Consider the following 144179-nt stretch of genomic DNA (forward strand, 5'->3'; position numbering starts at 1 on the left):
ATTAGGAAACAAGTTAGAGCAGAGGTGAAATGCTGAAGAGAAAACGAAAAATGGAAAACTTATGTGTTTTGGCCGTTCATTTACACGACAACGGTGTTTGTGGGGCCTGAAAACGCAAACTTTTGAAAACAGGTTTCAAAGTGTTTGCTTTGAAAATGATACCGTTATCATCTATGTGTAAACTACAAAAATGCAAATTTGTGAAAACGGTGACGTCATGTGTATGTGTGCATTACGTGTTCAGTCTGTAGGCGCGTAGTGTTTCTTTACAAAGTAACATCGCCATCTACTGGCCTGGCAGCAGAATACAGAGTCTTTAGTCGCTTTCGCGGATCCGCGTTAACGGGGATAGTTTTGACATCGTTGTCGTTCGTATTTACCCTTAATGTGCGTTTTTGTGTTATAAATATGAAATAGTACATTTTTAAACTATGACAATAGTTAAAGAGACATAAACCGTGATACTTTATTTTTAAAAGTTTATTTGAATAGAAAGTTCAAAACAATAGAAATATTTTGTAACATTATAAATGTTTTGATCAGTTCGTTTTTCAAAAAATAAATAAATATCCTGTCTTACTGACCCCAAACTTTTAAGTATTTGAAATAAACCATTTAAATATTTGTTGCATGAAAATAATGTTATTTTCTTTTTTCTTTTTTTTTTTTTTAAAAAATGAGTCATTGTTGATGTGATTAATTCATGTCAGTGTACTGGCATTAAAATAACTAAATAAAACAGACTCATAAATAAAATCTGTCTAATTTGATGATTCCTCAATCCTTCGACTGTTATTTCATAGGCAAAATTCATTTGTGCTTCATATATAAATTACAATATTGAAAACAAACAAACAATGTATTAGAGCAAGAAAATTTGCTCCTTTTAACCAAGATACTAAAGCAGTCACATGGTTCAAATGACCCTCAGTTGCCACAGTTTTGCTAATTAAGAAAAAATAGCTTAATAACCCCCACCACCCCCCCACCCCCCAAACCAAAGTAAAAATCACTTTGATGTGGTGGAAATGATGATATATAAAGAAAAAGACAAAAATATTTTAATTAAATAAAAGGTTAGAACTTTAAAGGGTTCTGTCGGGCGCTTAGAACCTTTTAGGGGTTCCTATCATGGGATTGTGTTATGGATTTAGTTTTAATTCATTATAAATTGAATATTCATTTTGTTATAAATAATTTTTAATTTTAATGAAATTGCATGAATTGCAATTATTTACTAGAAAAAAATAAAATAACCTTTTAAAATGAAAGTATTATGCAATCGTTTAAGAAATTTCTCCTTATATAAAAGCTTTTTGGCATACATGGTTCTTTGTAAAATTAAGTCAAGAACCCTAGAGTTCTATATAGAACCACACTGACCCCTTTTTTTCTAATAGTGTAGTTAGAATTTGAAATAAATGTTGAGTTTGAAAAAAGTTTTTTTTTTTTTTTTTCTTCCAGAAAGTCCAAAAGTTCCCTTATGAAGAGACGCTCGTATTTAACCGATACAAACCACCTGTCTGGCTCCCCGGTTGAGATCAGCCGTGCTAATGCTCGTTTCAGCTGCTGATGAGGCGCGGTAAGCTGCCGTCTGGGCAGAGCAGATGGCGAGCCGTGAAATTTTATGAAACGGTTACGCTGGCAACAGTGATTGGTGAAGTAGCATCTGAAGGGAAGATGGCACATTAGCAGCACTCGCAGGTGCTACAGTCTGCCAGTAATAACATCATAGAAAAAAAATCAATTACAAGCAAACGATGAACACCATCCCAGCTGAAATGAATCAGTGTTTATGACCGACGTGTCCCTAGAAGGCCTTTAAATTTCTCCGAACACACATGAATGCTAATACTGCACTAATTAGCTGCCACTTGGTACTGCAGACAAAACGACTCTAGAAAATGCTGGGGTTTTGAACCCATGTAAGGGTCAAATATGGACCGTTGGTTTAAATTTTTAATTGTTGGGTTTGTTCACACTTTAAAAATGCTGGGTTAAAAACAAGCCAAGTTGGGTTGAAAATGAACAAACCCAGTGGCTGAGTTAAATGTTTGCCCAATGTGCTGGGTAGTTTTATTTAACCCAACTATTGTTTAAAAATGACTATATGACTGGCTTAAAATGAACCCAAAATAGGTTGGAAATTAAAAATCAGACACATAATTACTAGAGGCAACAATAATAATCAAAAGGTGAACATTTATTAATAAGCAATTTAGAAAGCAATTTATCCATTAAACTTATTAATAAATGTTCATTTATTAAACACATTAATAAAGGTTCATTTCTAACATATTTTGGATTCATTTTAAGCAGGCAATACAGTAAAAACTATCCAGCACACTGGACAAACATTTAACCCAAGTGCTGGGTTAAAACAATGCATTCGCTGGGTTTGTCCATTTTCAACCCAATTGTGTTGTTTTTAACCCAGCATTTTTTAGAGTGCATATTTGACCCAAGCGTGGGTTGTAACAACCCAGCATTTTTTAGAGTGTACAGTAGAATTCAAAATTTTGAGTTGGTAAGATTTTCTAAATGTTTATTAGTGTCACAGATCCTTCAGAAATCATTCTAATAAGCTGATTTGCTGCTCAAGGAACATTTCTTATTATTATTTTATACTACTGGGCTGTTGAATGCTTGAATCTGATTGGTTGACGAACATTCTAAGGTTCTAAAGTAGTTCTAAACGTTCTAAAGTAGTTCCAGGCAGGTTTTGACCGCATTACAGTTCCATATCACTTTGCCAAAAGATTTCAGTTATTTCAAAATGTCCTTACAGCCGACAACAGCAAAACCCACGACACTGACCAAGCAAATAAATATAGTAAACAATAGGATAAAAACAACAAATTATTTCCATGTTTTTTTGCCACAAAATTACGTTTTATTATGTATGGAAAGCATATATACTCTCCCACTCTCTCACTCAAACGCACATACATACTGTACGGTCACACACTCACACAGAAATGTGTTGTCAGCGCTGCTCTGACAGTTTTATCAGTAAAATAGTTTAGCAACTTAAAAGCTACATGGCATTTCTTACTAGCAAGGTGCTGTTCTTGAAGCAGATAAACTTACAGTTTCTCTAATCATAGAGACGCTGCTGCCGAACACTGTTGAGAGATGCACAGACTCAGGTAATAGTAAATGCACTCGCGGCCATCTGTTCCATGGTCGCTGGTCTGAAAATGAGGTGTGTTCACACTGTTAGCCCGGATAAGTTGAATTTACTTAAAAAAATTGAGGAAACTGGTTGCCCTAAAAAAATTAAGTAATGATTAAGTAATGTGAACTTAAAAATTCAAGTTCATTTAACTTAAAATGTTTTGTAATATTAATTACTTTGTAGTTATTACACCTAGTATAGTTAAGTTCAATGTACTAAGCAAGTTAATTTATAGCAACTTCTATTTTACTACAAAATTAAGAAAAAAAGCAAATAAAAGGTACATTAATTCAATTTTATGTTTTATTTTAATTCAATTCCAAATACAACAACATTTTATGTCCTGAAAACATTTCCTTATAAAACGTGAAAAAAATAGTTTTAACAAATCAGCTTATTGTTAAGCACATAAATAGTCTATCTCAGAATCACAACAAATTGCATCAAAACTATATGGTTTGTTCACACTCCTGAGTTCACAATAGTGGCAGTATTCCATTTTAGGTGCCAGCTCACATTTTGCTAGGTTGAGCATTACCTGCTGAATAAAATATAAAGTATTTTTCATACAGTTAGGGTAGTCCAGTTGCAGGGCATAAATCAGTCAGAAAAAAGGACACAGAAGTCCTGAGGTTGGTCGGTTCATCCATCACCAAACATCCTTCCAAGACGATGTTCACTCATGATGGGTTTAGCTGAGCACTTTATAGATCAACACAGACGATTCTCACTGAAGTTTGCCTGTATGAGTCCTTGTCAGCTGCAACCTAGTAGAGGAAGACAAAGATTGACAAAGACATTATCATATAATAATGCATCAGATAATGGTATTGTCAAATACTCCATGCACCAATACATACCTGGTTTACTGTAGAAAGAGCTGGCCATTGAAGTACCATCAGGCTGAAGTCAGGCTCGTCTTTGACAACTTTTCTGTGAGGAGCAAACATTAAAGTTAAAGTCTTGATTATGGCACCTGATTTTATGGTTTACATGTAATTGTGCACTGTGCAGTATGCAGATTAATAAAATAATCAGCCAAAGAACAGGTCTCAGTAAACCCACATGACACACAGCTGATATGGAGTTTTTGGTGAAGGCTGTATAAGTGTACATATTGTGCATAACATGTGATATAAATGTAAGTTACATGTCATGTATATGTTCCAGATGTAAACAAGGAAATTGTTCTGTTCTTGTATAACTTCATTGTTTGATCCTATAATGTTTAAATAGCTGAGCTTTTTCACAGTTATAAGGGCAATACTTACACTTCTAATCCAAAGCATCTCTTCTTGACCTGCAACACAAAACAAGATAGTCTGTTGTTAAGAAAGCTATGAACCTAGATAAAACAGTATATCCATCTGTTTTTGTTTTCAATTCGTTAATTAACTTTAACTTAATCGTTCAATCAATAGCCGTGTCGAAATAAAACACGGTCGTTAAATTATTGCACTCACCATTTTCGTTCAGCTTCATCCTCCCTCCTCTGCTGGGAGCGCGGGCGCGGTGTTCGCCGACAGCCAGAGGTTCAAACTAAGTTTACACGCCCAACAACAGCTCCTCGTGTGAAAAAGAAACAAACGACGAAATAACGCGCGTCGAACTCGCCGATCAGGGGTTCATGCACGGTGATCCACCGCACGCGAGAGAGAACACTAGCCAGAGAAAACAGTTCCGTCGTTTAAACTTTAACAAACGATTTTCACTGCTCACAAACAGTCTCTCATGGGGAACGATAAAAAGGCAAATGTTTGGGAAAAAAATGTCTGTAGAACTTGCCAAAACAAATGTTCCAACTTCTCATCAACAGCTCCTTGAATTCACACACACCACGACAAAATGGCGTCATTACCTGCCGCAAACCAATGTGTAAGAGGCGTGGTCAAGAGAAAAACTTAATAATTTAAGTGCATTTAACTTAAATTTATTAACACATTCTAATTACATCCACAATTTAGTAGAATATACTTATATTTTATAAGTAATGCAATCAAACTTCAATATTTTAAGTATATTGTAATTATATAGTTTAAGTAAATATAAAATCCGGGCTAAGAGTGCAGGCGCATTGTTGGCGTGTTGCTATTTTGAGGCAACTGAAAACAACTGTGTCATTGATAAACAAAAACCTGCTCTAAAGTCAATGGAGCAGTATTGTTTTGTTATTTAAAGGGCATGTTAGTAATATGCGCCTATAGGCAGGTGCACAGCGCGCTACACTCTGCTTATTACACACAAACATGCCAAATATTACAAATAAAAGGATTACAATGTAAAAGATTATTATTCTGTACATAAAGATAAAAATGCTTACATGTCATAATGGATAGTTATTGCATGTATCAGAATTACCTGTTTGCAGTAATGACGAATGAAATTGGCTAATTATCTGACCAATCGTGGCAATACACACATGTATTTAAACGGACTCATCAGGTTGAGGGTGTCTGTATTCCGCCATGTAAATCCAGCATGGTGCAAGCACACCTGGCTTTTAAAGGGAATAGGAGATGACACTCTGATTGATTTATCGCACATTATGCCCAAAACACACCCATGATTCATTAAGAGACTAGGTACAGCCATAAGCCTGGTGCGCCGACCATTTTTTCCATCGTTAAACTAGCAAAATAGGAAGTGCACCTGCGCCATGCGCTTCAGACCATGTGCTCAGATCATTAAAATAGGGCCCGTAATCTCTCTATCTCACTGAGTCGTGGGATGAGATGCATAATAAATTAGTCCTACACACAAGAGCGATTTTTTAAGGAGAAAAACCTGACAAATGTCTTGAAATACAACACCTGAACAATGTTTTAAAGGGTTAGTTCACCCAAAAATGAAAATAATCTCATTTATTACTCATCCTCATGTCGTTCCACACCTGTAAGACCTTCGTTCATATTCAGAACACAAATTCAGATATTTTGATTAAATTTGATGGCTCAGTGTGGCCTCCATTGACAGCATTGACACTCTCAAGATCCATAAAGGTACTAAAAGATATTTAAATCAGTTCATGTGAGTTCAGTGGTTCTATCTTAATATTATAAAGCGACGAGAATACTTTTTGTGTGCCAAAAAAACAAAATAACGACTTTTCAACAATATAGTGATGGGTCGATTTCAAAACACTGCTTCGGAGCTTTACGAATCGGATCAGTGATTCGGATCTCCTACAAACGGCTAAACTGCTGAAATCACGTGACTTTGGCGCTCACTGATTCGTTTCGTAAATCAACATATCTTAATTTGTGGTCCGAAGATATGGGTGTAGAACGACATGAGGGAGAGTAATAAATGACATTATTTTTATTTTTGGGTGAACTAACCCTTTAATGTGTGGTAACTGTAGTATAAGTGTCATTGATGTAAGGAATAATTGTTGACGGTCTGCTGAATTATTGAAAAATAATGCACACCTGAGGTGGTATTTAGCTTTTTTTTTTTTTTTTGGCTTTTGCTTAATCTTTTTATTAAACTTTTGCAATAGCAGCCCGTCAGCAATTATTCCTTACATCAATGATAAAATCAGTTGTTCTGCTTAATATTTCTGTGAAAACCGTGATACTTTTTTCAGGATTCTTTGATGAATAGAAGTTTCAAAAGAACAACATTTATTTGAAATCAGTGTTGCCAAGTCTGCATTTTTCCCGTGGAATTGGGCTACTTTAAGTTGTTGCCGTCGGTTGATTTTCACTGCGGTGCGCACGGTTTCGGTGCTTCAACACCCCCAAAACACCCCCCAGACGTACAAAAATTCAGTGGAGAAAATCACATTGGGCTACTTTTGAAATAGAAATCATTTGTAACATTATAAATGTCAGGCCTTAACTGTGAATTTTGGACATTCTGCAAAATGTATCCTTTTGTGTATTTTAATGAATGGGTGAACTATTCCTTTAACTAAGCATGGCTTCCTTGGTCAACAATCTTTGCCAGAAACACATCCTTTTTGTTGTTAAACAACAGCATGATTGTTAAAGGGGTAGTTCACCCAAAAATGAAAATTTGATGTTTATCTGGTTACCCCCAGCGCATCCAAGATGTAGGTGACTTTGTTTCTTCATTAGAACACAAATGATGATTTTTAACTCCAACCGTTGCCGTCTGTCAGTCAAATAATGCTAGTGGATGGGAACTTCTACTATAAGAGTAAATAAAACTTGCATAGACAAGTCCAAATTAAACCCTGCGGTTCGTGACGACACAATGATGTCCTAAGACACGAAACGATCGGTTTGTGCGATAAAGTATCTCGATTCGTTTGGTCTGATCGCGCTCTGACAGCGGCAGTGATGTCTCGCTCTCATTGAAGTATATGCGCGAGACATCACTGCCGTTATCAGAGCGCGATCAGACCAAATGAATTGAGTGATGAATGCAGTTGGACCGAGTTGGACATAGTGGTGTATTAGAGGTAAAAAAAAATGATATAAATACCGTTCGGTTTATCACACAAACTGATCGTTTCGTGTCTTAGGACATCAGTGTGTTGTCACGAGCCGCAGGGTTTAATTTGGACTTGTCTATGCAAGTTTTATTTACTCTTATAGTAGAAGTTCCCATCCACTCGCATTATATGACTGACAGACGGCAACGGTTGGAGTTAAAAATCATCATTTGTGTTCTACTGAAGAAACAAAGTCACCTGCATCTTGGATGCGCTGGGGGTAAGCAGATAAACATCAAATTTTCATTTTTGGGTGAACTATCCCTTTAACTAATCAACACCAGCTGTAAATTCATCCTAGAATAAGCGTTTTTGCCGGAATGGTAAAAATTGCTAAATATAAATTTCGAGCTATTCCTAAAACTGAAACTAAATGTCATCTTTTGTCAGAATATATCATATTAATCTTTTCGCCAGCCTCACAATGTCATTATTTTGGCAATCATCTTCATCTTCTCCTTCAGGATATTGAAGCTAAAAAATGGCCTTGAGCGCAGCCTTACCGACAGATGCTGATCGTATCATTTCTGGGGCCGTTTTTTCTCTGGGAAGACCGAGACCCACTGGCCATCTTTATCCCTGATGAGTTTCACAGGGCGGTTCTGTTCAGCAGTGACTGATTGGATCTTCTTCTATGGGATCTGTTGGTCATTCATTGCTGGTCTTCATCCCCAGAGGAAAGCAGCAGGAATGGAAGATCCAGTACAAATGAGGGGTCAAGAGGAGGTCACTCTAAAGCGCTAATCAAATGCCCTTTGCCATTGTGTGTGGATGTGACTGTGTAAAAACTTCACACTGCTCCAAGGCAGCTAAACATTTCAGTGCATCGGCTTTTAGCGCAGAACCACAGTAACCGAATATGGGTTTTATACACTTTGGAATAATTAAGTATTTTCGTATGCTCACCAAGACTTCATTTGATCACAAGTACAGTAATATAATGAATTAGTAATTATTTTATATTTCGTAATTTATTCCTGTGATCAAAGCTGAATTTTCAGCATCATTACTCCAGTCTTCAGTGTCACATGATCCTTCAGAAATCATTCTAATATGCTGATTTGATGGTCAAGAAACATTTCTAAATTTTTATTAAAAAAAAAAGAAAAGAAAAGAAATTAATACTTTTATTCAACAAGGATGCATTAAATTGATCAGAAGTGACAGTAAAGACATTTACAATGTCACAAAAGATTTCTTATTCAAATAAACACTGTTCTTTTGAACTTTCTATTCCTGAACAAAATGTATCACGGTTTTCAAAAAAATATTATGCAGCAAAAACATTGCTAATAAAAAGAACCATTAATAATAATTGAGCACCATATTACAATTTCTGAAGGATCATGTGACACTGAAGACTGGAGTAATGATGCTGAAAATTCAGCTTTGATCACAGGAATAAATTACATTTTACAACATATGCAAATAGAAAACAGTAATTTTAAATTGTAATAATATTTCTCAATATTACTGTTTTTACTGTATTTTTTATCAAATAAATGCAGCCTTGGTGAGCAGAAGAGACTTCTTTTAAAAACAATTTAAAAAACATAATTATTCCGAACTTTTGTCTGTTAGTGTATATTAGTGTAGAAAACAGAACAAGAATTCTGTTGCAAATGGCAATAAAAGTAGTATTTTAAATAAGCAGGACCTTTTCTTTAGGATCAAATAAAAAAATGAAGCGTGTAGCGGCATAACGCAGATTGAGTTGACAGGAGATAAAAAGAAAAGCCCATGGCACGAGTCATCCGACACCCCGAGCAAATCCCCACTCCTCTCCTGGAACGCTCCTGATTAACATAATCAGACGGCATTAATTATTCAGGAGGTGTGGTGAGCCGCTCCAGGGGTCAGGCTTTTGCTCTGTCTAATAACCCATGTTTAATATTAACGAGGCAGACAGGCGGTGTGATTTGCATACCCTTTATGATGCCTGCTGGCTGCAGAGCTGCTTGAGTTGGGTTTCACCTCATGCTTTCCCTTACTATTCAGACTTTATTTTCCGCTCTCCCTTTTTATCGTCCACCTGACAGTCCAATCGTTTAGAAATGTAATAGGACACTTTTTGTTTGTATGTTTGTAGCACAAAGTTATTGTTCGTGTATAGAGAAATAGTAATAGTGATGCTCGCCTTAGTAGACAAGTGTTTGTGACTGGATCGTGAACACCATGCTTGCTTCTAAAAGCTATTAAGCCTTTGGTGTCTTTAACCTCAGACACCTTTTACCTTCATTTCCTTAATGTACAATGCTGATTCTTATAGCCCATGGCTAGAGTGAGAAATGCCTGGTTTTTGTTTGCTTAAAGCAGCATGGTGAGCACTAATGAGCAGCTACTCTCAGAGTCTGTGTCCTCGGGCTGGAGTGTGTGTGTGTGTGTGTATTCCACAGAGACTTTCAGTAGCCACAGGGGTGGTCAGATAATATGCTAATAATGTAGTTTTTTTTTTACTCTACAGTGACATTAATGACATTCTTGTAGTGTCGGTGACTAAGTAACTAAAAGTAGCGATGCTACACTGCAAACAAATTCTGTCTTTCATTATTTTTGTCTTGTTGTCCAGTAAATATACTTTATATACAGTATATAATATAGAACTTTAAAACAAGACACATTAACTTGAGAATGCTTTAACTTTAACCTGAGAATGCATTAAAGGATTAGTTCACTTCAGAAATAAAATGTCCTGATAATTTACTCACCCCCATGTCATCCAAGATGTTTATATCTTTCTTTCTTCAGTCGAAAAGAAATCAAGGTTTTTGAGGAAAACATTCCAGGATTTTTCTCCATATAGTGGACTTCACGGGTTCAAGGGGTCCAAATGTCTTTCTTTCTTCAGTCTAAAAGAAATTAAGGTTTTGATGAAAACATTACAGGATATATAGTGGACTTCACTGGGGTTCAACGGGAATTATCAGGAAATTATAATTTTGAAGTGAACTAATCCTTTAACTTTATTTAATGGGAAAAACACATTTTTTGTTGTTGTTTTTTTTAAATTAAACTGAACTTAGAATTTATGGTGGTATAACTCAACTCAGGGTATATTTTTTGTTAGTTTTTAATTATTTTTTATTCCTTTTATTTTAGTTTTTGTTGGTTTTCACTCAATGACTGTTTAGTTTTCAGTGTTCAGTGTTTCAGTTTATTTAGTTTTTTATTTAGTTTTGTGCTGGCAGAGATTGTGTGCTAAATAATATTTTTTAAAAACAGCATTGCATTTCTCTTGTCAGTCTAGCATTTTCCATATTGTTATCTTGTGCCCTTGTCAAAAAACAAAATGAATCTTTTACATTTTCATGACTTGAAAACTAAAATAAATTTTCCACAAATTTTAGTTTTATATTACGGATGAGGATAAGGGGCCAAGCAATAATAAAAAAATAAAACCATCTCGAGATTAAAGTTGTTCAATTTCGAGAAAAAACGTGTTAAATTTCGAGAAAAAAGTCAGAATAAAATGTTGAGAATAAACTCATTAAATTACGAGAAAATAGTCGTTAAATTACGAGAACAAATTCGTTAAATTATGAGAAAAATGTCGTTAAATTTCGAGGAAAAAGTCGAGATAAAATGTTGAGAATAAACTTGTTAACTTATGAGAAAAAACTCGTTACATTTCGAGAAAAAAGTCGAGATAAAATGTTGAGAATAAAGTCATTAAATTACGACAAAAAAGTCGTTAGATTATGAGAACAAACTCGTTAAATTATGAGAAAAAAAGTCGTTAAATTTCGAGAAAAAAGTCGAGATAAAATGTTGAGAATAAAGTCATTAAATTTCGAGAAAAAGTCGAGATAAAATGTTGAGAATAAAGTCATTAAATTTCGAGAAAAAAGTCAAAATAAAATGTTGAGAATAAACTCATTAAATTACGAGAAAATAGTCGTTAAATTACGAGAACAAATTCGTTAAATTATGAGAAAAATGTCGTTAAATTTCGAGGAAAAAGTCGAGATAAAATGTTGAGAATAAACTTGTTAACTTATGAGAAAAAACTCGTTACATTTCGAGAAAAAAGTCGAGATAAAATGTTGAGAATAAAGTCATTAAATTACGACAAAAAAGTCGTTAAATTACGAGAACAAATTCGTTAAATTATGAGAAAAATGTCGTTAAATTTCGAGAAAAATGTCAAAATAAAATGTTGAGAATAAACTTATTAAATTACGAGAAAAAACTCGTTAAATTTCAAGAAAAAAGTCGAGATAAAATGTTGAGAATAAAATTGTTAATTTACAAGAAAAAACTCGTTAAATTTCAAGAAAAAAGTCGAGATAAAATGTTGAGAATAAAGTCATTAAATTATGACAAAAAGTCGTTAAATTACGAGAACAAATTCGTTAAATTATGAGAAAAATGTCGTTAAATTTCAAGAAAAAAGTCGAGATAAAATGTTGAGAATAAAGTCATTAAATTACGACAAAAAAGTTGTTAAATTACGAGAACAAATTCGTTAAATTATGAGAAAAATGTTGTTAAATTTCAAGAAAAAAGTCGAGTTTTTTTCTTGTAATTTAACGAGTTTATTCTCAACATTTTATCTCGATTTTTGTCTCGAAATTTAAAGAGTTTTTTCTCGAAATTTAACAACTTTAATCTCGAGATGGTTTTATTTTTTTATTATTGCTTGGCCCTAATCCTCTTCCGTAATATAAAACTAAAATTTGTGGAAAATTTAGTTTGGTTTTCGAGTCATGAAAATGTATTTTTTATTATATTATTTTTTTCAGTCAACAAAAATATTTTCATTTTGTTTTTAACTAGTTTTGTTGGTAGCTTAGTGTAGCTAAGAGTAGCTTACAGTTTAATGTTAGATATAACGTTCACAGCCCATTTAAATTCCTTAAAGGGTTAATTCACCCAAAAATGAAAATTCTGTCATTAATTACTCGCCCTCATGTCGTTCCAAACACGTAAGACCTTCGTTCATCTTCTGAACACAAATGAAGATATTTTTTGATGAAATCCGAGAGGTTTCTGAACCACCCATATCGGCAGCAACGTAATTACCACTTTCAATGCCCAGAAAGGTAAAGACATCGTTATCAGTCCATGTGACTACAGTGGTTCAACCCTCAAGAATATTTTTGTGCACAAAAACAAAACAAAAATAACAACTTTATTCAACAATTTCTTCTCTTCCCTGTCAGTCTCAAAGAAATTGTTGAATGTTTAGGACAAGACTTGTTTTTATCTGCAGGGAATTGATTGGACGGTTAAAAGTGCCTCAATATGACAGGTCGTTAAAAAACAAGGGCTTGGTGACTTCTTCCGAAAGGAAAGTTGTGCCAGAGGCAGAGCAAGTTATGACTTTTTGATTAAATGTTAGGAAGGCAGCATTGTTTTTTCTTTAGAATAGTGTGCACTGCTGAGAAAGTCAATTTTGTTATTACTGTATGTTGACTTTGCAAGCTCTGGTTTAACAGTATCTTCCCCAACGCTCCTGTATGTTGATCAAAATGTAGTCCTCTAACAGCAAAAGGTTATTTTGCTGCTTGTCAAAACTGACACACATAATTTTGAGAAGGCAACAAGTTGTGCTAAATTCACGTCACAGACAAACAAATCTTTCACCCTAAATAGCCTATTGAATTGCAATTAGGCTGTACAAAGAATCATATGCTGTAGACATTTCATCAATGGACAATTCCAACCTCCTCTGCTGTTTTGATCTTGATAAGCCGCGAGCGGTTGGGAATTTTTCATAGAAACGTCTCATTAATGCAGCGGACGCATGCTCGCATTTCTGCCTGACCTCTCGTCTTCAGCCCTCAGCCCTTTAACTGACAGTGGAGGGTAAATAAATAATTAAAGGGCATTTTGCCGCTGTCAGTGAGATTGCATATTGCACCGTTGACATTTTGAAAACAAATCTCGGATTCATGAGCTATCACTGTGAGGGATCGGCAGAGGCTATTAGTTCGACTGACAGAAATAGACGTGAGATCGTGAAATATCGTCCTGTAATCTCACTGATTTATGAGGGTGTGTTGCCGCTTCATCGAGAACCACCACAGATTTATTGCCACTCAGGTGGAATTATTAATGAAGCTCAGTTTGCCAAAGCTGACGATGCCGCCTCTCTCTCATGTGTGTGTGTGGAGGTTTATGTATCTCCATAGAGATGTTAACTAATCAAACAGCTCAACTCAACACAAGCTTTTGCACAATCCCAATACTAAGAACTTTGCAGCATAAATTCTACATTTGAATGAAATCACATGGCTAGTTGAGGAGATGTGTAGGCTGCTATTTTTAGGCAGATGTCTGTCTGACAGATGATAAAATGGGCAAAAAAAGAATGATGCACTATACACCTATGCACTTGTACACTATCTACTTATGCACTATATACTCAACCGTGTAGTGTACGAATTTTACAAGGTTATTTTGTCATTCATCATCGGATTCTGATGCCCCTCCCCCTTTGCTACTTAATTAAAGCTGCGACCATAGATATGATGCCTCATTCCACCTCTCCAGACACGTCGGCGCACCCGCCGTCTTGCAACGGTCAGTGGCTGCATCCGAAAACTTAGACAGCTGACTTGTTGCCTCGCTACCCTATCAGGCAATGACTTTACAGGCAGTGTTTGTGCATGAAGGCACCTCACGAATCTGATTTCGGACAGACTTCTGAGGCAGCGTAACGGTGTAATGATCTACAGCAAAATAGCATGAGCTTTGGTCAGAACTAAGCAAATATTTAAGTACTACAATAGTAATTTCTTGCTAGAAATGACATTTAAAAGTGGAAAACAATGGTCAAAAACATACATTTACACACAAACTGACCACCAACTGCAACTTTCAGACGCCATCTTTATTTTTTAGCTCAACTGTAACAAAATGGAAAGCACAGGATTGTGGGATATCAAAGGCAGCGAAGGATACATCTATGCTGCCTTCAAAAATCGATAAGATGAAGGCATCTCATGAGACAGGAAGTGAAGCTAACTTTGGATTCGGACGTGCCTTGATGTTGTCTGGCAAATTTAAAATTGAACATTGGTCTGGGGAGTTTGCTATGTATTTTCTACTGCACAAGAGGCGTGATTAACGAGCATTATTCACGCAATTGGACAATCCTTCAACCAATCAGATCAACGATCCGGGTGACGTGCTTTGCAGAGCGACGCGAAAACTCCAGACAGGTTTAGTTTGTATTGGTTTGTAGCATTGATCAGCGGTTTGCAGAAGCAGCAATGGCATCGAGCGATTTTTGCAGGTTGTGCAAAAAAAAACATGAAAGTGAGTGGTATTTACACCCAGTCGAGCGATTTGTTTGCTAAACTAAAGAAGTCATTCAGCATCGTCGAGAGGTTAAAAGGAATTATATTGACGGTCGTGCTTGCCGTCGCTTCTCTATCGTTGTCGTGTTATACCCGCCAATAGCGAGCAAGGTGGATAAAGCCAGTCTGTGATTGGTTCCCACAAAAGTGTAACAGAAGCAGTAGAAATGAATGTACGGGTTTCCAGACTGAGTTGCCGGGCGAAATCAAATCGCTGGCAGATCAGGCTGGGTTTACTCAGTCTAGCCTTGATGCCTTCCTACCTTGGAATGCGTCCTCCAAATGCAGCATTTTTCAGTTTTTGGATGCCACCAGGGTGTCGTCATTCACAGTAAGAATCAATGATGGCACAACATTGCTTAGCTTCTGGTTGTGAAACTGCTGATATTTAAATTCCCGAAGAAAGTTGTGTTATTTTACTATAGTACTTTTACTGTTTTTACTATTACTATGGTAACTTTTTAATGTCGTGTTAGCGGAAGCCTTCGTCTTGTATTGTTTAGTTGAGCAAAATCATCTGCTGAAGTCTATTTCATATATAGATATTCATAAATGCGTCTAACTACGGTTACAGATGCTGTGAACTTGCTCTCGAATGTTCATGGACCGCTCCAAAATGGTCCATTGAAATGGCCATTAATGAGGCATCTATGTATATATATATATATCTATGGCTGCGACAGTTGAGTACATTAAGTGTCCAACATTCCACACTTCGTTTTTTCCCCGTTAATTAAGTGCATGATCCGAGTATTTAAAGTGCACTTTTTCTATTCGTAATTTTCAGTGTGAACACACTACTTGCATTATTTATACTGCAAAATAGCATAGAATAGTCTTAGGCTACTTTCAGACTGTCAGTCCAAATCCGATTATTTGTGTATCTTTTCAGATCCAATTTGTGTGTCAATGCCGCTCTTTTGTTTTCTAGAATATCTGCATTGGTTTCTCTGGCATACACCAAAAACAACCGCAACATGGAGGGGTTTGTAATACAGATGTTGTCTTATTTATAACATGACAATGTGTCACATTTCATGTGATTTTTTGCCGTTCACACTTGATAAATCTGAATCCGGATTTCAATTGGAATCCGGATTTGACAGTCTGAAAGTAGCCATAGTGCATAAGTATGCAAATTGGGACACACTTATTACCCATGCAACTTAGAACAAACCAAACATTTAGCAATCACATAGCAAGGCCCTGGCAACCGTCCACACTAATTCTAACTTTGAGTTCACAGAAAGCACCACTCATATTTTATTCAGAACATGTAAAAATCTTGCTAAAAATCTGAATCCGTTGCTCTTGTTAATTCACATCCTCTGCTTGCATCGAACAGGCCTGCATCCCAATTCACATACTTTGAAATGGATTTTCAGAAAGGAGATTTGAATAGTATTTCAAACCACATATGAATGAAGCTTGAAACAGATTTGTGAAAATGTCATGTGATTTTTTTTTTTTTTTTTTTTTTTGCTGTTCACACTTGCTAAATATGATCGGATTCCAATCAGATACTCTGTAAAAAAAAAAAAAAAAAAAGTTGACCTAGCTTGAAAAAAATAAGGAAAACAGTCAACTTGTTAGTTAGCTCAACTAGTTTGCTCCACTTAAATACTTTCTAATCTAATGAGTAACAGGTAGTCTTTTGACTTAAAACTTCTTGTCAAGGCAACTAAAGATTGTTTAGCATTTTGCAATACAATCCTTGTTCTTGAATTTCCATGTATCCTAATAGGCAAATATACTGTATACAAAAGTTGCAATGAGATGCACATATACCTCTACAGACAAATTTCAAATATGGTGATCAACAAATGTTAATTCAGTAAAATATGAACTCTGAACCATAAATAACAGTGACAGCAAAAGCAGCAGCAGCATAAATTAAGCCAGTAAATGCAAGTTTTTAAAAAAATCATTTTTTACCACATAATTCTTTCAAGCTGCAATGCATGCTGGGAACTGGCACAATTGTTCAATGAAAATGGTTTGTTCAGATAACTCGATTTGGAAAGTTTGGACAACATTTGGACAAGTTTCTGACAAATACTTGAGAATCTAAGTAAGGTCAACAAAACAACCATTGTTAGCAACATGTTTAGTTCACTTGAGGTAATAAACTTACTCATCCTACTAAATAATCTTTGTTCAAGCTACTTTTTTACATTTGTTAGAAGAACAATTTGCAAGTTGGATTTTTTTTTACAGCAGACAAATTAGATTTGGACACTAGTAAACAATAAAAATGGGCATCCAGTTAGTTGTTGTGCTTAATATCAGGGTAAGAATCTCAATTCAAAATGTTTATTGAAACACTTTTTTGGCCAGAAATACAAGTATTCCTTTTATCAAAAACTAATAATATTACATGAATTATTCTTCATAGAGAGTTGCTCAGTGTAAATTCTGTTAATACATTAGAACATTTTGTTTTAAATATTACAACCTCTTTAAGCGGCATTGCAAATTATAAACTACCCCAATGAATTGATGAAAAAAAAGTAAAGCAAACTTAAAATATATTCTGTCATACAGAGCATGAGTGTATGGACCAAGAAAAGAATAACATTCAAAAATGCTTTTTTTATGCAGATACAGTATGTGTGCTGATCAGTTGATTATGTCTTGTCACTTAAATGGCATTATCAAATACAAATCTGGTTTGCATTTTCTCTCTGTCAACAGCAGTGCTACACTCTTAAAAATAAAGGTTCTTTATTGGCATGGATGGTCCCATGAAGAACCTTGGAATCTATGGAATCTTTTTATTTCACAAAAGGTTCTTTATATTGGAAAAAAATGTTCTTTAGAATTTTAAAATGTTCTTCACACTAGACAAAAGGATCATTTTAAGAACTGTTGACTGAAAGATTCTTTGTAGAACCAAAACTTGTTCTTCTATGGCATCGCTGCAAAACCCCTTTTTGGAAGCTTTATTTTTAGGAGTGTAAGATGTTAGAGGATAATTTGAGAAATGCAAATATTTGTCACTGTTACTGATAAGAGAGCTGAACAGAAGATTAGAAGTAAATTTTCCATAGACATTTCCAAACATTGTTCAACAAGGAGTTGTAATGCAATCTGAAACCAATCAACTCCACAGAAACATATACAGTCACTTCATACTGTACACATCTTCTTTATGGACATTATCAATGGTATTTTACGTCTGGAATCCTACAGCTTTGCTCTTTTGATGTAGTTGATACATTGTACCTGAATAGCTGAATATGCAGGACCACAGTTTTGATGTCAATTATTATGTCCTAATTTGTTAAAATCTGGGTAAAGCCAAGATTTCATTGACCTTTATGATGAATAACATTAATGCTCAAGTTAAATCCGAATGATGTTAAAAAATACAGTTTAAAAAAATCAGTTTCTCCGTGTTGGTGATCTGTAAGAGAAAAATCACACTTAAGAACGAACATACTGTACTGTGCAAGAAGACAGTGATACAAGTCAGTTTAAATCATGATCTATTTTTAAACCTATTCAAAGATGTTCACAGAGATTATGACAAAAGAATCCCTTGTTTCCACAATCACACATGTTGGCCATGTTTACTGAGGCATCACCAGTTTTGGAAAGAAAGCTGGTACCATCAATCCTATCAGTTAATTTTTGCAACGTGGTGCTCTTTTGGTCAAAGTAAGGTACTGAAGAGCGGTTTTGTGTCTGTGTTTCATTTCTCTGAGTCTCACTGGAGATTTTGTTGTAGGTTGTCCTGCGGGTTAGTTAAGGGACCTCAGACTGGTCAGTTAGAGGTATCCGAGTGAACGCTGTTTGCTCCCTCTATTGGAGATGTCACAGAAGATGGAGTGACAGCATCATGCCAGCCACCGTTACCCTAGAAAGAGACACAGAAAAGACCATTTGAGAGGTGTAATTAAAGCCAGAATGGAAACATTAGCTGGTATTGATTTTTGAGAGTAAGATCAGATAAAACACTGTTTGTAACCATATTTTCTAAACTGTTGTTTGCCATGCTGAAACAAAATCCAGCTTAAACCAGCCTAACCATGTCCAGGCTTGTCTATACATCTTGTTTTAGAAGCTTTTTGGACACTTGGAACAATGTTGGGGGTAACGCATTACAAGTAATGCGAGTTACATAATCAGATTACTTTTTCAAGTAAATAGTAAAGTGACACATTACTTTTAAATTTACAACATTTATTTACCATTTATTTACACTTTTTTATTGCTAAAGTAGGAGTGTTGAACATTCTTCTCCTTTTCTCCTTGTAAAACAAACAAACAAACAAACACTCTAACCCAGATGAGAAAAAGTAACACAAATAATGTAACTTTCCATTAAAACTAACTAACACAATAAATTACATTTTTTATGGAGTAATGCAATATTGCAATGCATTACTTTTAAAAGTAACTTTCCCCAACACTGCTTAGGAACAGGTAATGCATTACAAGTAACTTGAGTTACGTAATCAGATTACTTATTTCAAGTAACTAGTAAAGTAACATATTACTTTAAAAATTTCAACAAAATATCTTAGTTACTTTTTCAAATAAGTATGGCAAGTTACAAACCCAATTCCAAAAAAGTTGGGACACTGTACAAATTGTGAATAAAAAAGGAATGCAATAATTTACAAATCTCATAAACTTATATTTTATTCACAATAGAATATAGATAACATATCAAATGTTGAAAGTGAGACATTTTGAAATGTCATGCCAAATATTGGCTCATTTTGGATTTCATGAGAACCACACATTCCAAAAAAGTTGGGACAGGTAGCAATAAGAGGCCGGAAAAGTTAAACGTACATATAAGGAACAGCTGGAGGACCAATCTGCAACTTATTAGGTCGATTGGCAACATGATTGGGTATAAAAAGAGCCTCTCAGAGTGGCAGTGTCTCTCAGAAGTCAAGATGGGCAGAGGATCACCAATTCCCCCAATGCTGCGGTGAAAAATAGTGGAGCAATATCAGAAAGGAGTTTCTCAGAGAAAAATTGCAAAGAGTTTGAAGTTATCATCATCTACAGTGCATAATATCATCCAAAGATTCAGAGACTCTGGAACAATCTCTGTGCGTAAGGGTCAAAGCCGGAAAACCATACTGGATGCCCGTGATCTTCAGGCCCTTAGACGGCACTGCATCACATACAGGAATGCTACTGTAATGGAAATCAAAACATGGGCTCAGGAGTGAACACAATCGCCGGCTAAAACTCTATAGGTCAAAAAAGAAGCCATATCTAAACATGATCCAGAAGCACAGGCGTTTTCTCTGGGCCAAGGCTCATTTAAAATGGACTGTGGCAAAGTAGAAAACTATTCTGTGGTCAGACGAATCAAAATTTGAAGATCTTTTTGGAAAACTGGGACGCCATGTCATCCGGACTAAAGAGGACAAGGACAACCCAAGTTGTTATCAGCGCTCAGTTCAGAAGCCTGCATCTCTGATGGTATGGGGTTGCATGAGTGCGTGTGGCATGGGCAGCTTACACATCTGGAAAGGCACCATCAATGCTGAAAGGTATATCCAAGTTCTAGAACAACATATGCTCCCATCCAGACGTCGTCTCTTTCAGGGAAGACCTTGCATTTTCCAACATGACAATGCCAGACCACAAACTGCATCAGTTACAACATCATGGCTGCGTAGAAGAAGGATCCGGGTACTGAAATGGCCAGACTGCAGTCCAGATCTTTCACCCATAGAAAACATTTGGCGCATCATAAAGAGGAAGATGCGACGAAGAAGACCTAAGACAGTTGAGCAACTAGAAGCCTGTATTAGACAAGAATGGGACAACATTCCTATTCCTAAACTTGAGCAACTTGTCTCCTCAGTCCCCAGACGTTTGCAGACTGTTATAAAAAGAAGAGGGGATGCCACACAGTGGTAAACATGGCCTTGTCCCAACTTTTTTGAGATGTGTTGATGCCCTGAAATTTAAAATCAACTTATGTTTCCCTTAAAATGATACATTTTCTCAGTTTAAACATTTGATATGTCATCTATGTTGTATTCCGAATAAAATCTTGAAATTTGAAACTTCCACATCATTGCATTCTGTTTTTATTCACAATTTGTACAGTGTCCCAACTTTTTTGGAATTGGATTTGTACTTTATTTTCCCATTTATTGACTGACAACTCTCCTGTTCCCTTGTTGAGAGAAATCGTGAGTGCAGAAGCGTTGTGTGCATGTGTAAACATTGTAGTTCTAGACTGAATATGAGCATTTACTTGTCGCACAGATTCAGTATTCCCTTAAAATGAATAAAAACAGTGAAATGCAAACTCAGAATATTACACAAACATGCAGTAATTAAATGTATTTGTTTTGAAAGGGCCTTTGTTGTTTTTGTTGTTAAAAAACAAACAAGCAAGGCCAGCCCAGATGAAAAAAAAAGTAGTGCAAAAATAATGTAACATTATTTTCCATTAAAAGTAACTAAGTAACGCAGTTAGTTACTTTTTAGGGAGTAATGCAATATTGTAACGCATTACTTTTAAAAGTAACTTTCTCCAACACTGCTTAGGTGAGACCAGCAAATCATCATGTGCTGGATTAAGTTGTTTTTGTTTGTTGTTACAGGGTGAAAAAGACTTCTAGACTTGTGGAAATAAATAAGATACATATTGATTAATTGAATTAATTTAATGATTTAATTTAAAGGGGTCATGAACTGCGTTGTTTTATTGTTTTATAATGTTTCCTGGGGTGCACTTATAATGTTAGTATGCTTTTTACATCAAAAATTGTCATAATTTAGAAATAAAAGGCATTTTTCCTACCCCTCTGATTTGAACGCTCTGTTTTAAGGGGCGTGTCTGCTGTGAGACTTCAGTGTAAACACCCACTGCTGTGATTGGCTGACATCTTTGCATATGAAATAGCTAAGTATTACTCTCTCGAAAACTCTTAGCAAGTTTTTACTATTACAGCTCTCAAGGTTAACTAATCGTGAAAAGTGTTGATTATAGCATTACATTTAGATCTATGGCATTATATTTAGATCATGGCATGAAAGGTTGCAGTGATGAACACTGTAGCCGATCACAAACATGTTGAATGCAGTGATCTCGTCAATCCAACTCAATTTCTGCACACTAACAAATGCTTTCATCATAACTAACAGTGCAAATGCGATGTAACTAAGAGATTAATTGAATTAAATGGGAGTTTTGGAGTCCAGAACTCAGTCACTGATAAACTGGCGCTGTTTGATTGACAGCACAAGCGATTGTAAAGGGAGCATTCTTTGATCACTTACTATATATAATTTAATCACTGTTTAAAAGTAACAGATTATTTTCATCCTACTAAGAGAAACAATGTGAAGTTGACCGTTTAGTCACTGGTTTGATTTACTGACACACAGACAAAGAACACCTGACTGTACATGAATCATTAATATCAGATCAGATCATTAGAATTAACACAGTTACTGACATGTTGTTGCATTACTGTCGAGTTCATATCATAAAAGTCTGTTTGCAAAGCCTGCACTGAAATGCGATTGATTTACCAAAGAATCCACAGTGAAATGTTCTGAATACAAATAAATAAAGCTCAACTGAGACATTCACATTGTTGAAAATAAATAACCATATTCCTAGCATTAGGATCCTTTGAAAGGTAATGTTATTTTTAGTCCTGTATTGCTCTTCTCTCCTCCTCATCTCACTAACACTCCAGTGGGCGGGGCTAATGTTGCAATGATGAATTAGGCATTGATTTTTTTTCTGCGGAGGCGGAGTTTCACCTATATTCCGGGACGAGTCGTTCGCTGGGCCTGGGGTTAATAAAAGCTTTTATTGGACTAACAAGGAAGTTTTCATTTCTGAAACTTATAGGATATTCATATAGTAGAATGAGCTCTTATATATCAAAAGCTCAAGAAAAAGTTGATTTCACAACTCATGACCCCTTTAATTCTTAAGGTTACTTAAGTATAAACATTCAGGTCAATATTTATGTTATTTTTTGTTATCTTTAATCAAGCTAACTCAACATTTGTCATAATTATCTAGGCTCGAAAGAGTCAACTACAACACTAGCAACATTTCTACATTGCAAAAGTCCTATTTTTTTGGGGGTAATTTTTTTGGTCAGGTTTTAAAATATTGTTGTTGTTCTTATTATTATTATTTACACTGGCAGATTTTTCACCTATTTTTACTTGTTTATACTAAAAAAATCTGCCAAATCTGTCAGAGAAAATACACTGGTATTAGCTTTGCATTAACAATTCAAAAAACAAGTCTTAATATCCTATGCAGTACTATGTAAATCTCTCTAATTTCAAGGAATTTTAGATCATTTAAAACAAGACTAATTAAAAAAAAAAAAAACATTTGGAAATCATTGTTTTTGTAATGTGAAGGTTGTGTAAATGTTAAGAACAAATATTAGTAAGTGTCCATGACATCTGAAGCTATTCGTACTGCCCTTAACTTCTCTTTGTGATATGGCTATGGATGATTATTTTCCTCTCGCATTAGTAGTACGCTTTCTTCCTCGACGTGGCTGCCTCAATAGATAAATGAACCTTTAATGCCGTGACTCCACATCGACTCCATTATAAAGCGTGTCTTATCAAACCTCATCTGGGAAGATGCTATTCACATCTGTACAAAGCTGCAGGCAATTCCAGTTTCATATTTTATTATAGTGATAAGGAAATGGACTGCAAATTCGCTCTGAGAGAGAGAGAGAGAGTGTGTGGTTCAATAAAAAGGCTGATATATACTGCCAAAAGCCGTGCATGTCATTGTGTTATTAGATGCATTTTGGGAAATGGAAATGGAACGCATTTGCTTTCTATCCCAGCAAAACAGCCCTGTGTGCATGTGTGGATATTAATATGAATCCATATGTTTATCTTTGCCTTTTCACAGAAGCAGCATCACCTCTCCCAGTCTTAATCTCGGCTGTCGTCTTTGTCAGTTCATGGAGCGACGGTTTGATCATACAACGTCTTTCTGAATGACTCCAGGAGACCTGCTGTGAAGAGATTATTCCTTCCCCACCACATGAGACGGTGTGTGTATGTGTGTGTGTGTGTCAGTGATATTCAGACCCTAAAGCACTTTCACACTAGAGCTTTTGGTGTGGATTTAAGTCTGTTTGGCTTTGGTTTGTTTAGTTGAAACTGTCCAAGCATTTTCATCTGTGTTTGCATACTTGCACAGAAAATGTTTCTGGCTTAAATGTTTTACTTTCAAATAACACACTTACGTTCAAGCCATGAGGGCTGTAAAGTGGGTTTCCCCGCAGACCATCACTGTAACCCAGCGACTGACCGATGGCGTGACGTATGGAGTCTCCCTGCGGAGAGAGAAGACAGGACAGGAGATAAACTACTGTTTCAGAGTGAAACTGAATATTCGGTGAGAAATAAAGAAGGATGAGATTTGATTGGCTGTGATATTATTGGTATTCTAGAAACATATTTCATATATATATATAGTATACACTGCCGTTCAAAAGTTTGGGATTGGTAAAAGTTTTTAATGTTTTAAAAGAAGCCTTGCTCACCAAAGGCTACATTTATTTTATTTAAAATTCAAGAAAAACTGTAATATTGTGAAATATTATTACAATTTAAAATAACTGTTTTATATGTAAATATATATTAAAATGGAATTCATTCCTGTGATCAAAGCTGAATTTTCAGCATCATTACTCCAGTCTTCAGTGTCACATGATCCTTCAGAAATCATTCTAATATGATGATTTGCTGCTCAAGAAACATTTATTATTATTATTATTATTATTATCAATGTTGAAAACATTTGAGTAAATTTTTTTCAGGATTCCTTGATGAATAGAAAGTTCAAAAGAACAGGATTTATCTGAAATAGAAAGCTTTTATAACATTATACAGTACACTACCATTTAAACGTTTTGGGGTCAGTAAATATTGTTTTTGAAAGAAATTAAAGAAGTGAATACTTTAATTCAGCAAGGATGCATTAAATTGATCCCAGGTTACAGTACATGTGTAATGTTACAAAAGATTATATTTCAAATAAATAATATTAGAATGATTTCTGAAGGATCATGTGACACTGAAGACTGGAGTAATGATGCTGAAAATTCAGCTTTGATCACTGGAATAAATTACATTTTACAATATATTCAAAAGAAAACAGTTATTTTAAATTGTAACAATATTTTACAGTATTATTACTGTTTTTTTAATCAAATAAATGCAGCCTTGGTGAGCAGAAGAGACACTGAAGTTATATTATGTTGTCTATTTTTTGATATATTGTGCTCTTGCACATCTGCTCTAGTCCCTCACTAATATATGCTTTCAGCTGCAGTGTTTGTGCAGGTGTGTGTGTGATACCTGTGTCTGTCCTGGGCCGGGGACCTGGGCCGGCTGGTATGAACCATTCAGGCTGGACATGCTCATAAACATATCTCCTGAACCTGGCAAACTATACGAACCCGAAGACCCTGCAGAGAGACAGAGAGGAGGAGGAACAGTGAGTCTGTGAACATGCTGAGCGCTTTTTGGTCATATAAATATCAGCATCTGAACCAAATTGTATATTTTTGAAATCCTCAAGTATAAGTTCCATATTCTCTCTATATTATATATTATATGAGCCATAAAAGTCTGATGTATCAAATATGATACTTTTTTTTTTTGTTTAGTTTTTTTGTCTTGTCTAAAGGTTCAATAAAGTGTTCCATTAAAAAAAAAGAAGCTTGTCAGGCTTTACAGGGTTAAAATAATTATACAAATTATACACATATACAAATAAACACACAGACAGAGGACAGTCACTGTAATTATAACAAATCATCACAGGAAGTGATGTCACTGTACCAGTGAACATGTTGTTTAACAGATTGTTTTTATCTTCTGCTGCATCCAACTGAAAGTCTTCATCTTTCATCTGAAAACCTGATGACAGAACAGAACCCATTTAAACTTAAATTACTTCAAAAATGCATGTTCAAGACTAGATCTGCTGTAGATCTTGGAATATAGGGGAGAGCGGGGCAAGTTGTCACATTTTAACTCAATTGAATATTTCACAGGTTTATTTATTCACAAGTCCAGGCTACAAAAAAGCTATCACATATTTCCACTGTTATTGCCTGGGAAAAGAGATACAGTTCATTTAACACTTGTTGACCCTTATAGCAGGGCATGTTGTCACAGTGGGCTATTTAGGTCATTTACCTGTTGAGAGTTGGCAATTCATTTAAGGATACCACTGTTTTGGGCAACAAATGTTTATATTTGAAAGCAACATGCCAAACTACTACTAGAGAAAACAAGTATTTGTGCAAATGGACTCAAAACCTTATAGTCACTGAGATATAACTTTAGTGACAACTAGCCCCGGTGGTCTCGTCTATGTGTACCAGAGCTGGGCGTTGCGGGCGAGTTGGTCTGGCTGTTCTGTACAGCGGCCGCCACAGCCTGAGCCGCCGTCACTGCTGTCTTCGCTGCGTACAGATTCGCCTCTTCCTGGAATTTACCAATGTTCTTCTTATAGCGAATACGTTTATTACCAAACCAGTTAGACACCTGAGATAGAGAGAAAGAGAGAGGCAAGTGTGGATGAATCTCATGAGGAAGTGCTCTATTATACATGAAATATAATTATATATTATTTATTTATTTATTTATTTATTTTACCCCAAAATCAAAAGAAAAAAAAAAAGTTTAAATTAGACGCTACCATTCAAAATTGTGGGGTATGATATTTTTTGGTTTAAAAAAATAGTCTCTTTTGCTCATCAAGTCTGCATTTATATGATCAAAAATACAGTAAAATCAGTAATAATCTGAAATATTATTACAATTTAAAATAACTGTTTTCTATTTGAATATAATTTAAAATGTAATTTATTCCTGTGATGCAAAGCTGAATTTTCAGCATCATTACTCCAGTCTTCAGTGTCACATGATCCTTCAGAAATCATTCTAATATGCTGATTATTATTGGTGCTCATTAATAATAGCTATTTAAAAAGTGCTATATTTTACATTTTAAAACATATTCAAATAGAAAACAGTTATTTTACATTTTAAGAACCAATTATTTTTATGTTTTAACTTTTGACCAGTATTGTCTTTTGCATAAAGAGAATGAAGCCTCTTCAAGGACCATTCAAATTTTTGTATTGTGACATAATTTAAATAAAAATTAATTGCATTTTTCACCCATAATGAAAGCGTTTTCATGACATTTACCTATGTCGCATTTATAGAATTCATAAAAAACATGTTTTTCATTGCATCCAATGAAATACATGCTGCAAACAAAACATTCACAGGTTCTTCTAGAAACGTGTTTAATATGTGTTTTACAGCGACTGTTATTCTCATACGGTTGTAAATGGACCAACCTTTTGCAAAAGAACATTAACGTTGCTACAAACCCAGACATATTAAAATCACATCCACCCCGAGCAATAGCTCCTTCATAAAATATCTCCAAACAGGCTTTAAACTGCCAATGGGAGGCGGAATAGTTGAAGAGGCGCTATAAATACGCCTCGCTGATGTCATAATCTCGGGACCCAATAAAAGACAGCCAGAAGACATGATCCAAGTGCAAAAAGGCATGTAACCGTCCCCAGTGGTGAGCGAATGTATGCATTGGCCGAGTGAGTGTGTCTTTTGTCTTATGGCCGCACAAACACTAGCAGTTCCAGCACGACTGCACTGGATGAAGGACTATATGATGCATCGTTTGTTGTTCAGCACACAGAGACACGGCTGCCACTGCAACCAACATCGACAGACAACACAGCGGACGGACGAATGTTTTAGTGACATACCTGTGACACAGTGATGGTGCTTCCCTTCCCCTAAGGGCACAAAAAGAAGGGGCTTTTTTTACATTAACGACTTCCTGTACACCCCACACACCCATCCGTTACACAAACAACACCCGCTCCCATAAAACAGGCTGAATAAAGGATAGACGTTCATCATTATGTGTGCCTACTAGTTTAGTTGAGCGCAACAGTCGGCCTCTGGAAGAAAGAATGCCATTCAGAGTGGTTTTTAGTGATAATGTATAAACTGAAGATGTTATATTAGTCTACACTGAGAAATTTGGTGTAGGATTTACTCAGAAACTGCAAGTTATATATAGTTAAAAAAATACTTCCAGGATCCATGCTGCAGAAAACTGGCCGCTCACTGTTGCATTCTAAATCATTTCACGCTTATCTCGAGATGTTACTAGGCAGCTCTGCTGTTTTTATTCACTTGTATTTTGAGCCAAATTCTCTGCACCTTCACAGTGTCACAGACCACCTCTAACAAATTTGTTAGCCATTTTGCTCAGATTGTGAATAAAACGTCCTTGTTTCACAGCTGAAGGCTCGTGTGTACAGTATCGTCCGAGAACTGGACTACTGGTGACTTCAACAGAAAAACAGACTCACCTGTGACACTGTGATGGCGCACTTCTTCGCTAGCTCCTCTTTGGCCTCCTCGCTGGGATACGGGTTACTGAGGTGAGAGTAGAAATACTCATTCAAAATCTCTGTCGCCTGCTTGCTAAAGTTGCGCCTTTTCCTCCTGGAGAAGTATAAAACGGGAAAAAAGAAATCACTGGTATTGTTTCAATTGCAACACCACAGAATTGCATAAATAATCATTGTTTTCAAAGGGTTAGCAGGGTCTAATGACCCCCTGCTGGAAGATGCTGTAACTACACCACAATGCTTAAAGTACACTAAAAAATGCTGGGTTGAAAATGGACAAACCCAGAGATTGGGTTAAATGTTAGTTATTATAAAGCTTGGACATGTCAGGATATTTATTAATATAACTCTGATTGTGTTCATCAGAAAGAAGAAAGTCATATACACCTGATGGCTTGAGGGTGAATAAATCTTGGGGTAATTTTCATTTTAAAGTGAACTAATCCTTTAAATCTGACCTGAGCAGCCACTTTCTCACTCTCTCTCTCTTACGATGTCATCACCGAGCCCACCAGTCGCTGTTTGCTTCATTTGCAGTCATTCGAATAATTCGAATGAATCATTTGAATAGTTCTCTGATGAGCAGATTTATGCATAATTTACTCTTAGCTTTAAGTAACTCGTGCCCTTGCAAGCCAAGCGGCACTAACTGGCAAATTTTCTGTGCCCACCCAACTTATCCTTCTGCCAGTTTAAGCAAAATACTCCAGAGGATTCACAAGACCTTAAAATATTACCACATCACCCACTTGTTCACACATGCAGCGCTTTCAGCACATCGGATACAATGAGAAACAAACCCACACTAGCAAAAACACCTACATGTGTAAAAAAAAACCCAAAAAAAAAACCGACCAATAATCATTTTTCTTTATATTTAGCAAATGCTTTATTATCCAAAGTAAGTTACAGAGCATTATTAGTAGGACAGTCTCTCTGGGGCAAAATGATGTTTGAATTTACTAACCAGTTTTTTGCTTTGTATTTTAGAGCAAAAACCTGGGGCTTATTCACTAACCACCTGCTGAACATAGTTAATGCTATACATTTATGAGATATTAAACCAAGTACAGTGGGTACGGAAAGTATTCAGACCCCCTTAAATTTTTCACTCCTTGTTATATTGCAGCCATTTGCTAAAATCATTTAAGTTCATTTTTTTCCTCATTAATGTACACACAGCACCCCATATTGACAGAAAAACACAGAATTGTTGACATTTATTAAAAAAGAAAAACTGAAATATCACATGGTCCTAAGTATTCAGACCCTTTGCTGTGACACTCATATATTTAACTCAGGTGCTGTCCATTTCTTCTGATCATCCGTGAGATGGTTCTACACCTTCATTTGAGTCCAGCTGTGTTTGATTATACTGATTGGACTTGATTAGGAAAGCCACACACCTGTCTATATAAGACCTTACAGCTCACAGTGCATGTCAGAGCAAATGAGAATCATGAGGTCAAAGGAACTGCCTGAAGAGCTCAGAGACAGAATTGTGGCAAGGCACAGATCTGGCCAAGGTTACAAAAAATTTCTGCTGCACTTAAGGTTCCTAAGAGCACAGTGGCCTCCATAATCCTTAAATGGAGGACGTTTGGGACGACCAGAACCCTTCCTAGAGCTGGCCGTCGGGCCAAACTGAGCTATCGGGGGAGAAGAGCCTTGGTGAGAGAGATAAAGAAGAACCCAAAGATCACTGTGGCTGAGCTCCAGAGATGCAGTCGGGAGATGGGAGAAAGTTGTAGAAAGTCAACCATCACTGCAGCCCTCCACCAGTCGGGGCTTTATGGCAGAGTGGCCCGACGGAAGCCTCTCCTCAGTGCAAGACACATGAAAGCCCGCATGGAGTTTGCTAAGATGGTGAGAAATAAGATTCTCTTGTCTGATGAGACCAAGATAGAACTTTTTGGCCTTAATTCTAAGCGGTATGTGTGGAGAAAACCAGGCACTGCTCATCACCTGTCCAATACAGTCCCAACAGTGAAGCATGGTGGTGGCAGCATCATGCTGTGGGGGTGTTTTTCAGCTGCAGGGACAGGACGACTGGTTGCAATCGAGGGAAAGATGAATGCGGCCAAGTACAGGATATCCTGGATGAAAACCTTCTCCAGAGTGCTCAGGACCTCAGACTGGGCCGAAGGTTTACCTTCCAACAAGACAATGACCCTAAGCACACAGCTAAAATAACGAAGGAGTGGCTTCACAACAACTCCGTGACTGTTCTTGAATGGCCCAGCCAGAGCCCTGACTTAAACCCAATTGAGCATCTCTGGAGAGACTTAAAAATGGCCGTCCACCAACGTTTACCATCCAACCTGACGGAACTGGAGAGGATCTGCAAGGAGGAATGGCAGAGGATCCCCAAATCCAGGTGTGAAAAACTTGTTGCATCTTTCCCAAAAAGACTCATGGCTGTATTAGATCAAAAGGGTGCTTCTACTAAATACTGAGCAAAGGGTCTGAATACTTAGGACCATGTGATATTTCAGTTTTTCTTTTTTAATAAATCTGCAAAAATGTCAACAATTCTGTGTTTTTCTGTTAATATGGGGTGCTGTGTGTACATTAATGAGGGAAAAAAAAGAACTTAAATGATTTTAGCAAATGGCTGCAATATAAGAAAGAGTGAACAATTTAAGGGGGTCTGAATACTTTCTGTACCCACTGTATATTGAGTCCTATTAAACATTCCACACACATAAAAATGACTGTGATGCATGTGTAAAATCTGTTCATTTTTTCGCATTCCAGATGAAACTGGACAAAATGCAGTTGGTTGTTGAAACCACATATGTAAATTTTTAAATTTAAATACAACTACACACCCCAGCCTAAGATAGGTTTGATATTGGGAGACAGGATATTGTATGTAGCATAATTTGAGCGCATCATGGAGCTTGCGTTTTACTTTTGCTTTCGAATTTGCGATTGCACATACTTTGTGTAGGGAGCATCGGTACTGAGCGCACATTCTACAAGATAAGACATTTATCAGATGCTTAGGCTCTGTTGCAAATCGAATACTCCGCCATGGTCTTGTCAGTCATCTCGCCTTACACTCTTGTCACATGATCAGTGAACTGTGATTCCTGCTGCACTGTGTGCGACTCTGCAGCTTGTGCTGGATGAGCAGAGCAGACGCTTACAATAGTTATTATAGTAATTAAATGGTTTCTATTTTTACAAACAAGCAAAACAACAGACACAAGATCTCATCACACCCCTATTAGCCATTATGAATATTTAAAATATGTTTATGTGTAGGCTATTTATACATATAGGGGGGAGATTATATGAGTTGTGACACAGTGATTAACTTGGAAACTTAAAAATGGCACTTCTTGACAAAAAACACATCTGTTGCACACCAAATCTTTCGACATCGTCATCTTCATGTGATAAGTGTAATCTAATTTACTGTAATGTAACCACCGCAACAAGTCCCTTTAGGTGCTCCATAGAATGTGTTATTAATTTCCATGCCTTTCCGAATTCAGAATTAGGCTTCGGGCACATCCCTATGTATGGTGGATTAGTGTAATGTGGTACACGGACTAATGTGGGACACCAATTGCATGAAAGTAAATGTGCATAAGTCATGAGCTGAACACAGTTTCTGACCTGGCGTCGAGGAAGCGGGACCTGAGGATCATGACGGCCTCACAGGTGCTCTGCTTGAGCTGCATCTGGATGGAGCTGAACTTGCGGTGGATGATGTTCACCATGCGCTCGATCTCTTTGGGCGAGATGGGCCGTGTGCGAGACTGCTCCCTCAAAAGGTTCATCACATGGGTCGTGAACTCGTTGCATGCCTGTGAACCAATCAAATTACTCATAACTGATTATGAATTCAAATTCATTCTCAGGGTTATTGTGGTTAAAGGGTTAGTTCACACAAAAATGAACATTCTGTCATTAATTACTCACCCTCATGTCGTTCCACACCTGTAAGACCTTCATTCATCTTTAGAACACAAATTAAGATATTTTTGATAAAATCCAATGGCTCAGTGAGGCCTCCATTGACAGCAAGAAAATTAACACTTTCAGAAAGCTACTAAAGACATATTTAAAACAGTTCATGTGACTACAATGGTTCAACCTTAATGTTATGAAGCAAAGAGAATACTTTTTGTGTGCCAAAAAAAAAAAAAAAAAATATGACTTTTCAACAATATCTAGTGATGGGCGATTTCAAAATACTGCTTCAGAGCTTTACGAATCTTTTGTTTTCAATCAGTGGTTCGGAGCACCAAAGTCACGTGAATTCAGTAAACATGGCTTCATTACGTCCTAAGTGTTTAGGAATTTCAATAGTTCATGTGACTCTGGGAGTTTGATACACGCTCTGAACCACTGATTCAAAACAAAAGATTCGTAAAACTTCGAAGCTTCATGAAGCAGTGTTTTGAAATCGTCCATCACTAGATATTGTTGAATAAAGTCGTTATTTTGGGTTTTTTTTGGCACACAGAAGTATTCTCGCCGCTTCATAACATTAAGGTTGAACCACTGTTGTCACATGAACTGTTTTAAATATGTCTTTAGTAGCTTTCTGGGCACCTGAAAGTGTGAATTTTCTTGCTGTCAAAGGAGGCCTCACTGAGCCATCGGATTTTGTCAAAAATATCTTAATTTGTGTTCCGAAGATGAACGAAGGTCTTATGGGTGTGGAACAACATGAGGGTGAGTAATAAATTACATCATTTTCGTTTTTGGGTGAACTAACCCTTTAACTAACACTATATAAAATAAAAAAAATCTTTGTTTGTTTATTGAAATAAAGTTGACATAAAATAAATTGTATATATGAGATGAAAAATGTTGAAATGACACATTGGCAACTAACTGAAGTTTAAGCTGAAGCACTAAAAATCTTGAAATAACAAAAAATTTAAAAAATGAAAATAATAATACAAATAAATAAATAAAACTGACAATAAAAAATAAATATATTTAAAAATATTTGAAAAACAAAAAAAAATTATGTAATAAATATAAAATAAAATATAATAAATATAAAAATATAAATAAATAAAAATACATCAAAAACTAACATAAAAATAAAATTGATTTATAAATTAATATATTAAAAAAATTACTATAAATTGAACTAAAATTAATTGAAAACTGAAAAAAAAAGCTAATAAAAAATATTAATAAAAACAATAATAGTATATAAAATAACACTGCTAATTATGCGTATGGTCATGTGAATGTTTTCATTGCATGAGATCAGTAACTTACAACGTTTTTCCCTAGAATGATAGTAGTTTATCTGTGTAGTGTAATTTTTCCATTTTACTCATTTTTCTGATGCAGCTGTATATTCCTGATTAATTTACTGTGTACAGGTTGCATTCTGGCATGATGTTGCAGACCTGCTCGTATTTCTCCAGCTCGGTGTGGTAGATCTGTCTAATCTGGGTGAGTTTTGCTCTGTAGTCCGAGTGCTCGATGGAGTTGTCAGCTCCGACTCCCACCGCTGCTGTTGCCGCAGCAACCGCTGCTGCCCCGCCCCCTTTCTCTGGTCCAGACACGCCCTCTGCCAGCAGCATGTTATCCAGACGCATGAGCTGAGGGTCAGGAGGGTCTTCATCCTGACTCCCACGGATACTGAGACCTGTCCCAAAACACGGTGGGAAAAATATGCTATTTAAAAATTAATAAGCATGAAGCAGAGCTTATTTTTCATATGCATCTTCTCTCCTAAAAATAAAGGTTCATAAAAGGTTCAGGTTCTTGATATCTAGAACCATATATATATATATATATATATATATATATATATATATATATATATATACAGCTATGGAAAAAATTAAGAGACCACTCCAAGTTCAGAAATCAATGTTAAGTGGTCTCTTAATTTTTTCCATAGCTGTATATATATATATATATATATATATATATATATATATATATATATATATATATATATATATATATATATATATATATATATATATGTGTGTGTGTGTGTGTGTGTGTGTGTGTGTGTGTAAGCATACTAGTTAGAAACAACATGAGGGTGAGTAAATGATGATGAAATCTTATTTTTACAGGAAAAATGATTCAGTTTAACCACATAAAAATACAGAGATGAGACAAGCAATGTAACCTTAACCGTAAGAAAAAAACACTCAGACATGCAAAGACAATTTCTTTCACACCTGGACCACCCAAAGAAGGTTTCAGATAGCCAGTTATTTCCTCTTATCACTCCACAATGAATAACCGACTCGACAGGACCACCACAGAACTGCACCCCCCTCACGTCCTCAGCCATTAATGCACGGCGCAGGATTAGTCTGCTATGACACGTTGTTTATCAGAGGTCACGTCAGCCAGCGAGGTGTGTTTGTGCCAGCGCCGACTACAAGAGAATGATTGACAGTGGCAGGTCTCTTCACTGAGGTGGGTGGAATAAAAGCGCTGTGAGCCGTTAAGATGTGCTCCAGCGGCCACCGGCAGCGATCATGTCCAACGTGGCCTCCTTTAATTCCACACCAAAGACTTTTTTGGCACTTCACGTTTGATTTGGAGTTTGCAGGCAGTGGAGTGGATGCTCACGTGAGCGTGAGACAAAAAAAAATCTCTGCTGAAATATAGCATTTATTTTTATGTTTTTGTTATTCCGCTTTCTAACTTTTCAAGTGTTTTATAGTCCAGCAGGTGAAATAGTGCATATGATCACTTAGTAAAGTAACAGCACTCCTCTCCTCAACAACACACAGAGCCCTATTTTAATGATCTAAGCGTGTCTGAATCCACTTTTGCTAGTTTAACCACGGAAAAAATGGTCGGCACACCAGGCGCATGGTCCAAAAGGGTTATACCTAGTCTCTTAATGAGTCATGGGATTTTTTTGGGTGTAATGTGCAATAAACCAATCAGACTGTCATCCCCCCATTAAAAGCCAGCTGCGCTTGTACCATGGTGGATTGCTATTTACATGGTGGAATAAACACACTCTCAACCTGATGAGTCAGTTTAAATACATGTGTGTATTGCCACGATTGGTCAATAATTAGCCATTTTCATTCATCATTACTGCAAATAGGTCATTCTGATACATGCAATGACTATCCATTATGACATGTAGGGATTTTTATCTTTATACACACAATAATAATCTTTTACATGTTTGTGTGCTGCTGCGCGTCCCTGTGTGTGTAATAAGCAGAGTGTAGTGCATTGTGCACCTGCCTATAGGTGCATATTACTAATGCACCGTTTAAATAACAAAAAATAAATAAAAAATAAGGTAACTGCACCATTGACCAACAAAAACCTGGTCTAAAGTCAATGGTGCAGTCGCCCCAAAATAGCAACACGCCAACAATGCACCTGAACACACCTCGTTTTCAGACCAACATGCCCTTGGGCGAACAGATGGGTTCGAGTGCATTTGCTATTTAAACAACATGGTGCTGGACCTGAAAATGATAACTGCGTCTGGCTAAAACACTTGCGTCGTGCCTGCTGTTGCGTTGCGCCGGGTGTTTGATAGGGCCCATACTGTTTGATTTCCTTACAACTCTGATCTCTAAAAGAGGTCTTTGCAACAAAAATAGCCCAATGCGATTCTCTCCATTGGGCGGCTGAATTCTCTGCTGAATTTGTACGTCTGGATGGTGTTTTGGGGGTGTTGGAGCATCGAAATCGTACATACGGGGGTGGAAATCAACCCACGGAAAAATATTTTTTACCCACAGCAACTTAACTTAAAAGTAACCCAATTCCACGGGAAAAATGTTGACTTGACAACACTAAAAAAAGCTTTCTACTGTAAAAGATACACTTAAAAAATATATTTAGGCCTAATTTATGTTTTCGAGTTGCATATACAATTTCCATCCATTTGGATCACAATTTTAATATAAATAAACTAATAAATTTAACGTGATGCATATTTGTCAGTTATACATAAATGAAATGGGTAAGATTTCTGTAATAGTAATAATAACCTGAATGTGTTTTAAATAGCCAGGATTATATATTTATCATCAATAAATCCAATTTGTTTCAATCTTATATATTTAACTAATTACATATTACTTGTTCCACAGCTAGCCATATATGTTCATTCTTTTTAACAGAATAAATTCAATTGATTACACAATGAATGGATTTATGCTGATTCTAAGCAATTTGAATAAATGCATTTTGAAAATATGACCATTTAAAAAAAAAATCAAATAGATGCAAAAACTATGCCAAACTATGGGTGCATAAATCTTATCAGTTTCATTTATGCATGAATGACAAATATGCATCACGTTAAGTTTATTAGTTGTTTATGTTAAAACTGTAGCCTATAATCCAAACAGATAGAAATTTTAAATGTAATTCAAATACATAAATCTTAAATTTAGGAGTAAATATTTTAAAATCTGTAATCAAAAGTCACAGTTCTCAATATGAACTCAAATATTTCTCATTAGATTCACCCAAGAGCAAAGTGATTGGAGCTGCAACACATTCATTTTAAAGCTCTATACTATTTCTGTATATTAACTATTGACTCATTTGTGTCTTTTTTTAGAGAACATGTGAGCATTAGATGAGCTATGAAACAGCATTAAAGGATTAGTTCACTTTCAAATAAAATTTTCCTGATAATTTACTCACCCCCATGTCATCCAAGATGTCCGTGTCCTTCTTTCTTCAGTCGAAAAGAAATTAAGGTTTTTGATGAAAACATTCCAGGATTTTTCTCCTTATAGTGGACTTCAATGGATTCCACTGTTGAAGGTCAAAATTACAGTTTCAGTGCAGCTTCAAAGGGCTTTAAACGATACCAGATGAGGAATAAGGGTCTTATCTAGTGAAACGATCAGTCATTTTCGAAAAAAAATGCAAATGTATATGCTTTATATTAACAAATGATCGCCTTCCAAGTGGTTCCGCCAAAACCGCACTTTCGTATTCTTCAAAAAGCTTACGCTGTATATCCTACGCCTTCCATATTCTACTTACGGAAAAAATTGAACTGGCACCGCATTCATTCGTTTCAGTAGATAAGACCCTTATTCCTCGTCTGGTATCGTTTAAAGCCCTTTGAAGCTGCACTGAAACTGAAATTTGGACCTTGAACCGGTTGGTGCCCATTGAAGTCCACTATAAGGAGAATAATCCTGGAATGTTTTCATCAAAAACCTTAATTTCTTTTCGACTGAAGGAAGAAGGACATGGACATCTTGGATGACATGGGAGTGAGTAAATTATCAGGAAAATTTTATTTGAAAGTAAACTAATCCTTTAATCTCTCTTCTAAGAAACATTCAGTGCAATGCCATTGTTCTGTAGTTTTAGGTGATTTTGAAGATGCTCTTTCAAAAAACCTGAGGACAAGATTGTAAACACGCCACAGCTGCTCAGAGTGACTAGAATAAGATACAGCATCCACACACACACACACACACACACACACTGCCCTCCAGATACACACACACACACAGTATTCATGAGGTCAATGCAAGATGACATTTAAAGCACAGCAGACAAAGGCAAACAAACACGAGATGGAAGGACTGAATAAGAGAGAAAGCATGAATCAAAAGCATCCTGCAGGACTGCATGTTTCCTCCACAGCATATGAACATTTGCTCTGCTCTTAATCTCATTTCAATTTCATCTCTTTCCTTTTCTTTGGTGTTGCTTTCATTTTTAATGCCAACAAAATGGTAAAGGTAGCCACATTCCCTATTCAGACCTCAGGCAAAGAATTGCTAATTCAGCACAGAGCACATCGCATGAAATGCATCTCTCAGGCAGCGGCTCTCAGTTTAAGCAGACGTCGAATTAGTTAACGGTGACTGAACAGAAACAGGATCAACAGAGGTGCATATATACATAGACAAATGTATTCATAACAAATTACTGTGGCGGTATCAGGGGTTAGTGATGGTGTCAGATGAGGAGAATGAGGAGAATGCCATCATTATTATTTGATTGAATATATATATATATATATATTCAATCACACCGATCAGGCATAACATTATGACCACCTTCCTAATATTGTGTTGGTTCCCCTTTTGCGGTCCAGTTCTGATGCTCACGTGCCCACTGTTGGTGCTTTCGGCGGTGGACAGGGGTCAGCATGAGCCCCATATGCAGCCCCATATGCAACAGAACCAGCATTAACTTCTTGAGCTACAGTAGCTCGTCTGTTGGATCGGACCACACGGGCCAGCCTTCGCTCCCCACGTGCATCAATGAGCCTTGGCCGCCCCTGTTCCTTCCTTGGAGCACTTTTGATAGATACTGACCACTGCAGACCGGGAACACCCCACAAGAGCTGCAGTTTTGGAGATGCTCTGACCCAGTCGTCTAACCATCACAATTTGGCCCTTTTCAAACTCGCTCAAATCCTTACGCTTGCCCATTTTTCCTGCTTCTAACACCTCAACTTTGAGGACAAAATGTTCACTTGCTGCCTAATATATCCCACTCGCTAGCAGGTGCCGTGATGAAGAGACGATCAGTGTTATTCACTTCACCTGTCAGTGCTCATAATGTAATGCCTGATCAGTGTATATAATTGCATTAACATTTATTTTTAGATTTTAATTCATTTCATTGAATTCATTGAATTCAAATACAATTCCACATCATGTCAATTTTGATTTATATTCAGAGGGAAAAAATGGAAATTAAAAGGCATTCTTAGTTCAATTTTAAAGGCACAACCCTGCTTTAAATACAGGGTACCGTCCTCTTCCTCTGTTTGCCAGAGAAACGAGATGCTGATGACAGACTGAGGCCTGATGGTGAGTGCTGTTGGTGAGTAAACAGGCAGAAACAGCTGTGTGCTGAAGCATCTGCTCTCAGGGGTAACGGCAATTTAACTTCTCCACCTGACACCTCACATGAAGCTCTCCACAGACAAATACTGAGACATCTCTGGCTGATATTGTCTATTTGTTTGGGATAAAACATTTTTGTGCATTTACTGTGAGAAATGTACCTTGCACATGTATCTTTATTCCAGCATCTTTATTTAGGGTCATTTTACTTGATAGTCAAATCTGAAATCATGTCATAATATTATTATAATTTAGGACCAATTTTAAAGCTGCAATCAAACGTTTTTTTACAAGATGTAATATAAGTCTAAGGTGTGCCCTGAATGTGTCTTTGAAGTTTCAGCTCAAAATACCCCATAGATTTTTTTTAATTAATTTTTTTAACTGCCTATTTTGAGGCATAATTAGAAATGCGCCGATTCAGACTGCGGCCCCTTTAAATTCTCGCACTCTCCGCCCCCTCCCGAGCTCTCGGCTCTATCACTGCATAAACAAAGTTCACACAGCTAATATAACCCCTTAAAATGGATCTTTACAAAGTGTTCGTCATGCAGCGTGTCTAATCGCGTAAGTATGGTATTTATTTGGATGTTTACATTTGATTCTGAATGAGTTTGATAGTGCTCCGTGGCTAACGGCTAATGCTACACTGTTGGAGAGATTTATAAAGAATGAAGTTGTGTTTATGCATTATACAGACTGCAAGTGTTTAAAAATGAAAATAACGATGGCTCTCTTGACTCCGTGAATACAGTAAGAAACGATGGTAACTTTAACCACATTTAACAGTACATTAGCAACATGCTAACGAAACATTTAGAAAGACAATTTACAAATATCACTAAAAATATCATGTAATCATGGATGATGTCAGTTATTATTGCTCCATCTGCCATTTTTCGCTATTTGTCCTTGCTTGCTTACCTAGTCTGATGATTCAGCTGTGCACAGATCCAGACGTTAATACTGGCTGCCCTTGTGTAATGCCTTGAACATGGGCTGGCATATGCAAATATTGGGGCGTGCATATTAATGAGCCCGACTGTTACGTAACAGTCGGTGTTACGTTGAGATTCGCCTGTTCTTCGGAGGTCTTTTAAACAAATGAGATTTATATAAGAAGGAGGAAGCAATGGAGTTTGAGACTCACTGTATGTCATTTCCATGTACTGAATTCTTGTTATTTAACTATGCCGAGGTAAATTCAATTTTCAATTCGATGGCACCTTTAAAAGATTCAACTAATAACTGTCTAAAAAAAAATCAAATATGATCCTACAGGAAAACTGTTCAGGGGCTGTATACACAAAAAATCTTAACGCTAAAAGTAGCTCCTAACCTGCTGATTTAGGAGAAACTCTTCAAAATAATGTGTGTATCAGTCCTAAATTTAGGACTCTAAATATTTCACAAAGCATTTTAATAAGCGTCAGGGTTCAGATCAACCAGTTAGTTGCTTTTTGTAAAAATTACTGGCTGACTGTAGATTATCCCTTACATAAAATGTAATATCTTTGAAGGCCAGGGACCAAAATATCATAGCAATTGGAATGAACGTTGACATGGACTGCCTTCCAATAAGAACGCCATAGCAGGACTGTAAAAATTTTTTTACTGTATATGAGAAGATGAATGGCAGATTTTGGGCCTGCGGTGTGTTTTCTTCAGAGAATTGCTGTAGATTAGGAGGGTCTGGTTAAACCCTCAGCTACCCTGGGAGAGATCTTACAGAATAAATCCCAGAAATCCATGACCTCCATTACCTCACTCTACCTTTGCGATGTTCATGTCCTTTTGCAGGATCCCACTGACTGCTGGAAGCACCAGCAGGTCACATGAGTTCAAGCACAAGTGCATTAATCCTTCAATGCCATTAATCCGGATTAGTCAAACAAAGACTTCCGATAATCATCTTTAATCACTTGTGGAAGTTGCCTGGGCATGTTAGGAATACATCAGGGTCTGGGATTTGATGTTGTGGTGCATGAGGGAATACTAGGTATTTCTCTGAGCTACTGTTCAATCAGATCACATTTTGAATATTATTTTATTAGTATTTATTTATTATTATAGCATTTATTAAAATATTAATTAACTTTTAAATTTAAATTCTCAGGTTCATTTTAAATTTTGTTTAAAATTTTAGTCATTTTAATAGATTTAATTTTTATTTCAGTTTTACTTTTAGTACATTTAGTACTTCAACTTAAACTCACTTCAGTTCATTGCCAAGGCAACATTTATATTTTTATGTTTAAGTTTAGTATAATTTAAATTGTTCATCTAATATTTCATTTTATTTTAGCTGTACTTTAATTACCAAAAACAATTTTTTAAGTTTTACACTAAAAAAAAAAAATGATGTAGGATTTACTTAAAGCGACAAGTAACACAATTAAATGTGAAATTTTGAAGTTGAAGGACTGAAATAGCATTTTCTTGTAAAACAAACTCCAATAATCTTACGACTTCAGCTTTTTTTTGTATTTTCAGTTAACTGCAACAACACTGTTCTTTAGACAGTGTGGTTTTGTCTCATTTTAAAGATTTTGCTCAATTATAAGACAGCAAATTTGATGATGCACGGGATGAAAGGTTAAAGGTGTAGTTCACCCATAAAATGAAAATTGTCATCATTTTCTCTCCTTCACGTCTCTCCAAGCCCATATTATTATTCCACTGAGGTGAGCTCCAAAACTGACTCCATAAAAGAAGTCCTTATGACATGTGAGCTATATTTAACATCTTCTGAAGTTATTGGTTTGTGCGAGGAACAGAACCAATTTAAAGTGCCACTATTATGCTTTTTGCATATTACCTTTGTTAGCTGTTTGTGAATGTAAAAGGTCTGCAACATTTCAAAGATCAAAGTGCAGATAAATGGAGTGCCAAAAGAAAGAACCAATTCTGAACTACCTGAAATGAGTTGTCAGTAATTCCAGTGTTACTTCCTGCATGAACCTAAGCAGCGTTTGTAACTAATTTGCATAATGCATGGCATTGGCTACCTGCGAACAATGACACCATCATTACTGTTCTTATTTTCTTAAATTCTTAAATTCAAATATGATAACCCTCAAATGGATCTTTACAAGATGTATGCATGCTTCGAATTATGTGAGTAAAGTATTTATTTGGATGTTAAAGTTTTATTCTGAGTGAATTTGAGGCTGTCCTCCGTGGCTAACGGCTAATGCTACACTGTTGGAGAGATTTATAAAGAATGAAGTTGTGTTTATGCATTATACAGACTGCAAGTGTTTAAAAAATGAAAATAGCAACGGCTCTTGTCTCCGTGAATACAGTAAGAAACGATGGTAACTTTAACCTCATTTAACAGTACATTAGCAACATGCTAATGAAACATTTAGAAAGACAATTTACAAATATCAGTAAAAATATCATGATATCATGGATTATGTCAGTTATTATTGCTCCATCTGCCATTTTTCGCTGTTATTCTTGCTTACCTAGTCTGATGATTCAGCTGTGCACAGATCCAGATTTTAACTGGCTACCCTTGTGTAATCCCTTTCATAATGTTGGGAACATGGGCTGGCATTATGCAAATATTGGGGCGTACACCCCGACTGTTACGTAACAGTCGGTGTTATGTTGAGATTCGCCTGTTCTTCGGAGGTCGTTTAAACAAATGAGATTTATATAAGAAGGAGGAAACGATGGGGTTTGAGACTCACTGTATGTCTTTTCCATGTACTGAACTCTTGTTATTTAACTATGCCAAGGTAAATTCAATTTTTGAATCTAGGGCACTTTTAAAATAACATAATAAGGGCACTTTAAGTCATCTAAAAACTTCCTTTCGGCTTTATCTTTCATCTTTCATTCAGTTCAAATATGACTTTTCAGATTTTCAGCTAATTTATTCAAAATTTCTCCATACAAAGTATGCCTTCAGAAGGCTTGAAATATGGTGCATGAGTCACACTGACTACTGTTATGCACTCAACTTTTAGAATGAAACTGGACATTTCTGAATGGTTTGTGGATAAATTTATGTAGTTGCTGTGGAGTTGATTCAACTCATCCACTAGCATGTGGCGTCATGTTAATCTTTTGTGCAAATCCAGTGTTGAATCGACCCTCGTTTGTGAAGCAGTCCGGCGTAAAATGACGGCATGTCAACAACACTCTCCTACAACAACTCTTCCTCTTCTCTAAAGCAGCCCAACATGGCCTCACCCCCTTTGTTGCGTGTTCCCGGGGGCGGGGTTTATGTAAATCTTAGGGTTAGTGATGTCACCAACCCAGGAAGAAGCTCGTTGTAGTCCCTACCAGCCGTTTGTTGTAGTCCTTTTCATTGAACTTTGAGCGAAATCCTTCTAAACATCTCCTTTTGTGTTCTACAGAAGAAAGAAAGTCATGAGGTTTGGTACAATATGAGGGTGAGTAAACGACTTTTCATTTTCAAGTGAACTATTCCTTTAACAGACCTTCGAAATAAATCATAAGAGAACTAACTCCTGTCTTCTAGTATAAGCCGTCACGAGCGAGGTCTTGCTCTAAAATAAATATAATCCAGAGCTCTCAAATCTTCACAACCCCACATTTACAAGTCTAATTTAATCTGCTCAGCGAAACGCTCAAAGCCCGTTTCATCGCCGAGCAATGACAGTTTTAAATAAGAGTTTTAAAACCCGAGTTACTGTACAGCTGGAAGGAGCTGTGGGTGGTTTTGGATTTCTTCACAGAGCAAAACCAATTGCTGAAATGCATATTTGATATATAAAGACTAATAGACGGCATTCTCTCTCCCACGACGCCCTGGTTCGCGCTCAGAAGATCTTCTCAAAGCCACAGCCTGCTCTTAATTAGCACTGGGATCGAAAATAAGTTGGCTTATACCAGCAGCTACAGAAATAAAATTAGATTTTTTTTTTTCATGTTTAACCCTCTTATGTCAGAAAATAGATGCCCGCTGGGTAGTTTCAGGCGTTTAATGCGGTTTTCTAGAAAGCATTATGGATGCCTTGTCTTAATTTATTCACACTTTGTTACTAAAACATATTTGTGTGGGTTTAAGCCTCATAATTTGCTCATTAGAATTTGTATTTTAATTAGTCTTTCAGTCTGGTTCATTTGGATGAATATAGCTCTAAAATACACTCAGTTTAAACCTTTAATTGCTGCTCCCAAACACCAACTATATTAACAAATTCTGCAGCACACTGAGTGCAAGAAGTTGACAAACTCTCAGGCTCTGCCAGAAAACACATGTGTGTTTACAAAGTTGATACTAGGAGCGTTTCTGAGAAAACTAGTCACTGAACGTTTGACAAGCTGGTGGATTCAACCCTAGTGAAAAAAAATATATATAATAAAATGTATTTGAAATACATTTATTTCATGCTAAGTATACTACAAATACATTTACATATTTATATACTTAAAGTCTTTGCTTTACACTTTAGTTATCCTGAAGTGTTGAAGTCTAACTAAACGTATACTGAAGTATATCTGATTGTGCTGAAGTGGAACTATTGCAAGTATACTTCAGGTACACTTTAAATATCTTGCATTTAAAGACTAATATTATATAAAGTTCATACTATCCTTATTAATAGTGATATTAAAACACTTGTATGCATAATATTAAGAAATGTGCATTGTGCAATAAAGAAATACTCCAAATAAAGTTTAAATATAATTTTACATCAGTAAGTCTTAAGTGATATGTCAATAAATATGTTAATGGATTTGAAGTATACTTAGTATGAAATAAATGTATTTTAAATTGTGTTTTTACTAGGAAAATCTTGTAAAAATTATTTAGTTTTTGTTTGAGGAATTTAGCAGAAGGAAAACTAAATATTTGATGTATTTTGTGAGTTATGTGACACGTGCATATGAGTGTCTGGCACTCTTCTTTCATTTATTTAGAAAAAAAACTATTTGCTAATTGGGTAAGAAAAATACATTTCTTATATCACATTTGAGCAGATTTCTTTCTTTCTTTCTTTCTTTCTTTCTTTCTTTCTTTCTTAAAAATTATTTCTTAAATATATTTTCTGGAAACAAGTCTTAATATCTTTCATAATTTTGTTTGGAATATTTTAAAGATGTTTAGATATTTTTAAAGGATAAAAAGAAAAAAAAAAAGAAAATGTTTATATTTTTTTCTACTTTTTATTTTTTTCACCCAGGCTAAGATTGGTTGATTGATTGATTGATACCATATATATATATATATATATATATATATATATATATATATATATATATATAGCTTCAAAGTACACCAGACTTTATTCAAACATCTGTCTACATGAAACTACCTGTTTGCAAACTATCATTTTTATTATTATAATTATTATCATTTATTTATTTGTTTATTAATTATTTTTTCAATTCCACTTTGGTGCCACTAGAAGTGCTAAAATGTAACACTTGATCTTTAATGTAAATTAAATTAAATGAAACAAACAGTTTAACAAACATCATAACTTATAAGGCTGGATCTTTCTCAAAGTGAATGATGTTCATGTGATTTAATAATCTATATTCCTCATTCCAGTGGTATTTTCCACATTTATCGGTCAGTTTGCTCTCACACACACTGTGTGCGACTTTAACTGTTTAAAGCGCATCAGTTTCTCTCTTCACTACAGGATGAGGATCCTACAGCTGCAGCTCTAATCACTGTAATTAAGAGATAATTGGCATTAATTATTCTCACATAAGCTCATCACAAATCAACGGGAAAATGGCTGCTGCTGGCTTCCACGCGTGACACACCGTGGTTAAGCTCTCAGAGACTCTTCGAAGCGTGTGAATTTACATCACAATGAATGTCTTCTTCTACTGAAGTGTAAAGCATCTGTCAATCAAATGCAAGTGTGCTACTGTTATATATTCAGCTTGTATTGGTGAGTGAAATTTGAGCTGCACATATCAATCGTTTCTGTGAATTTATTTTGTGTGCAGTAATTTGCAATAGACATTTTATTTCAAAATAAAGCATAAACAAACTAAGTCTAATTCAAAGTTAAACATCAGTAATATTATTGTTTATACTTTGAGGTTTGTTCAAATCACTATCACTAAGTATTGGACTTAAATGTGCCATAAACATGAATGAATCATGCAACTTGTTGAGATGAGGTATGCTAAAAAAATCCCACAGGCGCACATGGAAGGACAGACCCGAGTCATAAGGACCAGAAGATTTGAGGGCGCAGGACTCTTTTCAAGCAATACATGAGAAACACCTCAGAACACCCAAGATACCACTTAGCAACACACTAAAAACAACCCAGAACACCATAACAACGATATTAAATACCCTAGAAACAGCCCAGAAAACCTTAGAAAACGCATACCAGCACCCTAAAAAACACCCCAGAACACCCTTAAAATCACATAGCAACACCCTAGAAATAACTCCAAACACCCCTAGAAACCACCTAGCAACACCTCAGAAACAACCCAGAACACCATAGCAACCACATACCAACACCCTAAAAAAACACCCAGAACACCCTAAAAATCACAAAGCAACAGCCTAGAAACAACTCAGAACACCCTAGAAACCACATAACAACACCCTAGAAATAACCCAGCCAGAACACCAGAACAACTATATTAAATACCCTAGAAACAGCCCAGAAAACCCTAGAAATCACAAAGCAACACCCTATAACAACTCAGGACATCCTAGAAACCACTTAGCAACACCCTAGAAACAAACCAGAACACCCTAAAAATCACATAATAACACCCTAGAAACAACTCAGAACACTGCAAACATATGAGAAACGACTCAGAATACCCTAGAAACCAAATAGCAGCACCATATAAACAACCCAGAACACCATAGCAACTACATAACAACAACCCTAGAAACAACCCAGCCAGAACACCATAACAACTATATTAAATAACCAGAAAACCCTAGAAAACACATACCAACACCCTAAAAACAACCCAGAACACAATAGCAACCACATAACAACACCCTAAAAACAACCCAGCCAGAACACCACAACAACTATATTAAATACCCTAGAAACAGCTCAGAAAACCCTAGAAAACGCATACCAACACCTTAAAAAACAACCCAGAACACCCTTAAAATCACATAGCAACACCCTAGAAATAACTCCAAACAACCCTAGAAACCACTTAGCAACACCTTAGAAACAACTCAGAACACCATAGCAACCACATACCAACACCCTAAAAAAACACCCATAACACCCTAAAAATCACAAAGCAACAGCCTAGAAACAACTCAGAACACCATAGAAACCACATAACAACACCCTAGAAATAACCCAGCCAGAACACCAGAACAACTATATTAAATACCCTAGAAACAGCCCAGAAAACCCTAGAAATCACAAAGCAACACCCTATAACAACTCAGAACATCCTAGAAACCACTTAGCAACACCCTAGAAATAAACCAGAACACCCTAAAAATCACATAGTAACACCCTAGAAACAACTCAGAACACCGCAAACATATGAGAAACGACTCAGAATACCCTAGAAACCAAATAGCAGCACCATATAAACAACCCAGAACACCATAGCAACTACATAACAACAACCCTAGAAACAACCCAGCCAGAACACCATAACAACTATATTAAATAACCAGAAAACCCTAGAAAACACATACCAACACCCTAAAAACAACCCAGAACACCATAGAAATCACATAACAACACCCTAAAAACAACCCAGCCAGAACACCACAACAACTATATTAAATACCCTAGAAACAGCTCAGAAAACCCTAGAAAACGCATACCAACACCTTAAAAAACAACCCAGAACACCCTTAAAATCACATAGCAACACCCTAGAAATAACTCCGAACAACCCTAGAAACCACTTAGCAACACCTTAGAAACAACTCAGAACACCATAGCAACCACATACCAACACCCTAAAAAAACACCCATAACACCCTAAAAATCACAAAGCAACAGCCTAGAAACAACTCAGAACACCATAGAAACCACATAACAACACCCTAGAAATAACCCAGCCAGAACACCAGAACAACTATATTAAATACCCTAGAAACAGCCCAGAAAACCCTAGAAATCACAAAGCAACACCCTATAACAACTCAGAACATCCTAGAAACCACTTAGCAACACCCTAGAAACAAACCAGAACACCCTAAAAATCACATAGTAACACCCTAGAAACAACTCAGAACACCGCAAACATATGAGAAACGACTCAGAATACCCTAGAAACCAAATAGCAGCACCATATAAACAACCCAGAACACCATAGCAACTACATAACAACAACCCTAGAAACAACCCAGCCAGAACACCATAACAACTATATTAAATAACCAGAAAACCCTAGAAAACACATACCAACACCCTAAAAACAACCCAGAACACAATAGCAACCACATAACAACACCCTAAAAACAACCCAGCCAGAACACCACAACAACTATATTAAATACCCTAGAAACAGCTCAGAAAACCCTAGAAAACGCATACCAACACCCTAAAAAACAACCCAGAACACCCTTAAAATCACATAGCAACACCCTAGAAATAACTCCAAACAACCCTAGAAACCACTTAGCAACACCTTAGAAACAACTCAGAACACCATAGCAACCACATACCAACACCCTAAAAAAACACCCATAACACCCTAAAAATCACAAAGCAACAGCTTAGAAACAACTCAGAACACCCCAAACATATGAGAAACGTCTCAGAATAGCCTAGAAACCAAATAGCAGCACCATATAAACAACCCAGAACACCATAGCAACTACATAACAACAGCCCTAGAAACAACCCAGCCAGAACACCATAACAACTATATTAAATAACCAGAAAACCCTAGAAAACACATACCAACACCCTAAAAACAACCCAGAACACCATAGAAATCACATAACAACACCCTAAAAACAACCCAGCCAGAACACCACAACAACTATATTAAATACCCTAGAAACAGCTCAGAAAACCCTAGAAAACACATACCAACACCCTAAAAACAACCCAGAACACCATAGCAACCACATAACAACACCCCAAGAAACAACACAGCCAGAACACCACAACAACTATTAAATACACCCCTAGAAACAACATAGAAAATACTATGTTTGCTCACCTCAACCTTGCACTGTCAGCCTCGCATGACAGCCAAACTCCACATCAAATTCAGTGCAGCACCAGTGCCACGCACACACACACACACACACACACACACACACACACACACACACACACACACACACACACACACACATTTCTTCACACACACACTTGGACACTTTCAGTCCTGATAATAGGGGTAATTATGGCTTATGTGTGTTAATTGGAGTGCATGGAGAGACTGTAGAGCAGTCAGCGTGACACGGCTGATTACCGGGCAGGTCTGGGATGCTGAAGCTGTTTACAATAACAGCATCATGGGAAGAGACACATATTTTTAACAGCAGGGTTGGTGGTTCATATTCGTAATGAAAGATTGGATACACACAGGATAAGGTGCCACACGGTGTTTACAATTTTCGGATTTGACCTACAAATTGTACTTAATAGTTGTCTCTGCATGTTAAGCTTGGATAGAGGACATTATTTTAATAATTACTATTTAATACTTATTTCTCAAACAGGCTTCTCTTCAGTGTCAATTATAATTGGAAAGATTTAATAAAATTGAATGTTAAATTTTGTTTTGCATAAGTTTCATTTGTTTTTTTATGTTTTAAAATCCTAAAACTATTTGTTTCTTTCCCGGTTTTAAATGAGTTAATCCCAGCTTCTCAATGGCGTCTCAGACATTTGGACCCTGCTGTGCGAAACAACATGAATAATGACCGGCTCAGTGGCGGCGGGGCATGTTGTCGATAGCGACAGATCAATTCGAAAGTCATTTTCGCCTCGAAAATCATTTTGTCTTTGAGGAGTCATTTCATGGCTAAACAGTGTGACCGCTTGTTACCACTGCAGGCAAACAACCGACAGAAATCTTTCCAAAAGGGGTTTGCAGAGATATTATACGTTGTCAAAACACAACCTGATGAGAAAAGCAGCAGGTTTAGCATTGCAACGATTTTGTGTAACAAAATGCACGCTTCACTGGAACACGACAATCCAAACACTGATACCAGACGCAATTTGAGATCACAAATCATATTGTGTGCAATAATTCAGACACATGCCATGATAAAACTCTTCCCCTTTTAAAACACAATTCACACATATCTGCTCCTAAAATACCTCAATAAACTTGCTTTGGCAAACATACTGAATAACAATAAAAGTCTTGTCCAATACTGAGACTGTACTCTACATTAATCCGGATACGGATCCATCCACACTCGTTCAAACAAGCGTTCAAAAAACAAGCGTTCAAAAAAGTTTCTCGTCCACACTGAAATGCTCGAAAGACGTTTAAAGGATTAGTTCACCCAAAAATGAAAATTATCCCATGATTTACTCACTCACAAGCCATCCTAGGTGTACATGACTATCTTCTTTTCAGACTAACACAATCGGAGGTATATTAAAAAATATTCTGGCTCTTCCAAGCTTTATAATGGTAGTGAATAGGACCCAATATTTTGAAGCCCAAAAAAGTGCATCCATCCATCATAAAAGTAATCCAGGGCTCCTAAAAACTAATTCAGGGGACCTTTAGTCATTACTTAAATATATATATTGTTGTGAAATAAAAAATCAAGTCCTGAAATGCCGTTAGACTTTTTACTTGTAATTGTTATTTTATTGAGCTTGGATGACACACAAATTATGCCTATTGATTCGATAAACTATCATGACTTGTCATAGTTTAACATTTTCAGTTAATCAAAAATGTATTTAATTTTAAGTTCTGTTAATGTAAAATACAATCTGATGACGTGTAAACGTGCTTCATTGTTTTGAGTTGTATGAACACTTCTTTTAATTTAGACAAACTTAAGTTAAGTGAAACTGGGCTGGGATTTATATTTCCCATCATGCTTTGCCCATGGCACTTGAAAGGGAGAGTAAATGCTAAAATTAAGTGTTATATAATGTTTTTTGCACAAGATTAATGGTAAGGGAGATTTAGCAGTAATTAGTGTTTTGTTATGCTAATTTAGAAGAGTTTCTGTTAATGTGGGTTTTTGGAGATTTACCATCATGGTGACAAGCGGTGCTTGGTAAGTTCATGTTACTTAGAAATGCATTTTATTGTGTCCAAAAACCATCTTCACCTTACTTAAAACATTATGTTGGATCAACTTAAATAGTTGCATTCATGTTGACAATTATTAAGTTCATGTTACTTAGAAATGTGTTTTTATTGTGTCCAAAAACCATCTTCACCTTACTTAAAACATTATGTTGGATCAACTTAAATAGTTGCATTCATGTTGACAATTTTTAAGTTCATGTTACTTAAAAAATGCGTTTTATTGTGTCCAAAAAGCGTCTTCACCTTACTTAAAACATTATATTGGATCAACTTAAATAGTTGCATTCATGTTGACAATTATTAAGTTCATGTTACTTAGAAATGTGTTTTTATTGTGGCAAAAAAAATATCTTCACCTTACCTAAAACATTATATTGGATCAACTTAAAGAGTTGCATTCATGTTGACAATTTTTAAGTTAATGTTACTTAGAAATGCGTTTTCTTGTGGCAAAAAACCGTCTTCACCTTACTTAAAACATTATGTTGGATCAACTTAAATAGTTGCATTCATGTTGACAATTTTTAAGTTCATGTTACTTAGAAATATGTTTTTATTGTGACAAAAAAACCGTCTTCACCTTACTTAAAACATTATGTTGGATCATCTCCAAATATTGCTTTGAATTAATGTAATTCTCCCAATTGGCTTAAGTTAAAAATTCTAGTGGAAAACGTTAACATATTTTTTTTTTGTTGAACCAATGTTTTATTTTTTAGAGTGCAGGGGGTGAATAAAGGCCTTCTGAAGTGAAGCGATGTTTTTTTTTTTTTTTTTTTTTTTTTTTTAATGAACATATTTAGAACTTTATGAACTATAATAACTGACATCCAGTAATAGATGTACACATGTTCTCGAGAGAGTGGTGTTCCGGGGGATGATGTAGGATATCGGCGTAGCGTAAGTTCATGAAGTTCTTATTATTGTTCTTAATTATAGTTCACAAAGTTCTAAATATGTACATTTTTCTTACAAAAACCCATTGCTTCACTTCAGAAGGCCTTTATTAACCCCCTGGAGCCGTGTGGATTATTTTTATGATGGATGGATGCACTTTTTTGGGTTTCAAAATATTGGGTCCCATTATAAAGCTTGGAAGAGCCAGGATGTTTTTAAATATATCTCTGATTCTGTTTGTCTAAAAGAAGATAGTCATATACATCTAGGATGGCTTGAGTGTGAGTAAATCATGGGATAATTTTTATTTTTGGGTGAACTATCCCTTTAAATCATCTTACTGCACATGCATAAAACATCACTCAGATGATACCGAGAGACCAGAACCAAACTGCCCTCATGTTTTGCTGCAGGACACCAATTGCGAGTAAATTTTCTGTCATCTTTGCAGGAATGTAATGTAAAGGTTGCACAAAGTAACAAGCAAACAGTAAATAGCACAGCAGGCACACCGGTTTAAACAATGATATCTATCGGCGTAACATGACTAAACGTGCATCTTTGTTTTCGAATACCTCACTTTTCACATTGCAATGTGTTTTCAAATGTACCCACTTGGGAAAGCTTCTTCAAAAAGCTCAGTTTTCACAGTGTTGATGGATGTCCAAAACATAGCGAAAAAGATGCATTTTCAAATATACCCGGATTAGTGTAGACGTAGCCTGAATTGTGTTAACATTACAATGAGTGGGAAAAATAAAGAAGCCTCCAAATTTGGGACATTCATACAGTGCATGAAGTAGGACTAACCTGTGCACACGCACCAGCCAATCAGATCCCTAATACAAGCTCACTTGGCCTCAGTACCCAGCCATACCTCGTTAACGATGGCAGACTCTCCCTGGAATGCACGTTAATTATGCTAATCAGGAGAACGCTGCTCAGACTATTGTGTTAATGTCCTGTTTAGGAAGCATAAATCCGAGAAACACAGTCTCCAATGTCAGGCTAATGAGGAGGTGCTCATAGCGATGTGTCCGTTCAGTGTGGGGAGGCCTTCATACACGACACATAATTGCTTTAAAAAAAAGCTAAATAAAAGGAAAATGTAACAGATGCAGAGATTAAAGTTCCACAATGCACCTTTTAAAAAAATGCAATTTTTAGCTAGAAAAGCAAAGTTTCCCTAGTGAAAAAGACATATACTAAAATGTATTTGAAATACATTTAATTTGTGCTAACTATACTACAAATACATTTACATATTTATGTGCTAAATAAAAATACCCTGTTATTGGTATAGTAAACTGGTATACTGAAAGTCTTGGAACAACTAATTTTGTACTTAATGCACTTTAATTGTGCAGAAGTAGTGCTGAGGTCCAACTAAAGATAGATAAACAGGCAGATGTAAACTGGCAAGATATGTCTGAATCCAATGTATATGTTATGTAACATCTTGTCTGCTAAAATGCCTTCATCTGGTCCGTTTTTGAAGGTAGCATTTTCAGGGTTTGTGTCACATTTTAAATTTCCTCAATCCTAACCTGATTAACTCAAGAAAATTTAGAGTGGTCATTCCTGAGGAAAAGGCCAAGCCATGATGATACTCCACTGAATCTTTGTGGAAGCCAATGTGAACTGTAATTTACCTCTGACGCTCATGCTTAGTCATGTAGATTTATTGATGGAAACTGTAAATGAAGGCCACTGAGAACATCCATCGCCCTTTAGTGTGCACAGCAATCTTTCTCGAACAGGAACTATCGATCGATATGATTTCCCAAGACTCCACTGAGTCGGGTGTAGGAGGAGGACTGTTTTTTTTTCAATGTTCTCTCAAGGACCCTCTGAATCAACAGTTTACTAAGCTTCTATATCTTTACACTGACAAAATGTTAGCTTAACACTGTCTGTTGCTAGAGATTCTTACCAGAAGGTCGAATATTAACCCTCATGTCATTTCAAGCCTGTATGACTTTTTTCCATGTAATATAAAGAAATCTCTGAGATGCTCTTTTCCATACAATGAAAGCATATAGTTACCAGGAGCCGACAAACACACAAAAAAAGTCAAAACATTAGTCTATATGAATATGATGATTATCAACATAGTGCAAAATGGTATTAAAATTATGTGTAGAAGTCATTGCTTTGTTTTGAGAAAGAATGTTGATGTCATTTGGAGTAACCAAGGGACCATTTTGGATCAAGTCATGTGGTAAATATTATGTGACAGGATATGACATCATTCAGACACCTGCAAAGGACCACATGGTTGTGAAGCAAAGTAACTAACTCTCACTTAACTATTTGAAAAATTAATGTTTTCACTTGTTAATACGCATGTCCCGAAACATCAGGTCATTCGCTACAACCACTATAAAACATGGAAAATGTTGTAATACAGGTGCTGGTCATATAATTAGAATATCATCAAAAAGTTGATTTATTTCACTAATTCCATTCAAAAAGTGAAACTTGTATATTATATTCATTCATTACACACAGACTGATATATTTCAAATGTTTATTTCTTTTAGTTTTGATGATTATAACTGACAGCTAAGGAAAATCCCAAATTCAGTATCTCAGAAAATTAGAATATTACTTAAGACCAATACAAAGAAAGGATTTTTAGAAAACTTGGCCAACTGAAAAGTATGAACATGAAAAGTATGAGCATGTACAGCACTCAATACTTAGTTGGGGCTCCTTTTGCCTGAATTACTGCAGCGCAATGCGCTACAGCAATGCGGCATGCTCAGGTGTTATGAGAGCCCATGATGTCTGTGCGTAGTGGTTCTTGAAGCACTGACTCCAGCTGCAGTCCACTCTTTGTGAATCTCCCCCACATTTTTGAATGGGTTTTGTTTCACAATCCTCTCCAGGGTGCGGTTATCCCTATTGCTTGTACACTTTTTTCTACCACATCTTTTCCTTCCCTTCGCATCTATATTAATGTGCTTGGACACATGCAGAGCTCTGTGAACAGCCAGCCTCTTTTGCAATGACCTTTTGTGTCTTGCCCTCCTTGTGAAAGGTGTCAATGGTCATCTTTTGGACAGCTGTCAAGTCAGCAGTCTTCCCCATGATTGTGTAGCCTACAGAACTAGACTGAGAGACCATTTAAAGGCCTTTGCAGGTGTTTTGAGTTAATTAGCTGATTAGAGTGTGGCACCAGGTGTCTTCAATATTGAACCTTTTCACAATATTCTAATTTTCTGAGATACTGAATTTGGGATTTTCCTTAGTTGTCAGTTATAATCATCAAAATGAAAAGAAATAAACATTTGAAATATATCAGTCTGTGTGTAATGAATGAATATAATATACAAGTTTCACTTTTTGAATGGAATTAGTGAAATAAATAAACTTGTTGATGATATTCTAATTATATGACCAGCACCTGTATTTTAAAAACTTGTACTAAATATAAAATGTTTGATTGTCCTTTTCTTAGCAAGCTAGCTAGATATTAGCCTGTTAGCATTGTTTTAAAATATATTCATTCGGTATAATGAAGTTATATAGTGTGTATAGAATATAGTGTTGTTCGGTAAAACCGAAATTCTGATTAAACCGAATGACTTTTTTGGTGACAATTTTTGTCCATCTTGTAAAAAACGACAAAAGTAGTGTTAATTGATTATAAAAAAACACATAATCTCTTTGTTAACACTTAATAAAACTTCAAAATTAATTATATCTCCATTATGGGTTTTTTTACACTTTTAAAAACCTTTTTCATCATCAATGACCAAAATTCAGACAAAATGGAGATAATGATAAAATAGAAAATTTGAATAATCAGTTAATACATCAAAGTGAAGCACTAAAAAGCAACATATTGTGTATTAAATGAAACATCAGGATGGTGATGTAAATATTCTGTTCCTAGAATGGAAAGGGTTAATCAGCCAAATCGAGATGCAGGAAATTCTTGTGCATATTCAAACTTGGCATGTCACATTTTGTTATAAAATGCAAAAACGGCATGTTTGATTAATTTTGATGATTTTGATTTGGTTAAACTATCTCCTTAATAACAGAAAAGACAAGATATTAGTGCCATTTTTTGTAGTGTATTAAACACTCCCGCTCAATGGGAAGTTCTAGTCATGCACCCAGTTTTCTGTCTCAGGTGCAAATGTAACATTCAGTATTTCCATGAGGACATTTTAAGAGCACATTGTTATTCAGTCTGTCAAACTCAAACAGTTCATACATTTCAGATGAGGGCAGAGGAGTCAGGTGTGGTTCGAGCGCACACGTACCCATTATATGGTGTGTTTGGGCTTTTCAAGCTCTTGTGTGCCAAAAGCGTAGTGTACGTCTGATCAAAGCCGTACGCTTCACTGGAGACAAGGCACGCAATACTTCACCTTGGCTCTGGTGCTTTTCTTGGCATCACCTAAAAGCAGTCTTTGTTCCCTTGTTCTAGATGAAAGAATCAATCCCTGACAGCTACCATACAGGTGAGACAACAACCTAAGAGAAACCAAGACTGTTCGCTTCAGGGACGAAGGTGTTTGTATTTGTGTTTGCTGCGGAACTGGAATGTAGAGAGAGTTTCTGCTGCTGAATATTGCCGACAAAAGATGCCTTGCAATTTTCAAGGAACTAAAGCATTTATATTGTTGCTTACAAGACATTAAAAAGTCTCATTGAAAATGATTTATTTTTTACAACCTGCTGATTGCGTGCATAAAGATAAAAATGCTTTGGTGGAATCCGGCTTGTCCCGTAGATGGTCTGCTCGCACGCTTTAACCTAACGCACGAGCTGATCCGTTTCCTCGCTAGAGAAGCGTTCAGTTTTTCCGCTTGCAAATTCTGCCATCTAAATAGCGAATCCGCCATGGTGCGAGCGCAACTGGCTTTTAAAGGGAATGGGAGATGACACTCTGATTGGTTTATTGCACGTTACGCCCAACACACACCCATTACTCATTAACAGACTAGGGACAACCCTTTTAGACCCTGTGCCGGGCACGTCTAACATTTTTTCTGTCGTTAAACTCGCAAAAGAGGATTCAAGCATGTCCTAAGTGCGCTTGCGCCGTACGCTTTAGACCATGCACTTAGATCGATAAAATAGGTCCCTATGCCTTCTTCATTGGCTTCACGTGAACGTCTACTCTGCACTCAAACACAGTAGTTGTAGCTGAGGCCTGAAAAAGTTTGGTTCATGTTGTCAACATGTCAAGAAGACACCATTTCCTGCGTGGCAAATCCACTGTGATGCAATTAAAGAAAATGAGGACTCGCATTGGAATTGATACGGAAAAACCAACACCATCGTAACTGTTTGTGTCACTGTGTATAAAGTTCTGAGGAAGATCTGGAGCAGCTGAAATTCAGATATGATAATGGCCTTTTAGTTTAAATGGTAAATCAATCACAACAGACTGGTCTGTCTGACCAATCAGAGCAGAGTAGGCTCAAGGAAGGGAGGGGTTTAGAGACACTGAATCTTCAAACTGTTGCTCACCTGTCTAATAAAACACATAATATATTAAAGCTAATAAATTTAATAAATTTGGACCCTCAAACTTCACGTCTCCGAGCAGTTCATGACACATATGAATCCAGTACCAGTTTTATAGAAAGGCTTTTATCAGGGATATAAGTTTCTTCAGATGCCTACAATGTTGATGTAATATTCCATTAATTTTAAAGGGGTCCTTGATTTCAGTTTTGTGACTTTAGCGTGTAATGTTGCTGTTTGAGAATAAACAACATCTGCAGCAACATCTGTTGTTAACATGCTGTCATTTTACGCCGGACTGCTTCACAAACGAGGATCAATTCAATGCTGGATTTGCACAAAAGATTAACATGACGGCACATGCTAGTCGATGAGTTGAATCAACTCCACAGCAACTACATAAATTTATCCACTAACCATTCAGAAACGTCCAGTTTCATTCTAAAAGTTGTAACTTCTTCCTGAGTCTCTCCATTAGTGTCGACTCCGGTTTGAACAATGTAAGGCTGAACACCGTTACTGACAATCCTCATTTTGTCTGCGTGAGATTCTCCAGCTTTGTTGTTGTAGAGCAACTGAAGCATGAGCTGTTAAAGCTCCGCCCTCTTCTGGAAAGGGGGCTGGGAGCAGCAGCTCATTTGCATTTAAAGGGACACACACAAAAGGGCGTGTTTTTGTTCACTCCCAAATAGGGGGTTTTCTGTTTGGTATTTTGAGCTGAAACTTCACAGACACATTCTGGAGACACCAGAGACTTATATTACATCTTGTGAAAGGGGCATTATAGGTCCCCTTTAATAAAGCAAGAAGCCTTCAAGTGCCTGATGAAAGTCTCTAGTTTACAATTGCCAAATGAGCAACTTGGCGCATTAGTAAAGACTGTGTGTTCACAGGTTCTTCAGCCAGCATTTACAGTTGAAACTAACAGAGAAGGTTTTTAAAAAGTTGCATTACAGCAGTAGTCTAAAACAATGTTTCAATCTGATTTTAGGTTAACATTTATTTTCCCTGCATACATACTCGTCCGGTCTTTCTCACTTCCTCTCCGTGAGATATCATAAATTAAGACAGGTAATTTCTCCAGAGTGTTATCTATCATACAGAAATATGCTGTGTGTGAAGTGGACTAATTCATTATGACTGTGTGTGATATATAACAGCCACTCAAGAGTACAGGAGAGCAATTAAACCAGTCGAGCAGACATCAGCATCTTAAAACAAACACTATATGAACCAAAGATTTACTGCTACCCTTCAATACCCAAATCAAAATGGAAACGGACTGTTTTAAGTCATGAATTTGACTCTTTCATGAGCATGGGAACAATCCTTATATATATTCTCATGAACTTCATAGGAAGTCTCAACTGTAAGCGTCATAGAAAGTCTCAACATTTTATCTATCTATCTATCTATCTATCTATCTATCTATCTATCTATCTATCTATCTATCTATCTATCTATCTATCTATCTATCTATCTATCTATCTATCTATCTATCTATCTATCTATCTATCTATCTATCGTTCATCAGAGCGTGTTTTCAGACCTCACACACCGGATGCTCAAGGCAGTTGGACACAGTGGTGTATTAGAGGTAAAAAATGATATAAATACTGTTCGGTTTCTCGCACAAACCGATCGTTTCGTGTCTTAGGACATCAATGTGTCGTCACGAGCCGCAGGGTTTCATTTGGATTTGTCTGTGCATGTTTTTTTTACTCTTATAGATTTACTTCCCATTGACATGCATTATACGACTGACAGACGCCAATGGTTGGAGTTAAAAATCATCATTTGTGTTCAACTGAAGAAACAAAGTCACCTACATCTTGGATGCCCTGGGGGTAAACAGATAAACATCAAATTTTAATTTTTGGGTGAACTATCACTTTAAGAGGCTAGTCATCACAAACACCTGTGATTGGTCCATCCTGACCTATGTTGAGTAAAATAACAAGTACCACATGACATCACCTCCTACTGTACTTGCAGGCTGGACAGTTAATTTACACCTGAATAATGACATTAAAATGATAATAGCCTTTGAACTAAAAATACAAAGTAAAAAGTTGCAACAGTAAATTTACTAAATGTTTACATTTCCTGAAGTAAATGTGAAGTTTGTCTGCAAAACTACAATGCTCAGGAGTTGTGGCTAGGTTTTAATATTATTAACTTATTGCGTCATCATAATTTCACCTGAGACAGTTGTGCTTTTAAACAACAAAAATGAGAAACCAATGCACAAATGTTTGCCCTTTACATTGTTGTGTGATCCAAATGTCCTCCAATCATATTTTACCATATTTAGTGTGCAGTACAATTCAATCGCCCTTTGAACAGGAGGCCGCGAGTGAATGTGCATTGATTACTGTAATCTATCACATTACAGTACAACTAAAGGACATATTAGAGCAAGAATACATTCAAATCTTGTTGGTCCGATGACAGCGTTGGCGACAGCACACACTTTATCATGTTAAGATGTTTAAGCGGGAGTCTGAGCAGACGGGAGGTTTCTCTGGGAGCAGCTGCGGCGTCCGGTCGTACTGCGAGTCGGTCACTCCGAGTTGTCAGGTCTGATAAACGAGAGCCGAGCTGTTCAATTTCACATTTCGTCCTCGTCATATCCAGAGCTCGGTGATCATGCGCCACTGACCCGTGGAGGGCGGGCAGGAGGATATTGATAAAACAATTATCTGCTCGCCGCTCATTTGATTTTCTATTTCAATTACCGCCAGCGAGGACGGGAACGGGGAGGATTGCACTATTGATTTTTTTTCCTGTGACAGGAGAGTGCGAGACTCCTTCACAAGCTGCTTTGATGACACCGCAGACGTGTAATAACATGCTGTCCGGTGTCCTTGTGTTGTTTTTAAGTCGCACTTGTTGCAATTATGTGTTTGGGGGAGAAAAGAAAAGATGTTAAATTAATGTGTAAAGGCAAGACACTACAGGAAAACCATTAAGGCACTGGTCAATTTTGAGATTATAGGCTATTTTGCTTCCATAACATGTCTTCTTTCAAATTAGTGCAAAGATCACACCTTTAAGTGTTTATTTTATTACACTTTATGCATTTGAGTCTGTAGATTACAATTTTATAATCTACAGACTTTCAATTACAATACATAGTCAGAAATCTCCACTTCAGCAGCTTTACATAAGCCAGAATCTACCTATATATATTGTGAAGGTTCTTTTCATTGGGGTTTGTTAATATATCATTGACTTGATATGTATTTAATATTTTATTCCTAAAAACATGGTGAAAGTGTTTTTTTTTCTGGCTGTTGACAGCATTTTAAGATTTATGGAGTGACCAAAAAAATATCCAAAATCACCTCTGTAAAAACCTTGAAACAAAATGAAACAAGAATTTTTAAACTGACTTTTTCCAATGTTCAGAATTCTATTTTGGAAATATGATGCATATTTAATTAGATAATGCATTATTTGCATATTTTAACATAAAAATTGGGAAAACTTGCAAATGGACATTTCAAAAGAATAGTCAGTTAAGTCTGGAAGCTTGATTCCACCACTAAATAAAAAATAAAACAGGTAATTGTGATTCTTTTTATCTCACAATTCTGACTTTTCAGATTTTTTTTTCTAACAATTGTGAGTTTATATCTCGCAATTCTGAGAAAAGTCACAGGGCCCTATAATACACCCGGCGCAATGCGACGTAAGGTGCAGCGCAGGTGTGTTTGCTAGTTTGCGTCCGGCGCTGTTCGCGTTTTCCCGTTCAGCACCACGTCCTTAAATTAGTAAATGCATTTGCGCCAGTTAGTGCGCCCATGGGCGCATTGCTATTTTAAGGAGCTGAAAATAGACTGCGCCATAGACCAACTCAAACCTGGTCTAAAGTCTAAAGTCAATGGCGCAATATTTTTTTGTTAGAGCGCGTTGGTAGAAACTGCGCCTCTGGGCGCGTCCACAGTGTGCGTTGACTTTGCTTATTACACACAGGGATGCGCATCACACAAACATGCTTTAACTTCGCGCACGAGCAGATCGGTTTCTTCGCTTGAAAAGCGTTCAGCTTTTCCGCCAACAAATTCCTCCATGTAAATAGCAATCCGCCATGGCGCGAGCGCATCTCGCTCTTAAAGGGAATGGGAGATGACACTCTGATTGGTTTATTGAACGTTACGCCCATTACTCATTAAGAGAATAGGGACAACCTATTTCAAAAATGCGCCCCGGCGCACGGACCGTTTTTCCGTCGTTAAAATAGCAAAATTGGATTTGGACACGCCCTGAGTGCACCTGCGCCGTGCGCTTTACACTTTGCGTTTAGATCGTTAAAATAGGGCCCAATATGTTATAATGTCAGAATTGCGAGATATAAACTCACAACTGCGAGAAATAAATTAAAGTCAGAATTGCGAGTTATAAACACACTTGTGAGAAATAAAGACAGAATTGCGAGTTATAATGTCACAATTGCGAGATATAAACACACTTGCGAGTTATAATGTCAGAATTGCGAGTTATAATGTCACAATTGCGAGATATAAACACACTTGTGAGAAATAAAGACAGAATTGCGAGTTATAATGTCACAATTGCGAGATATAAACACACTTGTGAGAAATAAAGACAGAATTGCGAGTTATAATGTCACAATTGCGAGATATAAACACACTTGTGAGAAATAAAGACAGAATTGCGAGTTATAATGTCAGAATTGCGAGTTATAATGTCACAATTGCGAGATATAAACACACTTGTGAGAAATAAAGACAGAATTGCGAGTTATAATGTCACAATTGCGAGATATAAACACACTTGTGAGAAATAAAGACAGAATTGCGAGTTATAATGTCAGAATTGCGAGATATAAACACTTGTGAGAAATAAAGTCAGAATTGCGAGTTATAATGTCACAATTGCGAGATATCAACACACTTGTGAGAAATAAAGACAGAATTGCGAGTTATAATGTCAGAATTGCGAGATATAAACACTTGTGAGAAATAAAGACAGAATTGCGAGTTATAATGTCACAATTGCGAGATATAAACACTTGTGAGAAATAAAGTCAGAATTGCGAGTTATAATGTCACAATTGCGAGATATAAACACTTGTGAGAAATAAAGTCAGAATTGCGAGTTATAATGTCACAATTGCGAGATATCAACACACTTGTGAGAAATAAAGACAGAATTGCGAGTTATAATGTCAGAATTGCGAGATATAAACACTTGTGAGAAATAAAGACAGAATTGCGAGTTATAATGTCAGAATTGCGAGATATAAACACTTGTGAGAAATAAAGTCAGAATTGCGAGTTATAATGTCACAATTGCGAGATATAAACACTTGTGAGAAATAAAGTCAGAATTGCGAGTTATAATGTCACAATTGCGAGATATCAACACACTTGTGAGAAATAAAGTCAGAATTGCGAGTTATAATGTCACAATTGCGAGATTTAAACACTTGTGAGAAATAAAGACAGAATTGCGAGTTATAATGTCACAATTGCGAGAAATAAATTAAAGTCAGAATTGCGAGTTATAATGTCACAATTGCGAGATATAAACACTTGTGAGAAATAAAGACAGAATTGCGAGTTATAATGTCACAATTGCGAGATATAAACACTTGTGAGAAATAAAGTCAGAATTGCAAGTTATAATGTCAGAATTGCGAGATATCAACACACTTGTGAGAAATAAAGACAGAATTGCGAGTTATAATGTCACAATTGCGAGATATAAACACACTTGTGAGAAATAAAGACAGAATTGCGAGTTATAATGTCACAATTGCGAGATATAAACACACTTGTGAGAAATAAAGACAGAATTGCGAGTTATAATGTCAGAATTGCGAGTTATAATGTCACAATTGCGAGATATAAACACACTTGTGAGAAATAAAGACAGAATTGCGAGTTATAATGTCACAATTGCGAGATATAAACACACTTGTGAGAAATAAAGACAGAATTGCGAGTTATAATGTCAGAATTGCGAGATATAAACACTTGTGAGAAATAAAGTCAGAATTGCGAGTTATAATGTCACAATTGCGAGATATCAACACACTTGTGAGAAATAAAGACAGAATTGCGAGTTATAATGTCAGAATTGCGAGATATAAACACTTGTGAGAAATAAAGACAGAATTGCGAGTTATAATGTCACAATTGCGAGATATAAACACTTGTGAGAAATAAAGTCAGAATTGCGAGTTATAATGTCACAATTGCGAGATATAAACACTTGTGAGAAATAAAGTCAGAATTGCGAGTTATAATGTCACAATTGCGAGATATCAACACACTTGTGAGAAATAAAGACAGAATTGCGAGTTATAATGTCAGAATTGCGAGATATAAACACTTGTGAGAAATAAAGACAGAATTGCGAGTTATAATGTCACAATTGCGAGATATAAACACTTGTGAGAAATAAAGTCAGAATTGCGAGTTATAATGTCACAATTGCGAGATATAAACACTTGTGAGAAATAAAGTCAGAATTGCGAGTTATAATGTCACAATTGCGAGATATCAACACACTTGTGAGAAATAAAGTCAGAATTGCGAGTTATAATGTCACAATTGCGAGATATAAACACACTTGTGAGAAATAAAGACAGAATTGCGAGTTATAATGTCAGAATTGCGAGATATAAACACTTGTGAGAAATAAAGTCAGAATTGCGAGTTATAATGTCACAATTGCGAGATATAAACACTTGTGAGAAATAAAGTCAGAATTGCGAGTTATAATGTCACAATTGCGAGATATCAACACACTTGTGAGAAATAAAGTCAGAATTGCGAGTTATAATGTCACAATTGCGAGATTTAAACACTTGTGAGAAATAAAGACAGAATTGCGAGTTATAATGTCACAATTGCGAGAAATAAATTAAAGTCAGAATTGCGAGTTATAATGTCACAATTGCGAGATATAAACACTTGTGAGAAATAAAGACAGAATTGCGAGTTATAATGTCACAATTGCGAGATATAAACACTTGTGAGAAATAAAGTCAGAATTGCAAGTTATAATGTCAGAATTGCGAGATATCAACACACTTGTGAGAAATAAAGACAGAATTGCGAGTTATAATGTCAGAATTGCGAGATATCAACACACTTGTGAGAAATAAAGTCAGAATTGCAAGTTATAATGTCAGAATTGCGAGATATCAACACACTTGTGAGAAATAAAGACAGAATTGCGAGTTATAATGTCACAATTGCGAGAAATAAATTAAAGTCAGAATTGCGAGTTATAATGTCACAATTGCGAGATATAAACACTTGTGAGAAATAAAGACAGAATTGCGAGTTATAATGTCAGAATTGCGAGATATAAACACTTGTGAGAAATAAAGTCAGAATTGCAAGTTATAATGTCAGAATTGCGAGATATCAACACACTTGTGAGAAATAAAGACAGAATTGCGAGTTATAATGTCAGAATTGCGAGATATCAACACACTTGTGAGAAATAAAGTCAGAATTGCAAGTTATAATGTCAGAATTGCGAGATATCAACACACTTGTGAAAAATAAAGACAGAATTGCGAGTTATAATGTCACAATTGCGAGAAATAAATTAGTCAGAATTGCGAGTTATAATGTCACAATTGCGAGATATAAACACTTGTGAGAAATAAAGTCAGAATTGCAAGTTATAATGTCAGAATTGCGAGATATCAACACACTTGTGAGAAATAAAGACAGAATTGCGAGTTATAATGTCACAATTGCGAGAAATAAATTAAAGTCAGAATTGCGAGTTATAATGTCACAATTGCGAGATATAAACACTTGTGAGAAATAAAGTCAGAATTGCAAGTTATAATGTCAGAATTGCGAGATATCAACACACTTGTGAGAAATAAAGACAGAATTGCGAGTTATAATGTCAGAATTGCGAGATATCAACACACTTGTGAGAAATAAAGTCAGAATTGCAAGTTATAATGTCAGAATTGCGAGATATCAACACACTTGTGAGAAATAAAGACAGAATTGCGAGTTATAATGTCACAATTGCGAGATATAAACACTTGTGAGAAATAAAGTCAGAATTGCAAGTTATAATGTCAGAATTGCGAGATATCAACACACTTGTGAGAAATAAAGACAGAATTGCGAGTTATAATGTCAGAATTGCGAGATATCAACACACTTGTGAGAAATAAAGACAGAATTGCAAGTTATAATGTCAGAATTGCGAGATATCAACACACTTGTGAGAAATAAAGTCAGAATTGCGAGTTATAATGTCAGAATTGCGAGATATCAACACACTTGTGAGAAATAAAGTCAGAATTGCGAGTTATAATGTCAGAATTGCGAGATATCAACACACTTGTGAGAAATAAAGTCAGAATTGCGAGTTATAATGTCAGAATTGCGAGATATCAACACACTTGTGAGAAATAAAGACAGAATTGCGAGTTATAATGTCAGAATTGCGAGATATCAACACACTTGTGAGAAATAAAGACAGAATTGCGAGTTATAATGTCAGAATTGCGAGATATCAACACACTTGTGAGAAATAAAGTCAGAATTGCAAGTTATAATGTCAGAATTGCGAGATATCAACACACTTGTGAGAAATAAAGACAGAATTGCGAGTTATAATGTCAGAATTGCGAGATATCAACACACTTGTGAGAAATAAAGTCAGAATTGCAAGTTATAATGTCAGAATTGCGAGATATCAACACACTTGTGAGAAATAAAGACAGAATTGCGAGTTATAATGTCAGAATTGCGAGATATCAACACACTTGTGAGAAATAAAGTCAGAATTGCAAGTTATAATGTCAGAATTGCGAGATATCAAAACACTTGTGAGAAATAAAGACAGAATTGCGAGTTATAATGTCACAATTGCGAGATATAAACACTTGTGAGAAATAAAGTCAGAATTGCAAGTTATAATGTCAGAATTGCGAGATATCAACACACTTGTGAGAAATACATGATGTCAGAATTGTGATATAAACTCACAACAATTGTGAGAAATAAATTCAGAATTATGAGTTATAATGTCACATTGCAAAATATAAACTCACAATTGCGAGAAATGAAGTCAGAATAGCGAGTTATAATGTCACAATTATGAGATATAAACACACTTGTGAGAAATAAAGTCAGAATTGCGAGTTTTAATGTCACAATTGCGAGATATGAACTCACAATTGCGAGAAATAAATTAAAGTCAGAATTGCAAGTTATAATGTCAGAATTGCGATATAAACTCACAACAATTGTGAGAAATAAATTCAGAATTACGAGTTATAATGTCACATTGCAAAATATAAACTCACAATTGCGAGAAATGAAGTCAGAATAGCGAGTTATAATGTCACAATTATGAGATTATGAGCTAATGAATAATCATTGCAAAAAGAAAAGAAAAGAAAAGAAAAATGCCTGCATAGTCTAATAATCATCAGATTAGTTATCAAAATAAGAATTATGCCAGGTACACACTGCACGATTTTAGCCCTGATTCTCACTCGGCGACAGTTTTGTGGAAATTGCCGACAAATGCCTGAAATCGGAGGCAAATAGATGCTCGTTCATGTGAGTGACAATCGCATGGTGTGTATGATCAAACAAGGGCTAGGTTAAATAAAAATGTGTTCTTCATCCTACTCCTGAGTTTGCACTGAATGTTTAATGTATGTAATTATTTTGAAAGTTTTATTATTTTTTGATGAATTTGTGCAAGCGCAAATAAAGTAAAGTAATAAAGTAAAGTAAAGAACATTCAGCTACTGTATTTGATCATGTCCACCGTGAGATTCCCAGGAGGCTCTATTGACACGACTGACAGACAGTCATAAACCAAACCTGCTAAACAAAGATATAAAAGACATGCGATGATAAAAGACAAGGGAAAAGAGAAGTGCACTGTGGGAAAATCGAGTCCAGTGCAAAGAACTGATGAAGTCTTTCTTTTAACAAACCAGGGTGATCTCAACCATATCCACATACTGACAGCATGTATACTATAAAAGTTTTTTATGCATGTACAGCTTTAAAGGTCTAAAAATGTTTCAAATCCATGGTCTGAACTGGAATTGCATATGTTTGTGTGTCATAAGGGATTCGATCCGTCTCCAAAAATCACGCAAAACAGAATGATATAAAGTCAGAAGATGGTGAATGCATTAACTGTGTTATATGCTGAAGTCTAATTTATTATAGATTCAATAAAATCAGCCTTTAAATTGACTGTAAACCACAAAGGATTTGTAAGCATTTGTATGTCTCTAGGGTTTACGTTATAGATGCTGTAAATTTGTTGATATCGAATGATGTTGTGTCTATCCAAACGTATGAAAATGTATGTGTGCTAGAATGAATATGAATACCTGCTAATGAGATTACATGAACAAACACATGCATTGCAGAATATAGGAAGTTTTGGGCCGTTTTGCTTTGTGGCAATTTTTAAGCTTCAATTTGTTGTCTTATTGTCTCACCTCTGAAAAATGAAGTATACCAACTTCCAAAATGGTTATGAATAAAATATCAGTTTCTTCTCCTCAGCAGCAAATGAGGGTTACTTGCCTTGTTAAGGCAGAGAAAATGCTGATTAAATTTTCATTTCACTGCAGTCTTTTTGCACCACACTTTCTGCTGTGAAATATCTGATGAACGCTGGACGAGGGTCATGTGTATCAGAGCGGAAACTGCATGTCTGTGACTACTGAGACTGGTCATTTTATAAGAAACTTTACTTTAAAGCCATATCTGTCTTGTTTTTCTTATTGGAAGAGCACAAATAAAATGTCTCTACTAAATGACTAATAGAAATAGGTATTGTGGGAAATCACCCCTTTCTGTGACATCACTAGACTCTGTAAACAAACAAACAAACAAACAAAAAAGTTAGGGGAGTGGACATTTTTATCAGAAAGCATCTCTGCCTGTCAATCATTGCTAACATGTCTTTGGAGGGCCACTATACATATATATATATGTATAGCATATATAGCATTTTTTACAAGCATTTTGGAGAACAATTGCATTTTTGCAGAAAAAAACATTATTTTAAATTCAGAAACAGAAAATGTCCAGTACAAAAGTGAATGCTAGCTAACTTATTGTTAGAAAGTCAAAGGCTTATACTCTTTTCTTCAAAAAAGTGAAAAAGTAAGAAAAGTTACACATATCAAAAATCCACATTGTCAATTTATAACTAATATCCATGTGATCAAGGCCACTTATTCATGGATTGAGATAAAAGCTTAATTTTGCAAGAAGTTGTCAAAAGTGGCCCTAATTTAAGAATCACCAATATCAAACTTTATATTATATTAAATATTAACATTTTCTTAAAGTATGGCAGAGTAGCCAAACATAATAGCACTTACAATAAGTTCCAGTTTTAAATCATAAAGAATGACCCATAAAGATTTAACTCAAGCAAAATGAAGGAATTTCTTTAACGTTTGAATAGTATTTCTATCGTGCACCTGGAATAAAATGCAGAATACACCTGCAGTGCCATGAATGAAAAAATGCACGCACACAACTTCCTGATGCATATGAAAAAAAGAGGAACCGGCCTTGTGTGAAAGTCACAGACATGATGGCTTGAGCAACCCGACTCGTGTTATATTTTCTCTATATAAAATATACAACCCTTCCCTCTCAGGCTTTTATCCCATGTGGAAAAATTATGGATGACTGCAGATCACAAATGGCACTCATATCGCATGCATGTCACAGGGGAAATGTAAAATATTAAAATAGACGAGGTGTGTGTGTTGGGGGGGAGGGGGGCATTTACTTTAGGGAAATGAAAAATTAATGCAGCGATACTTTAGATCAGTTTAGTTAACCTGTCGAAAGTGCAAGGTTGTGCTGACAGACCAAAATCAGTGTCACATCTGTCAGGTGGTCTTGACAACAGACTGGCAAACATTTAATTTTTCTTCATCATTTTTGCTTAATGTCTTTTAATCATGGTGTTTAGGTGATTTTTACTGTAGGTGATTTTTTCTTCCTCAGTATTTTTCTCTTGTTTCAAGTTCAAATACCTAAACATTCTTAAATCAAGATACATTTACTCAAGAATCAAAATTACCTTAAGATCTTTAAAGTCTTTCCTTTAAAAAACACTGGGTTAAATTAACCCAAGTTGGGTTGAAAATGTGCAAACCAGTCAATTGGGTTGTTTTAACCCAGTGGTTGGGTTAAATGTTTGCCCAACCTGCTGGGTAGTTTTATTTAACTCAAATATTGTTTAAAAATTACTGTATTGCTTGCTTAAAATGAGCCCAAAGTATGCTGGAAATGAACATTTATTAATATGTTTAATAAATAAACATTTCTTAATAAGTTTAATGAATAATAATGAAACAATAAACAATTATTAAATTGCTTATTAATAAATGTTCACCTTTTGATTATTATTGTTGCCTCTAGTAATTATGTGTCTGATTTTTAATTTCCAACCTATTTTGTGTTCATTTTAAACCAGCCATATAGTCATTTTTAAACAATAGTTGGGTTAAATAAAACTACCCAGCCGCTGGGTTTGTCCATTTTCAACCCAACTTGGGTTGTTTTTAACCCAGAATTTTTTAGAGTGTTGTTTTCTGAAAAATGTATTCAAATGAAGTGAGTCCATGCTTAAAACAAGAAAATATATCTGCCAATGGAGTCAGAAAAATAAACTTAATCTAAAGGGAAAACAAGATTATTTTTCTGACCCCATTGGCAGATATTTTTTCTTGTTTTAAGCATGAAGTCACTTAATTTTCTTTCATCTTTTTTTTTTTTTTTTTCAGAAAACAAGGCTTAATATCTTAATTTTGCTTCTCAAGTAAATGTATCTTGATTTAAGAATCTTTAGGTATTTGCGCTGGAAAACAAGACAAAAATACTGACGAAGAAACTAAAGGTACAAAAGCTGTCACTGGGGTGCTATCTTTTCAAAAGGTACCTTATTTACTCCTAAAAGGTACATATTAGTACCTAAATTGTACACATTAATACCTTTTGAAAGGGTATCACCCTAATGACTGTAACGTGTATGTTCTGCTTTGGTTTAGTTTTCACTGTTTCGTGTTCTGGTTTGCCTGTGTTCATCGTTCATTTGGCTTATTAGTTTCCATGGTTATTAATTAGTTCCACACACCTGTTTCTGTTCAGCTGATTACCACTCTTTGGCTGTGTCAGAAATCGTCCCCTATACCCTTAAATAGGGCACTATTTGAGGGGACAGCCATTTGTAGTGGTGTCCGAAACCATAATGGACGCTATCGAGTGCACTCATTCAATCCCACAATGCACCACAATAACAAGTGTACAATCGATGTACACTCAACGGCTAAAGAATACCCATAATGCACTGTGACGGTCGCGCCAAATGAATTCCAGTGTCTGACCAGAAGATGGCGCCTGCAGCTGAAAAATCAATCCATCCATTTTCCAACCGCTGGTCCAATGTGGGTTCGGCGTAATATCATACAGGTATAAATTCCTTTTTAAATGATTATTAAAGGATTTAATTAAGGTTAATACATAGTTTCCATGACAGAGTTCAAGATAAATCTTTTCATTACTGCTGGAGCTGCCAGTTTGCTAAGTTTCACCTATGAAATGCTTCACAAACAAAGTTGTACGATACTTTTTTGTCGTTATTTTTAGCACTAGGTCAGTTTCTTTTACTAATATCTTCAAAACTAACAATTCTTTTGCTTTTAAAAGATCTGTAATTTTTCTTCATAAAAGACAATGCACTAACATGTACTTACTCAAAATGCATTGACATTAGCTGAACCGAGCACATTAGCTCAAGAAATGTACATTGTGCTTTTAGTTCTACACTGACATAGAAAGTACATAAGCAGGGAAGGAACGCCGGGGATTTAAATCAATTATGCTCCATTCTCGTGTCCATTTTCCAGGCCACTGATCCATGCCGCCCGTCTCTGACAGTCCTCCACAGCCTACAGGGTAAGCAAGCTGAACACAACCTGCCTGGGCTGAGAGAGTGTAATGATCCACCCACCACAGTCAAGCACATCTTAACCACTGTGCAGCCCAGTTAATTGCACAACTCGCTGCGATAGTGAAGGAGAACAGGAACAGCAGCGAATGCACAGAGAATATGTGTGCATAAACACTATGATTGACAGATTCAGATGCACATATTCATAATCGTATTTAGGTCACTTTTTTAGTCATGTTCATGGTTTTCTAATACTTTATTATGACAGTGCACTTCATAATGCCAACATATTAGAAATATTGAAATGGTGATTATTGCATTTAGTGGTGCTGCATAATACCTCAAATTAAGGGCCAGATTTACTAAATGGGGCAAATTAGCGTAAGAACGCATTTCCAAAAAAGCACAGATGAGAGTGGAAAGTTGTGCGCGTAATCTAATGCAAATTAAAAAATACAGACACAGCTGGATAATTTCCATAATAATCAACGCAATCTACCAAGAGCAGCGCAAATTAGTGTCTGGTTTAAGACATGCTTTTTTGGGCGGTAAATAATGGCACAAATACCAGTAAATTGACTAGCGCAAACCTTAGTAAATCACCTTGCATGATTCATCTAAATACTCTCCTCCTATAAATTTTGCGTCTGAAAGGGAAACTCCAACAAGGTCAGCCACAAAAATAACCCTGTCCACGCCTTTTCAGCGCTAATTTTTTATTGGATGTCTTTAGTAAATCCTGACAGTTGTTATTTAACACCAAAAGAGGGTTTACGCTGGTGCAAGCTGTTAGTAAATCTGGTCCTTGGTGTCTTACTAAAGAGAGCTTCCCTAAAAGGAAACAGTCTCAGAACTTCAGCTAAATGTTCTGGCAAGGTTTTTCTCAAATTTATGAACAAACGTTTTTCCAGTAAAGTTAACAGAACATTCGTTCAACATTATCTGGTCTTTAATAATGTTCTCAAAACGTTAGCACAATTTTTTTTATATACATCGTTCATGGGAAGTTTTTTCTGGTTGTGTGTCTAACATTTTTTAAATGTTACTGCTTGTTTCAGAATGTTCAGACTGAGAACATTCAAAAGAACATTCCCATAATATTTGAAGAATGATAAAATGGAATGTTTCCTTATCATTCACATAAACAAGATTTAACATTTTAGATGTTTTGAACATTTGGAGAACATTCAGAAATAATGTTAACTTACTATAATAGGAACTGTAGAAAAATATTCTTAGAAGATATTTTTGTAAGCTGGGTTTGTGGTTACATTTTTTAAGCAAAGTGACTTTTTTTTAATTACAATTTAAACTGAAATTTGTAACATTATCAACCATATGGCAACACCCTGGAAAGCTTAGCATGTGATCCATTCACATTTTCTTAAGAAAATGCAAAAATTTGCAAAAAAAAAAAAGTGTTGCAACTACTACTTTTCCATTTATAAACCTTAAATAACGTGTCTTATTGAAGAGAGGTTTGTTGTTAAATTTCTAAGAAAATGTACTTTTTTATAGGGGTCATACACAGAAAAAAAGGGTTTAAAATTGTACCTTTAGGGGTACAACAGCTTGTCACTGGGGCAGAAAAATGTCCTTTTAAGGGTACTGCCCCAGTGACAAGCTGTTGTACCCCTAAATGTACAATTTTAACCCCCTTTTTTTCTGTGTGTATGATGCTATTTTAAAAGTTCATTATTTTGATTATTGGGTGTAATAGAATAGCTTAACATGCTTTAATGTACAAAAAAACATTATTTTTCACATACTGTACATTATTGCAGCTCCTCTATTCCAAGTCTATCTGAAACACACTGATTTCTACAAAGCCCCTCCTACCGAAAAGCTCAGAGTGTTCTGATTGGCCAGCAGATCAAGTGCATTGTGATTGAACAAACATCTCAAGCATGTGTCGGAAATGTAACCCCCCTTACCATAATTGCGAGCTTCAGCTTCCAAGGCTTCTAAAGCATTTATAAACACACACTTAATAACAATGTCATCGGTTTCACCGTTTCAGTTTGAGTCTGATGCGGATTCTTAAAATGCGGATAATCAAGCTGAATGGATCACAACCAACTTTGCAACATCACTTGAGCAGAACATTTCACAGTGTGAAAGAGGCGTTCTCCCAGGTTTGCTGTACACAAGCAAGCTTTTGGGTTGTACTGCTCAGCTTTATAAATGAATCTTAATCTCTGCTTAACATCTAAAAGTAAAAGTGGTTTTGCTTTCGCATCCAAACAGACAGCATGACAACAGCACTTCAATTCCTCGCCTTCTTTCTTTGCGTATGCCTTTGGGTGGGCATTATGCTAATATTTCACATTGTGACATGGACGTTTGAGGAAGTAATATCAGGACTTCGTTCAAGGCGTTTTAGGCAGGTCTGGAGCAGGTCTGGAGCAGCTTTGTAGATTGTATACATGCACAAACAGACACATTACACAGTAAAGAAAAGGAAAACATTGAAAAGCATCATATGATCCCCTTAAAAAAATGACAATTTTAACTGAACGAGGGAGCCGATCCACATCTAGAAACCAGAATATCATAGATATCAGGCCAGCAACCACCCAGAACACCTTGCAACCTCATAGCAATGCACTTACAAACATTATCATATCATATAGCATCAACTTGAAAAGCTCATGTGCATGTTCTTAAGAAAATGCTAAAATGTTGTTGCAGCTACTGCTTTACCGTTCATAAACCTCTAACAAACCACTTTCTGCATGACTATTATCTCTATTGCTAACACAACAGCCTGCATCAATGTTTATGTAGATATTTATTTAAATTTTGTTATATTTTATAGTTTCTTCTAATTCAGTTTTATTGCCCAAATAGGCATATAATATTCATCCTGATTTATTTCACTCATTAGCTCTGTCAGATTGCGTCAATACTAAAATGCCCCCTGTAGACTTCAGAAGCGCTTACTTAATATAAAACACGTCTGTAAATCAACCTAATGAATCAAATGCAATTGCTTTGCTTTACTTAAAGCTGACAATTGATTTTGCAGAATGAGAGATGCATATTTACAAATATGCATGCACTGCAAAAAATGTGTTTGTGAAAATATTCAGTGTTGACAGGGGAGTTGCTCACTACCATGGCAATGTCAGAATGTTTACGGCGCTGGCACTGAAGCCCGCTGTCATGACTAAGGAATGTTTTGTGCTATTTCTACACAACCAATTGCCCCACAGAGTTCACCAATTAATTTCTATGGCTTTCCAAAGCATTTGTGATTATGGCATAGGGATTTTTAATTATTTCATAGATTACACTTAAAAAGAAATATAAAGCCAGTTAAATATTGTAAAGCTGGGCATACCTAGAAAAAAATCACTATAGCTATTTGATGTTTCCATGACTGATTTTACTTATTTCCATGACTTTTCCAGGCCTGATATTTTCTGATACATCCAGGTTTGTCCTGACCCTGGGAACTAGAGAGGCATGATACTGCATAAATTGATGATTTTCCACCTTAGATTCACCGATATGAAAATTTTGGCCAATACCAATAACCGATATGAAAGCTGATATCCGATATATTGTACTTAGATAAATCTAAGTCAAAGTTTTTATGTAATTTTTGAGAGCCTGATTACAAAAACAAAAGTTTCACCATTAAAAGTCATGTCCCAAGCACACAATTATAATGTTTTCATTATAATATTATGTAGCCTATATGACAGACTTGCGCTGTATATTGTACTTAACTTTTTTCCCTTTTTGAAGTGATTTCAATCAAGCATATTTCAAACAATTCAAAACCATAACGGCGAACAGTGCACATCTGAAGTGTTTCAGCTGGAGGAAATAATCCTTTATTTATCAGCTTTAATATATCGGCCCAATTTTCTTAACAAAAAACAAACAAACATATATCGGCAGATACCGATATGGTTGCCGATATATCGTGCATCCCTAGCAAAAATGGTTACTTCAGACTTACAAACATGAACATTAGGCTACTAAACAAAAGAACATGTCATTTAACCTAGTTCTGACTTTTTTTTTTTTTGCTTCAGCCTAAAAAAAAACAATAAAAAAGTAAGAAGCATGTGAATCAAAACATAGAAATACATGTAAATCAAATTGTAAATATGTAAATTAAAAGGTTACATAAAATATCTTAAACCATTTAAAGGTAGTATGACATACCTAAAAAAAAAAACAGTAAAGTGATGACTAAACATCATCATTTTTACGAATTTTACAAACAAATTTTATTGTAGGGTTTTTACATCAGCCTACAAATATTTCTTAATTTGAAAGAATTATTAATAAACAAATCGATTTAATGAATGATTAAATTACTCAGCTATGTTTCGTTCCCAAATGAATCAGTGTTTTTAAACGAGTTGGTTGAATTAATGATTCAATACACAATCTCTTGCAAATTGACAGGCAGGCAGGATCCTATCATTGCATTCGGACCAAATGCAATGATTGGACGGACATTTTTTGGTCCTGAGACTTCCACAGAAGATATATGCACATGTTTTAATATTTAGACCACTTCTATCAGAATTTGAATTGCTATCAGAATTTGAAGAGAGTTTCAACCAGTATATCAAAAGGTGTTTATGAAAAACATTGCCTACCCTACCTTTAAATATCAACATATATCTCAGCATAATCTGAACCTCTCAGAGTAACACGTTGACCTAAAAATGGGGATATTCATTGCACATTCAAAGCTGATGAGCAAAGCATCTACTAGATGCAGATTTTTTAATTTCTGTGTTTCTGCAATGTCTACGTCAACGAGTTGCTCTAAAACATTAAACATGTCTCCAGCCCTCTTATTGTATATATACAGTGCTCTGTTAACACGCAATCAAACTGTATTTTTCCTCAATAGTAGGCCTACTGAAGATATCAACCACACCATTACAAAATACATCATCAGAAAACATTGCATACGCAGCTCATTTACACTTCGGTAAGGAAGCATCTGTCAGTGTAAAAAGCACTATTGTCGGTAATAAACGTGAGCTTCTGTAGCACTGGTGGTGGCTATTGTGAATTTAACAGCGGCCTGTATTGAAGAGCACCATCCGTGCAGGTGTATTATGAGACCGTATTGTGTGAGGCATAAAGGAGCACTTACCTGTTTTCTCTTTGATTTCACAGAGCACGCTGAATAGAGCCGGTTTCATTCTGTGACAGTTCAGCCCATGCTTTCTTTCAAAGAGAAACACAAGTTATTTAGAAGATCATATCATTCACACATGCAGTTAAAATAGTATTTTGCATTAAAGTTCCTCTACTGTGCTTCTAAATATATTTTTCTGATCGCACCTCACAGCAAGTTCAAGCAATGTTTCTCATTTGGAAGCCAACATAAAATATTATGTTTCATGTGGCATGTGTATTTATACAGAGAGCCTACTTTTAATTGATTGTTTGTAAGGGCAAAGGTTTATATAAAACCATACAGTTATGGTTAAACCAACACCAGTGTGGTAAATGTATTATAGTGCATTGATCTCTACATAAGTGGTAGTCTGCAACAAATGAAACTGTATATCTATATTGAATATGTTCTACATTGTTAATATTACTAAATACCAACTGATTTAGGACAGACAACACATAACTGATTTAATGCTTTGTACTTTAGCAGCAAATAATATTTTTGTTTGTTCTGAAAACACTATTTTTCATAAATGTCAGGTTGGGGTAAGTTGTCACTTATGTTTTATCATTTTAAATTTCTGTAGGCCATACTTTATATCATTTTATATATATACATATATATATATATATATATATATATATATATATATGTGTGTGTGTGTGTGTGTATATATGTATGTATATATATATATATATATATATATATATATATATATATATATATATATATATATATATATATATATATATATACACACACACATGCATACATACTCATATATATATATATATATATATGAGTATGTATGTATGTGTGTGTGTATATATATATATATTTAGTGCTGTCAAATGATTCGTCACATCCAAAATAAAAGTTTGTGTTTACATAAATACACACACGCACGTATTTAAGAAATCTTTACATGTATACATATATATATATATATATATATATATATATATATATATATATATATATATATATATATATTTTTTTATAGGCTATTTATATAAAATTTATATTATATATAGATATAAATATTTTATATATAAATATATTTTTGTTAAATATATATGTGCATGTGTGTGTATTTATATATACATAATATACACAGTATGCACACGTATATAACAAACTTTTACTTTGATGCGATTAATCACGATTAATCGTTTATATATATATATATATATATATATATATATATATATATATATATATATATATAGCATGTCGCTGAAAAACCTCTTATAGGCTGTTTAATGACACATTGTGACAACATGCCCCGCTATAGGATGTGTGGCGTGTTAAATGAATTGTATCTTTTTTCCTGGCCAACAGCAGTGAACGTTCTAGTGCCCAATAGATTTTGTATTCAGGACTGTCGAAATTGACTTTTAAAATATATATTTATATAACCACGCTGATAAATATTCACTGGAATAAAAAGTGCATTTTTTGTATTGGCACGGAGCGTGTATTTGCTCCGTGCAAATACACGTTATTGTTGTCATTAATAAAGTGTATTAACATGGACAGCAATGTAAAGTGTCATTGTGGAACTAACTTTGCCTGAGCCTCGTCCAGGCTCTGGTCGGTGATGGTCATGATCTGATGCAGAATGTCTCCGATGTCCTGCTTGTTTCTCGCGTCTGCTCCATCATGAGGCACCGGTAAAGCCACCGGGTGTCCGGCGAGGGTAACACCGCCCAGGGTGTGCATCAGATGACTCTGCTCCTCCATCCTCCGGCTCAAATGACTTTTAATTATTTTTTTTTAATTCCACACGACAGATATTTTGATGTTGTCCTGAATATATCAGCTACATGAAAAAATGATGGATGCGTAAGAGTCCCGAGTTCGCGAAAACAAAAAGTGCTTTAATAAAATGATCCTCTGATTTCCAGTGTCAGAAACAGTCTAGTGCACTTCTTTGATGCTTTGATTGTTCATCATTTACCCCGTTGCAATGTTTCTTCAGCAGTTGCACACTATTATTCCATCCAGTCCAGTGGCAGCTTCTGCAAAACTTCAGAAAATCCACCTCAATTTGATTTTCGTCCTCGAGTCCATCAAAAGAAAATAAATTAGAAATAAAAATGTGATGTATATAAGTTGCACTAAACCCTTGGCGTTCCAGTGTTCTTTCTTGTTGTTGTTGTGTTGAGCTGTTGAATAATACAGACAGGTTGTTAAAAGCACATTCTCCTCTGGATGATCTACAGCAGATGTAATGGCTTGTGAGAATATCCGTGTGGATCGCTGTGTGTGTCTCGTGCACAGCAGCTCCTACTGATGATGTACCCAGTGTTGCACAACAGCGTGCAGACAGTCGGCTCCGCCCACCCGCGGTCTGTGCTCACAACTGCAACATATTTATTTGTATAAAACTTATATTTATACAGTATATGTTATATAATATGAATTATATATAAATATAAATCTATAAATATACATGTATAAATGTAAATATTTCTTACATAAATACATGTATGTGTGTGTATTTATATATACACATAATAAACATACATAGTACACACACATATGTGACCCTAGACCACAAAACCACCAGTCATAAGGGTCAGTTTTTTGAGATTGAGATGTATGCATCATCTGAAAGATGAATAAAAAAGCTTTCCATTGATGAATGGTTTGTTAGGATAGGACAATATGTGGGCGAGATACAACTATGTGAAAATCTGGATTCTGAGGTTGCAAAAAATCAAAATATTGAGAAAATCGCCTTTAAAGTTGTCCAAATTATGTCCTTGCAATGCATATCCTCTCACAAAAATACATTTATGATATATTTATGGTATTTACAATATCTTCACGTAACATCATCTTTACTTAATATCCTAATGATTTTTGTCATAAAAGAAAAATTGATAATTTTGACCCATACAATGTATTGTTGGCTATTGCTACAAATATACCTGTGCAACTTATGACTGGTTTTGTGGTCCATAAAAAGTTACTATATATATATATATATATATATATATATATATATATATATATATATATATATATAATTTTAATCAATATCATCATAAACAGCCAAGAAAAAAAAAAAACAGATGAATTTTAAATGAATTCATCTGTTTTTATTTTTTTTTCTTGGCTGTTTATGATGATATTGTGATGATATTGTGTAAAATTAAAATTATATATAAATTTGTAATATAAATTTACACAATGTGATTGTAAACAGACAAGATAAAAAGCAGATAAATTAATTAAAAATTGTAAAAAATAAATAAATTACTATAGTAATTAGTAATTACTGCACACTTTAATTTTAATAAACAATATGTGTGTCCATGATGCAAACTATTTGATTTACTCCTCCTCCTCATCATCATCATTGTAAAAAAACACAATACTGTTATAAAAAACTCTGAAATAAATTAGTATAACAATCAAATACAAATACTATACTAAATAAATATAAATATACTAAACAAAAATAAATAAAAATGTGAAGCATCATGTAAGTTAAAAGCATGTAATTTAAAAGCATGCTTCATAACAATGAGGTCTGATTTTAAGTCAAAAATATAATTTAATATTATTGAATCAAGCTGATTACAACAGCAGCAAGTCATTTGATCTGAGCAGGTAGCTCCCTACATATTTTCACTTTTTACTGTGAAAAAGTTACTAAAGAAGAAAAAATTATGGGTAATTGAGTGTCTGTAATGATGGGAAAGTTCTTTAAGTAAATATTTTCTTTTTCACTAAAGCAAAAAATATTTACTTACTATTTTATGATCTGATGCTATAGAAGTCTGTATTTTTTCAATATTTACATAAGTGCACTGCAGACCAGTACAATATGATTTTACAAGGAATATAGTGTCTATTGTACATCTTGCATATTGAGAATATGTCATTTTGTTTCATCAGAAGACTTCATAACAAACAGCATTATCAGTTTAGGGTAAATGCACAGAGATTGAGAAATATGTCATTTAAAGGACAACAACATTTAGGTTTGCAAAACATTTTCATCGTCTGTTGTTTTCTTTACTTTAATCAAACCTAAATGTTGTTGTCCTTTAAATGACATATTTCTCAATCTCTGTGAAATGACTGTAAATTGATAATGCTGTTTGTTATGAAGTCTTCTGATGAAGCAATATGACATATTCTCAAGATGTAGCCTACTATTAACACTATTCCTTGCAAAACCACATTGTATCAATCACTTATTATGTGAATAATATCTATCTATCTATCTATCTATCTATCTATCTATCTATCTATCTGTCATTTTTGTATATGTGTATATGTACATGTGCATATATATACATACACACACACACACACTCACCTAAAGGATTATTAGGAACACCATACTAATACTGTGTTTGACCCCCTTTCGCCTTCAGAACTGCCTTAATTCTACGTGGCGTTGATTCAACAAGGTGCTGAAAGCATTCTTTAGAAATGTTGGCCCATATTGATAGGATAGCATCTTGCAGTTGATGGAGATTTGTGGGATGCACATCCAGGGCACGAAGCTCCCGTTCCACCACATCCCAAAGATGCTCTATTGGGTTGAGATCTGGTGACTGTGGGGGCCATTTTAGTACAGTGAACTCATTGTCATGTTCAAGAAACCAATTTGAAATGATTCGAGCTTTGTGACGGTGCATTATCCTGCTGGAAGTAGCCATCAGAGGATGGGTACATGGTGGTCATAAAGGGATGGACATGTTCAGAAACAATGCTCAGGTAGGCCGTGGCATTTAAACGATGCCCAATTGGCACTAAGGGGCCTAAAGTGTGCCAAGAAAACATCCCCCACACCATTACACCACCACCACCAGCCTGCACAGTGGTAACAAGGCATGATGGATCCATGTTCTCATTCTGTTTACGCCAAATTCTGACTCTTCCATCTGAATGTCTCAACAGAAATCAAGACTCATCAGACCAGGCAACATTTTTCCAGTCTTCAACTGTCCCATTTTGGTGAGCTCGTGCAAATTGTAGCCTCTTTTTCCTATTTGTAGTGGAGATGAGTGGTACCCGGTGGGGTCTTCTGCTGTTGTAGCCCATCCGCCTCAAGGTTGTGCGTGTTGTGGCTTCACAAATGCTTTGCTGCATACCTCGGTTGTAAGTTGCTCTTCTATCAGCTTGAATCAGTCGGCCCATTCTCCTCTGACCTCTAGCATCAACAAGGCAGTTTCGCCCACAGGACTGCCGCATACTGGATGTTTTTCCCTTTTCACACCATTCTTTGTAAACCCTAGAAATGGTTGTGCGTGAAAATCCCAGTAACTGAGCAGATTGTGAAATAGAAATTGAACAGGTGTTCCTAATAATCATAATGTATTTCTATATATCATAATTATTGTTAATTTGTAATCTATCTATCTATCTATCTATCTATCTATCTATCTATCTATCTATCTATCTATCTATCTATCTATCTATCTATCTATCTATCTATCTATCTATCTATCTATCTATCTATCTATCTATCTGTCTTTCTGTCATTTCTGTATATTGTGCATATATTGTGCATATATAGAAATTGAACAGGTGTTTCTAATAATCATAATGTATTTCTATATATCATAATTCATAATTATTGTTAATTTGTAATTCATTATTTCTTTCTTTCTTTCTATCTATCTATCTATCTATCTATCTATCTATCTATCTATCTATCTATCTATCTGTCTTTCTGTCATTTTTGTATATTGTGCATATATATGTATATATATATATATATATATATATAATAATGTATTGCTATATATCATAATTATTGTTAATTTCTTTCTTTCTTTCTTTCTTTCTTTCTTTCTTTCTTTCTTTCTTTCTTTCTATCTATCTATCTATCTATCTATCTGTCTTTCTGTCATTTTTGTATATTGTGCGTATATATATATATATATATATATATATATATATATATATCATAATGTATTTCTATATATCATAATTATTGTTTATCTATCTATCTATCTATCTATCTATCTATCTATCTATCTATCTATCTATCTATCTATCTATCTATCTATCTATCTATCTATCTATCTATCTATCTATCTATCTATCTATCTATCTAAATGTAATAAACCAAAATAAACTCTGTCTATCTACTTTCTCTTAGCCTTGATTGGCCGCTTGCCTTGTCCATCTTGGGTTCTCGAGGGTGTTTTCCAGAGCGGTGTACTTCCGGTATGAGGGGTAAACCCGCAGGAAGTAGCTTACAGGACCACCAACACAGGAACAACAGAGTAAACAACAGAGACATTTATTCTGTTTTTGGGACGATATCTCCACAAGTATGAAATGAGACAGTACAGTGTCTCCCTCGCTCAGACGGTGTGGCGCGTCTGTGGTGTTTTCAGCCGCTGTTACAGGCATGAATGAAGGTAATGATGGGGTGATGTTTGAGGCTCATCGAGCAGATTAGCACGAGCGTTAGCAGGGCCCGACTAGCGCGTTCAGTGACTGTTACTTACGGGTGTTTTATCAACAGTGTTATTCAAATATAATGTTATTCTTATCAGACAGCAACGTGAGTGCAATTGTGATCAGTTCCCCTTTTTAACGAACACAATTAATGCGGTTTAAAATAAGAAATTGCTAGCTTGCTGGCTAATTAGCATTTTAGCACCACAATTTCTCATTATAATTTTATAAACATCTTAACATGTAGTGTAATTATTTGGTACGGTTGTCCCTGCCCATGTCTTAGTCTAGTTAAGAAGTTTGTTGTTTGGGTTTCTGGTGACAGGAGCGGTCATGACAGCTAGTGTCTAGTTTGTAACTAACCAACTGTATGTATATACTTTACTTTGTGTTTATATCATAAACATGCTCATGAGAACAAGACTAGAGCCTGGAAGACTGGTTTATACCAGTGTATATGAAGTAGTTGAATGGATTTTACACTTTATTGAACTTTTTATCTTATTTAACATGCAATTTTGTGCTGCTGATGTTGTTATTTATATGGCCAAAAGTAGGATGAAGTTCTGATAACTTGTAATGTAAACCATATTATTATAGCAGACTACTTATGTAAAATGCATATAAATATCAGTTTTCACTTTATATCTCTTAATAATATATATCATCTTAGTAAGATGCTATTTAAATGCTTGGTTTAATGACCAAAGCTGTAGTTTTTATTGTAGGGGTCAAAACATATAATGTAATGTTACCCGAAAGCCTGTTGTATCATATTTGATGCTTAGACATGATGTATGGTTAATCAAGTAAACCTAAAAGTTGCTTCAATCCATAAGTGTTCATCTTTAAATATTACTAACAAAACAAAAGTTATTCTTACATTTACTTTATGACAATCAGTAAAGATTTCACAGCTGACGTGGGATGTTTTTGCAATTATACTAAAGACCGTTTTCTTCTTACTATCATCAGAAGGCATGTACATTGTGTACACCAGGGATTTCAGGATCATTTTGGTTATTTAGAGGCCTTAGAAATGCAGGTATTAAATATGTATATAAATAGATCAAGCTAGCAGAGAGATATACTATTCACATATGATCAATAAAGGTGCTGCTAACCCTAGGACGTTATTTAAGACGTCAAACCTCAAAATAAAGGTATCTGTCCTACTGATGAGATGTGTAACAATTTTAACAAATACTTCAGTGAGAAAGTCCATAGTATCTATAGCTCCATTGCTTCTGTCTCTCTATTGAGTCTCATCCTAAAAACTCACTTTCCACTTCTTTTTCTAACTTTGCTACTGTCAGTGTAGACATTGTTTTGAAATTGGCCATGTCTATGAGTTCATCCACATGTTTTCTCGACCCTTTGCCTACTTAGGTCCTAAAAAAGGGTTTACCACACATTTGCTCATCCATTACTTCAATTATTAACAATTTCTTAGCCACTGGCCAGGTTCATCTGACACTTAAGATGGCCGCTATCACACCAGTTCTTAAAAATCTGATTGTGATGCTTAAGATTTATCTAGCTATAGGCCTGTTGTGAATCTGCCTTTTCTGGCTAAGGTCCTTAAAGTAGTTGTTGTTGGCCAGCTACAGCAATATCTGTCCAAAAACAATTTATTGGAACCGTTCCAGTCTGGATTCAGATTTGGACACACAAAGACTGGACGTGTCACAAATGACCTTCTTGCTTTTGCTGAGAACGGTGCTTTCAGCATTTTAGTTCTTCTAGACATTAGTGCTGCTTTGGACACTGTCATATCATCCTCCTTGATAGGTTGCATGTTTTGTTAGGCATCTCTGGTGTTGTGTTTGAATGGTTAAATCCTATCTAACTGATCGTTTTCAGCATGTTTGTCTGGCGAAAAACACATCTGAGGCAACATCAGTTTAGCAGGGCGTCCCACAGGGTTCAGTACTCGGACCCATTTTGTTTTGCATCTATATGTTGCCACTTGGTGACATCATTAGAAATTCACATTTCAATTCAATTCAATTCACATTTATTTGTATAGCGCTTTTCACGATACATATCGTTTCAAAGCAGCTTTACAGAGAACGCATGTCAACATTACAATTTAAAGAATGCAGTTAGCTAATAATGTAATAATTTAGGCAATTAATTTACAATCACTGTTAGCAGTTTAATTGAAGGTAGAAGCAATGAGCTCCTGGAAAAATGAATTACATATTAACAATAATTAGGATATATAGAAATTTGGGAATGTGCATGTTGATCCAGAGAAAGTATGGTCTGATGCTTTGGGTTTTAGAAAAGTGCAGTATAAATAAAATGTATCATTATCATCATGATACAGTATGCTTCATAGGTTAAATATATTACTTAAGTGATTGTATGATACGTGCAGGTATTATGACTTAATGTTTAAACATCTGGGCTGTGTTACCCTGCAGGCAGGCATCCATGTCCCACCATGGAGAGGAGAAAATAACCCCAAAAAGAAGGAAAAGAAGACGCTGCATCGCTGAGGAATCTTCAGCCTCTAACTCCGACTGAGGGTCGGCACATCCGGACAGAGACCCGGAGAGCGACAGAGGGGCGAGAGGGGCTGGTGCTCAGAATGGCTTTTCTCGACAACCCCGCCATCATCCTGGCCCACATCCGGCAGTCCCACGTGACCAGCGATGACACCGGGATGTGTGAGATGGTCCTTATTGATCACGATGTGGATCTGGAGAAGTGCCATTCGTCTGTGGTGTCTGTTGGCGGAGGCTCGTCCGGGGGTTCGTATGGCGACGGCAGCGGTGGAGGAGACGGCCAGACATGTGATCTCTCTCAGTCTGTCGACATCACCTCCAGCTGGGACTTTGGCATCCGACGGCGCTCCAACACAGGCAAGTAGCTGTCTGACTCTGACTTTTCTGCTTTCGGGGCCCTGAATCCAGCTTATTGATGTGGTTGGTACAGGTAAAGACGTATCGCACAAAACCTTCTCACGCCTGGTTTTAAGAAAAGTGTACATTGGCCAGCTGCACTTTTTCACATTTTTTGCATCATTTGCGACATTTGTGGACAGATAATTACAGCGTTTCACTAGATTTGTGATGAGAGCTGTTTGTAAACCTGTTCTCACAGACACTTAAAAAGCTTCCTACAGTTTTTTTCCCAAAATAAACATTTTGGAAAACAATTACAGTCTCAAGTAAAATATTTTAATTTATTATGAAACATTAATTTATTTTACAATCCAGTTCAGTGCTTCCCACAGGTTTGAAATATACTTGTGGTGGTAGCCAGGTGAAAAATGGTCTACTACATGTGAAAATGTGTGATTTTTAACATTATTTTTATTCATTTAATTTTAATTACATAGCATACTATTACATTTAATTACATACTAATATTATGCATTATTATGCATTGTAAATTATGCAAAAATTACAGCATTTAAATGGTTATCCTTTTCCTATGTTCTCCTTGCTGTCATATAGTGTCTCTCTCAGTGAATGGGACACAGATTTTACTAGTAAAATTTATATAATGAATAATTTGTGTCAAATAATGTTCTTAGTCTTTTCTTCCTGTGGGGGAGACTACAATAATTTAATATGAATTAAATGGAAATCAAATTAAATACAATTTATTGTGTAACCAAAATACCAATAATGCCCTAAAGAAAAAGAAAAAACTTATCGTGTGACTTTTGATTATAAACAAGCCCAAAATACACCGTGACTCTTATTTTAAAATGTCTGTCCTATTGCAGGCTGATCCTTCAGATTCTTACAACCGTATAAAACGTTTTATATAAAGGCCATAAAGTAGACATTGTAATAATTCATTAACTTGAGTTCATTAGCAATCGCTTTGCATAAATCTGCGCTTTTCATTGATTGAAAATCACTTTGAAGCAGTCTGAAGCGCTGTTGCGCAAGCTTGTAGAATGCGCAACAGCGCCCCCTTGTGACTTTGCAACATGCAGCACCTGTGGAAATGTTCGCGGTAGTAAACAGCTCTGACGCACACATAACGAGCAGGTACGAAACGACTAGTTAATCGATCGCGGATGGTTTCATTATCTTGGTCGGATATAAAAGTATAAGAGGATAAAAATAATAAAAGCAAAAATGTGTCTCCAATATACTTGGGCGGCCGTTATTATACCTGGGCGGCCCGCCCAAGTAAAGTCTATGTGTGGGAAGCACTGCAGTTGTATTACAATAGTAATATATTTCTGTCTTAGAAATAATAATAATGTATTAATTAGGGCTGTCAAGCAATTAAAATTTTTAATCTAATAAATTACATGATGTGGTGATTAATCTAATTAAACGCAAACACTACGTACAACTAAAAGTGGTATTCCACACGCTCAATTTTGGTAAGGAGTGTCGCTCAAACCAGCTTAAAGGTGGAGTAAGTAGATTTTGAAAAACACTGTTTGGAAGTTAGTCGGGCCGATGCCGACAACAAACGTGTAACCAATCAGCATTACGGGGTGTATGATGGTCGAAGAGATAGAACAAGCAAGAGGGAGATTTGAAAGAAAAAAAAACTGCAGAAAGGGGGATGATGAGACACAATACAAAAGAGCTGAAAAGAATATCACTGGAATGGTTTATGACTGGGCAAGCACTTTAGGACCCGTGTTAATATTAGAAAAGCTCTCCAGTGCTGGAGAGAGCTAAGCGGGAAGGCCTGTAAACAGACACGGATGCTGCTTTGATTCTGCTTCACATATGAGTAACACTGGGTTTTGATTGTCTGGAGCTGCTGTGCTGTTAGCAACTAACTACGAATACTTTGTATCACTCTTGTGTACTATGTCTTCATTTTTTGTGCTTCCTTATCGCTCGTTCATCAGCTGCGCTTTAGGGCTGTCAAAATTTTTTTTCGAATTTCTAATATTTGTCGAATTAAAAAAAAAAAGGCACATTCAAATGTAAAACCCGTGCATTCGAATTTTTGCAGTGTCAAGAGGAGCGCAAGCCATGATGACGTAACTGACGCGGCTTGTTTATGTTATCCAGTACAGCGCGGTGCAGGGTGCATTAATGTGATAAATATAATGGAGTAGTCAAAAAGTGAGCGCGCTGATGTTGACGCAAGAAAAAAAGACTGCGCTGTCTGCTATGGCCAACCAGTTCGACGGCATAAGCAGTGCTGAAGAAGGCATCAGGCCTTTGGAGCAGATGGATATGTATGAAAGAGAAGCTACGCTACCCGCTGACGAAAACCCTCTCAGTTGGTGGCAAAAAACCGTGCGGTATGTTTGTTTCCACATATTGCGCAGCTGGCAAAGGCATATTTGACCATACCTGCCACATCGGTCAGGGGTGCGTTTCCCAAAGCGAACTATGGTCGCAAGTTCCGTCGTTACCAAGAGAGTTCAGTGGGACATACGGCCATAGTTGACTAACGATGCTTTCGGGAAACACACCCCCATAGCTGAGTGTGTGTTTTCATCAGCTGGAAACATTGTCCAAGAAAAAAAAAAAAACATTTGACGAGCAATATGTGTAGTGAGCGGATTGTTTCTGAATGGCAGGTCGCTATTTTGTGTTCATGTAGTACAAACATTACGCTGTCTGTTGAAGCGTGTTTTCTCACATTAGTGTTGTGATGTACTTACAGTTTTTATGCACTTTTTATTACCTTGCATGCACATTAATGACATCTTTTATTTAAAAACAGTTGTTTGAAAAAAAAAAAAAAAGTGAATGTCATTTCATTTCAATAAAAGATGCGATGCTTGATTTGGTGTGTATTGCTTATTGCGCTCGCTTGCGCTCTCTTGTGGGCATAGCAGACAATAAAGTACTTTTCCCTCTAACATTAAGTATCGCCTTTAGAATTCGAATATAAATCGAATTTTGCAAATATTTCAGAAAGAATTTCGAATTTAGCTATTCAGCCATTTTGACAGCCCTACTATGCTTTATTTTTCGTGAGGCGTTTTGTTGTGCTTCAGACATCCGCTCTCGGATTGCGTTTGTAACAGAGGCCAGATAGTGAGAGTTGTGCAGGTAAACTCTTGCACAATGACGATCGCTAGAGAATGAGGTGTTTAGCGTCATTGTTAGTGCACTCGCCTTGCCTGCCAGCAGCGATCGGGCCGGGGTTTGAGACCGACTCGTAGCAGGGTGGTTAGGATGGGAGTGTGAGTTTTGGAGGCGGAGCAGTGAAGAGAGGGTTGGGTTTCTTTGGGTTGATTTCAAATATCCAAATACAATATCCAACAGCATTTTTGAAAATCTACTTACCCCACCTTTAAGTGTGTTCATGCTTAACTTGCTCTATCAGTATTTTCAATATGTGGCTTTGCATTTTGCAGTGGGATCATATGAGCATGACAATGGCTTGTCATTGTCTTGAAGCTCATTGGTCACTACCAAGGCCACAAGAGTTTGATAACCGATAATATCAAACATGCTGAATATAAAAAAAACTGCTAATGGGATGCCACGCCTAAACTAAACCTTGCACGCTTCTGCTTCAGTTTGCTCTGCGGTGTCGGCCTGTGATTCAGTACTTCTCTTTCTCTCTGAAATGTATGAAAAATGAAATCTGTCTGTATTGCTCTGCTTTAAGCAGTCAGGTTGATGATGCTGATAAATGCAACATTTGAAGCCATTTAGGTCTCGTAACAGGAAATACAGCCATAACTTGCTGTTAAAGAAGTTAAACAACAAATGTGTTAAGTTAAATAAGTGTGATGTGTTATCATTACATCAAGACTAGCATTTATTTGCTCATCATCTAAACTGCTCCATGGCTTGTAGATGGACAGAAATCACAGCTTATTAGGGTTGGGAATCAAAAACTGGCTCCTTTTCCAATAACAGTTCTGGAATGCCTCCAGAAAGTGATCATTGACCTAAAACATTTATTCGTTTAGCAAAATATGGCATCAAAGGAAGTCCTGTGTGTTTTTATTCTTGTAGAATATCTGAAATCTTATGACATCATGCCATAAATGCAATTGATTGCAATTGAATTGTTTTCTAAATAGTGTTCATTCTGAAAGAATTGTTAATGCAGTCCTCGAGGAACCAGAATCTTTAAGTGGAATCTGAATTGGAGCCAGAATCATTAGTTTCCTTACTATTCCCATCCCTACTGCTTACTGATTATCAATAGGCTGAAGCCAGTTTTGAATTAGGCTAGACTTAAACACTATAGCCTTTTGCTGCTTCATCTTTCCCTTAAAGCTTTCCTGTTAATGCAGCGCTCTACATTATATGCTTTACTGTACCATCCACAGAGAATATTGGAAAAATAATCTGGGGCTCACTAAATGTTTACATAAATAAAAAGGAAATTTCACAAAGCATTTTGATCTTAGTAGCTATGATTTAATGAATTGTTTGTTTGGGGCAATTTGTTTTATTATCTGATATGGTTTCCTTTTTCTGTGATCAAGGGTTAATCTGATTGTGCTTGTTGGCTGGGAATGGCAACTGACTGAAATTGATTTGTACTCTTAGACGATCTTGCCTTTGCAAACCTGTTTCCAGTGCTGAAATTGTTTCTGGTGAAATTGGATCTTTTGTCTTTTGGAATCAGTAAGCTTATCTGATAACAAATTACGCATTAAGTCTGGTCTTTCTTGTTTTGTTTTTTTCAGTATTAATCTTATTCCAAATAATCAATATGAACACAATTTTTAGTGTTTTGATATTGGAGTATTACAGAGAATATCTCTGGTGTGTGTCTCATCTGTGTTTTTCAGTAGACACCAGCAAACACAATGTTTTATATTAAAATGTTTTTTGAGTGATTCCACAAAAACAACAACTTTTCACACAGAAAATGGTTGTTTTCTCACATTACAGGTGAGTTATGCCTATTATATTTTGTCTTCGAAACAATTAGGGATTTGGCCGATACGGATAACTGATAGTTCTTTATATTTGAAAGCCGATAATAGCCGATTTTCTGATTACAAAAACAAAAGTCTCACCATTAAAAGCTATGTCCCAAGCACACAATTATAGACTTGCGCTGTACATTGCACTTAACTATATTTTGCTTTTATTGAAGTGATTTCAATCATATTTGAAGCAATTCAAAACCATTATGGCGGACAGTGCGCATCTGAAGTTTCTCGGCTGAACTAATAATACATTATTTATCGCTTTAATATATCAGCCAAATTTTCTTATTGTGCTGATAATGATAACATTATAAACGAACATATATCGGCCGATACCGTTATGGTGGCCGATATATCGTGCATCCATATAGCAGTTATAACTGCAGATTTAGATGTAATTATGCAAGGCTCTAATTATGTTATGCTTGTTTGAACACAAACAGCTTTCAGTCTTTGTAAAAAGGATTGAAATACTGATACCTGGTTATGTTGAGGATTGTTCCTGGAGTCATTCAGTTTCAGTCAGTACCTCTCATCATGGCAAATGTTGAAATGTGAATTAATCCTGGGGTAGGGATTTATAATCACTAGTTTTGATGAAATGGATGTGGCTTAGCTCTGGTTTTGCAATGCTTTTGTTGGAGAGGGAATCTTTGAAATATTCCTCTATTATCAACCATCTGAACAACTTGTCCCCAGGACGACAAGACAGTTTCGTGAGACCTGAGCCTGCTGGTAAGCAAGTGTTCAGGACAGGAAACAGTGCTGAAAATATCAATATGAATCTGATGCATCTTATCTATGAATCATTTTCAGTTTGAATTTCAGCAATTAATTTTGTGATCTCAAAAGAATATTCTTTAATTTGATAGAAGACCTTTTCATATTATTTCATGACTTCAAGTGATCTATATATATATATATATATATATTAGGGCTGCACAACGATTAATCGTTTGCAAAATAAAAGTCTGTGTTACGTAATATATGTGTGTGTTCTGTGTATAATAATAATTATGTATATATAAATACATGCACATACATGTATAAATTTAAGAAATATATACATGTGTAAATAAATATACATATTTATATATATATTTAATATTACATATAAATAAATATTTTATATAAAAATATATTTTTTTTCTTAAATATATACATGTATGTGCATGTATTTATATATACATAATTATTATACACAGCACACACATATATTACGTAACACAGACTTTTATTTTGCAAACGATTAATCGCGATTAATTGTTGTGCAGCCCATATATATATATATATATATATATATATATATATATATATATATATATATATATTTTTTTTTTTAAATAGAGTTGAAATCTGTTCTATATGAACACTGATCGAATCAACTTGATTCAGTTCTTTGGATAGCTGTGGACATTTTGGTTCAGAATTACCTTACTGACCCATGAGATTTAGTATAACTACACTGTAAAAAATCTTTTTTTTAAGCTGTAAGCAAACATTATTGGAGCGTGTTTTACAAGAAAATACTAGAAACGCTGTTTGTGAAATTTGCTAGCTGTTGCTGATTGAAACGTCTCTACAGCAAATGTTTTTCAGCGTACCTGCCACAGCTTTTCAGCTGAAATTTAGGCTAATACAAATAGCTAATAATTTTGCATTGCCTAGAAACTTATAACGATGGTCAGCTTTGTGAAACTAAACACTCTTTGCCAATTCAACTTAATGTGTCTTCTTGCATTATTGTTGAAGCAACGATCACCAGTTATTTTTCATGTTGCGTTATAAATTGCAATATGACAGTTCAGAATGCAACAATGTGCAAAGTTGAGTGTTTGCATTCACATCTTTTATAGTTCATAGTTTATAGTTCATGGTTTGTAGTCACTTTATATATATATATATATATATATATATATAAATATATATATGTTGCCTTCATGTGTCCCAGACCGAGCGGTTGCAGTTCCAGAATCAACAAAACACTTTTTGTTGACGAGATGTTAAAGAGCAAAAACCCTTTAAGGGAAACTTTTGCCCTGCAATTAAAGGGGATTACATTTGAATACATACTTCAAGTTCAAGTGCTGCATATTTGTACTTGCTCTCAAAATACCAGCCAAGTGCTCTCTGACCAAATCTTTTAGTTTTAAGTGTACAAATTGGACTGTTTTGAATATAACCTGTTACAAATGCATATATGCAGCTTGTAGACAATCTTATATATGCATATTGTTTAACATGCATTTGTATGTTTGTAAAATTAAAAATTATGTAGATCGACTGAAGACCTCATGAAATAAATGTAAAATGTCTTTTATTTTTTTGTAGACATGCAGAATATTCTTGTCCTAATATAAACTGACATGAATGAAAGACTGAAGTTGAGAGTGTTTGTTCAGACGGTGATTGTCTGACTAACAATGATTGTCATGATGTGTTTTTCCAAGTTTGCTTCAGATGGTATTTCTGAATAACACAGCTTAATTTCACAATAGACCTTTAAATAATAGTGGTTTGTAAACTGTGTTATGCATTTTAAGGCCATTCATTTTTATCCCCTTTGTGACATTTTCATGATGTCACTTAATGTAATGAGAAAAATAATAATTTCAATTAGATTTGTAAAGTACAAATGTTTTAGTATACATCATGGTAGTATTTGCTGTAATAAATAAAAAAAAAAAAAAACAATGTCCAGACAGAATTAGCAGCAATGTTAATGTGTTTTTTTTTTTTTTTTTTTTTTTTTTTTTAATTGTCTTGGTCACCATCCAGTATACTGTATATTATTTTTATTTCTTTTGAATTGAATCTCACAAAAGGATGTCCGGGTCATATTTCTTCGAAACACGTTTTTGGCAGCTTATTGACAAGGAAAAAAACTAGTGTAATAGTGGGTCAATTTAGACATTGATTTGTTAGATAACCAGTGCTTAAATATTTAAATAGTCAGTCTGTCTTCAGCATTTTTAATCAAAGATGTATCATAGCTGGAAAGGTGTCATAACCTGCTGTGTATTTTTTCTCCAGGTGAATTCATCCCTTGAATTTGTCAATCACAGTTGTAACAGAATTATAATATACATGTCTGTTTTCCATTTAACTGAAGTTGACCATTTTGAACTCTAATGGGGTCACACTGCTGACACTATTAATGAGATGAAAGTCTTTTCATTTAAAGCTCAAAGACTGGAGCGACTGAGGAAAGAACGACAGAACCAGATCAAGTGCAAAAATATTCAGTGGAAAGAGAGAAGCTCGTCTCAATCAGGTACAGTAGCGGTAGCTGTACTCAAATGAACAAAGTTCACATTTGTTTTCTCTTCTTCGTTACTTGTCCTCTGAATGGTTTTTCCTCTGTTGATTTTTGTAGCAGACGACTTGAGCTCGCTTTTTGAAAAGAAGGACTTTAAGGACAGGCCCCGGAGCACAGGCAGCAAATCCACACTCTCGCTGCGGCTAGAACAGTGTCCCCAACAGCTCAACAACCCCTTCAACGAATACTCCAAATTTGATGGCAAGGTGAGCACTTCTGTGTCTAGACTAAGTACTACTTTTCCTCTAAAAGGTCTAAAGGCCGGAACACACCAACTCGATGTCAAAAAACTAGCGGCAATGAAAGCCGACGGTGTTGTCGCCTCATGTCGGCTGCGTCGGGGAAAAAATATGTGCTTGAACGTGTTCTGCGCCTGTGTATAAAGGAGATAACTGTCTATTTAAGCAGATATATTTGTCTATATTTGTCATTCAAAAAGGGAAAGCAAAACTAAGACTGCATGTATACAAACCATAAACAAAGCAGCGCTTGCTTAACGTTTTGAATATCAGTCATGCTGATCATGTTCTTTATTCCACTCCGCTCATGTTATTATGAAAATAGTCGTGCATTCGAGTGCTCAGGTAAGATGACGTAAAATTAGAACAACCTTCTGTCTGTGCCGTCATGACTTATTTGCTTGCTTTCATAACTTTTGCTTATATTCTTATGACAGGTCCGTAGCCAGCCTATTGAAAGGGGGGGTTCTTTTTTTCAAAAAGTGGACCTTTTTTGCAATTTTTCTCCTCCTTTTGTTATGAGGTTCAAATACTTAATTTTGGTGACCTTTTATGCACTAATTTGTGCTGAATTAGCTTGTCTGCTGGTATATAATGAGCACGCTTTTTGAAAAAATATTTACTGCATTTTTGTCAAATTGCTTCCTCATGTACCTTTTTTTTTTATGCAATTATATATATATATATATATATATATATATATATATATATATATATATATATATATATACATACATACATACATACATACATACATACATATATACATACATATATATACATATATATACATATATACATAAATATAGATAGATAAAATGCCAAGATCAATCGGTAGTTATTGATTTTTTTGAATAGAACGAGACACAAACCTTTACATTCAATCGCGTTTTTGCTCCCATTTATTTTCACACATTGATCACACAGTGCATACAAAGTATAGTCCCAAAGAGCGCACAACTGGAGAAATACACGATTACTTTGATTTCGTTAGATAAAAAAGAAGCAGGGCCGTACGCAGGGTTTCATATTTACCGAGGTCAGAAAATGTTTTATGCTAGCAGCTAGGGGGGTTCGGGGGCAAGCCCCCCCCACCATATTTTTATTTTTGGTATTTTTTATGCTCTGTTGGTGGTTTGTGGAGTAGCATCGCCTGAGCTGGATTAGACAAATGCTGAATTAGAGACGGTAAAAGTGAGTGGGTCCAATATCATTGGTCTTTAAAAGTGGGTGGGTCTTGTCCCACCCACATACAGTGGTTCCGACGCCCATGTACAGACATAACACTCTCACATAGGCATCGTAAATCAATATACTAATCATTCCAGATAATTTACCTCAAGCGGTCTGCTTTGAAGTTCTCAGAGGAATAAGACCATTGGCTCCAGTCTGCCGGTATTGGCCAATCACAAAAGTCGATATTGCACAGCCAATATAACTGAATATCCCACTATGTTTTATTATTATAATTACGCTACGTTTATATGGCTATTATATTGTAGACTATTGAGTGGAGAAATCCTTTTAAGTAAATATAAATATAAATATATATATATAACCCCTCCTCCCCATCATTCAGAGGCGATGCTTGCACGCGCGGCACACACACACGTCCAGCTACAATAATGTATCATATTAATTTGAAACAGCAACCCAGAATATTTGTCACAAGCATTGATTAAAACAATGATGACAATAATCACATAAAAAAAAAACAAAAAAAAACGACTTAAATTCTGGACCTTTGGCAGTGAGGGGGGGTTCGTTCGAACCACCCGAACCCCCCCTGCCTACGGGCATGTATGAACTGACTTGTTTGCTATACTGAACAGCCAATCACAGTTCTCTCTCCGACGGCGATTCAACATGTCGAATCGTCCGAAAAAAGCCAGCGAGCCAACTTCAGCCGACGGTGCAGAACACACTGAGAAAACTTAGTCAGTCGACGCACAAAAACTGCCCGACGGCCGACCGTCGACTTGGTTTGTTCCGGCCTTTAAAGTGACAGCAGCCTAATTAACCAGTTGCTGTGATTAATGTTAATCATAGAACAAATGTAACAGAGAAAATTGTAGCTTTAATAAGGATTTAATAATTTATGCAGTGAAGACTGTAAAGTGTTTGATAACTTTATTCAATTTCTGTATATTTCCTACCTGTTAGACAGGTAAATATAACATTTATTATAATAGACATATAAAAAACAATAAAAAAATATTAAAAAGTCCAATATTTTTAATCACATTTAATCATGATTAATTATAGAAAAATGTGTGATTAATTAATTTTTGCGATTGATATTTGACAGCACTAATGGTTACTTAGACAGAATAATGCATCATTATTAGTGTCATTTTAGAATTACTGAGATGCTATTATAATATTTATTTTTGAATTTATATATATATATATATATATATATATATCCACACACACACACACACACACAAAATATATTTCATTTTTATTATTTTTATTTTAGTTAATGTTTTATTGATTTTGTTGTGTTTTTGTCATTTTTTTTTTAAATAGTTTTTTTTTTTTTTTCAGTTTTAGTCATTTTAATACATCAAGTTAAACAAAATGCTGAATGAAACGCCCACTTTTCTAGATCCAATCAATTCCCACAAGGGAAAAAAACAAGCCACGCCCTCTATTTGTCTCATTCGTTATTCTGTTTCACTCAGAAACAATACTGAAGTCGGTCGCAGTTTCCGGTTCACGCAGACTTATTATTATTATTAACTATAATAATCCTCATCATTAATAACTCTTGATGAATGTCGGAGGGCTGAACCCTTCCTCTCTTGCATGATTAAATACAATGAACATGCTTAACTCCCACTTCCACTCTCAATTTTCAGAGCTCACCATTAACACTCATTGTTGAAAAATATGAAATGAGGCTTTAAGTGAATAGCAGAGTTAATTTAATAAAGAATTTTTTGGGATGGGTTAAAGAGTCTTTTCATCACCCTCTAAGCATGCTCTTTCTGAAATACAGAACAGAAACACATGGTGTCACGCAGGTTTCTCTCCTGTCTCCTTGCATTAGGATCAGCTCCAGGCTATAACACCTTCGCAGAACAGAGAAAGACTGCTGTTTTAATTTTTTGACAGTCTTGGAGATTTTAGGTGTAGTTTGTCATTGTGCATCACTTACAGCTGTCTTTATCACCTGTTCCCCTTTGGCTCTTTAGATTCATGTTTTTACAAACACTCTGTTTTCTGTACTTTGAATTTGTCAGGAATACTAAAAAGGCTTCCCCTCTTCCAGTAAAATATTAAATACAGTCCAGACAAATGAATGTAAGTTTATTTTAATGTTGTAAGTGATATTAGCAATATCTTTATTAATTAATTAATTTATAGTAAATATTTCTGATTCTTTTTATTTTATTATTATTTATTTAATTGAATTTAATCATATTTGCTACTTGTACTGACAAACTGACAAGAAACAAAATAATTTTGAGGATAGGAAGCATTAATGTAGTCAGGACATGAGCCAAACCAGATTCAAACCTGTGCCTACTGAGTGAGAACCAAGGCTCAAAAAAAAGCCATGATTTGACATTTATTTTTATCTATTCACCTACTTTTTGCATTAACATCTGCAGTATCTTTTCAATCACATGATTGCTTACAGTCATGCTTCCTTCACCTTTCTTTTTCAGGGCCATGTTGGTACAACGGCAACCAAAAAAATTGACGTCTACCTCTCAATGCAGTCGACCCAAGAAAAGATTCACCCCATGACGGTGGTCACGATGGCTAACGCTCGGGTCCACGATCTAATCGGGCTCATCTGCTGGCAGTACACCTGCGAAGGCCGTGAACCCAAGCTCATGTCAGTAGAATAAACTTTATCATCTCTTCATATTCCCGTGTTTTATTGTTAACGTTATGCTTAAAGGGTTCACCCAAAAATGAAATTTCTATCATTAATTACTCACCCTCATGTCGTTCCAAAACCGTAAGACCTTCGCTCATCTTCAGAACGCAAATTAAGATATTTTTGATGAAATCCGAGAGGTTTCTGAACTACAATTTCATTTTTGGGTGAACTAACCCTTTAAGGTGTCAATATACTTAAAGCGAAATTGAATATGGACTGGTGTGATGTTATTTAGAACAAAATCAGACCAAAATTAAGTTTGATTTGAGTTAATCTCGGGAGTTTGAAACAACTTTGTTGTGAGTATATCAGGGACTTTAATGGTTACTTGTTTAGGGTGTCATAAATAAAATATTCTTGTTGTCAACATGCTTGAAAAGTGCTACTCTCCAACTAATGTACTAGTGATCCTTCCCAGAGGCATTTATATTCTTTTCCCATCTACCTCTGCTGCTAATGCCAGTCTTGACCTTTCCCAGCGAAAGCAGGGATTCCCCTGGGTTTCTTTCTCATCTCCTCATTCAGTGCGTCTCCGAGGTTTGCTGACCGAATAGTGCAGGAATTTTCTCCCTGGTACATGGTACAATATGAAGATTTATACTTCGGTCAGATTGAGGAGAGGGTAACCATTAAAATGGAGAGGAGACGAGGGGTAAAAAAAAAAAAAAGAAGCAGATTCCCTCTTGGGCAGCTTGGTGCCTCACACAGACAGTCTTGGTGGTTGATGTGAGACCTGATTGGCATAGCAATGAGCCTTTTTCCCCCTGGAGGAGGGTCAGGCTGTAGAGAGGAAGAGATACACTACTTGTGTGGGGTTTCAATGAGTCTACTACCTCCGTACGGCTTTGGCCATTACTAGAGACCTTCTGAAAGCTGCTTTTGAGTGAGGATCAAGGTAAAGAGATGCCCCTCTTGAATTCAAAGATGATTCTTTCAGGACATTCAGATCGCTGTCAGCAGTTCACAGAAACAAGTTGACTCCAGGCAGCGAAACGTCAATTTGCAGTTAATATTTTGTGTCAGATATGTTGAATTTTTGGGGTAAAATCATACCCTAGGACCTAGGTTATATATTGTATTAACAACTCATCAGTTAAACATTTACCATCATAAATTATGTGTAACTGTTAAGGTTTTGCCAGCATTTATAAAATAAATAAATAAATAAATAAAAAAAAACATATAAGAAAAGCCTTAATTGTTCTAAAATGGGGAATGGTTGGATAATGTTAGACAAACCCAGGTTTTCTTTACAAAGAAAGTTTAGAGTGATAGGAGTGGTGGGATTCAGTTTTTTTTCTTGAATAGGAGCTCCTTATTCTCACTATATCATACTATGTGAGCCATTAAAGGTGCAATATGTAATATTTTTGCAGTAAAATATCCAAAAACCACTAGGCCAGTGTTATATATTTTGATCACTTGAGTACTTACAATATCCCAAATGTTTCCAATTATTTGTAAATCGTGAGAAAATTGCAATTTTAACCAAGGCTCTGGGACGTGTGAGGCAACTCTGTCAATGGCGTTGGTTTTATTTTGTAGAAACCATGGAAACACCAAAGATGCTTTAATATATTACATGTTTTAATAGACAAGGGAACAACTGTTTTGATATATTTATAGAAAACTAATCATTGTTGTATAGCTCAACACGTTTAGTCTTATTGTTTAAATCTAATTTTCTTTATTGTTTTGCGAGTACCATGCTTTACCATGCCTCAGAGAAAAACACTATTTTGTCAAGTAGCTAACATGGCATAATCAGATGCAGCTTTATTTTTAGTAACAGTAATACAGCATTTTCTCCATCATACAATATGTTTTAAAATTAATTGCATGCCATTTATCAACACAAGCCATCCAGCATTTAATATGATATTGTAAAATCGATCTATCTTACTGCAGTGTGTAACAGTGTCTCACAGCAGCCGCCGAGCGAACACACAGAGTAACGTGATAATATTTTCAACACTCTCAAATGTATCTAATATGATAAACAGAGCTGCGTTACCTCATACTCATGACCGGAAAAGCGGAAGCAGCGCCGGCGACTGTGGCATAATAAAAGTCCAGCTGCTCATGAGGCGTGTGTTGTGCAATCGCTCCAGCGGCCTCGTTCAGCTTCCACAACACTCGGTCCTGCTCTGCTTCATACTAAATAACCTAATCTATGAACATGATTTGTTCCCGAGTCCTATCCCTATTCTTTTGCACCGTCCGTTTAGGTGGAGACCACATGTCCCAAGATTCCGCTCTAAAACTTGGCGTCATCAAGCTACACCTTTGTTTTGAATAGGCTTCTAGCGACCTCTAGCGGCCAAAATTATTACATATTGTACCTTTTAAAGGCTGATTTATCAGATATGGTACTCAACAAAAACACATGTTTTTGTGTCTTATGTCAGGGTTAAGAATCAGACAGAAGGTCTTTTGAGACATTAAGATTGACATGGATCTTAGTTATTCAGGAGAACATAGGCCCTGTTTACACCTGGTATCAAGATGCGTTTTTTTTTTTTTTTGATAAGATCACAAGATGATGAGGGAGACGCATTCCCGTTTACACCTGGTGTTTTAATCCGTCTCTTTTGTCCACTTTCGACCACTTCTGTCCTGATTTATTTGAGGGGAGGGTCTATGGGCGGGTAAATGTATGGGTTTTTTCAGATCTTTTTTAATCTAATGGACGAAATAAGCATTAGCTTTTGTTTCTGCTCTGACAGACGCAAGACCATTCTAAACGCTGTGAGTGGTTGTTAGAAATCAGGATTGTTGAGAGAACATTGTGCTTGGTATGTTTTTCATCATCAAACCAAACTTGGGTCTTGATTTGCTGTTTACATGGTAGAATTTGCAAGCAGAAAGACTGAACGCTTCTCCAGAGAGGAATCCTTTTACTTTTAATATTTAAAAATGTTTGTGTGCTGCTTTGTGTGTAACAAGCAGAGTGTATGTGCGTTTTGCACCCGTCTATAGGCGCATATTACTAACATGCCTTTTAAATAACAAAAAAAATACTACTCCATTGACTTTAGAGCAGGTTTTTGTTGGTCAATGGCGCAGTCATTTTCAGTTGCCTCAAAATAGCAACACGCAAACAATGCACCTGAACACACCTCGTTTTCAGACCAGCACGCCCATGGGCAAACAGATGGATGCAAGTGCATTGATAACTGCGTCGAGCTGAAACTACCGAAAAACATTTGCGTTGTGCCTGGCGTTGCATTGCGCCGGTGTGTATGATGGGGCCCAATGTGTTTTCGACTACCTCTGGAAGTGGTCAAAAGTGGACAAGCTGAAAACTTGTATTTAGCGTCATCCACTTGTGATCCAATCAACCAAATTGCATCTTAATACTAGGTGTAAACAGTGCCATAGTCATCTTTGATGGCACAGAATTTGGAGATGAAAGTAAGAAGTGCATGTTATTGGAACCCAAACATCACCGATCCAGGACTTCTCTCAGTCGGCTGTTGTCTCCTCAGGCTGCCTGAGCAGGATCATGGGTCTGATTAACACTATGACAGTTATTCTTTACAGCTCAGGCCTGGATTTCGACAGTGTGTCAGAGCAAATTAAAACGCCATCGTCCCAGCACAAACACCAGCACAGGCATTGCCCTCGAGGGATGAAAGCTATATCATAAAGACAAAGCTTAATGTGTCTGCGCTGAATGAAACGTGGAATGGGTTGCTGTTAGTTTTGTATTTCTGATGGATCAGTTTTCCTTAAGGAGTCGATCCATTATGATATAAAACAAAGCTCTGGGCAAAAGTAATCTGGAATACTGCCAGCCTACACTATATATAATGATACAACAAAAGGTTTAACCATGAAACCAGTAAAGTTAACTCTTCCCAGTGCTTCTGTTTTGATTCACCCTCATTCTGTGCATCCCAACAAGTGCTTAAAGTTTTTGCTCCTCAATGAATAGCCTGCATTTACATGCCCTGAGTCATAAATTGTGTCTGGATGCTTTTGTTTGATGTCTCTGTTGTTCTCATCACGGGTCAGGGAGACCAATGTTGCCCCTCTTCAACAAACCAGAGCTTTTAGAAAGAGTCCTTCAGAACCACTTTTACACAGACATAACTTATTAACTACAAACCCGATTCCAAAAAAGTTGGGACACTGTACTAATTGTGAATAAAAAAGGAATGCAATAATTTACAAATCTCATAAACTTATATTTTATTCACAATAGAATATATATAACATATCAAATGTTGAAAGTGAGACATTTTGAAATGTCATGCCAAATATTGGCTCATTTTGGATTTCATAAGAGCTACGCATTCCGGAAAAAGTAAATGTACATATAAGGAACAGCTGGAGGACCAATTTGCAACTTATTAGGTCAATTGGCAACATGATTGGGTATAAAAAGAGCCTCTCAGAGTGGCAGTGTCTCTCAGAAGTCAAGATGGGCAGAGGATCACCAATTCCCCCAATGCTGCGGCAAAAAATAGTGGAGCAATATCAGAAAGGAGTTTCTCAGAGAAAAATTGCAAAGAGTTTGAAGTTATCATCATCTACAGTGCATAATATCATCCAAAGATTCAGAGAATCTGGAACAATCTCTGTGCGTAAGGGTCAAGGCCGGAAAACCATACTGGATGCCCGTGATCTTCGGACCCTTAGACGGCACTGCATCACATACAGGAATGCTACTGTAATGGAAATCACAACATGGGCTCAGGAATACTTCCAGAAAACATTGTCGGTGAACACAATCCACCATGCCATTCGCCGTTGCCGGCTAAAACTCTATAGGTCAAAAAAGAAGCCATATCTAAACATGAACCAGAAGCGCAGGCGTTTTCTCTGGGCCAAGGCTCATTTATGGCAAAGTGGAAAACTGTTCTGTGGTCAGACGAATCAAAATTTGAAGTTCTTTTTGGAAAACTGGGACGCCATGTCATCCGGACTAAAGAGGACAAGGACAACCCAAGTTGTTATCAGCGCTCAGTTCAGAAGCCTGCATCTCTGATGGTATGGGGTTGCATGAGTGCGTGTGGCATGGGCAGCTTACACATCTGGAAAGGCACCATCAATGCTGAAAGGTATATCCAAGTTCTAGAACAACATATGCTCCCATCCAGACGTCGTCTCTTTCAGGGAAGACCTTGCATTTTCCAACATGACAATGCCAGACCACATACTGCATCAATTACAACATCATGGCTGTGTAGAAGAAGGATCCGGGTACTGAAATGGCCAGCCTGCAGTCCAGATCTTTCACCCATAGAAAACATTCGGCGCATCATAAAGAGGAAGATGCAACAAAGAAGACCTAAGACAGTTGAGCAACTAGAAGCCTGTATTAGACAAGAATGGGACAACATTCCTATTCCTAAACTTGAGCAACTTGTCTCCTCAGTCCCCAGACGTTTGCAGACTGTTATAAAAAGAAGGGATGCCACACAGTGGTAAACATGGCCTTTTTTGAGATGTGTGGATGCCATGAAATTTAAAATCAACTTATTTTTCCCTTAAAATGATACATTTTCTCAGTTTAAACATTTGATATGTCATCTATGTTGTATTCTGACTAAAATATTGAAATTTGAAACTTCCACATCATTGCATTTTGTTTTTATTCACAATTTGTACAGTGTCCCAACTTTTTTGGAATCGGGTTTGTGAACTTATTTTTAATTAAAATTTGATTTAAAGGGTTAGTTCACCCAAAAATTAAAACTATTATGCTCACCCTCATGTCGTTCCAAACCCGTGAGACTTTCGTTCAGAGATGACTGTCAATGGAGGTACAGAAATCTCTCGGGTTTCATTAAAAAGATCTTCATTTGTGATGAACAAAAGTGAGGGTGAGTAATTAATGACAGAATTTTCCTTTTTGGGTGAACTATCCCTTTAGGGATCAGAAGTAATTTTAGAAGAAGTAACTGGTCAAAAGTTTGGAATAATTAAGATTTTTGTTCATGTTTTTGAAAGAAGTCTCTTATAGTCTCATGCAGCATTTATTTGATTAAAAATACATTAAAAACAGTAATATTGTGAAATATTATTACAATTACTGTTTTATACTGTAATATATTGTAAATTGTAATTTATTCCTGTGATCAAAGCTGAATTTTCAGCATCATTACTCCAGTATTCAGTGTCACGTGATCCTTCAGAAATCATTCTAATATGCTGATTTGAAACTTTTCTTATTATTAACAACTACTGCTTTTACTGCTTATTATCTTTGTGGAAACACTACCATTCAAACATTTGGGGTAAGTAAAATTTAAATGTAAGTAAATTACATTTATAATGTTGCAAACGTTTTCTATTTCAATTAAATGCTGTTCTTTTGAAGTTTTTGTTCATCAAAGAATCCACAAAAGTTTCCACAAAAATATTATGTAGCAAAAACTGTTTTGAACGTTGATAATAACAAGAACCATTATTAATGGAGCACCAAATCAGCATATTAGAATGATTTCTGAAGGATCATGTGACTCTGATGTTTGAAGTAATGGCTTCTGAAAATTAAAATAGAAAACCGTTATTCTTTATTTGTTTTTACTGTATTTTTGATCAGATAAATGCAGCCTTGGTGAGCATAAGAAACTGACCGGTAGTGTATAATGAATTAAATTGATTGCAATGAATTCACACAAATTATGTGTGTTACTTATGTTACTTGTTACCAATATAAGCCTTTGATTCTTATAATGGGAACAAGGATTTTTCCTTTTTGAAATAGTAAACATGCTTTACATCGACAACAACACTCTCTTTGAGTTTGCTCTCTTATTTTCTCCTTTCTTGCCTCCACAGTGAAAATGTCAACACCTACTGTCTCCACATCGCTGAGGATGATGGGGAGGTGGACACAGACTTCCCTCCGCTGGACTCCAACGAGCCCATCCACAAGTTTGGCTTCAGCACGCTGGCTCTGGTCGAGAAGTATTCATCTCCTGGACTAGGGCCCAAACAGTCACTCTTTGTTCGAATGTAAGAAAGCCACTTAAGTCTGACTTTATAACCTCCATATATATATATATATATATATATATATAATGCATTTATACACAATTCCAAAGATTAAAACGAACCATATCTAACCATAAATCTATCACTGTCATCAAATGTTCAACTTATTTGTGTTTGTCTTGAAGTGCACAACCTCTCATACAGTTCTTATGAGAACTATCTGAATGTTTAGCCCTCAAAAACTAATGAGGTTTAAGTACCTGTCCATTCACATAAGCCTTAAACGCTCAATCCTTTAAGTTTGTTGGAGTTTTATTCCCCATGTGCCTCTCCATGAAGCTCTCATCTTGTTTGGTGATCTCTCAATTAGATTGTTGCTCTTCTGTGCGTTTGGGAATATCTCTAATCAGCTGTTTGGTTAATGTGGCTGACAAAGCATTAGGAGGCCCCTATTAATTTGAAGTTGCTAATTGGATTTGAATAGCTCCCTGCCAGAATGTCCTGCCTTTGATAGGGAATCTTGGTTTGGGCTGTAATACTAAATTTGGGTTGTACAGTGAAGGTTCTGCTTGTTTGTATGTGTTTTCTTGCGCTTGCTAAAATTGGGTGATATTTACACAGATTAACAAATAATCATGGAAGGTTTTATTAGGAGATACAGAGGTGTTTTGTAGATTGGAGAGAGTTTGTTTGTTTACACAGTTGGGTGAAATGTTCCTTTAACATTTCTCCAGTGAGGAAAGCAACAAGATACGCTACCGTTCAAAGGTTTGAGGTTGGTTTTTGTGAATGTCTCAGCTGAGCATTATTTATTTGTATTCTGTACATTTCACTGTGGATTTTTGGTAAATCAATTGCATTTTGGCGCAGCATACACTTTGCAAAAAGACTTTTATGATATGGACTCGACAGTAATGCAACAACATGTAAGTAACTGTGTTAATTCTAATGATCTGATCTGATATTAATGATTCATTTACAGTCAGATGGTCTTTGTCTATGTGTCAGTAAATCAAACCAGTGACTAAATGGTCAACTTCACTTTGTTTCTCTAGGATGAAAATAATCTGTTATTTAAAGCAGAACTAAGTAACTTTTTTACCTTCATAAATAGTTTTCTAAGTCCTTACAATGGTTAATTGACTTGTAGTGGTGTGTTTGAGACATGCACTAACCCCTCTGGCACGGCTATGCCAGAAAACAGCACTTGCAAGTAGGGCTGGGCGAGATATCGAATGCTTTTGTCACGCGCATTTCGTCAGTAAAGCCGGTAATCAGGGAACCGGCTTTACTGACGAAATGCGCGTGACAAAAGCATTCGATATATCGCCCAGCCCTACTTGCAAGTTGAGCTGCGCCGACCCGACACAATCTCGCCTCATGTTCACGTTCACGCGAGAGTGACAAAATGCTTTACGGTAATTCAAAAACAATGTATATATAAAATGACTTTATAAGACAATTTCGAAAATAACCCACCTCCATCGAGATTTCTTGTACTGTATTTGCAAAACTACTGAGCTCGTGAGCGTTGTAGTCGTTGTAGTCCAGAGCTGCGCTTGGAGTATTTACGACTGTGTGATTCACTGAAGGAACCTGTAGGGGGAGCTTCGCAAATCTTACTGAGTTCTGCTTTAAACAGTGATTAAATTATATATAGAAAGTGATCAAAGAACGCTCCCTTTACAATCGCTGGAACTGTCAATCAAGCAGCGCGAGTTTATCAGTGACTGAGTTCTGGACTCGCACCAAAACTCACGTTTTAGTCAATGAATCTCTTAGTTACATCGCCTTTGCACTGTTAGTTATGATGAAAGCATTCATTGGTGCGCAGAAATTGAGTTGCAATGACGAGATCACTGCATTCATGCGCTCAACAACATGTCTGTGATCGGCTACAATTGTTCATCACTGCAACCTTTCATGCCACGATCTAAATATAATGCCTTAGATCTAAATGCATATAATCTAAATGCTATAATCAACACTTTTCATGATTAGCTAACCTTGAGAACTGTAATAGTAAAAACATGCTAAAAGTTTTCGAGAGAGTAATACTTAGCTATTTTATATGCAAAGATGTTAGCCAATCACAGCAGTGGGTGTTTACACTGAAGTCTCACTGCAGACACGCCCCTTAAAACAGAGGGTTCAAATCAGAGGGATAAAATCAGGGTAGGAAAAATGCCTTTTATTTCTAAATGATGACAATTTTTGATGTAAAAAGCATACTAACATTATAAGTGCACCCCAGGAAACGTTATAAAACAATAAAACAACGCAGTTCATGACCCCTTTAAAGAAATTAATGCTTGAATTCAGCAAGGATGCATTAAAGTAATCAAAAGTGACAGTAAAGACATGCATGTCTGACATGCATGCATGTTACAAAAGATTTCTATTTCAAATAAATTCTGTTCTTTTGAACTTTCTATTCATCAAAGAATCCTGTAAAAAAATCATCTTGGTTTCCACAAAAATATAAAGCAGCACAACTGTTTTCAGCATTGATAATTTTAAGAAATGTTTCTTTAGCAGGAAATCATCATATTAGAATGATTTCTAAAGGATCATGTAACACTGAAGACTGGAGTAATGATGCTGAAAATTCAGATTTGATCACAGGAATTAATTACAGTTTACAATATATAATAGAAAACAGTAATTGTAATAATATTTTACAATATTACTGTTTTTACTATTTTTAATTAAAAAATGCAGCCTTGGTGAGCAGAAGAGACTTCTTTCAAAAACATTAAAAACTTTTGAACGGCAGTATAACTTCATTATAAGTAGCCATTTGCCTGTGGCACCCTCATTTATTTATTTATTTTTATTTTTTTAATTTTTTTTTACAAAAGTTTTATTTGTGGCCCAGCTGCTTTGCACTTTTCATTGTCTTTTGTCTGTATTTATTTGTTCTTTATTCATCAGCTCTCAGCCGTCGGCTGGTATTCAGAGCTCTCTGGGTCAGCTGCATGCTCCCTTCATGAGAGGACCACTGATGTGGCACTGCAGGACCCTGGGCGAGAACTGAGCCAGTGCTTGGCCCTCAGTGGGCCATCGGGGCCGGCGACCTCTTCTGCCGGATCCCCTGCCTGACGTGAAGCCTGTCAGAAGCCCTGGCCCGAGGCTGATGGGTCAGGACTGCTAAATGGAAGTGGACAAGCGAGTCCTCTGTCCAGAACGTGTGCGCTCTCCGGTTTCTGGCCTCGGGTTGTTGTTCTGTTGATGTAGTCTATCGCAGTGATGCGTCCATGTGCTCAAAGTTTGACTTGTGGATGGCCCTTCGGCCCTGTTGTGTTGAGGATGTGCTCTGATAAAGCAAGGCGGCTACTTAAGAGTACAATACACTCTTTCTGTGTGCAAGCTTTTCTTCTTACACTAACCGCTCACACCAGTACCACTATACTGTCATTCAAGAGTGATTCTCTTGAATCTCAAACTGAATCAGTTGAATCAGTCTGATTGATTGCAAGAGTCGTTGGTCTGAATCAGCTCAGATGACTCACTCACAGGTTATCTCATTACTGTCATTCTTTAACGAAATATTAAACATTTGAAAGCTTAATGAAACTTGGCTAATTAAATTAGAGTATTTCTGTTCAAAATCCTGTAGAAATCACTGGCTCACACATTTTAATTTTAAGTGATCACTGTCATTTATTATGATAATATGCAATAATTCAAATCAAGACTTAATGAAACATAAGACTAATAGCAGCTGTGTTATTTATCAATATCACTTGATAATGTTTTTGATTATTTTGTGGCCATAAGCATAGTTCTAAACCAGTAGTTTTCTCTAGATTCCTCAGGAAAAAAAAAAAAAAATTAAATCATGTCAAACTCATCTTAAAGGAGACCTATTATGCCCCTTTTGACAAGATGTAATATAATTTTCTGGTGTCCACAGAATGTGTCTGTGAAGTTTCAGCTCAAAGTACTCCACAGATCATTTATTATAGCTTGTCAAATTTGCCCCGATTTGGGTGTGAGCAAAATCAAGCTGTTTTTGTGGGTGGGTTGCTTTAAATGCAAATGAGCTCATGCTCCCCGCCCCCAACCTTGCGCGTCATTCCAGTACACTAAAGCAGGGGTAGGCAAGTTCGGTCCTAGAGAGCCGCTGTCCTGCTGAGTTTAGCTCCAACCTTAATCAAACACACCTGAACAAGCTAATCAAGCTCTTCAGGATTACTAAGGCTATAGGCAGCTGAAGGTTTTTTTTCAGGGTTGGAGCTAAACTCTGCAGGACAGCGGCTCTCTAGGACCGAACTTGCCTACCCCTGCACTAAAGCATACATAATACAGAAGCTAACACAGCAAATATAACTCGCAAAACGGATCATTACAAACTATTCTTGATGCAGCATATAACATAGGTGTGGCATGTATTTTGTGGATGTTTGCTAAAATTCGATTCTGAATGATTTTGATAGCGTGCTACACGGCTAACGTGGCTTAAGCTACACTCTGTTGGAGAGCCTCAATAAGAATAGAGATGCGTTTATGAATTATACAGACTACATGCGTTTTTGGGTTAAAAATTAAAATAACGAAATGGCTCTGGTCTCTGTGAATACAGTAAGAAACAATGGTAACTATAGCCACATTTAATAGTACATTAGCAACGTGCTAACTAAACACATTCAGTAAGACAATTTGCAAATATCACAAAATAAATACATATGAAATTGGATCAGTTGGTATTGATCCATCTTTGAGAATCAATTTCTGTGCAAATCCTGTGTGAAGCGTTCTAGTGTTAATGACTTACACATACTGCTATATGAATTTATCTAGCCACATTCCCTTCATAAATAAAATTGCACCACTGCGTCCTTAGTGGCTCAGATGGCAGGAGTTTACGGAGACTCGAATGTTTGATATTATAGCCGTTAACAGATCAGTGATAATGTTTACGTAGTTGAGACATATCACAAGCTCATGGACGGTCATTCTTGAGTGCTGCTGTCCTGCATAGTTTTGCTCCGACACAACTCACCTTCCTTCATGTATCTTTAGTAATCCTGAAGACATTCAAGTGCAAAAACAATGGCGGCGCCATGGGAAACATACAGATTCAGGGTGCGTTAATATTATAATAAGATCCCATTCCTACGTCACAAGGGGAGCGAAATCAGAACGGCTCAATTTTTCACATGGTTGTAGAGAAAGGCTTACCAAAACAAAGTTACTGGGTTGTCCTTTTTCACATTTTCTGTGCTGGTAGATGAGACCTGATTATAGCACTTAAACACGGGAAAAGTCAGATTTTCATGATATGACCCCTTTAAAACCTAATGGTTTGAATATGACATGCTCTGCTTGTGGTTGAGACTCAAAGCTCACTCCTGAGAATCTGAGGGCATGATCTCAGTGTTGATGCTCTGATGGACAGGAAGTTCGCATCTAGTTCAAACATTAAAGATTTATTCAATATGACTGATGCTTTGCCTTCCTCACCCACAGAAACGCTGCTCATGGTTTCTCCCTGATCCCAGTGGACAGCCTGAAAGTGACCATGAAGGATATTCTGCAGAAGGCCCTCAAAAAGAGGAAGGGCTCCCAGAAAGGATCAGGTGAGACATCTGAAAGATATGTTTTATACTCAACCTTATATTCCTATGATCCTATATATAATGAGTGCGTTTACATGCATGTTCTTAAGCCAATTATGCTTAATAAGCCGACAACGAATGTGGTTGTGTAAACACAGTAACCCGTTTTCTTTTATCGGAGTAAGGTCATAAAAGGCTTAAGCATAAACTGGTCGGAACGGGTAGTTTTTTGGCTCTTACACCGATTTCGCTCGGCATGTAAACGCATTAACCTGCTTTCTGTCGGCTTATTGAAGTGCGCATGTGTGAAACATGACAGAAACACATCTTTAGTGCAGATTTAAACGCATCCTGACAGAGCGAGCATTTTGCAGGAAAGGAAGAAGGAAATATCGCAAACTTTCAAGACCCAGAAAATTGTAAAAATGTGTTCTCTCGTGCAGCAGAAGTAGAAGTGGTTCAGTCAAAACGCTGCATCTGCAACTGCATGAAAGAATAATATTTGAGCCGTAAGTTTCTCGCTGACATGTTTCAAGCTTTGTTTAACATCACAACTTACATAACATATGGAATACTCGGAGTCAGATACGCAAATGATTATTTTTGACATCACTACAGGGAAATGACCCGATTTATTAATAAAGTCATGTAAACGTGGTTTACTTGCGTTGTCAGTTTTACTGGTTTGCATGTAAATGGGGAAAACTGGTTATTTCAATAAGGTTACTGGTGTGCATGTAAAAAAATTTTGGTCGGCCTGCAATGTTATTTTAGTACTATTTATTTGCTATTATTAGAATTTATTAATATTTTGAATTGGCTTTTATTTTCAAAGTTAACTTTTAATTATTAATTAAAAAATATATATTTTTTAGTTTTTATTTATATTTAGCTTTTTGTTTTATTTCCATTTTAGTTTTAGTAATTTTAGTACTTTATTTTAATGAGTTGCCAATGTAACATTTTCATTTAAGTTTTTCATCTAATATATGTATATTATTTCAGCTTTATTTTAGTTAGCAAAAACAATTCAACTCTATAAGAACACTAATGCTTTTACCTACATATCAGGATGAAAAATGAAATCTGGATCGTTTTGGTGCGAGAAACCTTGACAAAAATTGCACTTCAGGGGGAAGAAAATGTTGCAAGAAGTGTAGCAAATGGTGCCTTTGAATTGTCAGTCGAATTGTACTTTGTGTGTGTGTAGTTTTCATCTTAGAAAGTAAGTGAAGCCGTCTGCTGTGATTTGGCCTGATAACCGCGGCAATGTGCCGTCCTAATTTGTCATCGCCGAATGGGGCGGAATCTGATAAGGCCAGAGACTTTAATACAAAAAGTCACAGGTAACGGATCGCCCCTTTGATGGCCGTGATGAGCCGGGGCAGCGGTGAGATAAGAGGGGTGAGGAGAAGAGATTGAGCCACAGACTGACTCTGAGACGGAGAAGTGCACATAAAGAATGGAAAGCAATGGTGCGGGAACGAAAGTATATTAGAGAGAAAATGGATGAAACGCAGAGAAAATTATGGTGCGTGGAGAGCCACTGGAGCCTCATCTCTCTTGGATTTACCACACACTTGAGGTCAAAGCCTGCAGCAAGAGAAGTTAGCTTCAGTAAAGGTGCTAGAGGCTAGCGCTGTCAGTTTAAAGGGGCTATAGTCTTCGCTTTTGTCTCGTGTATCCACACAGCCTCATCAGTATGGCTCATATACGCCTTTGTCACCAAATTGACTAGTTTACAGCAGTGGTCCTCATCCTTTGTGAAACCAAGACCCCCATTTTTCAAGACAGTATTTTTTTTTTTATATATTATATTATATTATATTATATTATATTATATTATATTATATTATATTATATTATTATATTTGGATGATCTATTTTGGTCAGCCTGCAATGTTATTTTAGTATTATTTTTTTTCTCCCTAGTGAAAAAAATATATACTAAAATTATTTTGTGCCAAGTATACTAAAAATACATTTATATATTTACAAATTTACAAATACCCTGCAATTGTACTTTTGGTATACTAAACTGGTATGCTTAAAGTCTGCTAAATTGGAACAACTAATTATAATTTAATTTATTTTTATTTTAAAAAATATATAATATAATATAATATAATATAATATAATATAATATAATATAATATAATATAATATAATATAATATAATATAATATAATATAATATAATATATGATTAGATTTATTTTAAAATAATTTAATAAAATATTGATAATTTCCATAATCTCTAAAGTCAATTTCTACCAGATAAGCTTGACATAACTAGATAAATGTATACTCATTTAAAGATTTTCCATGACTTTTCCAGGTCTAGAAATCACACTTTTAAAATCCCCTCATATATCCAGTACTTTTTTTTGTCATTGTTTTGGCATAATTTTAAATCATTTTAATATTTTTAAAGGTGCCCTAGAACCAGTTTTTACAAGATGTAATATAAGTCTAAGGTGTCCCCTGAATGTGTCTGTGAAGTTTCAGCTCAAAATACCCCATAGATTTTTTTTTTATAAATTTTTTTTAACTGCCTATTTTGGGGCATCATTAACTATGCACCGATTCGGGCTGCAGCCCCTTTAAATCGCGCGCTCCCTGGCCCCCCGACTTCTCGACTATAATACAGTGCATTTACAAAGTTCACACAGCTAATATAACCCTCAAATGGATCTTTATAAGATGTTCTTCATGCATACTGCCTGCATGCGTCGGATCATGTGAGTATAGTATTTATTTGGATGTTTACATTATATTCTGAATGAGTTTGAGGCTGTGCTCCGTGGCTAATGGCTAATGCTACACTGTTGGAGAGATTTATAAAGAATGAAGTTGTTTATACAGACTGCAAGTGTTTATTAATGAAAATAGCGATGGCTCTCTTGTCTCTGTGAATACAGTAAGAAACGATAACTTTAACCACATTTAACAGTACATTAGCAACATGCTAACGAAACATTTAGAAAGACAATTCACAAATATCACTAAAAATATCATGTTATCATGGATCATGTCAGTTATTATTGCTCCATCTGCCATTTTTCGCTATTGTTCTTGCTTGCTTACCTAGTCTGATGATTCAGCTGTGCACAGATCCAGACGTTAATACTGGCTGCCCTTGTGTAATGCCTTGAACATGGGCTGGCATATGCAAATATTGGGGGCGTGCATATTAATGATCCCGCCTGTTACGTAACAATCGGTGTTATGTTGAGATTCACCTGTTCTTTGGAGCTCTTTTAAACAAATGAGATTTACACAAGAAGAAGGAAGCAATGGAGTTTGAGACTCACTGTATGTCATTTCCATGTACTGAACTCTTGTTATTCAACTATGCCGAGGTAAATTCAATTTTTGATTCTAGGGCACCTATAAGCCATGTTACGAAGTTCTTTGGTTTGATTCGTAGATGTTAATTTATAGACTCCTAAACATGCTTTTTTTTTTTTTTGTCACATTATTTCAATTACTTTCCTCAAATACAACAAAAACAAATGCTATTTTTGAACAACTAAACTGTTTGTAGTAATTTTAAAGATAATCTATCACAATGACAATTGCCTTTTACTTCAAACCATTTACTACTTTGAAATTCACAAATAGTCTAATGTGAGAATGTTTTGGATGCTATTTTGGGTTGGAAACTCAATCTGTTGGCATTTCTTTCTGTCAAACCAAGTATTTGATAGAAACAACAAAGACTATGAGAATAAGAGTAAAATAAATGCTCCGACTTAGTGAGATCCGTGTTTCTTTGTCTTTTTAAAGGTATCAGCCAACTCAATCTTCTTGGGCGGTTCGGTCTCTGGGGCATAAAAACAAACCCAGTGTTTTTCTTTTTGGATTTGTGACATCTTAGACATGCCTCAGCTTAAAAAAAGAGAGAAAAATCTCCTTGCTTTTAAATGTATGGCCACACTCGGTTATATAACAGCATATTTAGTTTCAGTGGTTTGAGAGTACTTGTGTTTGATGTACAGCCTCATCAGAGACGGATTGATTTGACAGCAGCCCAAGAGAGTCCTCGGAGGGAATTTAATTGGAAATAAACCTACAGAATTGCCCTGTGGGCAGCGAGCCATTGCCCCGTCCCGGCCCAGTATCCCATCTTGCAGGTGATTGTTTCTCTTTTAGTCCGAGATGGTGTCTCAGAAGACATCTTGAGTGGATGTGATGGGGTAGTTGGTCCAGAAGAGAAACGTTAGACAGCATGGACTGTGCTCTCATCTGCATTTAGATGAGTATTGATTGTTTATTTACCCGCTGGAGACAAGAGACCTATCCAGTCTTCTGTCCACTATTGCCTTCTCTTCTGCACCCACAGTACACTGTCTGTCTATCTATCTATCTATCTATCTATCTATCTATCTATCTATCTATCTATCTATCTATCTATCTATCTATCTATCTATCTATCTATCTATCTATCTATCTATCTATTTATAGTTCTATCTATCGTTCTATCGCTTTATCTGACGTTCTGTCTTTCTATCTATCGTTCTATCTACCGTTCTTTCGTTCTGTAACGTGCCCATAAACAATCAGTGCACAGTTCTGAGAACATATTTCAATATCCAAAGTATTTATATTCAGTATCTTTAGGAATAAATTGTTAATTTTATGCAAGGCATCAATTGTTTCCTTCATCCGAAATACGGATGTGACACTTGTTTACTGACATCGCATCCCTGTAGTTTGCTTTGCATTAAATAAAATGATTTAAAGCACCGCAACGATTTTATAGATGAAATAAAGCATACACTAACCTGTATTTCATACACAAAATGCATCATCGGCGGTGCGGCGCTGAGAAACTGAACGTCACGTGATGATCGCGCCTGACCTGCCTTCCGTTTCCATTATACTCTTTCCAATTCCGCTATACTCTCTCTCTCACACACATACATTCTTATCTTACACATTTTTTTTTTTTCAGATATACATACATTTTCTTCTTAATATGAAAGGAGAATGTATGTGTGTGAGAGTGCCAGAATGAATTTTGGCTTGATTGGCACTTCATAGTGTATATATATATAATATGTGTGTGTATGTATAGTTTTACACATTTTTTATAATAAATGTTATAATAATACTTAAAAAATAAGTATATAATGTATTCAATAATTTAACATTGGTATTGCCTCGTTTTGCAGTTAAACTCAGTGAATATATAATGGTAGCCATGTGGACACTAGTAAGGGTGCGCACTGTAAAATATGACTAGTTTTATGAGCGGCTCAGGGTTTGTAAAGCTCGGTGGGTCTGTTAGGGGAGATAAGCGCGATTGAATGCCTCCTATGAGCCTTATCAGGGTAAATGTTGGTGACATTTGGGAGGCGGCGACGGCTGCGGTTTGGGGTCGGTGTGCCTGTGTGTGAACTACAGATGAGCTCAGACGAAAGAGAAAGACCGTGACTGTTATGCTTTATGTGCTTAGGGGGAATGAATTGAGACATAATACAAAGCTGAACATTTTCAGCAGATGCTGTATTTATGTGGATTTGTGAGTATTTTACATCAGCTGTTTTATTTAGTACTTGGCTTGATATTTTAATGACACATGCACAAAAATGATTCGATTTGTAGCTTCACACAGTGCATCTGGTTTCCAATTATTAAAGATTCCTTATAAAACAGCTCTGAAGTCTGATCGTTGAAACTTTTGGTATACAGACCTGTGACCGTACTTCAGTTGAATTGACAATATGCATGGTTACTTCCTGGTTTTTGATAAGCCATGTTTGGGCATTTCCGGTGAACCTGTTAGCTGTCATTCGGTACTCTCTGTACATTGACACAAAACCATGAGTGGTTGACTTTTTAATGTTGTATTTATATTTTAATGCAGTTATCACATTTACCTAATTTTCCAAAAAAATTAAAAAAATAAAGATGAAGCTAATGGGAATATTTGAATAAGAAACGCTGTTTTTAATTAGACATGCGCACGCAACATTTTTCAAATGACCACAAACATTATTTGTTCTTCCTTCTGAGATTGTCCCCATTTGTAAAACTGACTGTTTCAAGATGTAGGTAATTCAACATTTGATAGAAAACACTTATTTAAAAATAAAAAAGACATTAATTGCCACTATAACCAGTAGATTGCGGCAGAGGAGCATTTATTTGCATATATATCAGCCATTTCCTGTAATAGTTTTTCATTCAGTTTCGCTTTTGGTTAAATATTAAACATTATAAAATCACTAGGTTCAAAAATACATTTTGTCAATGTGAAGTATGAAGTACTCAAAATCTCATGAAAAACAATAACTTTTCTTGTGAATGAATTACACAGAAAGCGAGCACTGCGCTCTTCCTTTATAATCACAGAAGCTGTCAGTCAGTGCAGTACTTTTTTTTTCACACAGAAGTATGAAAACTGATGGTCGAATTGAATTTAGCTGAGGAGGAACACTGAAGTACGTCTTTATTTTATTTATTTATCGCTCCAATTCACAGAAACAACTGCTCTTCAGTCGGTAGTTTTCATTTGCAGTTTGCAGTTATCATTTTGTGTCAAAATGTTGGATTTGGGGGTAAAATCAAACCCTGTATATTGTATTGTTATATATTGTGTTCTCAATAATTGGGTGTTTTTAAATAAACTGACAAAAACTATACAAGTTTTAGGGCTGGACGAACTATGCAAGTTTTAGGGCTGGCTATAAACACGAGGAAACACAAAGGCCAAATTCCCGTAATCATTCATCACAATGAATAAAACCAAAGAATATAGTTCTGATGTGCAGCAAAAGATTGTTGAGCTTCACAAAATAGAAAGTGGCTGTAAGAAGATAGCTAAAGCATTGAAAATCCCCATTTCCACTATCAGGGCAATAATTAAGAAGTTCCAATCAACTAAAGATGTTACAAATCTGCCTGGAAGAGGACGTGTGTCTAAATCGTCCTAATGTGAAGTGAGGAGGAAAGTTTAAGTAGCCAAAGATTCTCCAAGGATCACAGCTGGAGAATTGCAGAGATTAGTTGAGTCTTGAGTCACAGAAAGCCTAAAATAAATTATCAGACAGCACCTACATCCCCACAAGTTGTTTGGGAGAGTTTCAAGAAAAACCCTCTGCTCTTATCCATAAACAATCTCCAGCATATTCAGTTGTCAGACACAACTGGAACTTCAAATGGGACCGGCTTCTATGGTCAGATGAAACTAAAAAAGAGCTTATTGGCAGCAAACCCACCAGATGGGTTTGGTGCACACATGGATAAAAAAGTACCCCATGCCCACGGTTAAATATACTGCTGGATCTTTAATGTTGTGGGCCTATTTTTCTGCTGTAGGTCCTGGAAATCTTGTTCAGATTCATGGTATCATGGATTCTATCAAATACCAACAGATGATCAATCAAAACCTGACCGCTTCTGCTAGAAATCCAATAATGGGCTGTGGTTGGATCTTCCATCAGGACAATGATCCAAAACAAACATCAAAACCAACACAAAAATGTGTCACTGAGCACAAAATGAATCTTCTGCCATGGCCATCTCAGTCCTCTGACCTGAACCCTAAAGAAAATGAGTGGAGTGAACTGAAAAGAAGAAGCACCAACGTGGAGCTGGGAATCTGAAGGATCTGGAGAGATTCTGCATGAAGGAATGTCTCTGAAGGTCTCTGATCTCGTCAGGTGTTCTCCAAACTCATCAGGCATTATAGAAGACGACTCAGAGCTGTTATCTTGGCAAAAGGAGGTTGCAAAAAGTTTTGAATAAAAGGGTGTTAATAATTGTGGCCAACGAGTTTTGGAGAAAAACATTTATTTCATTATGTAATTTTCCCCCAACTTTCAATTTTTTTCCTTAATTGAAAGGTTATAATTTTGTGAATTTTTTGAATGAAAGATCAAAAGGATAAACAATGCAGATTTATTTTCACTGCCGCCTTTGCTCATATTTACTAAGGGTGCCAATAATTGTGGAGGGCACTGTACAATACCGTTCAAAAGTTTGGGGTCAGTAAGACTTTTTTTTATTTATTTTTTTAACAAAATTAGTGCTTTTATTCAGAAAGGACACATTAAAGTGATAAAAAGTGGCAATAAAGATATATATGTTACAAAAAGATTTCTATTTTGAAATAAATGCTGCTCTTCTGAACTTTCTAATCATCAAAGAATTCTGAAAAAAAATTCTCATAGTTTCCACAAAATTATGAAACACAACAGTTTTCAACATTAATAAGAAATGATTCTTGAGCAGCAAATCAGCATTTTAGAATGTTTTCTGAAGGATCATGTGACTGAAGACTGGAGTATTGATTCTGTTGCATCACAGTAATAAATTAGATTTATAAATATATTACAATAGAAAACAGTTATTGTAAATTGATAAAATATTTCATAATATTACTGTTTTTACTGCATTTTTTTATCAAATAAATGAAGTCTTGATGAGCAGAAGAGACATTCAGAAACATTTACTGACCCCCAAAACTTTTAATTGTAGTGTAATTATATAATATCTAGATTCAATCAGCGTACAGTTATGTTCTGGCTAATGAACTGTATTGCCTTGTTTCAAAATGATTTGTTATTTGCTGTTACTTTACTAAGCGGTCAGACTTACAGTTTTCACCTGGCGGAGGATAAAACCGAAAAAAAAAGCAATCTCTCAGCTCATTGAGATCAGTGCAGGGTCGCAGGAAAGGTTGTAAAAGGTCAGATTGTGTGTTTCTGAATTAGTCACAGTCTCTTGCTCTTCAGTGTCACAGCAGTTACAGGGATTCAGAGCGACACTCTCTCTCCGCTTCTTCCATATACTCTCAAGTAGTCCGATTCTTGCACGTCAAGTCCAGAACTGGAGTGTTGTATAGAATTGATTCACTCGTTGACTTTGTTTGTGTTCTGATATATCTCACATTGTGCTCGAGGGTGTCGTGAACATATTTCTTTCTCCGTAGAGGTCATAAGCTTTCGGAGGCTCTGGTGACATTTTGGAAAACCATGGTATTTGCAAAAGGGTAAATATCGCCTTGAGTGTTTGCCCTATTTAGATTGGCAGCTTCTGTGTATTGTTTTTTTCCTCCTTTTCTGGCATAAAACGAGGGGAAAGACTTGATCCTACCTCTGGGCCTTTTTTCCTGCCTCTGACAAGAAATAAACAGGATCCAATAAAGCCATTTTTTGGTTATATAGCCATCAATTGCTCCTGCAAGGCAGTAGTTATTGACTTATCTTCTCAAACCTGAGAGAGAAAGGTTTGTGATGATCAGTCAAAGTTAATCAGTCATTAGGTCTTTGGTGGGTTGATACCATCTGATTGGACAAAAAAAGTCAAATTAGATTGTTTGCACTGAGCAATATTAATCAAGCGACATTATGAAGAGAGAAACCAATAGCTCTGTATCCCATCACACCATCTCTAAGAGAGTTTTTGAATTGCTCTGGTCACCCTGAAGTCATTTATGATGGCTATCCTCTCTCAAGGGCTCTCTATGATTGTATTAAACTATTCAAAGGTTCAAAGTATTAATGTAATGAAAAAGAAGAAACTACAGTGTACTTGAGATAAACCAAGCTACATGATTCATCGTGTGTCTTTGTGATTGTGGGTATACACTATTGTTGAAAAATTCAGGATTGGTAAGATTTTTTTTTAGTGTTTTCTCATGCTCACCAAAATGCAGTAAAATTGTGAAATATTATTACAATATAAAATAACTATTTTCTATCTGAATACATTTTAAAATGTAATTTATTCCTGTGATCAAATCTGAATTTTCAGCATCATTACTCCAGTCTTCAGTGTCACATGATCCTTCAGAAATTATTCTAATATGATGATTTGCTGCTCAATAAACATTTCTGTTGCTGTTCAGTGTTGAAAACAGTTGTGGAAACCATGATGCATTTTTTTAGGATTCTTTGATGAATCGAAAGTTGAAAAGAACAGCATTTATTTGAAATGGAAATCTTTTGTAACATTATACATGTTTTTACTGTCACTTTTAATCAGTGTAATGCATTCTTGCTGATTAAATGCATTAATTTCTTTTAAAAAAAACAATCGTACTGACCCTAAGCCTTTGAACAGTAATGTACATGTTTAAAAATGATTGTTTATATTGTTTAAATTGTAAACATCCACTCAGCTGTTAATTCAGTAACTGATTCAAAAAGTAATTCTGATTCAGGCAGATAACTGTGAATCTGTTTGATTGATTCATCAAAAGAACTGGTTCATAAGAGTTATTTGTTGGTGAATCAGACTAGATCAGTTGCATCAAGAACAATGCATATAGAATGTTTTTTTTTTGTTTTTGTTTTTTGTTTTTTTTTTTGTCTTTTTATCTCCTCGCATTCAATTCTGACTGCAACTCATGCTGCCGTACAATTTATAGTGCAAACTCTGGTGTTTGTTACAATTAGGCATGGACTAATTTTTTTTTGTTGTTGTTGTCTTTAATTAAATTGATTATGCTACTTGCAGTTGTTTTCCATCGGAAACAAAAATCTTTTATAGTTGTGATTTGTTTACCGAATCTACATATTTGATCTTTGATTATAATATATTTAAAAAATGAAAATGATGTCATTAATTACTCGCCCTCATGTCGTTCTACAACCATAAGACCTACGTTCATCTTTGGAACACAAATTAAGATATTTTTGATAAAATTCGATGGCTCAGTGAGGCCTCCATTGACAGCAAGTTATTTTACACTTTCAATCCCCAGAAAGGTACTAAAGATGTATTTAAAACAGTTCATGTGGCTACAGTGGTCCAACCCTAATGTTATGAAGTGACGAGAATACTTTTTGTGTGTCAAAATAACAACTTTATTCAAAAATGTCCTCTCTTCCGTATCAGTCTCCAACGCGTGTTCACAAAAATATCTTAATTTGTGTTCCAAAGATGAATGAAGATCTTACGGTTGTGGAATGACATGAGGGTGAGTAATTAATGACATTTATTTTCATTTTTGGGTGAACTAACCCTTTAAGGAAAATAAATCCAATAAAACAAACAAACAAATTTATATGGTATGACTCTGCTTATGTAGCTGCAACAAGAGTATGGCTTAATGTCATAAACACATGATCTTTGAATATTATATTGCATGTAATGATCTTTCAGCTCAACCAGTACACTTGATCCAAGTGCAACCACGTTCAACTAAACTTAACAGCTCAAATCAAATGCTAATGTTGGATTTGTTTCAGGTCCCATGTATCGACTAGAGAAGCAAACAGAACCGAATGTGGCAGTGGATTTGGACAGTACGCTGGAGAGCCAGGGAACGCTGGAGTTCTGCTTGGTTAGAGAAAACAGTGAGTTTTGTTGACATTACTGATGCTGCTTCCATCTTCGAACATTGCACACTCATGTAGCATTTTTAAAGGGGACCTATTATGCCCTTTTTCGAAGTCTTGATTTTGAACTCTACTAGAACAGGTTTTCATGCTTGAATGTCCTAAAAACACATTATTTTTCTCATATTTGACATTTTTGCAGCTCCTCTCTTCCCAGTCTGTCAGTAACGCTCTGTTTAGTTCCTGTCTCTATGAAGCCCCTCCTTCTGAAAAGCACAGTGTGCTCTGATCGGTCGGTTGGACCATTGTGTTGTGATTGGTTAACTGCTTCGAGCGTGTTTGGAAAATGTCCCGCCCCTTAACCATAACCGCAAGTTTCAACACACTACTAACTAACTCAACCAGGCCCCTCCCCTTTATTTTGGGTGGGAATTATTTAAAGGGGACCTATTATGCCCCTTTTACAAGATCTCCTATTATGCCCCTTTTTGTAAGTCTCTGGTGTCCCCAGGATGCTTCTATGAAGTTTCAGCTTAAAATACCCCACAGATCATTTATTATAGCTTGTCAAATTTGCCCCTATTTGGGTATGAGCAAAAACACAGCGTTTTTGTTTGCGTCCCTTTAAATGCAAATGAGCTGCTGCTCCCCGCCCCCTTTCCAGAAGAGGGCGGAGCTTTAACCGCTCACACTTCGGTTGCTCAACAACAACAAAGCTGGAGAATCTCACGCAGCCAAAATGAGGATTGTCAGTAACGGTGTTCAGCCTTACATTGTTCAAACCGGAGTCGACACTGATGGAGAGACTCAGGAAGAAGTTACAACTTTTAGAATGAAACTGAACGTTTCTGAATGGTTAGTGGATAAATTTATGTAGTTTCTGTGGAGTAAAATGACGGCATGTCAACAACACTCTACTACAACAACTTTTCCTCTTCTCTAAAGCAGCCCAACATGGCCTCGCCCCCTTTGTTGTGTGTTCTCAGGGGCGGGGTTTATGTAAATTTTAGGGTTAGTGATGTCACTATCCCAGGAAGAAGCTCATTGTAATCCCTACCAGCCGTGTGTTGTAGTCCTTACACAGCAAATTCTGTTGCTTTATAACTTTCCAGACCTTTTTCATGCTTAAACAGTAATATTACACACTAAAGAAAGTAAAACATGTGAAAAAGCATAATGGGACCCCTTTAAAACATTTCAGGGAGAGTTTTTCCTTCATTTAGATGAATAGATGCACTTTATTGATCACATTCATTGTTGCAAAACAACAGCAATGTTAAAAGTGCACAAATATTCTCCTTCTGTAGGTTCTCGAGGCGAGGAGAGCTCAGAGGAAGACCCGCCTATAGACATCACTACGGTACAGGACATGTTGAGCAGTCACCACTACAAGTCCTTCAAGATCAGCATGATCCACAAGCTCCGCTTTACCACAGATGTACAGCTAGGTACAGATTCCAAATCCCTGTGTTTTACACTAGACTCTACTTCTGCCGATACACAGACCAACATTCAGAGAGTTTTCTCTTCAGAATCAGTGGGACAAAAAAGAGTACTGTACTGTAATATAGTATGGAATGGTATAATATAGCGTAGAATCATATTATAATAGTATGTAGTATATTGTTGTTGTTCTAAAAGTATAGTATATATATATATATATATATATATATATATATATATATATATATATATATATATATATATATATATATATATATATATATGTGTGTGTGTGTAAACATATAATCGTTATGGTAACACTTTACAATAAGGTTCATTAGTTAACATTAATTAACTACTTTACTTAACATGAACTAATAATGATCTGCACTTCTACAGCATTTATTAATCTTTGTTAATGTTAATTTCAACATTTACTAATACATTATTAAAATCTAGTTAACATTAGTTAATGCACTGTAAACCAACATGACCAAACAATGAACAACCGTATTTTCATTAACTAACATTAACGAAGATTAGTAAATACAGTAACAAATGTATTACTCATGGTTAGTTCATGTTAGTTAAAGGGTTAGTTCACACAAAAATGAAAATAATGTATTTTATTACTTACCCTCATGCCGTTCTACACCCGTAAACCTTTGCTAATCTTCGGAACACAAATTAAGATATTTTAGTTGAAATCCGATGGCTCAGTGAGGCCTCCATAGGGAGCAATGACATTTCCTCTCTCAAGATCCATTAATGTACTAAAAACATATTTAAATCAGTTCATGTGAGAACAGTGGTTCAATATTAATATTATAAAGTGACAAGAATATTTTTGGTGCACCAAAAAAACAAAATAACCACTTATTTAGTGATGGCCGATTTCAAAACACTGCTTCATGAAGCATCGGAGCACAAATGAATCAGTGTATCGAATCATGATTCGGATCGTGTGTCAAACTGTCAACGGCTGAAATCACGTGACTTTGGCACTCAGAACAGCAGATTCGATACACAAATAAGTCGTTATTTTGTTTTTTTTTGGCGCTCCAAAAATATTCTCGGCACTTTATAATATTAATATTGAACCACTGTACTCACATGAACTGATTTAAATATGTTTTTAGTACCTTTATGGATCTTGAGAGAGGAAAAGTCATTGCTCCCTATGGAGGCCTCACTGAGCCATCGGATTTCAACAAAAATATCTTAATTTGTGTTCCGAAGATTAGCAATTTAATTTAGTATGCCACAAAATGCTAACACTAAAAAAAATTCCTGTAACAAAAGTCTCTCCAGTTCTCCCTGGCTTCTCCTGACTTCTCAGTTTCTCCACACATGAACAAAAGTTTGGCTGAGGGTCTCCAGATCAAACACAGTACTGTTTTGTGAAAACACAAAAAAATATTCTAGCACACTTGACGGTTGCTACAGTCACAGCTCCATCCCAATTACAGCAGCGCTCCAGGCGCAGGAAGCCTGTGTGTGCAGGAAGCTGTGGAATCTCCTTTGGAATTTCAGTCTGATTGACAGGCTGGAATTTTTTTTTCTGACACACTGATGTTTGCATGCTATTTTTTATGTCATGTGAATGATGGACAGCTGTCACATCCATTATGGATGGACTTTGTGTGTGCTTGTGAGATAGACTTGTAATAATATTCCAGACCCCTCTCTCTCTCACTCCGTTTCCCACAGAATCCGTTTCAGTCTCCATTCGTATTTAAATAACAGGGAAAACAAATTCACACATCTGTTAATCTTTAAAACTTGGATGCCATTCTTTTGTAAACCCTTTAGATAAAAAATGACAGTCAAAATCTATAGTTTCCCCAGGTGATTTGTGATTTTTATGATAAAACCTTTTCACTTTTCCAGGAATTTCTGGTGAAAAGGTAGAGATCGACCCTGTCACCAATCAGAAGACAAGCACGAAGTTCTGGATCCGACAGAAGCCGATCTCCATAGACTCGGATCTGCTGTGTGCCTGTGACCTGGTGGAGGAGAAGAGTCCAAGTCAGTTCTGCTCATACTTTACTAAAGTATATATATATATCACCATGCAAAGATTTTGGGACTTTTTTTTATGTTTTTGAAAGAAGTCTCTCCTGCTTACAAAGGCTGCATTTATTTGATAAAAAAAAAAAAAAAAATACAGTAATATCAGTAATATTATGAAAATGTATTATAATTTAAAATAACTGTTAATAATTTGAATATATTGTAAAATATAATTTATTCCTGTGATCAAAGCTGAATTTTCAGCATCATTACTCCAGCCTTAAGTGTCACATGATCCTTCAGAAATCATTCTAATATGCTGATTTGCTGCTCAAGAAACATTTTCTGATTACTATCAATGTTGAACAATATTTCTACAGCATTTATTAATCCTAGCTAATGTTAATCTTAATATTTACTAATGCATTTTGAAGATCAAAAGTTGTATCTTTTAACATTAATGAACCAGCATTTTTATTAAGTAACATTAACAAAGGTTAATAAATGCTGTAAAAATATGTTGATCATTGTCAGTTATTGCATTTACTAATGTCAACAAATGAGACCTTATTGTAAAGTGTTACCAAAAATAATATAGTCACTGCCGTTCTTGCCACCTCAGAGAAGACACTTCTGGTTTTTGTATTAACTCTTTTGATGTCCCCACATCACTGCCGACTGACAGATATAGTTGTGGCACTGCAAACTCACCAAGGGATTTATATTGCATTACACTTACAGGGAACTCCGTTACAGAAAACAAAATCTATTTACGCAGCCTTTCTGTAAGGTTTGCATTGGTAAGTGATGCAGACATCTCTTCTTAGCGGATATGACAGGGACACGAGCGCAGCTCTCCAGACGCGTGCTGCTAACGGTGATTGATGAAGTGCAGACAGATTGCTGAAGTCTGCTCACAGGCGCTGTGCCGCACACGGATGCTCCGACTACGCCTGGAAATGCTCCAGTCTCACAGTCGGAACTGAGCGTTTGTTTTTTGGAGCAGGGCCATTTATTTTATTATGTGTCCTGTGTTCATATTCAAAGATGCCAAAGTTAACATCTTAATTTATGAGATTAATTAATTGTGTTTAACACAGTCATATTTTATTCAGTTTATGCACCCAACAATACCTTCGGTTAGGCTCTTGTTTATCACTAAATAATTTCTTCAGCAAGGACGCATTAAATAGATCAAAAGTGATGGTAAAGACATGCTGTTTCACATAAATTCTGTTTTTCAAAGTTTCTTTTTAACAAAAACCCCACAAAAAATGTATACAATGTTTCCAAATATGAAGCATCACAACTGTTTTCAACATTGATAATAATCAGAAATGTTTCTTGAGCTGCAAAAAAGACTGGAGTAATGATGCTGAAAATTCACCTTTGAACACAGGAATAAATTACATTTTTAAATATATTCTAATAGAAAACAATATTACAATATTTTAAATTGTAATAATTGTTCACAAGGTTTTTACTCTATTTTTGATCAAATAAATGCATCATTTTCTTGCATAAATAAATAAATAAATAAATAAATAAAAAAATCTTACCAACCCCTAGCTTTGCAACATTATATATAATAAATGTATGTATATATAGATTTACCAGATTTAAATGCATTTAAAAATTCAAATTAATTTCATAAATATATAAGAAATGTGTGTGTATATATAGATTTACCAGATTTAATACTGCATTCAAAATTCAAATTAATTTAATGTCAATTTGCATGAAGCTTTTGATTAGACTATTATTTTTGTTGGGCTATAATAACTAAAAAAAATGAAAAAATAAAATAATTTGTCAAAAGCTAAGATTAATAATAATAAAAAAATAGCGCAATGGTAGCATAAGGATTTTTATTTATACATAAAAACATGGATTTCCCAAAAATGTACTCCCATCACCTGGCAGTAAGCTCACATGCTCTCTGTATGTTGAACCATGGTGGTCATTTAGAAGTTGCATCCCCAATCATGTCACGTGTCTCTGCTTCTTTCCTGAGTGTAAGAAGATCTTTATGCTTTCTTTGTAGGTCATGCAATATTTAAGCTCACATATCTAAGCAACCACGACTACAAAGCTCTGTACTTCGAGTGTGATGCTGCTACTGTCAATGAGATTGTCCTAAAGGTAGGGTTCAACTGAGATTTTATATTTTTGTATGTTTTAAAGTGCCCCCATTATGCTTTTTCAAATATTGCCTTTCATGTAATGTAATATAGCTGTTTGTGAATGTAAAAGGTCTGCAAAGTTTTAAAGATAAAAGTGCACGACAAATAAAGTTATTGTCTCCCAAAAGAAAGAATCGATTCTGAACTGCCGAAACGAGTCGTCAGTAGGGGTGTGATGAGATCTTGTGCCAACGAGATCTCGCGAGATTAAAATGTGACTAGATTTCTCATGGAGGCAAAAAAGTTCTTGTGATATTGCCATGACGCAGTGTGAGGGTGAAATTAGGATATAATATGCCACCGCTTCGTTTACATTACACCTCCACAGACATTTTGCTTTTTATAGAAATACAAACCATTTCATTCAGTTGGATAATGGTCGCTTCAATCCCATCCAGCTCATCCAGCACGAGCTGCAGAGTCTTGCGTAGTGCAGCAGGAATCACAGTTCACTGATCATGTGACGAGAGTAAGGTGAGATGACTGTCAAGACCATGGCGGAGGATTTGTTGCACAACAGAGCCTAAGAATCTGATAAATGTCTTATCTTGTAGAGTGCTTGATTGACGTCTACTTTGCCCTGCCCTCAAACACTGTAGTTGTAGCTGTTTGCAGTTTGGTTTGTGTTGTTGACATGTCAAGAACATGCTGTTTCCGCGCTGTCAATCCACTTTGATGCACTTCAAAAAATGAGGACTCACGCTGGAATTGATATGGTAAAATGGACGCCATCATTACTGTTTGTATCAAGTGCTGAGGAAGATCCGGAGCTGAAATTCAGATATGGAAATAGGCGTTTGATTTCCAACACGTGCTATAAGCATTAGACCAATCACAACACAATGAACCATCTGACCAATCAGAGCAGAGTAGGCTCTCGGAAAGGAGGGGCTTAGAGAGACTGAATCCTTTAGTGAACCGTTTCGGACACTGAGAAAAAGGTGATGCTTCATTGTATATTATGAGAAAATGAAAGTGTTTTTTGACCTTGAATGCCTGTAAACCTAATATAGGAGACTCCAAAATAAAATTAGGAGCCTTTAAAATAGCATAAATAGGGGCACTTTTTGTGTATTTGTACAGGTGTGCCTCATACGTCCTGAAAAGTGACGCTGCGGGCTCTTTGATCGCCCCCTGGAGGCTGGATGCAGTACAGGTCATAAACCCCGCCCGCTCAATGCAGACGAATGAGACTTAAGTTAAAACATAAATTATGCTTCAAATAAAATTTTCCAAAAGATGGTTTTGGTCATTTAAGGTAGTTGTTATCATGCTGATTTATATTCAATTATTCGTTTTTGTGATAAGTTTGATTTTAACTAGCAATAGAAACGGGGTGCGTCATCGTGATTCACAGTTGATTGACAGCTTCACTGAGGACTGTCGGGGCTTCGAGGGGAGATTCAAGATATATAACTAACTATTAATTTTAAATTTTTGTGTTATTTCACACCGACAAAATGAGCTGTTCAGCAGTAAACTGTACTAACTGACCTACAGGATCTGACGGATATCTGAGCTTTTCTCGGTAACGTTAAATGTGGGCTTCATAAGCTAATTAATAAACGTTATTAGTTAAGACAACATGCCTAACGTTAGCCATGACGGGAAAAAAACAGGTGATCGTTATCTGGCAGTTACTAATTATTTTTATGGGTATAAAATAATAATTAGCAGGATAAAACTAATGATAGCCTACCCTAATTATAGAGCACTGTCTACAGCAATCAATATCCTGTAACGTTAGTTTAAACCTTTATTTAAAATGGCACGACCGTTTCTGACATTTTAGAGTTGTTTCTAGTGGCATATTATGTTGAGTTTATCTACTGAATTTGCTGTTTCAAAAATATTATTGCTCTAGAAACAGAATAGCCTATTATTTTATAAGTAGAATTTTAAATTGTGTATAATTTATATAGCCTATTTAAAATACATCAATGATGACGCAGTCGTCTGGGCGACTCCGCCTCCGGGCTCCACTGACGAGTCTTTCTGCGCATGCCCAGGCTCCAAACTTCTTTTTTTTTTTACGTTTTTGCGTAACGTGTCAGAGCCCATCGGCGTCCGTTTTGGCTTCGGTTCAGTACAATGGAAGGAAGCGTCGTCCATCTTTTTTTACAGTCTATGTATTTGTATAAATATGATCCCTTTCACAGCAAGTGTGTTGTTTCCTCTTCCTCTTCCAGGTGAACTACATCCTGGAGTCTCGTGCCAGCACGTCGAGGGCGGATTACTTCGCCCAGAAACAACGCAAACTGAACCGTCGCACGAGTTTCAGTTTCCAGAAGGACAAAAAGTCGGGCCAGTAGGGCTGGCGGCCAAACCGATCAGAACTGAACGGGCCTATGTGAACAGAGGCAAAGAGATAGATGGGGAAAATATAAAGAATAGAAGGATTCCAAGAAGCTTAGAAAAGGAAAAGACAGAGAGAATATGTGATAAATATGAGACATGCATCCTTGTCTCATCTGGATGGAGAAATCAGCCTCTTAAGGTCGGCCTTTCCTGGACTGACGGTCCTTAATCATATCAGAGCACTAATGCTCTCTGCTGTCACTCGAATGTACTAGCAAAACCAACCAACAATCTAATTGAACAATTATATTAACGTTTGAAGCCACAGCCATCGCCGAGAACAGACAAAACCATCAGCTGGACTCTGGATGCCAAGGACCGAGAACTTGCTGCTGTTTCTGCGTCAGTTTCAAAGACTTACTTCCACTGCCTGCAAACGAACTGTACATAAACGCACACCAAAACAAACGCAGTCGGAACCTTAAAAGCCAGAAAGAGCAAGTGAACCGTATTATCTATTCCCATGTGTATCAAAGATATTATAACTTTAACCACACCAGACTCTGACAGGTAAAGGGATCGTGATCTTTTTTTTTTTTTTTAACGAAAATGTAAATAGCAACCACATTCAGGGTCTGATGACAAACCCTCTTTGGCCATAGTACTTTAGTGCCTGCTACAGATCAATATGACAAGATTTTAACCATCGGGAAAAGCCTCAACTCTTTCTACCAACAGAGGAGGCTGGTAGGTTAAGGAATGACAGATTTTTAATGATCAAATATGAAATAATAACTTCTTTTTACTGTGATGTGTTTTTCCCCTCTGCATTGTATCTTTTGATTGCGTATATTATAACGAACCAGTCGCCTTCTGTCTCTTTTAGAAGGATGTTTTGGTTTATTCCGACTGTCCTCTTGGGCTGCAATGGGAATGTATGTATTTGCCACATTTCATTATAAATGTTAATGATAACATTATTATACTAGGTTCACTTCATCTGTGTGTGTTCTCCGCACCAAACCTGCCGTTTCAACTTGTTTCTTTCTACAAATGAGGGGGAACTCTCTCTACCTATAACTCCACTTCAATCGCTGCTGTTGTTAAACTGGATTCAGGGTGTATGTTCTATCCAAAACGTTCTGACTCAGGTTTCCGACTGCCATGTTGTCTTGACTGATCTTGTTTCGTTTCGTTTTTTTTTTTATGTCTGTCAAAGCCAGAGAGCGATGACTGATACTCAATTCAGCGCTGACGGATGGACAAAGAGAGCATGTGTTCCCGTGATGGGGATAACAGCTGAATAGACATTTCAAATAAAACTTTATTTATAATATTACGATGACCTAGGGGGTTATCATGCGGCCTATGGAATCAACAAGATTTGCTACAGTACATGTATACTGTATATAAGTAGATTTTCTAATTAAAGACTGAACTACAACATGTGTCTGTGTTTTCATTATTTTTTAGGGGATCTATTATGCTCTTTTCAAAGTCTTGATTTTGGTTTTGTGCTCTACTAGAATTGGTTTTCATGCTTGTTTTCATGTGTTCAAAAAGCACATTATTTTCCCATATTTGACATAGTTGCAGCTCCTCTCTTCCCAGTCTGTCAGTAACACTGTTTAGTTCCTGAGCCTCATTTATAAAATGTTGCACAGAAACTGTGTTAAATTTGATCTTACAATCATTTCTCAGATGTGCGTACGTGTGATCCATAGAATGGACGTGTACACAGAAAATGAGCGTACGCCTCTCTTTCAGATGTGAAATCTATAAATTGCAATCTTGATCTTGTACGCAGCTGAATGGTTTCAGTTCTCTGCATTGTAAAGGACACCTAATTAAAGGTGCCCTTGATTCAAAAATTGAATTTACCTTGGCATAGTTAAATAAGAGTTCAGTACATGGAAAAGACATACAGTGAGTCTCAAACTCCATTGTTTCCTCCTTCTTATGTAAATGTCATTTGTTTAAAAGACCTCAGAAGAACAGGCGAATCTCAACATAATACCGACTGTTGCGTAACAGTCGGGGTGTACGCCCCCAATATTTGCATATGCCAGCCCATGTTCCCAACATTATGAAAGGCATTAGACAAGGGCAGCCATTAACGTCTGGATCTGTGCACAGCTGAATCATCAGACTAGGTAAGCAAGCAATAACAACAGCGAAAAATGGCAGATGGAGCAATAATAACTGACATGATCCATGATAACATGATATTTTTAGTGATATTTGTAAATTGTCTTTCTAAATGTTTTGTTAGCATGTTGCTAATGTACTGTTAAATGTGGTTAAAGTTACCATCGTTTATTACTGTATTCACGGACAAGAGCCGTCGCTATTTTCATTTTTAAACACTTGCAGTCTGTATAATTCATAAACATAACTTCAATCTCTATAAATCTCTCCAACAGTGTGTAATGTTAGCCGTTAGCCACGGGAGCACTATCAAACTCATTCATAACCAAATGTAAACATTCAAATAAACACTGTACTTACGCGATTAGACATGCTGCTTGACGAACACTTTGTAAAGATCCATTTTGAGGGTTATATTAGCTGTGTGAACTTTGTTTATGGTGTTTAAGGCAAGCGCGAGCTCCGTGAGCGGAGAGCACGAGCAATGGACTATATGCACGGAGCGTTCTTTAGAACTTCCGCATTAATATAAGCCAGCTCGATAACTTCCGGTGAGATGTCATTTGCTGGTGTGTTGAGCATCAGTAGTGTAATACTTAGTTTATAATCAGAATATAGTCACTTAAATAGTCAGGCATAGCATTAATTTAGTTATTCAAACGTAAGACAGCTTAGAAAATAAATAAATAAAGACGTACCTCAATGTTCCTCCTCGGCTAAATTCAATTCGACCATTAGTTTTCACACTTTTATGTGAAAAAAAAGCTTCAAAAATTAAATATTTATTGTGCACTTTAGTTAGATTAATTGAATAAAATGTGTGTTTTCACAAGTGTGCTGAAATCATTGATCTTGCGCTGCTCTGACTGACATCTGCTGTGATTACAAAGGGAGAGCGCGGTGCTCGCTTTCTGTGTAATTAATTCACAATAAAAGTTATTGTTTTTCATAAGATTTTGTGAGTATTTCATACTTCACATTGACAAAATGTTTTTTCAAACCTAGTTATTTTATAATGTTTAATATTTAGTCAAAAACGAAGTGAAAAACGTTTAGAGGAAATGGCTGATATGTACGCAAATAAATGCTACTTTGCCGCCACCTGCTGGTTAAAGTGCTAATTACTGTCTTTTTTATTTTTAAATGTGTTTTTTATCAAATGTTAAATTTCCTACATTTTTAAACGTTCGGTTTTACAATGCGGGACAATCTCAGAAGGATGAACAAATTATGTTATATTTTACATGTGGTCATCGCATTAAAAATAACATTTGAAGTGCTGGGGAAAAAATGTGTGTGTTTGTGTCTAATTACAGACACGGCATTTTTAAACAGTCCCAATAGCTTCGTATTTATTGCAATCAATAAAACTGGTTTATTGGCAAATTAGGTAAATGTAATAACTGCATTAAAATATAAATACAACATTAAAAAGTCAACCATAGATGGTTTTGTGTCGATGTACAAGGACTTCAGAATGAACAGCTAACAGTTCACCGGAAGTGCCCGAGCTGGCTTAACGACAACCAGGAAGTAACCCGTGCATATAGTCCATTAAAGGGCCAGCAGCCCTGAATCGGCTCATTTATAATGATGCCCCAAAATAGGCAGTTAAAAAAATGAATTAAAAAAAAAAATCTATGGGGTATTTTGAGCTGAAACTTCACAGACACATTCAGGGGACACCTTAGACTTATATTACATCTTTTAAAAAAAAGTTCTAGGGCACCTTTAATGTCATTTACATATGTAACGGAGGCCAGCTAGTAGTTGCTGTGCAAGATGCTCTAGCAACTGATGCTAGAGGTTGCAGCCTTTAGCCTCCTTGTTAGAGCGTCCAACCCCCACGCTGGAGACCCAGGTTCGAGGACCGCATAGAGCAGGGCGAGTAGGGCCTGTGTAGAGGGGTTGCATTGGTGCCGTGACCCGGGTGGGAGTGAGGTTTAGGGGGGGAGTGTAACGGAGGCCAGCTAGTAGTTGCTGTGCAAGTAAACCGCACTCCTCTGGTCTCAAGAGATGCTCTAGCAGCTGACGCTAGAGGTTGCAGCCTTAAGCCTCCGGAGACTCAGGTTCAAGGCCTGCGCAGAGCGGGGCGAGTAGGACCTGGGTGGAGGGGTTACACATATAACGTAAAAGATCAACAGTCATCATCCAAATCCTTAGCGAACTGCAAGAATAGCGTAGATTTCCAAAAATCTGCAGTAATCTGACAATGAAAAGTGAGTATGTCTGCTCAGACCCTGACGTGGCTCTAAGCACTTTTCCACGTCAAAGACCGTTTTTATAAATATGAGCATTGGCGTAGCGTATGCACGCTTTATAAATGAGGCCCCTCGTTTCTATGAAGCCTCTCCTTCTGAAAAGTGTGCTCTGATTGGTCAGCTGGACCAGTGTGTTGTGATTGGTCAAGCGCTTCGAGTGTGTTTAGGACTTTTCACACTGTACTTAACCCCGGGTTATCATCGTTCTAAGCACCGCTTTTAACCCCTGGTAAAGGAACGTTTCACACTTGTAATTTAGAAGCGGGGTTAGCACTGCTTTTTACCCAGGGTTATGAAACCCTGCTCATACACTGTGAAATGATGCAGTGTTAGAAAGTTACAGCTAGACAACCAATCACGTGCTCATATTTGCCTGCTTTGGAAAGTCACAGAAACACTGCGCATTGTATATAAAAACTAATTCAGCGTTTGAGAGGAAAGATGTAAAATGCTGACAGAAAACGCAACAATTTGAGTGAAGAGACCATTTCATTCTTACCTTTAATGTCCGAAATGTCCATTCAGTATAAACTTGATAGTACAGTCTGCAATACGAGGATGCACAATGCTAGAGCTATGTAAACATTTTCTCCCATTCATGAGGAATAATGCGTTCCCAGAAGAAAATTCAAGACTACAATCCTGCTGTTTCAGGGAGTTCAGAAACAGTGAGCACTGATGCTGAGAATAAATATAATCAGTTAAAAATGCATAATCAGGTATTTCATTCAGTAAATGTAAATTGCTCAGTTCAGTTTTGAATTATCTATCCAGTATTTGTGTCTACGATGTTTTTTATGCTTTCTAGAGTATTGTGGCGTTTGCTTTGCAGCATGCAAACAGCAAAAAATATATTGGAATCAGTTGATTTTCTCATGTGATTTGCTTGAGGAACGTCATATGAGTGCTATGTAGAGTGCTTATGTTTTTATCAAAGCTAGGTTAGTGTCTGAAACTGTTAAATGTAAAAGTGAAGTTTTGTTTACAATCACTGATTTACTGGTCTCTAAAATGTAGAGAAATGTCTTTGTTCCAGCATTAATACAAAGCTAAGAACATTTGTTAGCCTCAGGCTAGTGCAGGGTCTCTCTTCTGTCACATTTTGTTTGCTTTGCTCGACCAACCCTACAGGCCACAAGAGAGCTAGACGTGGAACTGAACGTGGAGTCATCCAACACTCACTCATTTATCTCATATTTGTATTCTTGTAGTCTTGATCTGCAATTGTGGTCTGGATGTAGTGCGTTTTTGTTATCCAAACAGAACTATGCAAGTAAATGACATTTAAGTAGTGGGCATTTAGATGAACTGGAGCTTATGTGTATGTGTTCGTGTCATAGATTCAACAAGGTGCTGGAAACATTCCTCTGAGATTTTGGTCCATATTGTCATGACAGCATCACACAGTTACTGCAGATTTGAATCTCCTGTTCCTCCACATCCCAAAGCTGCTCTATTGGATTGAGATCTGGTGTTCATTTGAGTCTAGTGAACTCACTGTCATGTTCAAGAAACTAGTTTGAGATGATTTGAGCTTTGTGACATGATGCGTTATCCTGCTGGAAGTATCCATCAGAAGATGGTTCATTGTGGTCATAAAGCGATGGACATGGTCAGCAACAATACTCAGGTAGACTGTGGTGTTTAAATGATGCTCAGTTGGTACTAAGAGTGTGGCATGAAAATCTCCTTCACACCATTACACCACCAGCAGCCTGAACTGCTGATACAAGGAAGGATGGATCCATGCTTTCATGTTGTTTACGCCAAATTCTGACCCTAACATCTGAATGTCACAGCAGAAATTGAGACTCATCAGACCAGGCAACGTTTTTCCGATCTACTATTGTGCAGTTTTGCTGAGCCCGTGTGAATTTTATCCTCTGTTTCCTATTCTCAGCTGTCAGGAGTGGCACCGGTGTGTCTTCTGCTGCTGTAGATCATCTGCTTCAAGGTTTGACGTGTTGTGTGTTCAGAGATGCTCTTCTGCAGATCTCCGTTGTAACGAGTGGTTATTTGAGTTACTGTTGCCTTTCTATCAGCTGAACCAGTCTGTTCTCCTCTGACCTCTGTCATCAACAAGGCATCTTCACCCACAGAACTGCCACTCACTGGATATTTTCTTTATTTCAGACCATTCTCTGTAGATGCTTGAGTGTGAAAATCCCAGTAGATCAGGAGTTTGTGAAATACTCATGTTTGGCACCAACAACCATGCCAAACATGACACAAAGTCACTTAAATCACCTTTCTTACCCATTTGAACTTCAGCAGATCATCTTGAGCATCTACATGCCTAAATGCATTGAGTTGCTATATACATATATTGTATATATGAAATGCATGTTGATGCCAGATGTGAAGGGAGCCTGAGTCTTGTTTGATTGCTTTTGTATTACGTTCCAATACATTTAAGTCAAATATGTTTATTTTATAAACGTAACAATGTAAAATGCTAGCTTCTCTATTATTGATGTGGCACTTGCGTTTATGCAGACATTCGAAATGCTTGAGTTTGATATGCATGCTGCAATACATTCAGCATTTTCTTTATTTCAGCTCATTCAATAGACAACCTGTTTCTTGGACTGACTGGCAATGGTCTCTTGTCAAACAATAGATGAATTGCAATCAGGTTTGTCTTTCCCTCATTAACTTCATATCAGAAGAGGTGGTGGTGAGGAGTTTTTGCCCCAAGATCAGACGCATAAATGCAGTTTAAGAAACCACTGATTGCATTTCACTTTGCAGTTTAATGAAAAAGAACAACTGGCCAATTGTTTTTTCATTTAAAATGAAAGCAAGCAGCAGCACTTCAACAACAGGTAACGTCTCGCCTTTGGGGTTAAACTGAATCCTCGTTATGTGGAATCAGACAGCAGCTGGCAGAGGACACATCCTTACAGACGCCTCTGTCTTGGGGTTCTTCTGCAGCTGTGGCCCCTGAGAGATCTTTTTCTGCCCTCCATGAGAAACGGAGATAGACACTGGTTAAAAATATCCTGAGACTTCGCCACAACCAAGACAATAAACTTAATTCGGAGTGACAGTCATGGAGCCGGAGATGGATTTTCTCAGCTCTTGTTGCAGGAGAAAGAGGCTTGTTTTGTCTTTCTCCGGCGTCTCAGTGCTGTGAACATCTCTTCGGCTCTGTCACGACGGTTGTTTTGGCTCTGCAGCACTGCAGTGACTCTCTGCATCCTCACTGGAGTCTTTCCAGACGGTGTCAGCTTGGCTTTCACACACAGTACATTGTGTTTCTGCCGAGTGCAATTGTTTTGATGGTAGTCTGCTTTTCAAACCACTTGGTTTGAATGTAAATGCACTCAGTGTTAGTATCATTGTTTTCAGAGTCTTTTAAGGATGAAATGCCATTTTATTTTCAGTGTTGTTTTTCGGCCTCAGTTACAGAACATTTTACCGCTTTTTCCATAGAGATTTCAAATTGTAAGAACAAAATGTGTGTCTGTGTGTGGTTCAGGTAAACCCTATGTTATGGGGATAAAATGTCCCCACAAAGATGGCCATATCCTAAATCATTTTTGGTGCCCATGAGGAGAACATCTTATAAATCATACTAAGTGATGTTTTTGTCAAATCTAAAAAAAAATGTCTTTGATGGTTAAAGGATAGAATATACATTTTGAACAATATAAAAATCATGTCTATGGAATGTCCCCATTATAGGCCTATACATGTAGGCTATAATGTTTTTAAGGTAACACTTTACAATAAGGTTCATTAGTTAACTACATTAGCCTAATATTTTAATAGTTTCTGCAGTAATACAGCACTAGGGCCGCTCAGCAAAACATGAAGCAATATAGACCGAGAGCCACATTCATTACGCCGCATGTTTGTTTGATTTATATCAGGCAGCCTGGAGCAGTAAAATGCATTTTTCATGTATCATTTTTTTTCTTCTTCTTCATTGATATCCTCCGTTTTGGATGTTTTCCAGCAGCAGCTCTTCAGACGGAAGCTGACTGCCCTCTAGAGGTAACAGATGCAAACTGCGCAGGTGTTATATATAACATAATATATATTTAGCTCTGCAGACAGCATTTCTCACACACGCTTCTGAATGCACTTACCAGATGAATCTTTGGTGTTGTGCATATGCACTTAATTTAAGCGTGTTTGCGTGCTGAAATCCAGAATGATAAAATTTGCATCTGGAAAAAATACTTCATATGTAAATCTAAAACTGTGCATGATATCTTAAAACACATTGGATAATCTCTCTTGCTCAACAGTATTTTGGTCTCAAATCGCTGATTTATGCTGCCTTTTTGCACATCGGAAATGTGATAATTCCCACTTCTGAAGTCGTGATTACGAGATCACATTCAAGTTTCGAAATCGGAGGGCTTTCATGTGCAATTTTTGCCTATAGGAAACGTTTTACGATAATTCCGAGAGCACGTGAAGGCAGCACAAGTCCTCCTGGGAAGTTCGTATTTCCGAGGTGGGAAGTCTTCGACGTCAGGTGAGTTCAAGTCACGCTTCAGAGTAAGGTGGCGGCATACCTTCTCTTAATTATTTACGCTAAGGTTTAGCTACTTCTAGAAAATGAAGAACAACGAATGTTTATCAGGTGTGTTTTGTTTTTTTATGTTTTTAATTAATTTATGAAGCCACTGTCAACTGTAACTATCGTTACATATTATATTGTTGTATTAGGCCTACAATGCTATCATATTTTGTGCAGACAGTTAGCTAGCCTCGTTGTAAACAGAAAAGCTTGACAATATCACTGCTAAATACGCCCCCAACTGTAAACATAGGGGTTTAAAGAAAATCCCGAGCTTCCTACTCGTATCAACGACATTGTGGTGGCATTCGACTCGTAAATACGAACTTTCCGGCATGACTTGAACTAGTACTTACCTAAAGATAGCTAGAGCTGGACGATTATGGCCTAAAATCAAAACCTCGATTAATTGAACATTTGACCTCGATTACGATTAATGAACGATTATTTTGTTTCTGTTTTTTGTTTTTGCCCTCATAGTTCACTGACAAGGTTTGTACTGTAAATATGATTGACTGTTAAAGGAGGGATATTTTTTCCTATTGAACATAACAGTTCACTTTCAGCAGTTATTTTATCTAACTGGTACGTAACATTTTGTAACATTTTATCTATCTGGTTCGTAACATTTTTTTTACAGATTTCTGCTCGTTGTAAAACAGATACAGATAAATTAGCACAGTATCAGTACAGAGCGATTGCGTGTGTGAATTAGTCATACCGTCTCTATTAAAGGTGCTCTAAGTGATGTCATGCGTTTTTAGGCCAAAACATTTTTTGTCACATACAGCAAACATCTCACTATCCGCTAGCTGCCTGTCCCCTGAACACACTGTAAAAAAACGCGGTCTCTGTAGTCGCCACAAGCTCCGAAAATGGCAATAAAAACAAACTGGTGCAGCCTGGACCACGAAACATAATAAACATGCTCCAGCCAATAACCGACAAGAATGATTTTAAATGCGCGTTCATGACTGTTTCAGGAAGCACGGAGGGGAGGGGGAGGAGGAGGAGGAGGGAGGGTCTAGCTAGCCTCTGTTTTGTTTGACAACACTTCGAACGTCAACAGGAAGTTACTCCACCCAGGATCGCTTAGAGCACCTTTAATTGTGAAGCTGTGGGTTGTAAATAGTTACTTCAAAAGCAGAAAAATCTATGCTATAATAACTTTTGACTTTCTAAGCTACTTTAGTGATAAATCACAGGGCAGCACTGACAACTAACGTTAGCTTCTGCTCCTCCTCAGTGCGCGTGAACTTCACGTTTTGTACTGTTTGTATGAGTGTTCGTGCCACAATGCAGTTGCGCGAGCACGGTAGCTCGACATAATAATACACATCCGATCGTCTAAATCGCTTGAATGTCCAAACTGACAAACCTTAAAACACATAACGTTACAACTGACACAGTTTAGTGAAGACGCAAAGCTCACCGCTCGCGCGCCGTCTCTGTGTTGACTCTGCGTTCACCTGCGTGTTGACTGGACGGGGCGGAGTCACGTGACTACACATGCGGTAGTATGTTTTTAAGTGGGAAGTATTAACAGGATTAAAAAAATTAAATAACTGACATGGGAAAATTACGTCGGTTAGAGGCTCAGAATTTCGGTTTCGATTACTTTTTGATTAATCGTCAAGCCCTACTAGTAGCTAACAAATATCTAAAAATAGTAGTAACTAATGAATATCTAAAAAATAGAATTAGTAACTAATGAATATCTAAAAAAAAAAAAAAAACATTTTAAGGATTAAATGTTAAAACGGCTTGCCATACACCATGATGGTTCAAGAAAAGCAAGCATAAGTCGAAGCGCATTGCACTGTGAGATACAGTATTCCACGCATGCTCTGTTGTGTATTGCACATTTTTTTGACAAATGTAGCTGTCATCTGGGTATTCTATGCATACATAAATTTCATACTTCTGCAGCACTAGTCAAATTAGTATCATATTCGTATTCCGCACATAGCCCTTACAATTAAGTATCTATGCAACCCTTAAATGTTTCTGCAAACAACCAAAGATTTTTTCTTGCGCCTTGCTGCCCTCTGGAGGTTAAACATTGAGACATGAGTGACGTCAGCCATTTCAAAAAGAGAAAAGGAATTGTTGCAAAAAAGGTCCAATGTAAAAATATATATATATATATATATATATATATATATTATAAAAAACAAACAAACAAATAAACAAAAAACAGATGAAAGCTCTGTAAAATGAAACAGAAAGTTGCATGGGATCCTTAGTGTGATAAGGTCGAAAAAGGTACAAATCCTCTAACACACCACATGGTGGCGCCATGACATAATGGCAGTAATTATAGGACAACAGAAACGATCTTTCAAAGACACATCTTTTCTTTTATTCAAGCTTGAGTTTTTTTGTTTTCTGTGAGACCGTGTCTTTGTCTGTTTTCAGCATAACAGCAATGATTGACACATTGATCTTGAAAAATATCACTCCTACTATATATATTTATATATTTTACTATATACTTTATCCCTCATATACAGCATATTTTCAAATATCAAATATTCAGGCAGGTTAATTAGGCTATATTAATGTAATGAGATTGAAAAAATAGAATCACATGCAATCCTTTCTTTCTGTTTACCACTGTATATTTACACTCTGCTGGGCAAAATCACCTGGAACATGTGCTATATGAGTTCAGACAGGGTTGTGCTATGAATTCATCAAGTAAAGCAGTGAACAGATTTGTCGAGCAAAGTATAACTAGGAAATTCAAGGAGAAAAAACCTGCTTCGGACTTAGTGGTGAAATAGGAGCAAACTGCAAGTTTGTGACAAAATTTTACAGCTATCAGCTCACTAATTCTTGAGTACTGGGACAAAACAGGCTACACAACTGGAAAAAAATTAATTACTTTGGATTTGATTATTTTCAGAGGTATTCCTTTAAGATCTGCTGCTCAAAATGTATTTTTCCTTATGTCAACACCGACAGGTTAAAATGTGTACTGTTAGGTCAAATACTTTTTATATGACAAATCTAGCATTACACTGTAAAAAAATTAATTGATAATACAGGATGGTTTGTTCCATCTGTTGACAGAAATGCTTGACATCTGAGTGTTGTTTTTGTTTTTGCATGTATCTATTAAATGTTTTTCTGGTGTTGCTAGCTATTAACAAGCCTACGTAAAAATAAACTAATGACAAATAAAAAATGTGGGCCATTTTGTGCAGTAGCTCAAGAATCAGTGGTGTTTTGCTACCACATGTTGCATTTGCATTGTTGAATGTAAAATCTAAATGCAAAACCAGTAAAGTGAAAACAAAACCACAAAAAAAAGATAATATTTTTCCAAGCTTAAAAACCAGTATACCATACAGCAACTCTGATTTCATTTTTCTAGAGACGAACCTACAGTTGCATCTCTTCAGATCTCTCAATCTTAACAACTACTAAAATATTTCCAAGTCTAATAGGTGATCACAAGGAAACTCTATCAGGGACACGCATACAAGAGATAACTCAATTCACAGTGTTTCTGATGGAACAGTACCGGCTAACACCTAATGTGCAGCACATCACTGATACCAATATTTTCCAGGTTTTGTCTTCAAGTTCATTATTGCTCAAGTAATTCTACTAACCATACATAAAAAGCACCAATTACTTCATTAAATTGAAAGCTAAATAACAAACCATTTACGAAAATGAGTTTACCAGGTTGGAGCACAAAATTCTAGGTGTTGCTTAATTCTAAGCAGCTCTCTTTTTAATTAAAGCCATTCCTCAAAGTACATTTAGTAGACCATGGATAATCCACAGCCCTTCGTGTGTACTGTGATTCTACTCTGCATTATTAAGTTCCTCTTTAAGTTTGTGAATCACAAAATCACTAACAGTATGTTAATAATATAATATCATATAATATAATATATAATATAATATCATATAATATAATATATGCCTGTATTAAACGTATCAATAAAAATACACATTATTATTATTATTATTTTTTTTTTTTTTTGAGATAAAAAGAAATATAGTACCATATTTCTTTAGCCAAAACATTTTCAACATTTTTGCGGGACAATGTTGGCATTTTTTGCATAGGAAAAAATATTCAGCTCTGAAGTAAATAAGTACATAATTCTGTAGTTTGCTAAAATAAATAGAAGATTGTTTTTTTCTCTCTCTTTTCATGAACAATAAAAGAATATCAAAAGAGAATTGCTACAAATAAACAGGAGGGCAATAATTGCCAGTGAAGCATAAATGAACAAAACCTGGGACTAGATACCAAGTCAATGAAAAAAAAAACAATGTGAATTACTCATATTCAACATCTGATGGGCAATATTCCAACATTGAATAATACTGACCTTGCAGACATGAATACATTTTTTTTCCATTAACAAAATACATATCTACAAACATGTATAACAAATAAGCTTGATATATTTAGATATATACTATAGTGAGATCTATGCTTTAATATATAAAAGGTGCACTTGTTTTAAATAATGTCATCTAGGAGATGTGGGTTGGCTACCCAGTCCAAAGTTCGTGGCTCAGAGGCTGCCATTATCATGCACATAAACTGCTTGCCGGTCCTTTTATCAATAGGGTAAATAGTAGTGGGTGTGAACCTCCTGTTGCTCTCAACAAACTCACAGAGTTTTTGGTAGACATTGGGATACTCATGGCGAAGAAATACCCCACGTATCCTCAACTCTCGCTGAATGTTGATGAAACAGATCTCCCTGGCTTTCCTTCCCTCCTCACCTTCCTTATCAATGTCAGCCATACCTGGTGGTGGGGTCAGGATCAATGTCTC

General features: G+C 36.1%; 3 protein-coding genes and 1 long non-coding RNA gene across 6 annotated transcripts in view; 1 reads left to right on the top strand and 3 right to left on the bottom strand.

Moving 5' to 3' along the window:
- Positions 1-3390: 3390 nt before the first annotated feature.
- Positions 3391-5083, bottom strand: LOC125266089. The gene is made up of 4 exons (XR_007184428.1): positions 4642-5083; positions 4450-4478; positions 4039-4111; positions 3391-3945 (listed from the first exon to the last, which is right to left on the bottom strand). It is a non-coding gene; the product is annotated as an uncharacterized LOC125266089 (long non-coding RNA).
- Positions 5084-17240: 12157 nt separating this feature from the next.
- Positions 17241-79238, bottom strand: pbx3a (pre-B-cell leukemia homeobox 3a). Of its 2 annotated transcripts, XM_048188033.1 has the most exons (11): positions 78512-79238; positions 76918-76991; positions 33792-34033; positions 32032-32222; positions 28363-28498; positions 27748-27777; positions 26323-26488; positions 25778-25855; positions 25292-25401; positions 24175-24264; positions 17241-18800 (listed from the first exon to the last, which is right to left on the bottom strand). In XM_048188033.1, exons 1-11 carry the CDS (start codon positions 78685-78687, stop codon positions 18708-18710), a joined length of 1386 nt encoding a protein of 461 aa, XP_048043990.1. In that variant the 5' UTR covers positions 78688-79238; the 3' UTR covers positions 17241-18707. The 2 variants fall into 2 exon arrangements, with proteins under 2 accessions (XP_048043990.1, XP_048043991.1); XM_048188034.1 differs by lacking the exon at positions 27748-27777.
- A 3898-nt stretch (positions 79239-83136) lies between these two features.
- mapkap1 (MAPK associated protein 1) lies at positions 83137-131870 on the top strand. The gene is made up of 12 exons (XM_048188036.1): positions 83137-83339; positions 85809-86249; positions 94416-94505; positions 94608-94756; positions 98467-98639; positions 105480-105656; positions 111108-111217; positions 122400-122507; positions 123797-123937; positions 125823-125960; positions 127990-128087; positions 130318-131870. Exons 2-12 carry the CDS (start codon positions 85976-85978, stop codon positions 130438-130440), a joined length of 1581 nt encoding a protein of 526 aa, XP_048043993.1. The 5' UTR covers positions 83137-83339; positions 85809-85975; the 3' UTR covers positions 130441-131870.
- Positions 131871-141708: 9838 nt separating this feature from the next.
- ajm1 (apical junction component 1 homolog) overlaps positions 141709-144179 on the bottom strand; it is a 22269-nt gene continuing 19798 nt past the window's right edge. For both annotated transcript variants that reach the window (XM_048188037.1, XM_048188038.1), the window contains exon 2: positions 141709-144179. This exon is cut by the window's right edge. In XM_048188037.1, coding sequence (XP_048043994.1) covers positions 143859-144179 — 321 coding nt within the window. In that variant the 3' untranslated portion in view covers positions 141709-143858.

This window comes from Megalobrama amblycephala, linkage group LG4 (genome assembly GCF_018812025.1).
Source record: "Megalobrama amblycephala isolate DHTTF-2021 linkage group LG4, ASM1881202v1, whole genome shotgun sequence".
In the NCBI taxonomy this organism is placed as follows: Eukaryota; Metazoa; Chordata; class Actinopteri; order Cypriniformes; family Xenocyprididae; genus Megalobrama; species Megalobrama amblycephala.

Bases quoted from the DNA above. Each gene is read 5' to 3' on its own strand.
- pbx3a (XM_048188033.1), bottom strand. From the start codon at position 78,687: ATGGAGGAGCAGAGTCATCTGATGCACACCCTGGGCGGTGTTACCCTC. The intron at 34,034-76,917 runs GTAAGTGCTCCT...GTTTTGGGACAG, and splicing joins TGAAATCAAAGAGAAAACAG to GTCTCAGTATCCGTGGGAGT. The intron at 27,778-28,362 runs GTGAGTCTGTTT...TTGTGCCCTTAG, and splicing joins GCGCCATCACAGTGTCACAG to GGGAAGGGAAGCACCATCAC.
- mapkap1 (XM_048188036.1), top strand. From the start codon at position 85,976: ATGGCTTTTCTCGACAACCCCGCCATCATCCTGGCCCACATCCGGCAG. The intron at 105,657-111,107 runs GTAAGAAAGCCA...CCTCACCCACAG, and splicing joins CAGTCACTCTTTGTTCGAAT to AAACGCTGCTCATGGTTTCT. The intron at 123,938-125,822 runs GTACAGATTCCA...TCACTTTTCCAG, and splicing joins TACCACAGATGTACAGCTAG to GAATTTCTGGTGAAAAGGTA.